Genomic DNA, 121,896 nt, shown 5'->3' with positions numbered 1-121,896 from the left:
CTATTTTTTAGGATGAAAGATTACACAAAAAATTTCACTTTTACTTTCATCACTATTTAGACGTACGTAGTATAATTTTTTTCTGAGGTCTAATTAGTAATGGGGGTTAGTAATGGGGGTATCTGATAGACACTTACTAACCACTGGGTTTGATGTCAGCTGACATTACATAGCTGACAGCAACCTCAAAACTATTTTCCCACCTGCCAACGTACCAAGACAAGTGGAAAGAGCCGAGGCTAATCTAATGGATGTGCTATTTCTGGGGAGGCTGAGTGCTGGTGCTTTTTAGTCCATGGACATTCCCAGCCTATTAATATCAGCCCGCAGCTGTCTGTTTAGCCTTTGCTTTTTATTAGATATAGGGAGAACACCATGTTATATTTTTGGGAGTCCCCACATTTTAATAACCAGTAAAAGCCACGCAGACAGCTGTGAGCTGATATTAATAGCCTGTGAACTATTCTGGATATTGGCCCCTTCCCAGAATACTAACACAAGCCACCAGCTGTCTGCTTTCCCTCAGCTGGTTAATATAGATAAGGGGGATCCCACATATTTTTTTCTTTTATTTATTTATTGGGCAAATACACATATACAGTAGTAAGCTACGCACGAGCTGCATTATCTCACTGCCACTGACATATTTCTTACTATGCACAGGCGCTGGCTGGTGAATACTGGCATCAGCGTACGCTTGCTCTCACTGCTATCAGTGAGACCAGGCGTATGCTGATGAGAGTAGTAGTCGTCATCTGATGCCTGACCGGTGGTAAACTTTTCACTGCCAGTCACAGCTGTTGGCTCACACACACTGTTATCTGTGTGGCAGCATGGGAACTGCAATAACTGTGACCAGCAGTAACGTCAGTAAGGTTACCGCCGATCAGAGCCAGTGTTTTGTGCTCTGTCATATTGAACGTGGGAACAGATGCATGTTCAGATCCCCAATTCATTTGAAAGAAGTCCAGATTCGGGATTGAGTTCAGGTACCGTTATGGTACCCAAACCGAAATTTTTTATAGAGTTCGGCCAAACCTGACAGACTCGAACATCCCTGGGTCCGACCATCCCTAGTACTTTGTTGTCATCAGGTCGCCTTGAGTGTTGGCTGCTCGGTAATTAATTTAGATAAAAGAAAAGGAATCAAGGAAATGAGTAACATTTGTGCTAGTCATGATAGTTCCTAGTAACACTTTGTGTTTATTCTGTGTTTTGTACTTGTGTTTTACCATTTAAGGCCGCCTTCACATGTCCTGGTGATTCATGTTCAGGAAAAACCAGTACTAGCGAAATCCATGGCCCGTCCCCATGTGCCATCCGTATGTGCGTATGTGACATCTGTGTGACATCCATTTGCTGTTTGTGTGTGTGTTTCACATCTGTGTGCAGTCCGTGTGTCCATGTGACACGTACCGAGGCCTGGGAATAGCGACAATGTTGAGAGCTGCCTTCAGCAGGCAACACCTGAAAACAGCGTGAACTGTACCATTTCTTCCCAGGCGCCTGTTTGTGTCACACTGATAACACACGGTCTCACTCATTGGCGTCAAACTCCTCAACACGTTGATATCTTTGGACCTGTCCTGCCTGCAACACTTCCTCTATCTTCTAGTTATGCAGTGTTCTGTTTGAGCAGTATTTTGCCGTCTCTAATCACAAATGGTGTACAACGCTGGGGAATCTCATCTTTCGTTGTACACTCTCTTACAACTACACATGGGGGCATGTCCAGCTTTCAACTGTATCTGTGTTCTCATTGCACAAAGAAAGGTGAATACAATGTTGGAGCAGAATCCTAGTGATGTGACCTGACTATAATAAATACCGTAGTTATGGCATATTTTGTGGACTTGCCTTATACTTTTACTCAAATATAAGCTGACCCGAGTATAAACCAAGGCCCCTAATTTTGCCACAAAAAAATGGGAAAACGTATTGACTTGAATATAAGCCTATGGTGGGAAATGCAGCAGCTCCTGGTAAAATTCAAAAGTAAAAATAGATACCAATAAAAGTAAAATTAATTGAGACATCAGTAGGTTAAATGTTTTTGAATATCCATATTGAATCAGGAGCCCCATATAATGCTCCATACAGTTCATGATGGCCCCATAAGATGCTCTATACAAAATACGCCCCATATAATGCTCCATAAAGTTCATGATGAGCCCCATAAGATGCTCCATACTAAAGCTACGCCCCATATAATGCCGCACAAAGGTTGTTAATAATCGCCCCACAAAATGCTCCATATTAAAATACGCCCCATATAATGCTGCATAAAGGTTAATGATGGCCCTATAAGATGCTTCATACAAAATACACCCCATATAATGCTGCACAAAGGTTAATGATGGCCCCATAAGATGTTCCATAGAATAATATGCCCCATATAATGCTGCTGCTGCAATTTAAAAAAAAAATGACATACTCACCTCTCGTCGCTGGGGGGCCAGGTGCCAGTGTCCTGAGCAGGCGGGGACACTGGCGTGCTATGGGGGCCAAGGTGCTGGAGTCGCCGCTGGCTCAGGCCCCCGACACTTGCAATATTCACCTGTCCCCGTTCCACTGCCACACGTCATTGAGTCTTCCGTCTCTCTGCAGTGACTGTTCAGGCAGAGGGTGCGCACTAACCACATCATCGCGCCCTCTGACTTGAACGTCACAGCCAGAGGACGTGGAAGACACAGTGCGGCGGTGGAACTGGTGAATATCGCATGGCTCATCCTCCCCTGTCATACTCACCCTCCTGGCGCGGTCTCTGCACTTCCCTGCTTCTCCGTTGTCCCAGGGCGGCAGCTCCTTCCAGTGCTGAGCGGTCACATAGTACCGCTCACTAAAGTAATAAATATGCGCTCCACGCCTATGAGAGTTGAGTCGCGTCCATATTCATGACTTTAATGAGCAGTACCACGTGACCGCTGAATACAGGAAGAGCTGCCAGTGCCGAAAACCATCTTAGAACCAGGGAGGTGCAGAGCCTGTCCCAGGAGGGAGTGAGTATGATGTGACAGCCGCTATCCCTTGCCGCTCCCATTCCCCCGCCAACACCCTGGGACAATGATTCAAGTATAAGCCAAGAGGGGCACTTTCAGCCTAAAAAAATGGGCTGAAAATCTCAGCTTATACTCTATTATATACGGTACAGTGTCTTGCGATAGAATTCACCCCCATTGGCATTTTTAGTAATTTGCTACCTTATAACCTGGAATTTCACTGTTTTTTTAGGGTTTGCTTCAGTTCATGTAAAAAGCATGCCTACATCTGTGAACATGTGGTTTTCTTTTTATTGTGAATCAAACAACAAAAAGGAAAAATAACTGAAAACTTCAGTGTGCATAATAATTCACTACCCTAAAGTCAGTAATTTGCAAAGCCTCCTTTTGCAGCTATTACAGCTGCAGATCAATATGAGCTTTCCACGTCTTGCCACTGGGATTTTTGCCCATTTCTTCAGGCAACACTGCTCCAGCACCTTCAAGTTTGATGGTTTCCTCTGGTGAACAGCAATCTTCAACTCTGCCACAGATTCTCAACTGGATTAAGGTCTGGGCTTTGACTAGGCCACTCCAAAACATTTAGACATTTCCCCTTAAACCACCCTAAAGTTGCTTTTGCAGTATGCTTTGGGTCATTGTCTTGTCTCAGACTTAAATTACTGACAGACTGAAACAGGTTTGCTCAAGAATATCCCTGTATTTTGCACCATCCATCTTCCCTTCAAGTTTCCCTTCACTGATTGAGGAAACTTCACACTAGACCTCAAGCAACTTGAATTGTGTGCCTCTCCACTCTTCCTCCATCTTTCATCTGGAAACAACACCTTGGACCACTGAGCAACAGTCCAGTTCTTTTCCCAATTGGCCCAAGTAAGACGCTTCTGGCATTGTCTATTGGTCAGGAGTGGCTCGACACAAGGAATGCGACACTTGTAGCCCATGTCCTGGATACGTCTGTGTGTGGTGGCTCTTGAAACAATGACTTCAGCAGCAGTCCTCTCCTTGTTAATCTCCCCAAAATTTTTGAATGGCCTTTTCTTAACAATCCTTTCAATGCTGCAGTTATCCCAGTTGCTTGTGCACCTTTTTCTACAACACTTTTCCCTTCCACTCAACTTTCCATTAATATGCTTGGATACAGCACTCTGTGAACAGCCAGCTTCTTTAACAATTACCTTTTGTGGCTTACCCTCTGTCACGCCGATTACGGCGATAAAGGGGCAGGACAGCGTACTGGAACCCGCACCTGTCCCTGCCACTATAAGGGGCCCTGGCTTTCCCTTATCTCAGGGGTACCTATGAAGTTTAGGAGGCCTGAGCCGAAAGCGTATCCCTGTCTCCTGTGCAGACCCTATCAGTGACCCCGTTTCCCCCCAAGAGAGGTGGACTGCACCAGTGTAAAAATATCACCATAACAGAGTATACAGACAAGGAAAAGGAAAACCACACTTAGCTTAATGCTGCAAGGCACAGCACAGCAGGAAGAAACACCAGATACAATGGACACAGCTGTAGAACAACAGTTCCCAGCTAGCTCCTACGACCCGATTCACCAGAGTTCACCTCCCCAGTCACCTGACCCTCAGGTTTACGGTGGACACAGAACGGTGGAGAAAACAACGTAGGCGGCACAAATCTCCAGAGCGCCGACCTGTGGAATGAGTTGTGTATGGGCATTACTGAGGGTAACTCCAACTGGTAAGTCTTCGGACTGACAATGGCTGACACCCGATATGGCCCGATTACCCTCGAATTCCAGATTCCAGTTCCACCCTTCCACCTGATATTTTTGGTGGACACCCATACGTAGTGATTCACACACAGGTCCGGACCTGAACGTTTATTTTCACGCATGCGTCTGCCACAAGATGGTGAACTCTTTACAGAACCGACAATAGAGGTGTCCCCCTGTGTCACCAAACTCACACCCCCACTATGCACCGAGGGAACCACCACCCTCCTCTGACCCCTTCTCCTTAGAGGTCTCTGACATACCGGGTTAGAATGTAGAGAGGGAACAGTCTTGCCCCTACTTCCTTTAAGCACCTCTACTGCCCCCACTGGAGAAGAAGGGGTAGGTTGTAGAAGGACGGCAGAGATCGTAGCTCCAGTGCAGCAGTCCTCACACAACTGACCCCAGCTGACTACTTCTCTGGACCGCCTGTCTATGACAGGGTTGTGTCTTTTCAACCAAGGGAGACCTAAGACAATGGGAGTTGGTATGCCCTCCAACACGTAACATGACAGGTACTCTTCATGACAAGCCCCTATATGCAGAAGTATATTGTCAATGACTTGGGTAATGGTCCCCTGGCTGAACAGTACAGAGTCAATGGCCTGGATGCTTAGGGGTCTAGCTAGCGACCTACTCATCAGGCCATGGGTCTGGACAAATTGAGCATTCACCAAATTGACTCCTGCTCCACTGTCCACCAGCACTGGAATATTCTCAGTTACCCCACCAACAACCACCTCAGCAGGTAAAGTACACTGAGACGAGAAAACGGAGGAAATATACACTCCCTGGTCGCTTCCTTCCACACAACCAATGGGACGCGGCTTTTTAGATGGAACAGGTATTTGGGTGCGAGCTGGGCAGACATTGATAAAATGACCAGTCTGCCCACAGTAGAAAAATGCCCCCACACCACGGCGAACCCCAGACAACCCCGTTTGGGAACCAACTCCTCCCAGCTGCATGGGTTCGTCAGCCTGCCCAGGTGTATCCTCCTCCCTAGCAAGGACTATAGGGGGCACATTTGGTGTGTGCCTCTCCCTCAAGCATCTATCCACCCGGATGGCAAGGGACATGGCGGCCTCCAACGATTTGGGGGCGGCGTACTGCACCAGAGTATCTTGTAACCTAGGGGACAGACCCTGCACAAAATGGCTCCTAAGGGCCGGGTCATTCCATTGTGTGTCAGTGGCCCACCTCCTGAACTCTGAACAGTAGTCCTCCGCCGTCCGGCCCCCCTGCTTGATCTTACGGAGTCGGGATTCCGCCAAGGAGACGCCGTCCGGGTCACCATATACCAGCGCCACAGCTGCAAAAAACTCGTCCACTGAGCATAGAGATGGAGAACCGGTCGGGAGGGAGAAGGCCCAGGATTGGGGATCACCTTTAAGAAGGGAAATGATGATTCCCACCCGTTGTTCCTCACTCCCTGATGAACGAGGGCGGAGCCTAAAGTATAACTTACAGGCCTCCTTAAAAACCAAAAATGTATCTCTCCCACCAGAGAACCTGTCAGGAAGAGATATCTTGGGCTCTGGTTGAGCATGTACCTGGGCCGAAGCCTAAAACCCCAACAACTGCTAGAGCTGCTGCACCACCTCACCACGCAGCACCTTAAACTCGTCGGTGAGGGTCTGAATCAGTTGGGCAAAGGCCTGCATCTGAGCCATGGCTCACCAGAAAAAATGTGAAGGTCTGTGTTAATGTCACGCCGATTACGGCGATAAAGGGGCAGGACAGCGTACTGGAACCAGCACCTGTCCCTGCCACTATAAGGGGCCCTGGCTTTCCCTTATCTCAGGGGTACCTATGAAGGTTAGGAGGCCTGAGCCGCCAGCGTATCCCTGTCTCCTGTGTAGGCCCTATCAGTGACCCCCTCTCCCCCCAAGAGAGGTGGACTGCACCAGTGTAAAAATATCACCATAACAGAGTATACAGACAAGGAAAAGGAAAACCACACTTAGCTTAATGCTGCAAGGCACAGCACAGCAGGAAGAAACACCAGATACAATAGACACAGCTGTAGAACAACAGTTCCCAGCTAGCTCCTACTCCCGGCTTGGTCGCTGAAGAATGAACTAACACCGACAGTCAGCTGATGAACCAGGTGACCTCTTAAAGGATAGAGGGAGTGGTCACCACAACCATCAGCTGACCCAGCAGCAATGCAATAACATCAGCGGCCACCGGGGGGAAAAAACTGCATTAAACCCCGATGACCAGAAAGGAAAAAAGGTCTTAAACTGAGGCAACCAGATCTGCCACAAATCCAAAATTGGATTGTGACACCCTCCTTGTGGAGTGTGTCAAGGATTGCCTTCTGGACAACTGTCAAGTCAGCAGTCTTCCTCGTGATTGTGGAGCCTACTGAAACAGATTAAGGGACCTTATTATGCACATAGTACATCACCCAACTTTCCACACAGACTTTCCTCTGCTCCTAGCATTCACATGGTATGTTCATGCACCCAGCTCTCCAGCCTGCTCTCCTGCCTTGTCTGTCTATGAGGTGCACATAGTACATCACCCAACTTTCCACACAGACTTTCCTCTGCTCCTAGCATTCACATGGTATGCCTTTCAGCTAACCCCAGCCTACTCCAGTGTTATTTATGACCTTGCTTACTCTGGCTTGATTGTATGCATCTGATCCACCCTTAATTCTCTGACCAAGATGAGCAGAGACCACTCATCTCTGCTTCACACCTGAATGCACTTAGTTGTACATATATTGCATAGTACAAGTCTGCAATGACTTTAGTCTGCTGTGTGATTCCTAGAAGTGTGTCCTAGAAGTGTGAAGATTAATTTAGAATTAAAACCAGAATTGGAACTGAAGGGAACTGAAGGTAACTGCCCAGTCACTGTAAACAATGTTTCTGTTTGTTTTCACTTTCACTCCTATAATCCTTCACTTTCTGCTAACTCCCTTAACCCTACATCTAGTAAGGAACTGTTCATCTCCTCTTCAATCCTCCTCATCCATTTCACGTCCTCCTCAGAACTGTTCCTCAACATACAATCTTCTGCCTCCAAGCACAGACAGCCACCTCATGCCCTCTCCTGCTTCCACCTGCTAACACTTTCTTTGCTCCTTCTTACTGCTGTTGATATCTCTCCAAATCCTGGTCCTCCTCACCACATCCCCACCCATATACACTCTATCACAAATTTCCTTAACCTCTCTAACCTTATACCCATTCGCCCAGCCCCCACTTCCCCAGTCCCACTAACAGGAGCTCTGTGGAACACTCGCTCTGTCTGCAACAAGCTTTCCTACATCCACGATCTTTTTGTTACTACCAAACTTTCCTTCCTCTCCATCACCAAAACCTGGCTCACCTCTTCTGACACAGCCTCTCATGCTGCACTTTCCTATGGTGGCTTCCACCTTTCTCACACACCCCGCCCCAGCAGCAAGCATGGCAGAGGAGTTGGTTTTCTCCTGTCAGATAACTGCTCCTTCACCCCAATCCCACTGCCACCCTCTGTTACCCTCCCTTCCTTTGAGGTGCACTCTGTGTGCATCTATGCCCCCACCAACCTCCAACTGGCTGTCATTTACCGCCCCCCAGGGCCAGCCACCACCTTCTTTGACCACTTCACCACCTGGCTACTACATTTCCTTTCTGCGGACATCCCCACTATCATCATGAGCGACTTCAACACCCCCATTGACACTTCCATCTCAGCTGCCACTAAACTTCTATCTCTCACTTCCTCCTTTGGCCTCACTCAATGGTCTTCTGCAGCCACTCACAAAGATGGTCACACATTGGACCTCATCTTCACCCGCCTCTGCTCCCTATCTCACCTCTCTAACTCACCTCTTCCTCTTTCTGACCACAATCTACTCACATTCTCTTCCCTCTCCACTCCTTGTCTACATTCCCCACCCCACAAACTTGCACACCCTCGCAGAAATCTTAAACACCATGATCTACATTCATTCTCTGAATCCCTCCTCCCTCTTACTGAAATAAGTTCCCTACACAATGCAGATGCCGCTGCCACTCTATATAACACCACAATAGCTGTAGCTTTGGAAAACTGTTGCCCCACACATACCAAAGCTCACAAAATCAACAGACAGCCCTGGCACACCAGCCTGACCAAAGAACCGAGCCGAGCTTCCAGGGCTGCAGAGCAGAGATGGAAAAGATCCCACTCCAATGAGCACTTTATTGCATTCAAACAGTCCCTCACTACTTTCAAGACCACACTCGCCACAGCTAAACAAACCTACTTCTCATCTCTCATATCCTCCCTGTCTCACAACCCTAAACAGTTCAATACATTCAACTCGCTCCTCCGTCCCCCAGCACCTCCTCCCTCCCCACTCATCTCAGCTGAAGATTTTGCCTCATTTTTCAAGCAGAAGATTGAGAACATCAGAGACAGTTTTAGTCGACAACCCCCAGAGCCCTTCCTCCCAACTACCCAGCCCTCCACCTCCAAAACCAACTTCTCCACTATTACAGAAGATCGACTCTCCACTCTACTCTCAAGATCGCATCTCATCACCTGTGCACTTGACCCGATCCCTTCCCACTTCATCCCAAACCTCGCCACAGTCTTCATCCCAACTATAACCCATCTCTTCAACCTATCACTAACAACTGGTGTTTTCCCCTCAAGCTTTAAACATGCCTCAATCACACCTATCCTCAAAAAGCCCTCTCTTGACCCATCCTCTGTATCTAACCATCGCCCTATATCATTTCTCCCCTATGCCTCAAAACTACTGGAACAACACGTCCATCTTGAACTGTCTTCCCATCTATCTTACTGCTCCCTTTTCGATTGCTTACAATCAGGCTTCCGGTCACACCACTCCACTGAAACTGCCCTAACTAAGGTCACCAATGACCTATTAACCGCTAAGAGCAAGCGACACTACTCTATCCTCCTCCTCCTGGACCTGTCCTCTGACTTTGACACAGTGGACCATTCCCTATTACTACAGACCCTCTCATCCCTTGGCATCACCGACTTGGCCCTATCCTGGATCTCATCATACCTAACTGACCAAACATTCAGTGTCTCCCATTCACACACCACCTCCTCACCTCGCCCCCTATCTGTTGGAGTCCCGCAAGGTTCAGTTCTAGGGCCCCTGCTCTTCTCCATTTACACTTTTGGCCTGGGACAGTTCATAGAATCTCACGGTTTTCAGTATCATCTCTATGCTGATGACACACAGATCTACATCTCTGGGCCAGATATCACCACCCTACTAACCAGAATCCCTCAATGTCTGTCCACTATTTCATCCATCTTCTCCGCTAGATTTCTGAAACTTAACATGGACAAAACAGAATTCATTGTCTTTGCCCCATCTCACGCGACTCCCCCAACGAACCTATCCATTACAGTAAATGGCTGCCTACTCTCCCCAGTCCCATAAGCTCGCTGTCTCGGGGTAATCCTTGACACTGATCTCTCCTTCAAACCGCAGATCCAAGCGCTTTCCACTTCCTGCCGCCTTCAACTCAAAAATATTTCACGGATCCATACATTGCTAAACCAAGAATCTGCAAAAACCCTAGTCCATGCCCTCATCATCTCCCGCCTCGACTACTGTAACCTCCTGCTCTGTGGCCTCCCCTCGAACACTCTCGCACCCCTCCAATCTATTCTAAACTCAGCTGCCCGACTAATCCACCTGTCCCCCCACTATTCCCTGGCCTCTTCCCTGTGTCAATCCCTTCACTGGCTCCCCATTACCCAGAAACTCCAGTACAAAAGCCTAACCATGACATACAAAGCCATCCACAACCTGTCTCCTCCATACATCTGTGACCTCGTCTGCCGGTACTTTCCTGCATGCAACCTCCGATCCTCACGAGATCTCCTTCTCTACTCCCCTCTTATATCCTCTTCCCACAATCGCATACAAGATTTCTCTCGCGCATCACCCCTACTCTGGATCTCTCTACCACAACACATCAGACTCTCACCTACCATCGAAACCTTCAAAAAGAACCTGAAGACCTACCTCTTCTGGCAAGCCAACAACCTGCAGTAATCACCGATCGACCAAACCACTGCACGACCAGCTCTATCCTCATCTACTGTATCCTCACCCATCCATTGTAGATTGTGAGCCCTCACGGGCAGGGTCCTCTCTCCTCCTGTACCAGTTGTTACTTGTATTGTTCAAGATTATTGTACCTGTTTTTATCATGTATACCCCTCCTCACATGTAAAGCACCATGGAATAAATGGCGCTATAATAATAAATAATAATGTAACAATAATTAAACGCTTAAGAAGCCTTTGCAGGTGTTTTTTGTTAATTATTCTAATTTATGGAGATAATAACTCTCGGATTCTTATTGGTTGCAAGCCATAAACATCAACATTTACAGAAATGATCACGTGAAATAGATCAGTCTGTTTGTAATGACTCTATATAATATGAGTTTCACTTTTTGTATTGAAGAACTGAAATAAAATAACTTTTTGATGATATTCTAATTTAATGAGAAGCACTTGTATTATGAATAGCTGAAGAGGTGGGCAAGACAGCTGGTCACAATATCTCCACACTAGGGAGGAGTCCAGGAGGTAAAAGTGAAGCTTTTGGACGTAAAGATTGTTCTGTGTACTCTGGAAGGGAGTTGACCTTAAGAGTTGGGCTCTTGGTAAAGAGAGCTGAATTCTGTACCCTGTGCGGAGAAACCCTGCAGTTATGAGGACTATAATGAGTGCTGTTTTATGTCAAGAAGACTGAATATGTTTTTTTTTTTTGTTTGGACTGGTATATGAAGACTGTATTCGTAAACCAGTTGAAAATTTAAACAAAAAGCATTCCTATGACTACCTTGTTAAGTAGCCAAGTGAGTCGATCCGTGTTACCTTTTTCTCAAAAAAATAAAAATTAAGTTTTAATTTCATTTTTCATTTGTTTATGATCAACCATGTTTACACACAGTTTAATAATGAAATAGGTATTCAAATAAAACACTTACAGTAGCTAAAAGCAACATTTTAATAGGTTGGGTCATATTGACTCGAAACAGTACAAGTGTATGGTGAATGCAGGGTTAAGAAAAAAAAGAAAATTTGAATCACCCCCTTTTAATAAAGCTTTAAGTAAACCAAGAAAATTTGGTCTATCAAGGTTTGCTCTGTCAAAATGGGGTAAAAAATACATTCTAGTATTGCCACTTATCAGATGCTGATCCTCCCTCTAAAATGCAATAAAGAGCGATTAAAACATTGTATGAACCTTAAAATAGGGTCAGTAAAATCTACACAAACTAAAAAGTTTTTTTTTAACACTGATCAGAATTTTGGTTTTCACTTCTGTAATAATGAAGGACTAAAGTAGATACGAAAAAAACATGATGAATGATCTTTACGAAGCATTGGTGAAACGCACTTCAGGTGTTTGGTGGGTGACCTGAACCTGTCCTTATTACCATGTGTACTATGTGCACTTTATGCTATTACATGGGACTGTAATATTGTTGGCACCTTAATTTATATTCCAATACCTCCTTTTACACTTGGAGCCTTTACATGGTTACATTTGATTGTTCCTTAACCCCTTTACCCCCAAGGGTGGTTTGCACGTTATGGACCGGGCCAATTTTTACAATTCTGACCACTGTCCCTTTATGAGGTTATAACTCTGGAACGCTTCAACGGATCCTGATGATTCTGACAATGTTTTCTCGTGACATATTGTACTTCATGATAGTGATAAAATATATTTGATATTACCTGCGTTTATTTGTGAAAAAAACGGAAACATGGCGAAAATTTTGAAAATTTCGCAATTTTCCAACTTTGAATTTTTATGCAATTAAATCACAGAGATATGTCACACAAAATACTTAATAAGTAACATTTCCCACATGTCTACTTTACATCAGCACAATTTTGGAACCAAAATTTTTTTTTGTTAGGGAGTTATAAGGGTTAAAAGTTGACCAGCAATTTCTCATTTTTACAACACCATTTTATTTTAGGGACCACATCTCATTTGAAGTCATTTTGAGGGGTCTATATGATAGAAAATACCCAAGTGTGACACCATTCTAAAAGCTGCACCCCTCAAGGTTCTCAAAATCACATTCAAGAAGTTTATTAACCATCCAGGTGTTTCACAGGAATTTTTGGAATGTTTAAATAAAAATGAACATTTAACTTTTTTTCACAAAAATTTACAGCTCCAATTTGTTTTATTTTGCCAAGAGTTACAGGAGAAAATGGACCCCAAACCTTGTTGTACAATTTGTCCTGAGTACGCCGATACCCCATAAGTGGAGGTAAACAACTGTTTGGGCGCATGACAGAGCTTGGAAGCGAAGGAGCGCCATTTGACTTTTTAATGCAAAATTGACTGGAATTGAGATGGGACGCAATGTTGCGTTTGGAGAGCCACTGATGTGCCTAAACATTGAAACCCCCCACAAGTGACACCATTTTGGAAAGTAGACCCCCTAAGGAACTTATCTAGAGGTGTGGTGAGCACTTTGACCCACCAAGTGCTTCACAGAAGTTTATAATGCAGAACCGTAAAAATAAAAAATAATTTTTGTGAAAAAAATTGATCTTTTCGCCCCCAATTTTTATTTTCCCAATAGTAAGAAAAGAAATTGGAACCAAAAAGTTGTTGTACAATTTGTCCTGAGTACGCTGATACCCCACATGTGGGGGTAAACCACTGTTGGGGCGCATGGGAGAGCTCGGAAGGGAAGGAGCGCCGTTTGACTTTTCAATGCAAAACTCACAGGAATTGAGATGAGACGCCATATTGCGTTTGGAGAGCCACTGATGTGCCTAAATATTGAAACCCCCCACAAGTGACACCATTTTGGAAAGTAGACCCCCTAAGGAACTTATCTAGATGTGTGGTGAGCACTTTGACCCACCAAGAGCTTCACAGAAGTTTATAATGCAGAGCCGTAAAAATAAAACAAAAATTTTTTCCCACAAATATTATTTTTTAGCCCCCAGTTTTGTATTTTCCCAAGGGTAACAGGAGAAATTGGACCCCAAAATTTGTTGTGCAATTTGTCCTGAGTGTGCTGATACCCCATATGTGGGGGGGAACCACCGTTTGGGCGCATGGGAAGGCTCGGAAGGGAAAGAGCGCCATTTGAAATACAGACTTAGATGGAATGGTCTGCAGGCGTCACATTGCATTTGCAGAGCCCCTAATGTACCTAAACAGTAGAAACCCCCCACAAGTGACCCCATATTGAAAACTAGACCTCCCAAAGGAACTTATCTAGATGTGTTGTGAGAACTTTGAGCCCCCTAGTGTTTCACTACAGTTTCTAATGCAGAGCCGTAAAAAAAAAAAAAAATTCCCCCCAAAATTATTTTTTAGCCCCCAGTTTTGTATTTTCTCGAGAGTAACAGGAGAAATTGGACCCCAAAATTTGTTGTCCAATTTGTCCTGAGTGCGCTGATGCCCCATATATGGGGAGGAACCACCGTTTGGGCGCATGGGAGGGCTCGGAAGGGAAGGAGCGCCATTTGGAATGCAGACTTAGATGGAATGGTCTGCAGGTGTCACATTGCGTTTGCAGAGCCCCTAATGTACCTAAACAGTAGAAACCCCCCACAAGTGACCCCATATTGGAAACTAGACCCCCAAAGGAACTTATCTAGATGTGTTGTGAGAACTTTGAGCCCCCAAGTGTTTCACTACAGTTTATAACGCAGAGCCGTGAAAATTAAAAAATCTTTTTCCCACAAAACTTATTTTTTAGCCCCCAGTTTTGTATTTTCCCAAGGGTAACAGGAGAAATTGGACCCCAAAAGTTGTTGTCCAATTTGTTCTGAGTACGCTGATACCCCATATGTTGGGGTAAACTCCTATTTGGGCACACGGCAGAGCTCGGAAGGGAAGGAGCACTGTTTTACTTTTTCGACGCAGAATTGGCTGGAATTGAGATCGGACGCCATGTCGCGTTTGGAGAGCCCCTGATGTGCCTAAACAGTGGAAACCCCCCAATTATAACTGAAACCCTAATCTAAACACACCCCTAACCCTAATTCCAACGGTAACCCTAACCACACCTCTAACCCAGACACACTCTGAGCAGGCACTTGGTAAGCCACCTCCCTCCCTGCAGGACCCGGATCCGCGGCCATCTTGGATCCGGGACTTGCTGCAGGGAGGAGGTAAGAGACCCCCAGAGCAACGCGATCACATCGCGTTGCTGCGGGGTCTCAGGGAAGCCCGCAGGGAGCCCCCTCCCTGCGCGATGCTTCCCTGCACCGCCGGCACATCGCGGTCATGTTTGATCGCGGTGTGCCGGGGGTTAAATCAAATGGCGGAATTGTGATTTTTTTTCTTTCTTACTACTTCATCGCACTTGGGATTTTTTTTCCCTTTACATTATATGATAAACCGAATAGTGTCAAATTTAACACTGCAAATCATCCCCATGCCAAAAACAAGCCCTCATGTGGTTACATTGATGGAAAAGTAAAGAAAAAATTATGGTTCTTGGAAGGAGGGGAGAAAAAAATGAAAAAAGAAAACGTCCTAATGAGTTAATAAAGATAAAATAAGGCAGACAGAAAAAAAATACACGTGCAACGTCAGGGGCCCAGGCTCGCGCACGTGTCGTACACATAGTGACCGGACGGTGGCGCTGTGGGTGAGTGACTTAGTTGGTGGTGAGCGGTCGCTCTCTCCCGGCTCCGCGCTCTCTGGTGAGGCAGAGTGTGCGCAGTGCAGTGTGCGCTCACACGGTGGGCGAGTGTCTGCTCTCCGCCGCCGCCGCCACCTGTCCTGTGTCATCCCTCCTCCCAGTGATAAGCCTCGGCGATGGCGGACAGCGCCAGTGAGAGTGACACTGACGGAGCGGGAAACAGTTCGGCCGCTATGCAGACGTCCTCCTCAGCCCCTTCCTCCGGGAAGTCGACCGGCATCGTCATCTCTCCATTTCGCCTTGAAGAGCTGACTAACCGCCTGGCCTCCCTGCAGCAGGAGAACAAAGTGCTGAAAATCGAGCTGGAGACCTACAAGCTCAAGTGCAAGGCCCTGCAGGAGGAGAACCGGGACCTGCGGAAAGCCAGCGTCACCATAGTGAGTAGCGGAGCCCAGGGCGGCACCTGCCCCCACTGCCAGCCGGGGAACTACACCTCCCAGCGTGCACACCCCTACCCCGCCAGCCGGGGAACTATACCTCCCAGCGTGCACACCCCTACCCCGCCAGCCGGGGAACTACACCTCCCAGCGTGCACACCCCTACCCCGCCAGCCGGGGAACTATACCTCCCAGCGTGCACACCCCTACCCCGCCAGCCGGGGAACTACACCTCCCAGCGTGCACACCCCTACCCCGCCAGCCGGGGAACTACACCTCCCAGCGTGCACACCCCTACCCCGCCAGCCGGGGAACTACACCTCCCAGCGTGCACACCCCTACCCCGCCAACCGGGGAACTACATCTCCCAGCGTGCACACCTCTACCCCCCCAGCCGGGAAACTACACCTCCCAGCGTGCACACCCTACCCCCCCAGCCGGGAAACTACACCTCCCAGCGTGCACACCCTACCCCCCCAGCCGGGAAACTACACCTCCAAGCGTGCACATCGCTACCCCCCCCAGCCGGTGAACTACGCCTCCCAGCGTGCACACCCCTACCCCCCCAGCCGGGGAACTACACCTCCAAGCGTGCACATCGCTACCCCCCCCAGCCGGTGAACTACACCTCCCAGCGTGCACACCCCTACCCCCCCAGCCGGGGAACTACACCTCCAAGCGTGCACATCGCTACCCCCCCCAGCCGGTGAACTACACCTCCCAGCGTGCACACCCCTCCCACCCAGCCGGGGAACTAACCTCTTAGCGTGCACACCCCTACCCCGCCAGCCGGTGAACTACACCTCCCAGCGTGCACACCCCCACCCCCCAAGCCGGTGAACTACACCTCCCAGCGTGCACCCCCCCAAGCCGGGGAACTACGCCTCCCAGCGTGCACACCCCTCCCACCCAGCCGGGGAACTACACCTCCCAGCGTGCACACCCCTCCCGCCCAGCCGGGGAGCTATACCTCCCAGTGTCACATGTGCACCCCACCATACTGGGAACTACACCTCCCAGTGTGCACACCCCTACCCCCCCAGCTGGGGAACTATACCTCCCAGTGTCACATGTGCACCCCCCCAGCCGGGGAACTACACCTCCAAGCGTGCACACCCCTCTCACCCAGCCGGGGAACTATACCTCCCAGTGTCACATGTGCACCCCCCCAGCCAGGGAACTACACCTCCCAGCGTGCACACCCCTACCCCCTAGCCGGGGAACTACACCTCCCAGCGTGCACACCCCTACCCCCTAGCCGGGGAACTACACCTCCCAGCGTGCACACCCTTACCCCCCAGCCGGGGAACTACACCTCCCAGCGTGCACACCCCTACCCCCCAGCCGGGAACTACACCTCCAAGCGTGCACACCCCTCCCACCCAGCCGGAGAACTACACCTCCAAGCGTGCACACCCCTACCCCCCCAGCTGGGGAACTATACCTCCCAGTGTCACATGTGCACCCCCCCAGCCGGGGAACTACACCTCCAAGCGTGCACACCCCTACCCCCCCAGCTGGGGAACTATACCTCCCAGTGTCACATGTGCACCCCCCCAGCCGGGGAACTACACCTCCCAGCGTGCACACCCCTACCCCCTAGCCGGGGAACTACACCTCCCAGCGTGCACACCCCTACCCCCTAGCCGGGGAACTACACCTCCCAGCGTGCACACCCTTACCCCCCAGCCGGGGAACTACACCTCCCAGCGTGCACACCCCTACCCCCCAGCCGGGAACTACACCTCCAAGCGTGCACACCCCTCCCACCCAGCCGGAGAACTACACCTCCAAGCGTGCACACCCCTACCCCCCAGCCGGGGAACTACACCTCCAAACGTGCACACCCCTACCCTCCCCAGCCGGGGAACACCTCCCAGCGTGAACACCCCTACCCCCCCAGCTGGGGAACTACACCTCCCAGTGTCCCATGTGCACCCCCCAGCTGGGGAACTACACCTCCCAGCGTGCACACCCCTACCCCTCAGCCGGGGAACTACACCTCCAAGCGTGCACACCCCTCCCACCCAGCCGGAGAACTACACCTCCAAGCGTGCACACTCCTACCCCCCCAGCCGGGGAACTACACCTCCCAGCGTGAACACCCCTCCCACCCAGCTGGGGAACTACACCTCCAAGCGTGCACACCCCTCCCACCCAGCTGGAGAACTACACCTCCCAGCGTGTACACCCCTCCCACCCAGCTGGGGAACTACACCTCCCAGCGTGCACCCCCCCCCCCCCTTAGCTGGGGAACTACACCTCCCAGTGTCGCAGCGTGCACCCCACCAGCTGGGGAATTACATGTACCGGCATGCACCTTCTCCCCTAGCTGGGGAATTACACCTCCCATCCGGGGAACTACACTTCCCAGCGTGCACTCCCCCTTAGCTGGAGAACTATACCTCCCAGGGTCCCACCGTGCACCGCACCAGCTGGAGAACTACTTCTACTGGCATGCACCATCTCCCCTATTCGGGGAACTACACCTCCCATCCGGGGAACTACACCTCCAAGCTTGCGCACCCCTTCCCCCTTAGCTGGGGAACTACACCTCCCCAGTGTCGCAGTGTGCACCCCACCAGCTTGGGAGCTACACCTACCGGCATGCACCTTCTCCCCTAGCTAGGGAATTACACCTCCCATCCGGGGAACTATACCTCCCAGCGTGCACACCACCAGCCGGGGAACTACACCTCCCAGCTGTGCAACCTCACCTCCAATTTCCCCCCATCCGGGAATTTGCCTCCAAGCCATGGAACCTCCCCTCCAGCCTTGGAAACTACACCTCACAGCTGTGCAACCTCCCCCCAAACCCCTCTCGACGAAGATGTATAGCACCAATTGGGCAATCTTGGGAACTATTACAGGAGGACATCACCATGGAAAATCAGGCTTTGACTACAATTTTTTTTTATAGCAGCATTAATTCCATGGCACTGTACATGTGATAAACTACAATTATTTAATTGTACATAATACATCTCACTGAACAGTGCCCCTGCTACTTCAGGTTTTTGGTGCTGAAATTGTTCCAGTTCTGGAAGAACGAATGTACATTTTGATAAAAATATTAGGAATCATTTCTGGTCTAAAATCTAATACAGCTCTTATAAGTCAGACGCAAGCTTTGCGCCAGGTCTGTACTCTTACATATACTATAGATCGTGCACAAGCTTTGCGCCAGGTCTGTACTCTTACATATACTATAGATCGGGCACAAGCTTTGCGCCAGGTCTGTACTCTTGCATGCAATATACTATAGATCGGGCACAAGCTTTGCGTCAGGTCTGTACTCTTACATATACTATAGATCGGGCACAAGCTTTGCGCCAGGTCTGTACTCTTGCATGCAATATACTAAAGATTAGGCACGAGCTTTGCGTCAGGTCTGTACTCTTGCATGCAATATACTATAGATCGGGCACAAGCTTTGCGCCAGGTCTGTACTCTTACATATACTATAGATCGGGCACAAGCTTTGCGCCAGGTCTGTACTCTTGCATGCAATATACTAAAGATTAGGCACGAGCTTTGCGTCAGGTCTGTACTCTTGCATGCAATATACTAAAGATTAGGCACGAGCTTTGCGTCAGGTCTGTACTCTTACATATACTATAGATCGGGCACGAGCTTTGCGCCAGGTCTGTACTCTTACATATACTATAGATCGTGCACAAGCTTTGCGCCAGGTCTGTACTCTTACATATACTATAGATCGGGCACAAGCTTTGCGCCAGGTCTGTACTCTTACATATACTATAGATCGTGCACAAGCTTTGCGCCAGGTCTGTACTCTTACATATACTATAGATCGTGCACAAGCTTTGCGCCAGGTCTGTACTCTTACATATACTATAGATCGTGCACAAGCTTTGCGCCAGGTCTGTACTCTTACATATACTATAGATCGGGCACAAGCTTTGCGCCACGTCTGTACTCTTACATATACTATAGATCGGGCACAAGCTTTGCGCCACGTCTGTACTCTTACATATACTATAGATCGTGCACAAGCTTTGCGCCAGGTCTGTACTCTTACATATACTATAGATCGGGCACAAGCTTTGCGCCACGTCTGTAATCTTACATATACTATAGATCGGGCACAAGCTTTGCGCCAGGTCTGTACTCTTGCATGCAATATACTAAAGATTAGGCACGAGCTTTGCGTCAGGTCTGTACTCTTGCATGCAATATACTATAGATCGGGCACAAGCTTTGCGCCAGGTCTGTACTCTTACATATACTATAGATCGGGCACAAGCTTTGCGCCAGGTCTGTACTCTTACATATACTATAGATCGGGCACAAGCTTTGCGCCACGTCTGTACTCTTACATATACTATAGATCGGGCACAAGCTTTGCGCCAGGTCTGTACTCTTGCATGCAATATACTAAAGATTAGGCACAAGCTTTGCGTCAGGTCTGTACTCTTGCATGCAATATACTAAAGATTAGGCACAAGCTTTGCGTCAGGTCTGTACTCTTGCATGCAATATACTATAGATCGGGCACAAGCTTTGCGCCAGGTCTGTACTCTTACATATACTATAGATCGGGCACAAGCTTTGCGTCAGGTCTGTACTCTTACATATACTATAGATCGGGCACAAGCTTTGCGCCAGGTCTGTACTCTTGCATGCAATATACTAAAGATTAGGCACGAGCTTTGCGTCAGGTCTGTACTCTTACATATACTATAGATCGGGCACAAGCTTTGCGCCAGGTCTGTACTCTTACATATACTATAGATCGGGCACAAGCTTTGCGCCAGGTCTGTACTCTTACATATACTATAGATCGGGCACAAGCTTTGCGCCAGGTCTGTACTCTTACATATACTATAGATCGGGCACAAGCTTTGCGCCACGTCTGTACTCTTACATATACTATAGATCGGGCACAAGCTTTGCGCCAGGTCTGTACTCTTGCATGCAGTATACTATAGATCGGGCACAAGCTTTGCGCCAGGTCTGTACTCTTGCATGCAATATACTATAGATCGGGCACAAGCTTTGCGCCATGTCTGTACCTTTGCACCAGGTCTGTACATGTGCTTATATTATAGTTGGTATAGATTGGGCACAAGTGTGCTGCACTTTTTTTTTATCTGCACCAGATGGACTCTATCATACTTAATATTGTCTTTCTGGTGCTGTTTACATTCATTATGTAACGGTCCTGTTCTCCATCGGTAATTCTAGAGCAGAGAATAGTTATTACTCAGATCAGGTGTGAGCACAGCTTGCTCATGTTTAGTTATGCCATGATCTATGTTGTGTGCCCACTATTGAACATGACAGATTTTCTGCATTGCAATCTGGAAAAATTGGGAAGAACCGTTGTTGGTGCTGTAGTGACCCTATTGGCCTTCAGCCACCCTTTCCCAAATGACCGTAGCTAACACAGGCCATACATACTGGCTGCTCATCCTGAACTGCATAATATGGGTAAGTGGTTTATTTAGGGAAGAGTGCTGTTCCCACTTCTGATGAGTGTATAACGTTCATTTTCTTTATATTCTGAGTGGGATTGTTAGTCTAGAAAACCTCTTTTAATCTTCTGATTGGAGGGGTCTTGTGTGATGGGGAGTGTGGTATGGCTGTAAATATTTAATCCACACTTTGTATAAGTGACATGTCTTCTGTGTCCCATCCTATAGCATTATTCCTATCCTGTGCATACGTCTTCATTACGCTAAGTGGTTTATTACATGGGCCGTTCAGCAGCCAGCGGGGCTCTGCATTATTGAGAACTGCATTTAATTCATGAATCATTCCTACAGATCTACTTTTAGGGGAAGGACTAGTATGGCTAAACCATGCAGTGACTATGGCTGTCACTTTCTCCTTTCTTATAGACTGCCTTCACCTAAAAGGAGTGCTTACATGACAACTGGAATATGATACTGTGAGGAGTGTATATGAGACAGCTGCCTTGTCTTCAGCAACTTAACTAATGTTCTTCCTAAATGTCCTACACAAGTTTTACAAAGCGAGTCCTCATTGGAGTAAGTCCATGTAAAGGTGCACTGCAGCAGACATTTCAGGAGAACGTTATATTTTACTCAGGCAAAAATAACTTCCATAGATGTTGGCAGAAAAATGTTAGGCTGATAGGCTATTGGTATCTGAGATTTCTCATTCCCCAATACTTTAGTTCTTTTTTGCATGCCAAACATGGACTGGGTTCCTGGAGGTAAGTGGTTACCTAATGTCTATGCCTCTGTTCCCCCCACTATTGTTCTTAGGTCTCTGTCAAGGTCCACAAGCTTTCAAGGGGAGTTGGTAAAGTTGGCCATAATGTCTGTATTGAAACCACTTCTTGTAGCATTTCTTCTTTGCTTGAGTTGGATGGGTTGAGTTCTAAGCGCTGTCACTTATGGATACAATATTCAGGTTATTTATTTATTATACTTTGCTTATATAGCGCTATCTTATTCTGCAGCGCTTTACAGACATTATCATCACTGTCCCCATTGGGGCTCACAATCTACATTCCCTCTCAGGATGTCTTTGGAGTGTGCGAGGAACCCGGAGGAAACCCACACAAACATAGGGAGAACATACCAACTCCTTGCAGATGTTGTCCTTGGTGGGATTTAAACCTAGCTGTAGTGCTAACCACTGAGCCACCGTGCTGCCCAGGTTACCGCTTTCTTGGCATTATGATGTTTATTTAGCCATTCTAGCTCTTAAGGTACCGTCACACTAGACGATATCGCTAGCGATCCGTGACGTTGCAGCGTCCTCGCTAGCGATATCGTCCAGTGTGACAGGCAGCAGCGATCAGGCCCCTGCTGTGCTGTCGCTGGTCGGGGAAGAAAGTCCAGAACTTTATTTGGTCGCTGGACTCCCCGCAGACATCGCTGGATCGGCGTGTGTGACACCGATTCAGCGATGTCTTCACTGGTAGCCAGGGTAAACATCGGGTAACTAAGCGCACTCTCCAGTGACCAAACAGCGACGCTGCAGCGATCCAGATCGTTGTCGGTATCGCTGCAGCGTCGCTAAGTGTGACGGTACCTTTAAACATTGCAAACTTAGAGCTCCCTTAGACCGACTGAGGAAAGAGTGTTCTTGGGGTGCAGTCAGTATTAATCTGCCCGAGATCAGAAGACAGTGTGCGGACTGACCGACTGCTCTCCTGACCCGAGTGACAGCTGCATAGAAATATATCAAGCTGCCATGCTTGTGTCATTGGAGCCACCAGCCAGTCCATGCATTGCGTTCTGGTCAGTGCCAAACCTCTGACTCCGACTCCCCAGCACTGGTCACTACTAAGCAAGTACATAAAGTGCAGCACAGGTTCATCTCCAGTAAGTGTCGGTATCCTTAGATCAGGAACAGACATGTATAGGACATTTCATAACTTTCCCAAATTCTTATGAGAACATTTACAGCACATCCTGCACTGTATCATGAACACAGTTTATTATATATTTTAGTAGTCAGTCCATTTTATTCCGACTCTATCAAAATGGACACCGACACCACTACTCCAACTCCATAGCCTTGGTTCTGATCTCTGGTCGATTTATACGGCCATCTGACTACACCCTTATGAACACTAGCAAACGTAAAACTTATCGTTCTCAGCAGTATATCGATCTGTTCACTATGCACACAGTGATCATATGGGCCTTAGACTAGCCAGTCTTAACATACACCATATTTACCATAATGAATCATGCTGGTGTATTGTAAGTCTAAGTTTACACCACATTTTAGTTGTCTTTGTGCCAGAATGTGCGCCATAATTCTGGTGCATTTTTGGCGCACTGTGTTGCTGAGTAGACCATGCTTTTTCCTGATGAGCCACAACTCTTTACTGTGAGGCCCAGAAGTCAGGCAGGTCATTATCCCTGGAGATTTCCTGTTGGCCCCTACATTTTGGGGTAAGCTTGATAACTGTTCCATTGCTGAGCTCCGAGTACAGTCACCTTCTTGACTGCTTGAGTTTCCGTGACATTTAAGCACCAAAATACTTTGTCGAATGGTTTGGGCTGGTGAAAACCAGTTCCTTCTCGTGGATCTTAATGTAATGGATGTTTTATATCCACACACCCCTTTTTCTGGATTTGGCTGTACATTTCCTGCGCATTGGACGCTGCAAGGAAAATGTATTTTAAAGGGATTGTCCAGGAATGGTATGGTGATTTACTTTTTACAGCTCTATCCACAGCCAAGTTTAGAGTCAGAAAAGCAATGTGTGCCGTACACTGAAATGTTCTGTTGCTGCAGTTTCCATAGAAGTGAATGGGAACGGTCCATTTATCTTACATGGGTTTGGAATATTCGCCATCCTTATAGTGCATGAATGGGGCATTCTGGCTCCATCACATACAGCTAATATAATAGATGGATAAGTGTTGTCTTTCAGCTATGTTTCTGATGTTTTTATATCAGACATTTTCATAGGTTTATTCTTACACATATTTCTCCCTGCCTTCCTGCTTGCCATGAACATGTGATCCTGATTGACAGTTCGGACCAGCGGCGAGGCTCCACTAATGACCTAAACTGGGCTCTCTGATACTGCAGGTAGCACGGGGACTGAAGCTGGGGTGATCCAGCAATGCAGACTGCTTCTAAGAGTAACGAAGAGCCTAGAAATGGAGCGCGCCTTCCCTACGAGACCGGCTACTGCTGATACGCTGCCAAGGTGGACAGTAACCTAGGCCAAGTGCAGTAAACTTAAGAAATAAAAATCCCTCTGGTCTTAAGAACTGAGAGGATTTTTTGCTAACAGGCAAGTGGCGAGGCTTCTTGTTTTTTTTTTTTTGTTTTGTTTTTTTTTTTTACAAGCACTGCAATTTTAACCATGTAAACCAATACGATAACCCCTTTCTTAGTTTCTTGGCAGTGACTCCAAGAGCTGAGAAATTATCATCCAGTAGTGGACTCTCTCCCTGGGTTGTGTAATGTTAATTGCCTCGCCGCAGACAAGTCCTTCATCATTGCAGGGTGGACTTTAATCTGATTTCCTTGCGTCTTCCATGTCGGCAGGCTGATGTAATTAATGGTTAATCGGGTGCCATAACAATAAGTAGTATTTTTACTGGTCTCTCTGCAGAGAGCTGCTCACAGTCATGTACCCTGCACATGGAGCTCTCCTAGTTGGCACAGGTTACCTTTTGCGCAAGTTCTTATTTAAGCTGCCAGATGCTCCAGGGAAAGGCAGGACCTGTATGTCCTCCTTTTTTTATTTTTTTTGCATCCTTCTACTTTTCTTTATAACAAGCAGATATTGCCAGCCAATATAGATAGTCGAGGTAAGGTGGGAGGTGGGTAACATTTTACTGCTGTTCTGTAATGTGACTAAAGGGCGTTTCTGAAGAAGCAGTGACAAATATAAGTAGAGGAACGCACAAGTTCCAGTCTACATGAAAGATAGTGAGTAATCCAGAAGGCCAGCGTGAAGGCCGACGCTTGTCTCTCCTGACTTAAAATAATAGATGGCTTTTTTTTAATAATCCACAAGAATACTTTTCTCTATAACTCCTCCATAGACCGGACCGCACAGCTCAGCTATACATTCTTGTATTCTCTGAGAGTGCCGCAGCCAGACTCCTATGGCAGAGGCGTATCTCTCCATAGAGAACGAACAGATCGACTACTGACATTCAACAGGCCAGATCCTTCTCTCCAGCGACATCATCTGTTGGGGTTAGAACCAGAAGGCCACCATACACATCAGATTAGCGGATGATCCTGCCGACATGGCCAGGTTTGGACGACTGTAATGTATATGTATGGAGCAGTTAGTGTCGCACAGTACGGCCTAGGAAATGAATAGAAGAGGTCTGAAAGTTAAGAATAGAAGATCTGGATGTTTATTTTTATTCTATTGGACCCAAATTTCCGGAGTACTTTAACAAGGATCTGTCATCAGATTTCACAATACAGGCTGCACACATTGGATATCTCCTGGACCTGATGAGTGTGTTTACTTTGAACTTTCATAATACAGCCTTTCTGACAGATTTTCACCTATTTTAGGCACTCCTAGACTAACAGCTTCCTCCCCTACTGCTCAGTACAAGCTGCATTTGTCAGTCTGGCTGGCTGGGTGGGTGGAGATGGAATACACTTGGAATCAGCGCTTACACTTTATATAGCTGGACTCAGGATTATACAGCCATTTTAACGTTAGTTTTCAAAGTGCGCCAGTCTAATCAGGTCTAATATATATTTAATATCGTCTACAGTTTGTATTGTAAAATTTGGGAACAGATCCGCTTTAATTCAGACTGCATCATAACATTACATGATTGTCGGCATCATCTGGCTGCTCATCTTGTGACCCAAATTCGATAGTTTCATAGGCTAATATGTGCAATGTCTCCCGACTCAGGGTGGTCATGTTCCGCTCCTGCCTGCAAATCTCCAGCTTCCTGTGACATCACGTCGGCGGAGCAGTTCCTTCTCTTCTGAATTGTGGTCTACATGACTAAACAGAAAATGAGAATCACCAGCAGGGGCGGTCTGTTATGTTAGTTGGCAACTACCTGCCCCATAAGTAAAATAAAAAGTCCCGAATAAGTCCTTTAACTATTGTCAATAATTTTGTAGGAAAACACACGCGACCTGCAATGTTGTCAAAGTGCGTAAACTGATTGTTTGATACTTTGTTTCAAGTTGAATTTGGCAAGAAAATCTGATATTTCTTGATGGCTGAAGACTGACCTTAGACATCCAGCTCTGAGACTTCTGACTCGTAAACCAAAGTGATAGTTGCAGGTTTTATTACAATTTTATTTTCTTGGAGGTTCCTAAATGGAGTTTCTATCTATGATTACCTTGTAATCAGAAACGTTTGCTCCTTCCGTGCAGTCGTGGAACAAGCCGCCTAGAGTAGTTGTACTGCTCACAATGCCCCCTACACAGTGTAATCTGCAGACGCCTCTTCCCACGCCTTGGGGAGCAGTAATGAAACCGTGCAGAAAGTTGCAGCTCCAGCATTTGTGTCAGCATCTGGATAAGTAGTTGTTTCATTGTTTGCAAAGCTCTGTAGTTGCATTTTCCATTGCCGTAGTATATCAACCCCAAATGTGCAGGAGATTTCTGGGATTAGAAATTACAATTACTTTCAATTTCCACCTCTTATATTTTAGATATGCAATAAGAAATAACACTTTAGTCGAAATTTTAAAGAGAACCTGCTGGTACATTTTTACATATGTACTGTAAGTAGTCTTATGTCTGTGTAGGTGCCAGTAAAAATGTTTTTTTTTTTTGTTTGTTTGTTTTTTTTTGTAGAGTGCCAGTCATGAAAAATCTAGCATAAAATCAATATGCAAAGCAGGCTGGAAGTGCACTGGGGGTGTGTCAATGCCCTTGGAAGAAGCAAAGTACTTAGACACTCCCCCCGTGCACTTCTACAAACATGGTATCATTTTCGTTGGACATAAGCACCTCGTCAGCTGTAAACTATGTTGGTATTGCATTGCCAGGACCTTGGGACGGCTGTTTTAGGGATGAGAATCCTGTTGATATAACACACATCCATACGGGATACTTTTTAGACAAGCTATGTGGGATGTATTGGGAATAAATAATCTTTCATTGCAGTGAGTATAGCACGTGTTACCTTTTTGTTTGCTTACCTGCATTAATATTGTGTATAAAGTGCACTTTTATATTCTCCCCTTCCCAAAGGTTAAACTGACAGCTGGAGATGTTGCAGGGCAGTCTGGAAGTAAGTAGAGCGTTCTGGTCTAAGCTCTGTGGGGTCTTCCATAACATCTCCCAGGCTGACAGCAGTAGTCTGTAGAGATAGGTATGGTCATACTAACTAGTTATGGATTCTCTGACCTGAAAGTGAAATCTGCATGCAAAATCGGTAAACTTGGACTGAGAATCTGCACTAGAAGTCAGTTTGCGCTGCAGGTGGTTACAGTGTGTACATTAGATTTTTTTTAAAATTTTTTTATTTTTTTTTAAGTCTGACTAGTATTTACCTTGTGGGAACATGCCCTTGAAGAGGACCTGGTGTGTGTGTACACAATATATATATAATATATATATATATATATATATATATATATATATATATATATATATATATATATATATATATATATATATATATATATATATATATATATATATATATATATATATCTCTGTATTGTTGTTCCTTTATTAAGATGGGGGTATCTGGGGTATCCACACCCGGTTCAGGACCCTTCAACCCCTGCCTTTGGTAAGCATTTTTCCTCCCTTGGGCCGTATTCTGACAGTCACTTGATATTTACCGCACGGTGAATGGGCTTGCCATTTAAATGTGATATACTACTGCATTTGCACTTTATACAATGTAAATTATTTGCAGAAATTGGGCAGGTGCAATTGTTTGGTTCCTGATTTTTGTGTCTCCTTCCTGCATACGTTTTTCTTATATACTTAATGGTGTTACGTATGATGTACCTTTTGCTTATTTTGAATTACTAATAAATGACTTTTAACTTATCATTCCTGATTGCTCCTATTTCTCCTTTTGATACATCCTTTATTAAGATGTATCCACAATGATCACGACTCAAGGATTGAGTTGACTTCTGGCCGTTATATCTCATAGTCTTGATAGTATCCAGTCAGTACAGGACTGTGGGGGCGCGGGTCTTTGCCAGACAAAGCTGTACTTCCCATTTGACAGTAAGTATTTAGGAGGAATAACACAGGCACACCACAACAGAGTTATAGGAGAGGATGTTCTGCAATTTTTTTTTTTTCATGGGAGTAGATCTACGCTGCTTGATCCTTAGTCAGTATGAGTGTTATACTCCAATATTGCAGCAGCGTATATTTTACTCTGAAACCCTGCAGCATTTCAGGGAAAGCATACTTTGAAAAGTTGTTTGGCGTCCCTAGCTGCTCTTTTTTTTTTTTTCTCCTTATATACAAATCTTGATGTGTATGTGCACAGTGAGAGACCTGTCAGCCATGAGGAGTGGGGCAGGGTCAAGTCGCTGGGTTACTTACCTCGCACTAATCCTACCAGAAGACTAGTCCTCTGCCGGCTAATCAAAGTATGTTTTCTCTGAAAAGCTGCAGTGTTTCAGGGTAAGGCTATGATCGTATCAGGTTTGATCCCCACATCAGTGGCTTCTTCAGGTTTGTGTCCTGGAAAACTGGATTGTGATGTGTGCGTTGAAAAGCCCATTGACTGTAGTGATGCAGACGAAGTCACTGTTTGCTCTGTTGGTCAAGCTTTTCGTTCCCTTCTTCATATTTGAGGCGGGCACCAAAATGCAGTTGATGACTTCTTGGTGTCCACTTCAGATACGGCAATAAATGAGGTCCGAGAGAGCACAGTGACTTCATCTGCATCATCAGGTCCCGTAAGCACATGTGCCCAAATCCAGTTTCCCAGGACTTCAAATGTAAGACCCGACAAAGCCACTGGCGTGGGACTCCTACATGATATGAACATAGGCTAGGACCACATGGTGACGTGTCTGGCAACAGCAATTCTCACCGGTTGCAGTGAGACATCGGACCTCATTAGATGCAATCTCAAATCGGTGTCCCATGGAACATGTAGCCTATACAACACATGGCTGGAATAAGCGGCCAATGTCTGATTCCTGCTGCCCATAGTTTGCCATCTGTCATGTCCTGTATCGATACTGCCAGCACTGCCTCTAGAACTCCAGTGTTTCCAGCTTAGAATATCACATGTTGGACTTTTCTTAGACATCTCTTCCATATGTCAGACTTTGCCTTGTGTCTTTTATGAGGAAATACAAATCTGTACCTGATGTATTCAGATAATTTCATAATCACAAAGCTCTAAAGTAAACACTGTCTTGAGCTGTGGAGCGGATGTCACCGCTCTTCCAGTTGGGCCACGTCCTCCTTCGGCACTACGCCGTGCCCTATAAAGCTTTACAGCAGCGTGGTGCCAGGACAGGGAGCGAGCTGTTAATCATTGAACCGTTTAATAGGTAAAGACTGTTTGGATTCCTGTGTCCAAGAAACCTGAGGATAGGGACGCTTTCAATTGCACCTGCCCCGAGGCAAGGAGATGTATTGTGGAAAGTAGACTGGTTCATCCACTGTGCTAAGGCGGCCACAGTAAAGATTTATTGGAGTGCTCACAAACGCCGGTGCAAACATAAAATAGTCTGAGAAATAAGGTGCAACCAGCATAAAGTGCACTTCTGGCAATGTGCCAATGACCGTTGTTCATCCTTCACCTACATGGTAAAAGCAGCTTGCCCCATTGCAGTACACCGATCACAGGCTGGGCCCTTTGAAATCAGCACATGATCGGATCGCAAAGGTTCTTTACTGTGATCTGTGAACGCACCACTCAGGGTGAGCTGCCAACATAGATATAAGGGTATGTGCAAACTACATCTTTTATCAAGCAGATTTCGTCTCAAACCCACTTGCAAAAGTGCCACAAAAAATGAACAATAATGCACAGCAATGTAAAAATGACATTTCTGGGCATGTTCAGTATTTTCTAACATTCTTGGGGGCAGCTTCGCTTGGAAGCCGCCTTTTCTTTTTAGTTGGAAGCACAGGAAAAAAGACTGCGACGGATCTGTTGCAGAAAATGACAGCAGAACCGCTAGCGAGGCCACTTCAGGAATAAGACCAAGGGCTTTTTTCTGAAGTCTTCTAGGAAAACCTTTTTGTGGCCACAAGCCTTAATGAAAGGAAAATGTGATAATATGCAGAATAGTGAGGGGCCAAGAGAACAATTCAGAACCTTGTCCAAGTATTTGGACCCCTTTACATTTTTCACTCTTTTGTTGCAGCCATTTGGTAAATTCAAAAAAGGTTTTTTTGCTCATTAATGTACACTCTGCATCACATCTTGAGTGAACCCCCCCTTCCCCAGACGTGTAGAAATGTTAGCTAATTTATTAAAAAAAGAAAACATGAAATATCAATGACTACTGCCATGGTCATGCAGCATGGCCCCATTCATCTTCCGTACAGATCAGTGAGTCTGTCCATGCGCTGCTGTGTGCAGGGTAGTGCGCTTGGTGGGTTCATGGCAGAGGTGGGATAATCGGCAGCGGTCATATGCCAGACACAAGCTGAGGCTATGGCACGGCTGAGTTATGTTACTTCTGTACCTCCAGGATTAAATTATCCTGCTGCTACTGAGATATGGCCTTTAGTACTAAAGGTACCTTCACACTCAGCAACTTTACAACGAGAACGACAACGATCCGTGACGTTGCAGCGCCCTGGATAGCGATCTCGTTGTGTTTGACACGCAGCAGCGATCTGGATCCCGCTGTGACATCGCTGGTCGGAGCTAGAAGTCCGGAACTTTATTTGGTCGTCAGGTCGGCGTGTATCGTCCTGTTTGACAGCAAAAGCAACGATGCCAGCAATGTTTTTCCATGGAGCGAACAACCAGCGAGAACGATAAGTGAGTCGCCGTTACGTCACTGGATCGCTCCTGCATCATTCAGCTGTTAGTGTTTGAAGTCTCCTAGCGACCTAAACAGCGACGCTGCAGCGATCGGCCCGTTGTCTATATCGCTGCAGCATCGCTTAGGCTACGTTCACATTTGCGTTGTGCGGTGCTGCGTCGGCGACGCAACGCAAACCAAAACGCATGCAAAACGCATTGTTTTGTGATGCATGCATCCTTTTTTGGCATTATTTTGGACGCAAAAAAAATGCAACTTGCTGCGTCCTCTGCGCCCTGATGCGTGCGCCAAAAAAGACGCATGCGTCACAAAACGCAATGCAACGCATGTCCATGCGCCCCCATGTTAAATATAGGGGCGCATGACGCATGCGTCGCCGCGGCTGCGCCCTACGCAGCCCGGCAGAACGCAAATGTGAACGTAGCCTAATGTGACGGTACCTTTAGGTAGGTCACCAGGATGTTTGGTAACAGTTGCACATCGACAAATAAACCATATCCCCGTATTTATTGATGACTGCTATCCACAACTAATAGTGTCTTGATAAACTACGGCACTGGTTCATTAATAGATACATGCTATTGTCTTAAATAAGTGGTGTTTTTAAGATAATGCTCCCCTCCCTAGATATGGGGACACTAGAAGGTTATATTGCTTTTTTTTCTTGTTTGTTTTTTTTTCTTCTTCGTTTTGCGTTTTATGTTTTATGTATCATTATATTGTTGTTCGTGTGCCATTTATCTCCCAAAACATTTAGTGTTTTCTGCTGAAGGCTTTTGAGGCTTCAGGTGTCAGCTCGATCCTGTATAATTACAAAGGATTATAATGAGGAGACGTTATTCCAGTGATAATTGGATAAACGCAGGTGTAGTCTAGAGATCTGGGTAATAAGACAGTATCCGTGTATACAGGTGACTGATTTAGTACAAGACTGCTGGGGCTTAAATGGGTGTTGGGCTGCTTATGTTGGCGTCAGTCTGCAAATTGATCTGCCCAGCTGTATCTGAAACATGTACCTTCCCTGTAGCCCCCGGTGCTGTGAGACGAGACAATAGAAGACCACTAGAGATGAGGGGAAGGAGCATTCAATGCTGAGTCCTGAGCGCGGAGAGTAAAGGGGCTGCCTCCTACACTAATTCTTCCAATCTATGAGGAAATAGGGGGGGATGCAAGCTCAATCGTTCTTGTATTGTATAGGGGCATTCATATAACGCTGCATGAACCGGTCACCATAGGGCATCCATATGAGCAAGGTCTGAGACAGGAGTGGGTGATTGGGATTATAAAGGTTAGTCTGTAGTGGAGCGGAGAGCACGGTCAGGGTGGTGGACGGAGAAAAAGGAAGAGATGTACAGCGGTGCCAAACTGGGAAGGGATTTGTGGACGAGAGTGATAACTTTATATTGAACAAGAAAAAAAGGGAAATCTCCAGCATTGACTATATAGGTTGAATCTTCACAAAAATACCCAAAGGGCTGACTGATGCACTTCGACTAGACAGTCTTAATGATGGTCTGCTTTGTGGGATTTCTAGCGATAGTTTTATACCTTCCCCTCCAAAACACCCGGGTGTCCGTTAATTGATTAGTGCTTGTAAGTACAATTCACCCTGTTATACGGTTGGGAAAAGGCATACAAATTTAAATGTAAAAACTATGGTATTTAGGGAAAATAAAATACGGTATATTGCAGTATTAGCTTCTGTCTTTGTTCATGCCCTGTGGGGCTCTTCTATGTAACTTGAAAGTCTAGTATGATGCTCTGTTGAGAATTGTTCTCCTTAAGCCATCCCTTCGTTAAATGGTTTGAAAAATTCTCAGAGAATCGTTCCGGACTTCCAAGTTACATACAAGAGTATTATACATCCACTCAAAATAGTGTGTGCATTTATATATACATCCCATCTTCTCGTGTATTTGAGTTTTCTCCTGAGCTTGGGATCTTAATCCATTTTTAGTGGTGGATGCACATAGAAAGCAGCTTCCTTGCTCTGACCTGAGATTAATGGAGGGATAGTTGACTAATGATGGGACATTGACCATTAGTGGGATCACTGAGGCTGTGTGATCTGGGGAAGAAGGCAGGAGATGAGGAGTTGGTAAAATGGAATGCCTCCCTGAGAGATTCTGCTTCTTCTGATTCACCTTGGACCGTCTATCCACAGTCCACACAAAGAGAAAAGACCACAACTGTAGAAGAATGAGTAAAGGGGCCAATCGGGGTCACAATTGCACTGGAGAGTGGCATTTTTGCATTGATTTGGTTGTGGGCAAATTTAATGGAATTTTTTTTTATATATTTGCCATCTTTCATAGTATACTGATTAAATATTACTCAGTGAGATCTGTGACCTTACAGGTAAGTTCACACTGGGCGTCTTTGCAGCAAAACCTGATCCCTTGGCAAGAAAGCTGCAGGAAAAACATGTTTTTCGTGGTGGTTTTGGCATTCTAGATTTGTCTTTTGTGCATGCTGATAAAGTTTAGTGTTGGAAAAAAAAAAAAAGGTCCTATTCAACCGAATCGGGTTTTGGCACAAAAAGCGCAGTAAAACATAATACCACTGAAAGAAGTGACATGCTCGAAGTCCGAAAAACCACGCAAAGCAAAAATTCTATTGACAAAAAAGCCAAGCTGTGTGCATGTGATTTCTGAAGTCTCATAGGTTTTGCTGGTGCTGAAAAAAAACTAAAAAATTAGCATTAAAAACAGCAAAAACGCCCAGTGTGAACTTAACCTCAAAGTGTAGTCTGAAGAAACTATGCAGATCACAATCCAGCCCAACTTTATTGAACGCCTGGATTTTCACTGCATGAAATTTGCTATGAAAGGATTCCTTATTATGTTTGCTACAATTCTACATAAAGTCTCCATTACCTGAACTCCAAGATGTTGACGTATATGTTGGATGATTTCGCCAGCAGACGCTATATAAATTAGAAAGGTAGATGGCTGAGGACCAGACGAGCTTTGGCTCCCTTCTCTCAAACATGAATGATTTCTCCTGGCAGAGGACGATGTTAGACGCGTCCATTAGTGCTACTCATCAGATTATACTGGAATAGATGAAGAGCAGGCCTCCATCCGGGCATAAAATGTGCTGTTAATTGAAGAATATCATCTCCTCAAGGTACCAGAGCCACCGCATCCAATGTAGCCAAAACTCTGCACGTTAAAGGGGAACCTGACCGATGATTAATGCTGCAGACCCAGGGTTAACATTAAGGCTATGTGCACACGTTCAGGAATTCATGCAGAAAATTCCTGAGAATTCCGGACATTTTCTGCATGAAATCCGCAAGAAAACCGCATGCATTTTTGCCGTGTTTTTGACGCGGTTTTGATGCGTTTTTGCCGCGGTTTTTTCCGGACACTTCCCAATGCATTTTGGAGTGGGAAATCCGCAAAAAAACCGCAAAAAGATAGAGCATGTCCGGATTTTGTGCGGTATGCGTTTTTTTTGCGGAAAAAAACACATCATGTGCACAAAACATGCGGAATTCATTCTAAATGATGGGATGCTTATTGTATGCAGTTTTTTTTGCGGTTTTATAGCGTTTTTATCGGGAAAAACCGCGAAAAAAAGCAACGTGTGAACACAGCCTAAAAGGGTTGTCCTGGTTTGGCACGAAAGTCTAGTTACTCTGTGATTGCAGTCCTGTGAATCCTCACAGTGCGCCAGGTCCGATTCTCTGGTGCTGGTGGCAATACTGGTCGGTTATGTGACCACAAGTAAGCGATGTGCATACTGCCGACTATGTGCCCGCTCACGCTAAATTCACTTGTGGTTAGCAGGGCCATACTTGTCTAGACGGAATGTGGCTGAAAGTTTACATATTGCATTCTTGTGGTCATATGATCGCTTGGCACCAGAGAATCCTGACCACAGCAAAATGTGAGGATTCACAACTCTGCTGTGGCATAGTGACAACTTGTGTCAAACCTGGACATTCCTTTTAACCCCTCACGAGTCTTCACTGTATGTTTTAGGCTTTGTGCACACAATGCGGATTAGGCTTAGAAATTTCTGGTGCGGATTCTGCCTCTCCTGGCAGAAAACGCACCTGCCTCTCCTGGCAGAAAACGCACCTGCGGATTTGTTGCGTTTTTTTGTGCGTTTTTGCTGCGGTTTTCTTGCGGATTTGTTGCGTTTTTTTACCCCTGCGGTTTTCTATAATGGAATGGGTACAAAAACGCTGCAGATTCACAAAAAAGTGACATGCTACTTCTTTTAATCTGCAGCGTTTCCGCAGCAGATTTTCTGCAAAGTGTGCACAGCATTTTTTTTTCTCATTGATTTACATTGTACTGTAAATCAATTGCGGATCTGCAGCGTTTCTGCACTGCAAAAAACGCTGCAGATCCGCAGAGAATCCGCAACGTGTGCACATACCTTTACTTTGACCTGAAAACTGGCTAGAGACTACAGTCATGACTAGTCCAAGAGGCAGGTCCCTGGCAGCTTCTTCCTAACCCGCTCCGTTGAATGCACAGATCTCTACTTTATGGGAGTGTGTGTATAGGGAGAGACCTGCCAGACCAGGGCAGCCAGCAGAGACGTTGCAGGGGACCTGCCTTCTAATCATCTGATACATGGTCCCCCGGCCACCTCTTCCATCTATATTTACTGTCAGTCTTATTCAGGTGGACTTTAACTTTGATTAGTGTTCAGGCAGCATTAATCGCCTGTCAGGGTTCTTCTAAAAGTGCCGACCTGGTTCAGGGACTTAATGACTTAATATGTGATTAAATTGGAGGAATAATACCTGGTGCCGCTGATCTGCCAGTTTAGGGTCCTCTCTGCTTTACTCTAGATGGCCCGATTCTAACGCATGGGGTATTCTAGAATATGCATGTCCACGTAGTATATTGCCCAGTCACGTAGTATGCGGCACAGAGCCACGTAGTATGCGGCACAGAGCCGCGTAGTATGCGGCACAGAGCCGCGTAGTATGCGGCACAGAGCCGCGTAGTATGCGGCACAGAGCCGCGTAGTATGCGGCACAGAGCCGCGTAGTATGCGGCACAGAGCCGCGTAGTATGCGGCACAGAGCCGCGTAGTATGCGGCACAGAGCCGCGTAGTATGCGGCACAGAGCCGCGTAGTATGCGGCACAGAGCCGCGTAGTATGCGGCACAGAGCCGCGTAGTATGCGGCACAGAGCCGCGTAGTATGCGGCACAGAGCCGCGTAGTATGCGGCACAGAGCCGCGTAGTATGCGGCACAGAGCCGCGTAGTATGCGGCACAGAGCCGCGTAGTATGCGGCACAGAGCCGCGTAGTATGCGGCACAGAGCCGCGTAGTATGCGGCACAGAGCCGCGTAGTATGCGGCACAGAGCCGCGTAGTATGCGGCACAGAGCCGCGTAGTATGCGGCACAGAGCCGCGTAGTATGCGGCACAGAGCCGCGTAGTATGCGGCACAGAGCCGCGTAGTATGCGGCACAGAGCCGCGTAGTATACAGACTTAAAATAAAAAATAAACATATACTCGCCCTCCGAAAGCCCGTTGAAGTCCTGGCCCTGTGTGCGGTGCACGCGACAGCTTCCGGTCCCAGGGTTGGTATGGGCACAGGACCTGTGATGACATCGCAGTCACATGACCGTGACGTAAAGGCAGATCCTTCTCGCACACCATGCTTGCCACCGGTACCTGCTGCTTGCATGGAGCGGTCACCGGAGCGTCGTGAGAAGCGGGAAAGGTGGCGGAAGGTGAGTATATAATGATTTTTATTTTTTTTAATTATTTTCAACATTAGATCTTTTTACTATTGAGGCTGCATAGACAGCATCAATAGTAAAAATTTGGTCACACAGGGTTAATAGCAGCGTTAATGGAGTGTGTTACACCGCGGCATAACACGGTTCGTAAAGCACTGACATTAACCCTGTGTGAGCGCTGACTGCAAGTTGGATTTCCGTGGCAGACAGAGGCCGCGACCAATGAATATCCGGGACAGACAGCAGTACCCCTTAGACAATTATATAGTATATAGTTTTTCATTAATGTGATTCATTGTGATCAGTGATAATTTCAATAAAGTTAGAGGAAACAATGTGGTCATGTATCCTCACTATGCTAGGGCTGCACAGGCTGGTCTAGTCTCCATCCATTCCTGTTGATTCCTAGCTGAGCTCCTCTGGAGAGACTCTGCCCCCGGAGACTAGTTACCGTGTTTACACCTTGGTTTTGCACAATAACCTGTTCCAGATAATTAATCAGGTTACATGCATTTATTTGTTTCAGGTGAACAAAACTGTTTTGGTAATCAAAGTGTGTGAGTTTGGGCACTGGACGCCATCACTGAATTGTAGATTTATTGCGTAGATTCACCTCTCTTGGCACATTCTCTTGTGTTCACAGAATCAAAACTTCTGTATCTGCAAAGCAATGTTACCAGTGAAGGGGGCTGGCTAGCTAAGTCAGCACACTTTTTCATCACATCTCATTCAGAGATATAGCTGTTACACTTATGCAGAAAAGCAGTCCTGGTCATACGTATCATTGGTCAGGTGCTGAAGCTGGGAGGAAGTTCTCTCCTTTACCTGAGCCGAAGTGGATGGCTATTGCTTGTGGTCTGATGGATACGTCCCTTGTGCTTTCATATATTCTGTTCAGTCAATTCCTGTTACAAACAAACCACTTTTTGTATATCTGCACAACCCTTTTAATTTCCTACAAGCATAATTTTTCATTGTATGTGTGATGTCAGAGCAGCTTTATACCTTGTTGTTGTAGCTTGTTCTTTACGGCTTTCCATAAATATGTGGTGAGCTCATGAATTGGCTATGGCAGACGCTCCACACCTTTCTGCTGTACAAGGCTTGTGTTGGATGTGTTTCCTTGAAACTCTCGTGGTCCTGTGCGGGAAGATTGGATAGGTGCAGTGGTCAGCGCTATGTATGGGACACTTACTGGGGGGCTGGGCGTCCGTAATAAGCTGCAAACCCAGCACCCCCACCAACTTTCCATACAGTTTGAATAGTTCATCTCCACAACAATGTTTGGGCCACAGTATGTTCAGTAGTCCGAAAGGGTCGGGAAAGATGTTGATCCCGGATGTCCCATCAATCAGCGCTTATTTTGTGGCTAGACGGCGATGCGTGGCGCTCAGCAGCAATTCTCAAGACACTGTTTGACCGGCGATGGAAAATGAAACGCATATGGAAGCATTTGGCACCTTGTCGCAGGAAGTCAGAAGTCAAAATACAACATTAAAGGAAATGATAAAATGCGATGTCACTCAGGTCTGTGGAGTCGGTGTCATGGAAATGGAGAAGTCTGAGTCGAAGGTTTGGCTTACCGACTCCACAGCCCTGCTCTCACTGCAACTATGCAATCTCAATGTTGCACAAATCATTTTGTGATTTTTGCCTTTGGCCTTATACAAACTTTTATCGCATAACCTTTTAGTAAAATTTCAGTTTGTGGCTCACTTATGTAGGGTCATGTGCAGAGAGACGTCCAGACCATAAGGACGCAATTGGCAATGGTGAATATTTTAATAGGTTTATATGGTGGTGGTAATACATGTAGTCTTCAAGGTTCTTCTAGTGTTTGTGTCCTTTGCATAGTTTTAATTGAAATCACTCTGATCAGCAGTTAAAGTGAACATGTCAGCACTTTTGGCTGATGTAAGATGCGGCCATCACCTTTCAGGGCTGATATGTAGCATTCTGTAATGTGATATATCTGCCCCCAACCCGACCTGGAAGAACTGAAAAATAACTTTTCTTATACTCGCGGGGTGGTCCGGTGTATGAGGTGTTGCCTTTCTTGATCCGGCACCTCCCATCTTATGATCGCTGCCCTTCTGCTTGCTTCTTGTGGATGACCCTGCATCATCCTCACAGGCTCCCCGGCATCACACTCCTGTGCAGGCGCACTTCTCTGCCCTGGTGAGGCCAGAGCAAAGTACTGCAGTGTGCAGGTTTCGGGGCTCTTTGACCTTTCCCAGCACCTGCGCACTGCAGTACTTTGCTCTGCTCTCATCAGGACAGAGAAGTGCGCCGGCGCAGGAGTGCAATACCGAGGGCTGTGTGTGTGTGTGTGTAATGCAGCGACACGTCAGCCACACAAAGCAAGCAGCAGGGCGGCGATCCTAACAAAAGGGAGGCGCTGGACTAAGACCAGCGACACCGCTCGGACCGGACTGCCCCGCAGGTGGAGTATAATAACGTATTTTTTAGTTCTTCCAGGTCGGGTTGGGAGGTTTATATACAGGATTATAGAATGCTGTGTCCAGCGCTGGACCATAGCCCTGCAAACCTCCTCCTACCTGCTTGTCACCACAAATTCCCTTTTGATTAGTAGGTGCAACGTCTTGCGTGCGTCACACCGTAACAATGACATTACGCTGAGACACTTGTGACTGCTGGAGCAGGGACTTGTGAATCGATTCATCTCTAGCAATACCTATACGAACTCTCGGGTCTTATTTTTGGGTCTTTCACTGTCTTGGAGAATGATGGCCCCACCACAGCTCCAGTCACTTGTATGGAAGTGAATGGAGCAGTGTTCAAATGGACATAGTACCCCTGCATCCACACCAGGGCTGTGGAGTTGGTAAGCCAAACCTCCGACTCCTCAATTTCCCAGACTCAAACTCCACAGCACTGGTCACTACTGAGCATGTACATAAAGTGCAGCACAGATTCATCTCAACTAACAGCCGAGATCCTTAGATCAGGAGCAGAACAGACATTTCATGACTTTCCCAAATTCTAATGAAAACTTTTACAGCACATCCTGCACTGTACTACTGTACCAAATGTATTATATTTTTAGAAGTAGGTCCTTTTTATACTGACTCTATCAAAATAGACTCCACAGCCCTGATCCGGTTCCCTGAAAAATGCCCACGTGGAAAATTGCCCACCCGGAAAATTGCCCACATGGAAAATTGCCAATTGCAGCATCACAAAGTTTCAGATCTATGATATTTGAAGTAAAAGGTGAGGATGTTCACATGATGTGTGATCAACTTGTGATTTACAGCTGACCTAGTGCAAAACTGCAAACATGCTGAAGATCTGTGGTTTGTAGCAGTCTGTCATTATCAGCAATAGATAGATTGTCTGCTCTCATCTCTCACTGATTCTGCCTCACTCCTCCCACCAGCCCAGAACAGCAGCACATGCAGAAACAGCAGCAGTATGATCCAGAGGAGCCATCACTGCTATCAGTACCCACAAAAGAATCACTGTATATCTGTGGAGTTACATGGGACTGCAGGTCAGATCTAATACATTATCATCCCAGTGGGTGCCCCCCAAAAGCAGGGTGCTGCTGGCAGAGATAGATGGTCCTGGAAGCCCAGAAGGCACCGCAGAAAGGTGAGATTCTGTCAGAATCTGTCAGAGGAGCAGAAGTGCCATAGCAGCTCCGCTCTCCCATTGACTTCATTGGCAGTGAATCTGGGGCCTGCACTTCCTTCACTGTCCACTTATGGCTACCAAGAGTAAGAGTGAACATATCCCACCTAGTTATGTATCATATACATATACTGCAGGTGCAGGCAGGCATAGGATGGAAGGAAATGCAGAGTGGATTTGAATAAGGGTCTCTAGGCCCAGACACACCACAATGAGAGTGGAATAAGGGTCTCTAGGCCCAGACACACCACAATGAGTGGAATAAGGGTCTCTAGGCCCAGACACACCACAATGAGTGGAATAAGGGTCTCTAGGCCCAGACACACCACAATGAGTGGAATAAGGGTCTCTAGGCCCAGACACACCACAATGAGAGTGGAATAAGGGTCTCTAGGCCCAGACACCACAATGAGTGGAATAAGGGTCTCTAGGCCCAGACACACCACAATGAGTGGAATAAGGGTCTCTAGGCCCAGACACACCACAATGAGTGGAATAAGGGTCTCTAGGCCCAGACACACCACAATGAGTGGAATAAGGGTCTCTAGGCCCAGACACACCACAATGAGTGGAATAAGGGTCTCTAGGCCCAGACACACCACAACGAGAGTAGAATTATTGTTAGCACAGTGGAATGACAAGTCCTAAGAACAGAATCCGTACTCTGGGACTGGGGATGAGTGAACCAAACCTGGAGAAGTAAACTGGGCCCAGAGACCTTTGCTGAAATCCATTCTGCATTTTCTTTGCTGCCTGTGTTGTGCTGTATTGTATTTCAATGGAGCCCATGGTAGTCGAGGACAATCTCCCGGCAGCTAATTATTTGCAGGTGTGCAATGATTATTTAATAAACTTAAGTTATTGTTATTAGAACTCCTTAATAAACTGTTCTTAATAAACTTGTTGGTAGTTTTTTGTGGGCAATTTTCGCAGACATTCTTCTGTGCTGCAGAGCATCTCACCTATAATTCTATACTATTCTCTGTTCTGCAGAGCATCTCGCGTATACCTGCATACTATCCCCCTGTCCTGCAGAGCATTTAACCTATATCTCTTTGCTATTCTCTGTCCTGCAGAGCACCTCCCCTATAATTCTATATTATTCTTCTGCTTTGCAGAGCATCTCACCTATAATTCTAAATTATTCTTCTGCCCTGCAGAGAATCTCACGTATACATGCATATACTATCCCCCTGTCCTACAGAGCATATAACCTATAATTCAGCCTGTGGGCAATTTTCTGTGGGCATTCTTCACCTTGCACCTCAAACATCATGGATCTGAAACTTTGTGATGCTGCAATTGGCAATTTTCCGTGTGGGCAATTTTCCATGTGGGCAAATTTCCCTGTGGGCATTTTTCCTGTGGGCATTTTTCTGGTCACCCCTTGATCCACACTGGGCATTTTGGGACCCCCATTCTTTGTATTAGTTTGCATCTGAGAGGTCGGACCCCCAGCAATCATTCATTTGTATGGATAGGTGATAAATGCATTTAGTGGTACAACCCCATTAAAGAGTAAAGGTTGTGCACATTGTTGTAAGTGGCCTGGACTCCTGGGGGTCTGAGGGACTGCTCCATTACTTGCTTTCACAGTGACACACATGTAATTATGTATGCGGGGACATGGATCTCTTGGGTATTTTGCATCCACACAACATCTGTAACGTCAATAAGTAGTAGTTTTTCATCTTCCCGGAGCTTTGTACGTTTTCTCCTGGCAGGTCTCTCCTAAGAACATGCGCCTGTCTCGATAGCTGTAATTGGAGTATATCTCTGGTAACATTGCTGTTTATAAATTTAACACTTCGCTTTTTCACATCAGAACTTTCCTGGAATCCATATTTAGTAGGTTTAGCGATGAAAGAACGTGCGAGGTACAATTCCGTGAATGTATATTGCAGTAAGCTGTTATGTGCTATTGGCGCTCCCTCATTTCTCATGTCTCTTCTTCACAGCAAGCGAGGGCTGAGCAAGAAGAAGAATTCATCAGCAACACATTGTTTAAGAAGATCCAAGCCTTGCAGAAGGAGAAGGAAACGCTCGCAGTGAACTACGAGAAAGAAGAGGAGTTTCTCACTAATGAACTGTCACGGAAGCTCATGCAGGTGATTAGATCCTCGTACATGGCGGCAGCGTTCCCAGAATCAGGTGTCCGATGGCAGACGGTATTACATTTACAAAGCCCAATGGCTCCAGATGTTCAGCTAATGGAATAATTGCTCATACAGATGCACATGCATGCCACACATTGTGATTCTGATCCAAGTAACCCTAAGGGGTTTATCTGGCGCTTCAGTTCTGCGGTGAGAGGTGCTGCTTAGGATGCGTCCACGGTCCCATGCCCAAGTGTAGACGGGTCTCATACATGACCAGTAGGTATTGTACACCTGACAATTAAAATATGACCATGACTGGCATGTGACTGTCAATACTTATGACATATATCTGCACAATGGAAACTTACTGGAACATTTCAGTATAGTTTAATTTTTATTTTTTTTGTGAATTTCACAGATCTTATTAGTAGGACTTGTATTATCTACAGTGCATAAGGATAGTGTATCCCAGCTGGTCAAAGATTGACGTGGCTGGCCCATTGATTTCATTGGCTGGTGTCGAATGCTTCTTTATGGGAATACTATTCTGGTGGCTTTCTTTCTGCCCCCATTTATGCTGATTGCTCCCAGCAGCAGAATTCCCTCCGATCAGCTCATCGTTGTGAGACATTTTTCACTAAGGGGTTTGTCTGATTCGCAGGACCCCTGTAAGCATCCATCCGAAATCTGAGGTGTTAATTACATGTAAGCCTCGCAGAGCGGAGCCTGGAAATGCAGAATGATTTCCTCCCTAGTTATGCTAATTGTATAATTGCTTCCAAACAGAATAATTAACCCCTTATCAGTTCCATCATCTTTCCTCGAACTCCGCTTTTTGCTGCAATCACGATACACCTGATCCCTCTTCCTTCTGTATATTTAGGCTGTGTGTGTTCCATTTTTCTTTTTTACCTCTGTACAATGATAATCAAGTTGATGACAGGACTGTAGAGGATTGATTCTGTAGACTGAATATTTCATGTGGTGGTAATCTGTGCCTATGGCCTCGTAGGCCCTATAAATGTCCGAGGCTCTAGACCCGACCTGTGCTGTATTGTATCGTGGGCCATTTCACTAGTTTGGCATATAATGATGGACTGTCCATAAATCTACTCCTCTTCTGTCCATTTAACACTTTCCCTTCTTTGCCTTTATGTTTAGTTACAGCACGAGAAGGCAGAGCTTGAACAACACCTGGAACAAGAACAAGAGTTTCAAGTTAACAAATTAATGAAAAAAATAAAGAAGCTGGAAAATGACACCATCTCCAAACAGCTAACACTAGAACAGGTAATACTCTGTACTGGCAGGGTAGAGCGACGCTGCAATACCGCACACATCCCATACAGCAGAGTGGCGCTGCACTTGGCGGAGAGACAGCCACTACAGTTGCAGTCAGTTATTCAGCCCCACTATAAAGTCAGTTTCTTACAGCCAAAATGTACAAATGTTCTCGTTTACAAGGAACCAATAACAATGTAAATGGCGCAAAACAACTAATATACCAGTGGTTTCTCCAAATTCAACACAAAAGGTTACTTTTACTGCGCACTGCAGCTTCAGAATTATTCAACCTCTTCAGGACAACCATTTTTAGTGCTTCGTAGAGCCCCTCTGGCTGGTATAACCTGCTGCAAATGTGATGCATAACCAGACAGCACCTTCTGGCAGCGTGCCTGACAAATCTACTCATTTTCCATGGGCAATGGCCTCCCAGATCACTAATTTTCTAGGTTTGGGTGCAGTAATGGCCTTCTACAAATCCTATCAAGAATTTTATGTGGGGTCCAAGTAAGTAATTGTCATGGTCGCTCAAAATTCTTCTGGGGCTACTTCTAAAACAACACTTTGGTGGATTAAGAATTATGCTTTGGATTATTTTCTCGTTGAAGGGTCCAATGATTTTTCAGCTTCATTGTCATTTTCTCTTAGGATTTCCTGATACTTGACTGACTCCATCTTGCCCTCCACACGTTTCAAGTTTACAGTTGCTGAAGAAACAAGGCAGCACTAGCTTATCACAAAGCCTCCTCCATGTCATGCTTCACTGTAGGCAGGGTGTTTTTTTTTCGACATGTGCATCATTCTTATTCCTCTAGACATAATTGAGAAGAATGAAAAGTTAGCTTGGTATCTTTGCTTCACAGAACAGAATCCCAAAACTTCTGTGGCTTGCATACCGTATATACTCGAGTATAAGCTCACCCGAGTATAAGCTGAGACCCCTAATTTTACCACAAAAAAACTGGGAAAAAATTACTCGGGTGGGAAATCAGCAGCTACTGGTAAATTTCATAAATAAAAAGATACCAATAAAAGTAAAATTATTTGAGACATCAGTAGGTTAAGTGTTTTTGAATATCCATATTGGATCAGGAGCCCCATATAATGCCCCATAAAGTTCATGATGGGCCCCATAAGATGCTCCATACAAAATATGCTCCATAAAGTTCATGATCTGCCCATATAATGCTGCATAAAGGTTTATTATGGCCCCATAAGATGCTCCATAGAAAATTTGCCCCATATAATGCTGCATAAAAGTTGATTATGGCCCCATAAGATGCAGTTTATGCTGATATGACTAACCGTACTGTATATCTGCTGCTGCAATAAAAAAAAAATGACATACCTCTCGTCGCTGCCCCCTTCTCCTCAGCATCCCGTCTCTCCGCAGTGACTGTTGCGGCAGAGGGCGCACACTAACACGTCATCGCGCCCTCTGACCTGAATGGCACAGCCAGAGGACACGGAAGATGGAGCGACACACTGCGGTGGAACGGGGACAGGTGAATATCCGAATGCTCACCCTCCCCTGTTATACTCACCTGCACCCAGCGCGGTCCCTGCTTCTTACTCACAGATGGTCTCCGGGCGCCGGCAGCTTGTTCCTGTGTTCATTGGTCACATGGTACCGCTCATTAAAGTAATGAATATGCGCTCCACCCCTATGAGAGTAAAGTCGCGTACATATTCATTACTTTAATGAGCAGTACCACGTGACCGCTCATCACTGGAAGAAGCTGCCGGAGACCATCTGTCAGTGAGAAGTTTGGACCGCGCCGGGAGCAGGTGAGTGTGATGTGACAGCTGCTGCTCCCCCTCCCCTGCCGACCCCCTGGGACAATGACTCGAGTATAAGCCAAGAGGGGGACTTTCAGCCTAAAAAAATGGTCTGAAAATCTCGTCTTATACTCGAGTATATACGGTATGTGGTTTTGAGCATATTGGAGCTGACTCTTGTACTTTTGGGTCAGTAAGGGTATGCCTCTTAGAGAGGTGCAGCTCTTCAGCATTTAGTCATGTTCCTTACTGTGCATACTGAATCCTCAGTGCCTGCTGCCACCAATCTTGCTGCAGGGCTTTTGCAGTCACTCGAGTGATTTTTGACCTGCCGTCTCTGGAATCTGATGGCAGTCGGTGACGGCTTCCTCTTCCTGCAACATCCAGGTAGTGTAGCCAGTGGTCTTTTAACTTCCAACTTGCGAAGTCTGCTTCCAGCTGTATCTTTAGGCACATTCAATGTAGTTTCTTTTTGCATCTTTTTTTCCTTGTTTGATCAAGGGCACGATCAGTTTTCCTAACTTTTTGGACCCCTTTCTTGAAAATCAGTGAATATACACTGAATCCATTGCCCAGTAAGGATGGACCAGGATTGCTCAGGAACGCTGGCAGTCGCTGCTGTCTGGGTATGCCTTACTTTTGCATCTGTTAAGTACTAAAGCCGCTTGTCATGAAGGGGTTGAATAATTGAGTGCCATTTTTGCTTCGTTTGGAGAAACCACTTTTTAGTCGCGTTGAGCTATTTGAATCGTTCTAGTTTGGTTTATTGTAAACTGCAGGAAGTCTGTAGAGTTTTACTAATAAGCCTAATTTGTAATGATGGATAAATAACGTGTATGATTTGTATCTGTACGTTTGCCGGTCTTGTGCAGTGTATTTATTTCCATTTCAACCAGCCCCTGTAATTGTAGCAGTCGGACATGGAGTTCATTTCTTCTTCTCTCCCATTTGGGAATTAAGATGCAGTGTCTCGGGGAAGGGGTGTTGTAGTGTTTGTGTGCGAAGACCATTGAAGGCAGGTTTTGGTCATATAACTTTTGAGTTAAAAAAAAAAAAATGAGCGCACAATTTGATGTTTTGAAGTTCTTAATCATTTAACTCCATTTTGCTGATTTCTCAGATTTTATCTACAGCTTGATTGCTGCAGCAATTCCTGTTTGTGACTTGCATGGATGACTTGAGTCACCGCAGGCTACACAGTCTTTTCTGTACCTTTTTAATTGGTCACACTTGCATGCAAGGATTGTTTTAGGATATGCCTGAATTGCTGGTGTATCAGCTTAAATAACACTCTGTAGGCCTTGTTAAAGGGACAGAAAAAAGGTTGAAGGATGACAGACGATACCTGTGAGAATGGGGATTAGCAGTCGGCAGATTTTATCTTCGGCTATGGGATGCCGAGGTGAGAGCGAAGGCTGTAAATGCCCGGTAAAGAGACTGTAACGAGACTGGAAGTGGCCATATCATTTTGAGGGAGCCCATTCCCATTCATAATGCTACTAATCTTTTTATTTATTTATTTAAATGGGTTTAGACTTCATCAACTCTATGGTGACATTTTTGGCTGTAATACTTGTAATTGAGTAGCATTGGCTGTATAGGATTTGATTTGGCTAATACAATAAAGATATACAGTACAGACCAAAAGTTTGGACACACCTTCTCATTTAACCCCTTTCTGACATCGGACGTACTATCCCGTCCATGTGGGGTGGGCCCCTATGACCATGGACGGGATAGTACGTCCAGCGCGATCGGCAGCGCTCACGGGGGGAGCGCCGCCGATCGCGGCCGGGTGTCAGCTGCCTATCGCAGCTGACATCCGGCACTATGTGCCAGGAGCGGTCACGGACCGCCCCCGGCACATTAACCCCTGGCACACCGCGATCAAGCCCTGCGGGCTTCCTTGAGCCCCCCACAGCAACGCGATGTGATCGCGTTGCTGCGAGGGTCTCACCTCCCTCCCTGCTCCCTCCAGCCCCGGATCCAAGATGGCTGCGGATCCGGGTCCTGCAGGGAGGGAGGTGGCTTCACAGAGCCTGCTCAGAGCAGGCACTGTGAAGGCTGCAGAGCTGCATGTCAGATCAGTGATCTGACAGAGTGCTGTGCAAACTGTCAGATCACTGATCTGTGATGTCCCCCCCTGGGACAAAGTAAAAAAGTAAAAAAAAAATTTTCAAATGTGTAAAAAAAAAAAAAAAAAAAAAAAAAAAAAAAAAAAAAAAAAAAAAAAAAAAAAATTATTCCCATAAATACATTTCTTTATCTAAATAAAAAAAACAAAACAATAAAAGTACACATATTTAGTATCGCCGCGTCCGTAACGGCCCGACCTATAAAACTGGCCCACTAGTTAACCCCTTCAGTAAACACCGTAAGAAAAAAAAAAAAAGAGGCAAAAAACAACGCTTTATTATCATACCGCCGAACAAAAAGTGGAATAACACGCGATCAAAAAGACAGATATAAATAACCATGGTACCGCTGAAAACGTCATCTTGTCCCGCAAAAAACGAGCCGCCATACAGCATCATCAGCAAAAAAATAAAAAAGTTATAGTCCTGAGAATAAAGCGATACCAAAATAATTATTTTTTCTATAAAATAGTTTTTATCGTATAAAAGCGCCAAAACATAAAAAAATGATATAAATGAGGTGTCGCTGTAATCGTACTGACCCGAAGAATAAAACTACTTTATCAATTTTACCAAACGCGGAACGGTATAAACGCCTCCCCCAAAAGAAATTCATGAATAGCTGGTTTTTGGTCATTCTGCCTCATAAAAATCGGAATAAAAAGCGATCAAAAAATGTCACGTGCCCGAAAATGTTACCAATAAAAACGTCAACTCGTCCCGCAAAAAACAAGACCTCACATGACTCTGTGGACCAAAATATAGAAAAATTATAGCTCTCAAAATGTGGTAACGCAAAAAATATTTTTTGCAATAAAAAGCGTCTTTCAGTGTGTGACGGCTGCCAATCATAAAAATCCGCTAAAAAACCCGCTATAAAAGTAAATCAAACCCCCTTCATCACCCCCTTAGTTAGGGAAAAATTAAAAAAATGTATTTATTTCCATTTTCCCATTAGGGTTAGGGTTAGGGCTAGGGCTAGGGTTAGGGCTAGGGTTAGGATTAGGGTTAGGGCTAGGGCTACAGTTTGGGTTGGGGCTAAAGTTACAGTTAGGGTTTAGATTACATTTACGGTTGGGAATAGGGTTGGGATTAGGGTTTGGGGTGTGTCTGGGTTAGAGGTGTGGTTAGGGTTACTGTTGGGATTAGGGTTTCAGTTATAATTGTGCCTAAACAGTGGAAACCTCACATCAGGGGCTCTCCAAACACGACATGGCGTCCGATCTCAATTCCAGCCAATTCTGCGTTGAAAAAGTAAAACAGTGCTTCTTCCCTTCCGAGCTCTCCCGTGTGCCCAAACAGAGGTTTACCCCAACATATGGGGTATCGGCGTACTCAGGACAAATAGGACAGCAACTTTTGGGGTCCAATTTCTCCTGTTACCCTTGGAAAATACAAAACTCGGGGCTAAAACATATTTTTTGTGGGAAAAAAAAAGATTTTTTATTTTCACGGCTCTGCGTTACAAACTGTAGTGAAACACTTGGGGGTTCAAAGCTATCACAACACATCTAGATGAGTTCCTTAGGGGGTCTAGTTTCCAAAATGGTGTCACTTGTGGGAGGTTTCTACTGTTTAGGTACATTAGGGGCTCTGCAAACGCAATGTGACACCTGCAGACCATTCCATCTAAGTCTGCATTCAAATGGCACTCCTTCCCTTCTGAGCCCTCCCATGTGCCCAAACAGTGGTTCCCCCCACATATGGTGTATCATCGCACTCAGGACAAATTGGGCAACAAATTTTGGGGTCCAATTTCTCCTGTTACCCTCAGGAAAATACAAAACTGGGGGCTAAAAAAATAATTTTTGTGGGAAAAAAATTTTGTTTTATTTTTACGGCTCTGCATTATAAACTTCTGTGAAGCACTTGGTGGGTCAAAGTGCTCACCACACCTCTAGATAAGTTCCTTAGGGGGTCTACTTTCCAAAATGGTGTCACTTGTGGGGGGTTTCAATGTTTAGCCACATCAGGGGCTCTCCAAACGAAACATGGCGTCCCATCTCAATTCCAGTCAATTTTGCATTGAAATGTCAAATGGCACTCCTTCGCTTCCGAGCTCTGCCATGCGCCCAAACAGTGGTTTACCCCCACATGTGGGGTATTGGCATACTCAGGACAAATTGTACAACAATGTTTGGGGTCCATTTTCTCCTGTTACCCTTGGTAAAATAAAACAAATTGGAGCTGAATTAAATTTTTTGTGAAAAAAAGTTAAATGTTCATTTTTATTTAAACATTCAAAAAATTCCTGTGAAGCACCAGAAGGGTTAATAAACTTCTTGAATATGGTTTTGAGCACCTTGAGGGGTGCAGTTTTTAGAATGGTGTCACACTTGGGTATTTTCTATCATATAGACCCCTCAAAATGACTTCAAATGAGATGTGGTCCCTAAAATAAAATGGTGTTGTAGAAATGAGAAATTGCTGGTCAACTTTTAACCCTTATAACTCCCTAACAAAAAAAAATTTTGGTTCCAAAATTGTGCTGATGTAAAGTAGACATGTGGGAAATGTTACTTATTAAGTATTTTGTGTGACATATCTCTGTGATTTAATTGCATAAAAATTAAGTTGGAAAATTGCGAAATTTTCATAATTTTCGCCAAATTTCCGTTTTTTTCACAAATAAACGCAGGTACTATCAAAGAATTTTTACCATTGTCATGAAGTACAATATGTCACGAGAAAACAATGTCAGAATCACCAGGATCCATTGAAGCGTTCCAGAGTTATAACCTCATAAAGGGACAGTGGTCAAAATTGTAAAAATTGGCCCGGTCCATAACGTGCAAACCACCCTTGGGGGTAAAGGGGTTAAAGATTTTTCTGTATTTTCATGACTATGAAAATTGTACATTCACACTGAAGGCATCAAAATTGTGAATTAGCACATGTGGAATTATGTACTTAACCCCTTCATGACCTTGGGATTTTCCGTTTTTCCATGTTCGTTTTTTGCTTCCCTTCTTCCCAGAGCCATAACTTTTTTATTTTTCCGTCAATATGGCCATGTGAGGGCTTATTTTTTGCGAAACAAGTTGTACTTTTGAACGAGATCATTGGTTTTAGCATGTCGTGTACTAGAAAACGGGAAAAAAATTCCAAGTGCGGTGAAATGGCAAAAAAAAGTGCAATCCCAAACTTGTTTTTTTGATTGGCTTTTTAGGTTCACTAAAACTGACCTGACATTATTCTCCAGGTCATTACAAGTTCATAGACACCAAACATGTCTAGGTTCTCTTTTATCTAAGTGGTGAAAAAAAAATCCAAACTTTGCTAAAAAAAAAAAAAAAAAATTGTGCCATTTTCCGATACACCTAAAGTCTCCATTTTTCATGATCTGGGGTCGGGTGAGGGATTATTTTTTGCGTGCTGAGCTGGCATTTTTAATGATAGCATTTTGGTGCAGATACGTTCTTTTGATCGCCCGTTATTGAATTTTAATGCAATGTCACGGCGACAAAAAAACGTAATTCTGGCGTTTTGAGTTTTTTTTTCTCGCTGCGCCGTTTAGCGATACATCGGGTGATTCTGTATGCGACGATACCAAATATGTGTAGGTTTTATTTATTTCTTTTATTGATTTATTTTGAATGGGGTGATTTAAACTTTTTTTTATTCTATTTTTTTTTTCACTTTTTTTTTTTTTTTTTTTTTAACTTTTGCCATGCTTCAATAGCCTCCATAGGAGGCTTGAAGCTGGCACAACTCGATCGGCTCAGCTACATAGCAGCGATCATCAGATCGCTGCTATGCAGCAGAAATGCAGGTGTGCTATGAGCACCGACCACAGGGTGGCGCTCACAGCACGCCGGCATCAGTAACCATAGAGATCTCAAGGACCTCTATGGTTACTATGCAGAAGCATCACTGACCCCCGATCATGTGACGGGGTCAGCGATGCGCTCATTTCCGCCCGCCCGGCTGGAAGCGCCGGTTAAATGCCGCTGTCAGCATTTGACAGCGACATTTAACTAGTTAATAGCAGCGGGTGAATCGCGATTTTACCCGCCGCTATTGCGGGCACATGTCAGCTGTTCAAAACAGCTGACATGTCCCGGCTTTGATGCGGGCTCACCGCCGGAGCCCTGCATCAAAGGTCTGTATCTAACCTCGGACGTACTATCCCGTCCAAAGTCATAAAGAGGTTAACAAAAGTGTGAAACTGAAATTCTTATATTCTAGGTTCTTCAAAGTAGCCACCTTTTGCATTGATGACTGCTTTGCACACTCTTGATATTCTCTTGATGAGCTTCAAGAGCTAGTCACCAGGAATGGTTTCCACTTCACAGGTGTGCTCTGTCAGGTTTAATAAGTGGGATTTCTTATCTTATAAATGGGGTTGGGACCATCAGTTGTGTTGTGCAGAAGTCTGGTGGATACACAGCTGATAGTCCTACTGAATAGACTGTTAGAATTTGTATTATGGCAAGAAAAAAGCAGCTAAGTAAAGAAAAACGAGTGGCCATCATTACTTTAAGAAATTAAGGTCCGTCAGTCTGAAAAATTGGGAAAACTTTGAAAGTGTCCGCAAGTGCTACAAAGAAACTGGCTCACATGAGGACCGCCCCAGGAAAGGAAGACCAAGAGTCACCTCTGCTTCTGAGGATACGTTTATCCGAGTCACCAGCCTCAGAAATCGCAGGTTAACAGCAGATCAGATTAGAGACCAGGTCAATGCCACACAGAGTTCTAGCACCAGACACATCTCTACAACAACTGTTAAGAGGAGACTTTGTGCAGCAGGCCTTCATGGTAAAATAGGTGCTAGGAAACCACTGCTAAGGACGGCAACCAGCAGAAGAGACATGTTTGGGCTAAAGAACACAAGGAATGGACATTAGACCAGTGGAAATCTGTGCTTTGGTCTGATGACTCCAAATTTGAGATCTTTGGTTCCAACCTCCGTGTCTGTGTGACGCAGAAAAGGTGAACGGATGGACTCTACATGCCTGGTTCCCACCGTGGAACATGGAGGTGTGATGGTGTGGGGGTTCTTTGCTGGTGACACTGTTGGGGATTTATTCAAAATTGAAGGCATACTGAACCAGTATGGCTACCACACCATCTTGCAGCGACATGCTATTCCATCCGGTTTGCGCTTAGTTGACCACTATGTCATCTGGGTAATTTCGCAATGCATCGCTGAGAATGGAAGCTGGCGGCCGCATTGTGCTCATAGGGACAGCTTCGCTGGACGCCGGAGGGTGAGTATATAACTATTTTTTTCATTTTTTTTTTTTTCACAGGGATATGGTGCCCACAGTGCTATATAGTATGTGGGCAGTTTTAGATACTACGTGGGCTGTGTTATATACTACGTGGGCTGTGTTATATACTACGTGGGCTGTGTTATATACTACGTGGGCTGTGTTATATACTACGTGGGCTGTGTTATATACTACGTGGGCTGTGTTATATACTACGTGGGCTGTGTTATATACTACGTGGGCTGTGTTATATACTACGTGGGCTGTGTTATATACTACGTGGGCTGTGTTATATACTACGTGGGCTGTGTTATATACTACGTGGGCTGTGTTATATACTACGTGGGCTGTGTTATATACTACGTGGGCTGTGTTATATACTACGTGGGCTGTGTTATATACTACGTGGGCTGTGTTATATACTACGTGGGCTGTGTTATATACTACGTGGGCTGTGTTATATACTACGTGGGCTGTGTTATATACTACGTGGGCTGTGTTATATACTACGTGGGCTGTGTTATATACTACGTGGGCTGTGTTATATACTACGTGGGCTGTGTTATATATTACGTGGGCTGTGTTATATATTACGTGGGCTGTGTTATATATTACGTGGGCTGTGTTATATATTACGTGGGCTGTGTTATATATTACGTGGGCTGTGTTATATATTACGTGGGCTGTGTTATATATTACGTGGGCTGTGTTATATATTACGTGGGCTGTGTTATATATTACGTGGGCTGTGTTATATACTACGTGGGCTGTGTTATATACTACGTGGGCTGTGTTATATACTACGTGGGCTGTGTTATATACTACGTGGGCTGTGTTATATACTACGTGGGCTGTGTTACATACTACGTGGGCTGTGTTATATACTACGTGGGCTGTGTTATATATTACGTGGGCTGTGTTATATATTACGTGGGCTGTGTTATATACTACGTGGGCTGTTATATACTACGTGGGCTGTTATATACTACGTGGGCTGTGTTATATACTACGTGGCTGTCTGTGTTACGTGTGGCCTCTGCTATATGCTATATGACTATATATAAAAAATATATATAATATATCTTTATTGTATTAGCTAAATCAAATCTTATACAGCCAATGCTACTCAATTACAGGTATTACAGCCAAAAATATATATAATCTCACACACACACGGTTTTGCTGACTGATCTGACCCCTCAGCCATTTAGACTGAGTTGCACTTTATCAGAACATATTGCATGTATGGTTTTTGTGGTGCAGATATATTTATGCCCTTTTCCTACATTGAGCATAAGACATTTTTTATTTTATTTTTCTTGTCCCTCCTCTCTTGTCTAATGAATTTTCAGCTGTGTCCACTAGATGGCACTAGACTGTAGAATTTCTGCAAGTTGTGCTTGGTTGTCAGCAAGGATCCAGCTAGATGCAGGTCACAGGCCCCTCGAGCTGCGCGGGTGGAATCGGGGAGAGATTTAATGAGTATACTATTAAATTCTAGTTGTCACTTTTCTATTTCATGTGCTTATTGAAGCCTGGGGGTATTTATGGAGCTTGGGGTGTAGAGTTGTAGGCCAAATTGTTTGCAGCTTAAAGCAAGGCCTTCACTTATTAAAGTTTATAATGAAATGGCTCTTTTTTTTAATTTTTTTTATTGGTTGTCTTAGATAAAGGATCCCTTTTCCTATGTCCCAGTCGCAACCGTTCTGCATCTGCTCATTTTCTAACAGAATTATTTTTATGCACTCAGCTAAGACGTGAAAAGATTGACCTCGAAAACACCCTGGAACAAGAGCAAGAAGCATTAGTTAATCGTCTCTGGAAGAGGATGGACAAACTTGAAGCTGAAAAAAGGTTGGTTTTTCATTCAGAGGTTTTATGGGTAGCTACTAAATAATGGCTGCATTTGAGAGATGTTTTTTTAAGATGACCGATGAGGGTGACCGTACGAGACCCGTAGGCAATGAACAACACGGAAATTGAACAAGTGCCCCTCTGCTCCATTTGCTGTGGGGTTGCAGAGTGCATACTCAATATCACTTTGTGGTCTCCGCAGTCAAATCTTCAGTAAAATGGCGACACAATCCATTTTATATTTTTACAAATTTCTGAATTTTTTTTTGCTACTTAAATAGCAAACATGTTCAGTTTAGTAGTTTTTTAATCTGTGAACTTGTACTGACCTGGGGAATCCTATTGCCAGGTCAGTTTTACCGTATTGTGAAGATGGTAAATAACACAGTTGTGGAGATGAAGGAGAACAAGCGGGTGGCAAGGTGGATTTAAATGATTGGCTAACATGTATGCAGACATTGAATATATGACAGTAGAACTTCATTACTGCTACATTGAATATACTTTCTAAAAATGAAGGTACTTGGCCCATAAGGCCTCTTTCACACTTCAGTTATTTGGCGTCAGTCTAAAACCGCCATTTTCCTCAAATAACGGATCCGTCAATTTTTTTTGACGGATCCGTTATTTTCCCATAGACTTGCATTAGTGACGGATTGTGACGGATGGTCGTCCGTTCCATGCGACGGATCCGTCGAAATTTGGCGGACGTTTTCTGAAAATAGACGGACATTGAAACGTTTTTTGTCAACGCCGAAATGGCGGATCGCGACGGATCCGTCGCGTCCGCCGTTCCATAGAATGGGCGCCTACGGGTGACGGATCCGCCGCAACCGTTTTTTCAATTGCGCATGCTCCAAAAAGAAGATACTTTTCCCAGACAACCCCCAAGTAACGGATCCGTCAAAAAAACGGATCCGTTAGAACCGTTTTTACAACAATTGTGACGGATCCGTCAATCCGTCACTATGTCGGTAGTGACTGACGCCAAATAACTGAAGTGTGAAAGAGGCCTAAATTGGCCGGTTGATGAGAGCCCATCAACCACATCAAGATGACGTTTCTTTGATAACCTAATATTTATCAAATATGCCTCTCCCAGGTTAAAAGGTTACAAGTGCTTTCATACAGTAAATATTACTGAATCATGGTAGCTGTGCTTTTAATTAATGTCACTGTGATGTGCACAGTGTAAGTGTTACCTCACCTGTCAGCCAAAAACTAATGTGCTAAGCCTTATAGCTATATGTCGTCTCTAGGATTTTGCAGGAAAAATTAGACCAACCAGTGTCTGCTCCACCTTCACCTCGTGACATATCGATGGAGATCGACTCACCGGAAAACATGATGAGACACATACGTTTCCTTAAGAATGAAGTAGAAAGGCTGAAGAAGCAGCTGAGAGCCGCTCAGCTACAGCGTAAGTACACCCGCTCTGTGTGTCTTGTGGTTGTCATGAGGGTCCACATGGGTAAGATATGCAAATATAAAATCCGCTCTATAATCCAATATCTCTGTGGATGCAATTTTACTAAATCTCACACACGCTGGTGCAGTGTAGATTGAACGGCCGGCCCTGCACATTTGAGCCTGTCGGGATTTTTTTTTGCAATTCTAGGCTGAAATCTGCATTCATGAATCCTCAGCATTTCTGCAGCAACATTCTTATTTGGTGCGACTTGGCTGCTGCGGTAATATAGTGCATGGACATAACCTAGTGTTAAATTAGTTATTGTAAATCCTGTATCGATCGGCATTAATTAACAAGCAAAAATGTGTCCGGTAATTTTCCTCTCTGAATAGAGTTTATAAGACGAACATTTGTATTGAGCTTTTCTCCCAATAGACTGAAAGCTCAGAATCTTCATAAAGTGTAACTTTATACATGTACTGACCCTGAATTACAGAATTCATACTTCTGCGGCGATCGTTCCGGATTTAGTATGGTTTCTCTAGTGATTTCTGCCTGTTATCGAGCAGCTTGTCCGCTGTTTATAATGACTGGATTGGCCAACGCTGCAAATCAGTGTAGGATAAGTAACGCAAATTATATAGAAAACGAAAGCTCCATTCGCTGTGACTTATGGTACTTGTATTTAAATGGTTAGTCCAAAACACAAAGTCAATTTCTATTAATAAATCTTTAAAAACGAATATTTTTTTCTAATTTAAGTACCGTATTTCCCGGCGTATAAGACGATTTTTGACCCCTAAAAATTGTCCCAAAAGTCGGGGGTCGTCTTATACGCCGGGTACGGCGTGTGCAGAGAGCGATCCTGCATTTCGGCGTGTGGTTCCCAGGATCTGGAGGAGAGGAGACTCTCCTTCAGGCCCTGGGATCCATATTCATGTTAAAAATAAAGAATAAAAATAAAAAACATGGATACACACTCACCCTCGGACGGGCCCTGGCTCTCAGCGCTGCTAGCGTCTCCCTCTGTTCCTTAGAATGCGGTGAGTGAAGGACCTTCAGTGATGTCGCGGTCAGTTGACCGGTCACCTGACCGCTCATGTGACCGCGACGTCATCGAAGGTCCTTCACTCACCGCATTCTAAGGAACAGAGGGAGACGCTAGCAGCGCTGAGAGCCAGGGCCCGTCCGAGGGTGAGTGTGTATCCATGTTTTTTATTTTTATTCTTTATTTTTAACATGAATATGGATCCCAGGGCCTGAAGGAGAGTCTCCTCTCCTCCAGACCCTGGGAGCCACACGCCGTATAAGATGACCCCCTGTCTTATATGGCAGGTATATCCCAAATTCCATATTTTATATGGATAAGTTGGGGGTCGTCTTATACGCCAGAAAATACGGTAATGGTAAAATTGCTCACCATTCACTCTGTACTGCAACTTTATGGTTCTGTTTATATTACCCGCCTCCTTTAATGATTCCTTTGAGTATCCCATCATGTACTGTGGATTCTCAAACGAATAGTCATCTGCTGGCTGAAACCGCAGTCACTATCCTCTCCATCCTGAAACTAAGCGTCAGTGGGGGGGAACTGGGACATCCGAAGCATCCGGGTGCGGTGACCCATGAATCGAGGCGTCCGTTTTATATGCTGGGCTGTGCATGCGTCTGCTGTAAAGTCCGTATGCTCGGCACGCGCTTCCTTCATCGCTGACATTCCGTGCACGCGCCTTTACTGCAGGTCCCAGCCCATGAAGCGAGGCGTCACCAATGACCTCCATTTCGTTAGCTGGGCAGTGCACATTCTCCCACCCCCGTCACCCCCTGCATTCCCTCCTTTCCGTGCTCCTGCCACTGATAGGTTTATGGATTCCTTTGCATACACTCCCATTTTTGTCCTTGAAATGTCTTTATCAGAGTCCCCGATTGTTTATCTTTACTGGGCTCGGGGTCATGTAATTTTCCGACATTTGTGGTTCTAACCTTTAGCTGCTTGTATCCGGGTGTAACTCCAGGTCCACCCAAGGCTCCACTGAACCAAATGTAACTGTGGGAATTGGGCCGTTACACCCAGAGTACAGCATTCCAGTTGGAATGAAGGTTTTGACAATTCACCCTTTATGCCACAGACAGGTTTTTATTCTGCCTTTCACACTTTTGATGTTTTTTTCGGTCCTTGACGTCTTGTTCACAAACTCCTAAAGGGCTCGTAAAAAAAAAAAAATCCATGGCCACCAGAAAATGCAGAATAAGCTAAAGAAGGCATTAATGCTGCAAGTCTGATGATAAATGAAGCTGCTGATCTTTTGCTCTTGGTTTTGCCCTTGAACACTTTGTTTTCTCTGTATTTTCAGGCGATACTTTTAGTGCTTATCAGATTGTTGAATCCTTTTATCTGATGTCATGTTTCATAAAGCGGTGGAAGGGAGTCAGCCGGTTTATAGATGGCCGACCTCTAGATCAAGTAGTTTTACTCTTGGAAGTTTAAGGGTAGATAAACTATGGGGGATGGTGTGATCTGGATAACGCCCAACATGTCTGCCTCAATGGGTAACCTCTTTCCACACCATGACTATACATTCCTGCATTTCCATGAACATTGTGGCTGTCAACTACACATGCATTTTTTAAAAAATCAACGTTCCAGAGTTGCTTTTTTTTGGGTTGCCACAACATTGCAATAATGTGATCAAAAGATCTTATCTACCCCAAAATGGTATTGATAAAAACATCAGCTTGGCACGCAAAAAATTAAGCCCTAACCAAGCCCCAGATCCTGAATAATAGACGCTGCGGGTCTTAAAAAAAAAATAAAAAAAAGAACCTAGACATGTTTGGTATCTGGAGAATCATAATAGCCATCAGTTCTAGCATTTGGTGAACATGGTAATAAAACAATTGTGGAATTACACTTTATTTTGCAACTCCACCGTGCTTTTTTCCGTTTTTTCCCGTACATTATATGGTAAAATTAATGTGGTCTTTCAAAAGTACAACTCATCCTGCTAAAAACACAAACCCTCACATGGCCATGTTGACGAAAAAATTAAAAAGTTATGGCTCTGGGAAGAAAGTTAAGAGAAACGTAAAAAAAGGAAAAATGGAATATGGTCCGGGGGTTTTAGGGGTAGGGGAGCTAGAAGTGCTTTGCCTAGAACATTATGCAGACATGGTCCTGTCTTTTCCTTTGGTGTCTGATAGAGTTCAGTGTTAGTATGGCAGTCTCTATGGCAGCCACTACATAGATAGAAGGGGCCTGGCCCATGTATATTAATGAGCAATAAGCCAGCCACCTTAAAAATATTGGAGGTCTTCATTCAGTCATCGACCTAGATGTGCTGCCGGACTATTAATCTTCTTGCCAAAGTAATGTCATCACGTTTTAAGGAAGATAAATGTCCAGCTCCATCGAATCCATGACGATAAAATTTCTTTACTCACAAACTTGTAACAGAGGGTACAAACTTCAGCACAAGCCATGTGGGTATGAATCTCAACGCGTTTCTGGAGACTAAGCTCCCTTCATGACCTCCTCTCATTATCATGATTAAGGGAGCTTAGTCTCCAGAAACGCGTTGAGATTCATACCCACATGGCTTGTGCTGAAGTTTGTACCCTCTGTTACAAGTTTGTGAGTAAAGAAATTTTATCTTCACGGATTCGGTGGAGCTGGACATTTTTCTTCTTTTGGACTTTACATGTTTGGACACAACGGGTCCGTGCTCCCGAAGCTCAACTAATGCATCACGGGTGAGCTGGTTTATTTTTCTGTCCTCACGTTTTACAATAAAATTCTAACAACTTTTATCTGATACAGACACCGAGAAAATGGCCCAATACCTGGAGGAGGAGCGCCACATGAGGGAAGAAAACTTAAGACTTCAGAGAAAACTGCAGAGGGAAATGGAGAGACGGGAGGCCCTGTGCAGGCAGTTGTCGGAGAGCGAATCCAGCTTGGAAATGGATGACGAGAGGTTACATTTCTTAGTCTATCATGACAATATATAGCAGTATTAAGCCATCATTACATTCATACCTTTCATCACAATCATTACCTACTTGTCAGGCATTGAAAAACACAAGACAGTATTCTGAGAAGTTTCATTTTTAAGCAGCTTTAGGGAATTATAGGATTAGAGTTGGATCCACCAGGTTTTTGTTGCCTTTTCAAGGAAAACCAAAGTATTGGAAACATATATATTTTTTTTAATAAAAATTTGGATGAAAATCCTCTTATTAAACGCAAGGGGTGCATACATAGATATCTCCATCTTAATTTTCAGAAAGTGTGACCTATTCTTCGGTGTTTTTTTTTGCTGGTCCTACACATAAGATTACTAGGAAAGAGTGCTCATTTGATCAATAGCTGTATCCCCCCAATTCCTCGTGGACCCACATTCATGGATCCGCCCGGCAGATATCTTCATCTCTGTAGGGTGAGAAGGATACGTTCCCGCACATGTCTGCCAGTATGTAGTGCCCAGGGAATAAAGGAGAGGCTTGCTGAAATCCGCTTTGGTTCATATTGCCCCCCGTAAAGTAATTGCGCCATTTACCACCAGTAACACGGATACGTTTTATGCACTGGTAGTAAGTATGGTGGGTGCAGATTTAAACTTATGACCTGTTGTAGTATCATAGCTCTAAGCAATTTTAAGATGCTTAGTAAAAATCATTAGATCGTTGATGGTTATGTCCATGGCCACCCTCACTGCACAGTTCATTAAATCTTCCCAGTATTGGAAGTTTCCATACAGGTTTCCCGCCTGCGTAGCTGTTACATCAGCGTTTCTCAACTCCCGTCCTCAAGACCCCACAACAGGTCATGTTTTCAGGATTTCCTTAGTATTGCACAGGTGATAATTTCAACACCTGCTCAAGCATTAATTCCATCGCCTATGCAATACTAAGGAAATCCTGAAAACATGACCTGTTGTGGGGTCCTGAGGACTGGAGTTGAGAAAGACTATCTTACATCTTCATATATTATGCAGCATGACAGTCAATATCCAACTTCCTTTCTCTCTTTAGGTATTTTAATGAAATGTCTGCCCAAGGATTAAGGCCACGAACTGTGTCCAGCCCCATACCTTACACACCATCTCCAAGTTCCAGCAGACCCATTTCTCCTGGTGAGTTGTTATATAACTGTGTAGCTGTGACTGAGCGCCGCACTGATGGGATTTATTGCTGGCCTCTGCACATGTCTAGAGCTACAAATAGTTTGATAGGATGAAATTAAAAACAAAAAAATATGTAATCAGGTTCTTGGTAGCGGGCGTCATCGGAACAGTTTGTCCACCCAATGCTGGAAAGTTATTAGAAATGTGATAGAGACAACGAATTCTGTAATTTTTAAAGTGGCCACCAAAATACAGAAACAGTATGGCCTCATCAGATGGTGTAGCATAATTTTGTGTTTCCCGAAAATAAGCCCCACCATGACTTTACAGAGTTTTTGGAGTCTGCTTAAAATATAAGCCGTACTCCAATAAGTCTTAGTTAAAGTCCGGACCTTTATATAGAAGTATAAAGAAACTGAAGGAGTCAGGCTGGTATGTGCCACATGTGCAGTGTGTGTATATACATGTGTATGTATATATACAGTTAGGGCCAGAAATATTTGGACAGTGACACAAGTTTTGTTATTTTAGCTGTTTACAAAAACATGTTCAGAAATAAAATTATATATGTAATATGGGCTGAAAGTGCACACTCCCAGCTGCAATATGATAGTTTCCACATCCAAATCGGAGAAAGGGTTTAGGAATCATAGCTCTGTAATGCATAGCGTCCTCTTTTTGAAGGGACCAAAAGTAATTGGACAATGGACTCTAAGGGCTGCAATTAACTCTGAAAGCGTCTCCCTCGTTAACCTGTAATCAATGAAGTAGTTAAAAGGTCAGGGGTGGATTCCAGGTGTGTGGTTTTGCATTTGGAAGCTGTTGCTGTGAGCAGACAACATGCGGTCAAAGGAACTCTCAATTGAGGTGAAGCAGAACATCCTGAGGCTGAAAAAATAGAAAAAATCCATCAGAGAGATAGCAGACATGCTTGGAGTAGCAAAATCAACAGTTGGGTACATTCTGAGAAAAAAGGAATTGACTGGTGAGCTTGGGAACTCAAAAAGGCCTGGGCGTCCACGGATGACAACAGTGGTGGATGATCGCCGCATACTTAATTTGGTGAAGAAGAACCCGTTCACAACATCAACTGAAGTCCAGAACACTCTCAGTGAAGTAGGTGTATCTGTCTCTAAGTCAACAGTAAAGAGAAGACTCCATGACAGTAAATACAAAGGGTTCACATCTAGATGCAAACCATTCATCAATACCAAAAATAGACAGGCCAGAGTTAAATTTGCAGAAAAACACCTCAAGAAGCCAGCTCAGTTCTGGAAAAGTATTCTATGGACAGATGAGACAAAGATCAACCTGTACCAGAATGATGGGAAGAAAAAAGTTTGGAGAAGAAAGGGAACGGCACATGATCCAAGGCACACCACATCCTCTGTAAAACATGGTGGAGGCAACGTGATGGCATGGGCATGCATGGCTTTCAATGGCACTGGGTCACTTGTGTTTATTGATGACATAAGAGCAGACAAGAGTAGCCGGATGAATTCTGAAGTGTATCGGGATATACTTTCAGCCCAGATTCAGCCAAATGCTGCAAAGTTGATTGGACGGCGCTTCATAGTACAGATGGACAATGACCCCAAGCATACAGCCAAAGCTACCCAGGAGTTCATGAGTGCCAAAAAGTGGCACATTCTGCAATGGCCAAGTCAATCTCCAGATCTAAACCCAATTGAGCATGCATTTCACTTGCTCAAATCCAGACTTTAGACGGAAAGACCCACAAACAAGCAAGACCTGAAGGCTGCGGCTGTAAAGGCCTGGCAAAGCATTAAGAAGGAGGAAACCCAGCGTTTGGTGATGTCCATGGGTTCCAGACTTAAGGCAGTGATTGCCTCCAAAGGATTTGCAACAAAATATTGAAAATAAAAATATTTTGTTTGGGTTATGTTTATTTGTCCAATTACTTTTGACCTCCTAAAATGTGGAGTGTTTGTAAAGAAATGTGTACAATTCCTACATTTTCTATCAGATATTTTTGTTCAACCCTTCAAATGAAACGTTACAATCTGCACTTGAATTCTGTTGTAGAGGTTTCATTTCAAATCCAATGTGGTGGCATGCAGAGCCCAACTCGCGAAAATTGTGTCACTGTCCAAATATTTCTGGCCCTAACTGTATGTGTGTGTGTGATGACATGATTATATTTGAATAAATGTTGATTTTTTTTTTTTTGTTTTTTTTTTTGTTAAAGAATAACTGAGTTGTAGTTCATGGGGAAACGACTTCCCCTGAATATAAGAATTAACCTATCTTTCAGAGCAAAAAATATTCTATGACCCTGTCTTATTTTCTGGGAAACACGGTAGAAACATTGTGCTAAGTGTCTTAACGGTATTCCCAGGATTGCATGTTATCCCAAAATCATGGGTTAAGGGATAACTGATAGTCTAACTGTGGTGACCCCCAATGATCCGGAGAAGGGGCATCTGGATCCACAAGAACAAAGTTTTGCAGAATTTCTTCTTGAATCGAGCAGAGTTGTGCATGCAAACTTTTATTTTGTATGGATGATGGGGAAAATCTAGTAACATGTAAAACCAGCCATTTTTCTAAGATGCTGTAGATCAGGGGACCCCCAAAACCAGTTCTCAAGAGCCCCCAACAGATCATGGTTTCAGGTAGTGTTTCTTTGGTAATGTACAGGTGATGGAATTATCACGTTTACTTCTAAGGAAATCCTGACCACATGATCTGTCGGTGGCTTTTGAGGACTGGAGTTGCTGTATATGAACTCACTAATATCTCCACAAACGTGCATTTTGTTGGCCAAGTATGGAAGTCTGTGTTTTGAGTGAAGGCAAACCGTTATCAGGAGAGTATACCCACACATGATGAATTTGCTGTGAAAATGCCCCAGCAAGTCCGCAGTAACAATATGCATCCTTTTTGCAGGTAGTGTTGTGCTTCATTGTCTGCGAAGGGTGAAATATCCACAACATAATTTGACGCTTCTAGTCCATTTACGTTGCAGGTTTTTCCTCCATTTTTAGGGATGAGGTTTCATGAAGTCTCATCCACAACGCTTGTAGCATGATAGGCAGCAGATTTTTAAACGGCAAAGCCACAGTCTGTGTGGACGTACTGTAAAAGCCATATGGAACTAAACCAGGTAAAATCTCACATGCACGGGACTAGTTCTTGCCGTCATTTCCAGTGAGTGGACAGTAGAAAAGATCCCATTCACATTAGATTAATGTTGGGGTATCCCAGACAATCTGTGAAGGGGCAGCCTTACTTTGAATACATGTAATAAGTTCTAGTGAATGTTTGTCCTGTACAACCTTGTGCTGTGTGTGACATTTATGTTCTGTGTTTTAGGCTTGTCCTATGCCAGTCACAATGTTGGCTTCACACCTCCAACCTCCCTCACTAGAGCTGGAATGTCTTATTTCAATTCTCCAGGTTTACACGTGCAGCACATGGGTTCATCCCATGGTATTACAGTAAGTAACGAGTGAAGGGGGTATACAGCTTTTAAAATGCTAATTTCAAAAAGGAACAAAACGTGTAACTTGTGGACTTTTTCTTTAAATATTCCTTTTATACATTAATTCTCCCATGAAAAAATGTTCCACCCTAAAAAAAAAAAATAGGGCTAGACCTGTTCCTACACCATAAGGACATCAGCAAACCTTCCTGGGTTTAATACGCACCCAACATCCTCAGGTTTGGTTTTGGGGAGAACTTTGATCTGGCCATTTAACCTCGTAGATACTGTAGTCAATAGAGATTACAGCATCCAGTAAAGGGCACTTCAAAGTGTTGAAAGTAGCCAAGACTAATGTATTTTTGGATGTACCCCAGAATGTTTCAAAATATTACCGTATCTTTTGCTTTGTAAGACGCTCCGGATTATAAGACGCACCCCAAATTTTGAGGAGAAAAATGGGAAAAAACTTTTTTTTAATAAATTGGTGGGGCGTCTTATAATCCATGCGTCTTATTACTTACCAGGGGTTGTGGCTGCGGTGGATCAGGGTCCCAGGGTTGTTGCTGGAGGCAGAAGTGGAGCATTGCTGCAGGCTGGGATGAGGGGGACTGCAGGGGGCTCCTGTGCTGCAGGGGGGCTCCTGTGTTGCATGCTGGGATGAGGGGTCTGCAGGGGGGCTCCTGTGCTGCAAGCTGGGATGAGGGGTCTGCAGGGCTGCGGGGGGCTCTGGCGACATTTTGTGAAAGGCCAGAGCATCCCCGCCAGTTCGTCCATGCGTTCCTGTATGACTGTCTCCGGGAAAATGGCCGCCGGAATCTCGAGAGATGAGATCTCAGTGCTGAAATCTCATCTCCCGAGATTCCGGCGGCCATTTTCCCGGAGTCAGTCATACTGGAACTAACTCTGGGAAAATGGCCGCCGGAATCTCAAGAGATGAGATCTCGGCGCTGAAATCCCATCTCCCGAGATTCCGGCGGCCATTTTCCCGGAATTAGTCACTCTGGAACGCAAGGACGAACTGCCGGGGGGCTATGGTCTTTCACAAAATGTCGCCAGAGCCCCCCGCAGCACCGGAGCCTCCAGCATCACCCGGGGCAGCAGCGGACAACCCCGGCAGTGGCGGCGGACACCCCCGTCATCCCAGCCTGTAATGGTAAGCGGTATATCCGCTTTGTTAGACGCACCCACATTTCCCCCCCAAATTTGGGGGAAATAAAGTGCGTCTTACAAAGCGGAAAATACGGTACTTGTTTTTAAAAATAAATAAAAATTGTATGGTTAAATATAAAAACAAGTGACGACTCTTGGAATGTGAGGCCAGAATGTGTTAATATTGCACAAAATGCTAAAAACTTCCATAATGCTACCAACCCATCCTTACAGCGTAAATTAATCCTTTCATGACATGCACCGTACTAGTAATGCAAAAGTAATGATTCAATTGGCTATATTTTTTTTTTCTTTAATTGTCTTAAAAAAAATACTCCTGCTGCAAAGAAATAATCCTTTGTAGAGCTTTTGACAAAAAAGGTTAACACTCCAAATGTGGCAATATAAGCAACACGAAATTCCTGTGTGTCCTGGACAAAATAAATTAGGCTTTGTCGTTAAGACGGGTAAAGCGTATCCATATGCACTGTTACATTATACACTGCTCAAAAAAAATAAAGGGAACACTAAAATCCCACATCCTAGATATCACTGAATGAAATATTTCAGTTGCAAATCTTTATTCATTACATAGTAGAATGTGTTGAGAACAATAAAACACAAAAATGATCAGTGTAAATCAAAATGAATATCCCACGGAGGGTCTGGATTTGGAATGATACTCAAAATCAAAGTGGAAAATCAAATTACAGGCTGATCCAACTTCAGTGGAAATGCCTCAAAACAAGGAAATGATGCTCAGTAGTGAGTGTCCTCCACGTGCCTGTATGCTCTCCCTACAACGCCTGGGCATGCTCCTGATGAGGCGGCGGATGGTCTCCTGAGGGATCTCCTCCCAGACCTGGACTAAAGCATCCGCCAACTCCTGGACAGTCTGTGGTGCAACATGACATTGGTGGATGGTGCGAGACATGATGTCCCAGATGTGTTCAATCGGATTCAGGTCTGGGGAACGGGCGGGCCAGCCCATAGCTTCATTGCCTTCATCTTGCAGGAACTGCTGACACTACAGCCACATGAGGTCTGGCATTGTCCTGCATTAGGAGGAACCCAGGGCCAACCGCACCAGCATATGGTCTCACAATGGGTCTGAAGATCTCATCTCTGTACCTAATGGCAGTCAGACTACCTCTGCCAAGCACATGGAGGGTTGTGCAGCCCTCCAAAGAAATGACACTCCACACCATTACTGTCCCACTGCCAAACCGGTCATCCTGAAGGATGTTGCAGGCAGCAGATTGCGCTCCACGGCGTCTCCAGACGCTGTCACGTCTGTCACATGTGCTCAGTGTGAACCTGCTTTCATCTGTGAAGAGCACAGGGCGCCAATGGCGAATTTGCCAATCCTGGTGTTCTGTGGCAAATGCCAAGCGTCCTGCACAGTGTTGGGCTGTGAGCACAACCCCCATCTGTGGACGTCGGGCACTCAGACCATCCTCATGGAGTCGGTTTCTAACAGTTTGTGCAGACACATGCACATTTGTGGCCTGCTGGAGGTCATTTTGTAGGGCTCTGGCAGTACTCCTCCTGTTCCTTCTTGCACAAAGGCTGAGGTAGCGGTCCTGCTGCTGGGTTGTTTCCCTCCTACTGCCCCCTCCACGTCTCCTGGTGTACTGGCCTGTCTCCTGGTAGCGCCTCCAGCCTCTGGACACTATGCTGACAGACACAGCAAACCACCTTGCCACAGCTGGCATTGATGTGCCATCCTGGATGAGCTGCAATTCCTGAGCCACTTGTGTGGGTTGTAGAGTCCATTTCATGCTATCACGAGTGTGAAAGCACAACCAACATTCAAAAATGACCAAAACATCAGCCAGAAAGCATTGGTACAGAGATGTGGTCTGTGGTCCCCACCTGCAGAACCACTCCTTCATTGAGTGTTTTGATGATTGCCAATAATTTCTATCTGTTGTCTATTCCATTTGCAGAACAGCATGTGGAATTGATTGTCAAATAGTGTTGCTTCCTAAGTGGACAGTTTGATTTCACAGAAGTTTGATTTACTTGGAGTTATATTCTGTTGTTTGTGTTCCCTTTATTTTTTTTAGCAGTGTATATAGATCATATAGGGGGGACCTGACCAATACAAGAGTACAAAGGTTCAGGTCAAGTTTAATTCCTGTGTTCCCACCAGTAGATGCTTCTGCAGCCCCTAAACACATTAGACCACAACTCTTTTTACTCGTTTCTCGTTTTTGGACAACAGTTTAGCAGTTATCAGAGATGTGAATGCCTGTAAGATTATGTGCAGACGGTGGTGGGGTCATTGTCATAGCCTTACTAAGGAGTCTCCATTTTTAGGGTTAGAGGTTTTTGGTGTGTAGAGATTCCAACAGTTGAGGGCCAAAACCAGTTCAACTGCAAAATAAATGGGCCTTGGCACTCACATGAAATAATTAGTGTTTGTCTACGTAATACTCAACATAATTATGTGCGAGGGTCAGGTTCTACTTTTTGTCTGATAAAATATGCTCATATTTAACTTTTGGTTTTTTTTTGTTTGTTTTTCCCCACCAGAGACCCTCCCCTCGAAGGAGCAACAGCCCTGACAAGTTTAAGCGTCCCACTCCACCTCCATCTCCAAACACTCAGACTCCGGTGCAGCCTCCACCCCCGCCACCTCCTCCGGCACAACCCGCTGCCCCGTCAGCTGCATCTCAGTCCGCCACTTCCCACAACTCAGCGCATCCTCCCTCTCAGCCCTAGTGCATGTCCTCCGCAGTCTCTGCATCTTGAGTCGGACTCATAACATGGAACAGTTTACTCAGAGCCAAAGGCTTACTTGTCATATTCGGATTTGACTTTATTTGCACTGAGGTTACATAGGCTTCACTGTCTAATTGTGTTGTAAGTGTCCGTCCCAGACATCAGCCAGTGTTGTGGGTCTGACGGCGTTAACCTTCCCACACTGTTCCCGTTCCATGTACGTTAATATCCTGGCTGGGGACGCTGCTCCTCTAGTGAGCAGGGCAACCTTACTCAATGTTATATCATGCTGCTCAAATGCTTTTTCTTTAAGGCTTTTAGGTTTATATAATAAAAGGGATACCTTTATTTTTTTATTTTTTTTTTCTCATGGATTTTGCATAAACGCTCTAAAGCATGATGGTTTGATTATTTTTTTTTTTCTTCTTGCTTTTGGAGAGTAGGGGTTTGATTTTTAGAAAGTATCCCGTATATGATAAATCACTACATGCAAGTAGTCTTAGGCTGCAGCTGCTGAGAGATGCACATCTTCTGCCCGCACACAGTGGAAACTAGTAACGCCAAGCCTGTTTTGCTGTCTGAGAGCAGAGCAGTGATCTGATATAACAGCATGTCTCCTATGTTGCAAAAAAGTAAAATTATAAAGGCCTATAAAAGCACAGTGTTAAATGTACAAATCATGTGCTAGTAAGAATGTGTTTATGGCTTTACGGAGGTAGGTTCAAGTTATCCAGTGCCTGTAACTCACATACATCTACTAGCTAGCTATACATAAACCAGACACGGCGGCGTCCATCGCGCACAAACCATGACTGATGCAACAATCACCAAACCAAATCCTCATCTATTAATGACATGGTAGTAAAATGTGGGAATCCTTGTTTAACTATGTGGAATGTATTGTTAATGGATCTTAAGATTTAATTGTATCAGTTTTAGGTGACTCTTATCCTGTAAGCTGTCCGCAAATCCATTTCTATCACTCACAGTATTTAGCGTTTTTTTTGTTCCATTTTTTTTTTAATTATGTATACACTTGGCTGTACAAGCTATAAAAAAAAAAAAAAATTATATCTTGGCAGTTTTTTTGTTCCTTAATTGCGCAAAGTATTTTTAATGATTCACGTAAAAATCAACCTTGAAAATACCCTTGAGATTGAAATTTTAGCAATGTACTTGGCAGCACATGAATTCATTTTGTATTGCTTAATAGAAGCAGGACAGGTTAACTATGGAAGTAGCACAGCTTGGCACTAATGAATGCTTATTCAGCAGAATACTGTTAGCCGGTACAATGTATAAAGAATTATTTTGAGTACAATTTTTTTTTTTTTCATTTAGCACAAATAAATTGTTTGGGTTTCACTTTGCAGTGGATCACTGTGTCTTTATTATTGTCTCCCTTTAATTGGACATGAGCTGATGTAAACTCCATTTTAGGTTTAATGGGGTATTTCAATCTCTTAAGATGCTATTTCAATATGTAGTAGGTGTAATAATAGCAAATCCCTCCAGTTAGAAATGTGGTGTAGTTCTTCTGATTCACTGTTGCTTACTTTATGTGCAGGCATTGCAGTAACTTGGGTATCCATGGTTACGACCGCTCTTACGACCACTACGCTCGCTCATTACTAGCAAGTCCTAATATACTTACTGATTGCCATCTTATCCAGTTTCCAGTCCTGTTCTGGCCCACATGACCGGCCAGCAGATTAGCTGGATTATAAAGGGGTTTATGCTGGAGCTGAAGTCGCTTTCTAAGGCTACGTTCACATTTGCGTTGTTGGGCGTTGCGTCGGCGACGCAACGCACAACACATGCAAAAACGTGTTGTTTTGTGACACATGCGTCCATTTTTGGCTTGATTTTGGACGCCAAAAAAATGCAACTTGCTGCGTCCTGACGCTTGCGCCAAAAATGACGCATGCGTCACAAAACGCAAGACAACGCATGTCCATGCGCCCCCATGTTAAATATAGGGGCACATGACCTATGCGTCGCCGAACCTGCGCCCGACACAACGCAAATGTGAACGTAGCCTTAGTGTAAGGCCGGGTTCTCGTAAGCGAATGTAGAGTCTTTTGTTCTATGTGCAGGAAAACGATTTTCATCCGTATGCCATTACTGTCCATTTTTTTTTATGGCTGTGTGCCACCATGCAAGTCAACGTCGACCCAGCATATCTCGATAAATTCACCATTTGGCTAATATGAGCGTGTATGTATGTATGTATATAATAAATATATATATATGTATGTATATAATAAATATATATATATATAGTGCAGTGACCAATGTTACAGCCAGGGGGCGCTGCGTGTGCACTTCAAGATGCACTTGGAGGCATAGTTGTGATGAGACAAAGTCCGGCAGAATTGTAGATGGCCGGTATGTGTGTCGCAGAGGAGGTCACTCTTCGCTGTCAGTCTAAAGTTATGTTATGGTCTGGGACCTGTAGTCCCACATGTAAATGTGTAAGTTCTAATGGGAGATTGGCAGGGCTAGTCATGAGAGATGGGAGGGTCAGACTAGCCACACACACCCACACTCCCACCCAGGGGAGTGGTTACAGGTATGTAATGTGACCAGGGTGTGGGTCACATGGTTCCTGTGTTTGGATCTGAATGGTGCAAGTGCAAGGCCCTGGAAGCCTGTGTTGGATAATCCTGGGATTTCCTGAATAGCACATGGTGGGACTTTGCTACTGGTGGCCTGGGCATTGAACGGTCCCAGCTGGGGATGGACGTCCTGAATAGTACCCGGACTGGCCACCTGTGTGATCCTGTGTAACCTGGGTGTTGGGAGGTCCTGGGAGTAGGACCGGATCCCTGAATAGCACGAGGTGAGGACCGGGATCTGCAGAGCCAGTGACAGCTACTGTGTGGGGAAGCTACAGTCCTTCGGTGGGTCTGGACTGACTGTGTGCCAACCAGGCAAGTTGGTGATCCATGTGAGGCAGCTTACCCGGAGGAGTGGACTGACAAGCTTAATCAGTTTTGTAAATTAATGAAAACATGTTTGGAAGCAAATTATCCAGGATTGTGGCTCTATGTTCGTTTTTTTTTTAAGGGAAAGTTGTTACGGTATTATTGGTGGTGAGCGATTGTGGACCTACTGGTCTCGGTAGGACTAATAAAATACACTGACACGGGAACTGTCCTTGTGCAATGTGCACAGGGCAGTAGTCATGGGCGAGGGGCTGCTGTGGTCCCATACCCTGGCACCCTACAAATAAACAGTGTCCTGATTCCCATTCGCTGTGTGGGTGCTGTAGTACATTCATGGTTCTGCCAAAGGCCTCCACTGTCTCCTTGCTTCCGGATCCAGGAACATCCGCACATAAACCAGACAACACCAGATTCTGCTTAACCGGTTCAACTTTACTTAACAGTCTCCACTCAGTAGATGGCATCATGCAGCATTGGGCATAACTTTCATTTACATTACTAGGGTTCTTGGCTCAGTACATGTTCACATTATCCATGTTTTTAGGCTGTTCTATCCCTTCTCTTATTAGATCCTTCATCCCCATGGATTTTCTGATGGGCTCCGCAGTATTCACAGAATCCGCAATGTCCCTCTTACGTGTTTCCCTGTCCATCTTCCACATTATAGAAGTAATGTCAGCGTTCTCCATAGCCACCGACTCAAGCCTGAGGCTCCAGATATTTTAGGAATGTCTGCAGGGACTTTCACAGAATCCCATGCCTCCTGAACAATTGGTATTTCACGTGCCTCCAGCCCACTTCCCTTGAACTTTGCTTTTCTTCTTACACTGAACTTTCACACTATCTAATCTAATCTCTAAAGGTACCTTCACACATAACGATATCGTTAACGATATCGTTGCTTTTTGTGACGTAGCAACGATATCGTTAAGGAAATCGTTATGTGTGACAGCGACCAACGATCAGGCCCCTGCTGGGGGATCGTTGGTCGCTGAACAAAGGCCAGAACTTTATTTCGTCGCTGGATCTCCCGTGGACATCGCTGGATCGGCGTGTGTGACACCGATCCAGCGATGTCTTCACTGGTAACCAGGGTAAACATCGGGTAACTAAGCGCAGGGCCGCGCTTAGTAACCCGATGTTTACCCTGGTTACTAGCGTAAAAGTAAAATAAAACAAACAGTACATACTTACCTACCGCTATCTGTCCCCGGCACTCTGCTCTGCACTCCTCCTGTACTGGCTGTGAGCGTCGGTCAGCCGGAAAGCAGAGCGATGACGTCACCGCTCTGCTTTCCGGCCGCTGTGCTCACAGCCAGACCAGAGAAGCAGAGCGCCGAGGACAGACAGCGGTAGGTAAGTATGTACTGTTAGTTTTTTTTTTTTACTTTTACGCTGGTAACCAGGGTAAACATTGGGTTACTAAGCGCGGCCCTGCGCTTAGTTACCCGATGTTTACCCTGGTTACCCGGGGACTTCGGGATCGTTGGTCGCTGGAGAGCTGTCTGTGTGACAGCTCTCCAGCGACCAAACAGCGACGCTGCAGCGATCGACATCGTTGTCGGTATCGCTGCAGCGTCGCTTAATGTGAAGGGGCCTTAAGGCTAGGTTCAGATTGCGTTAATGGGACCGCGCTAACGAACAGCATTGCACGGCGAAATTAACGCCGTGCAACGCGTCCGTTAGCACGACCATTGGCATTGGCCATTTTCGGCACTCGCTAGCGATGTGCCGGTGTTTTGTGACGTGCCTCGGAGATCCGTTCCCCGCTCTCGCAGATCGGGGATCTGCGAGAGTGGGGACGTTAAACGCGACCCCGAAAAAGACATTGCGTTAGCGCAATCCGGATTGCCCTAATGCAATATGAACCTAGCCTTACTCTCATCTGTCTGACTAAAACCAAGAAGTGCTCCCCTTATTATCTGACTTTGTCCCCTCCCAAACTGTGCTGGCCCCAAACGCTAGTCTCCATAACAGAAATTTCCACAATAGAATGTATTGGATGCAGTAAGTCTGCATTGTTCAGTGAACACATGCGGATTTAGCTGCGTGATCAGAACGCAGCGTTCTGGAAGCAGTGAAAATGCGATGCATCCAAAGTGCTGCTACGTCCTGATCGTGGGCATGCTCCCTAAGAGGATGACCAGGACGGTCATGTCCTCCCTTGATTAGAAAAACGGTTATAACCTGTGCTTTATATTGCATAGGACCTAATAGTCACCAAGGTGCATGGTTAATGTATTGCTATAATATGTGGATGACTCCATGTGTTCTGATAAATGTATTAGACATAGGGAAAGGATAAGATTAGGACATCGGTTAAGATTTAGCTATAAGATAGGATTGGGTGTAGTACAGTGGTGGGCACAATAAGTTCTGGAAGTAGGCAGGTTTAGGATAGAAGCAGTTAATATGTTCAGGAACACCTCAACACCACCGATGCAACATCATGTATTATCACAACGTAACTATGATGTCGCACCAGGCCTACTAATTAGACAAGGCCATGGGCATTCCAACATTTAGAGAGCAGTTTACAGGGCTCCCCTTCAGCGGCCATGGACTACTAACATGTCTGCTAAACCTAGGTCCAATGAGTTTAGTCGCTCATCTTTAAATGGAACCTGCCATGTCCCCAGACAGTTCATCTGCAGGTTAATCACATCCCAAACTGTGTGGCCTTTGCACTGAAAGACAGGCTACGGGGAAGAAATGGACTTTATTCCTCCCAGCAGCCTCCAGCTTTCAGTCATAGAGGTGCGGCTTATTCTATTCAGTTCTCCGCTCAATGCATAGTGAGCAGCGGCTATAGCCACACCTGGCACTGACAGTCGACTGTACTGATACATTCTGCAGAGTTGGCTGTCAGTCAGTGCTGGGATGTGGTTACAACCCCTGCTCACTCTGTACTGAGCAGTGACTAAGGCCGCGCCTCTATGACTGAAAGCCAGAGACCATTGGAAGGAATAAAGTTTATTTTCTCTCAGTAGCCAGACTTCCAGTGTGGCGTCCACACGACTTTAGAAATTAACCTGCAGATTAAAACTATATCTTCAGGCATAATAGCGTTTTTTTGACAAGACAGGTAAAGTCTTTCCTTAATCATGGTTGCCACATAATTTAAGATTGATGTAAAGGGAATAGAAAAAGTTTGTTTTTTCTTCTGCCAACTGGAACTGAAAACAATGTCTAAATATACAATATATAACTGCAGATCGTCCCAACTAGAGTGGATTGCCCACCACTAGATGTGACAAGGGTATGTTATCGCTTAGTGCTGTGGGCGTCTGGTCATCTTCTGACATTAGTTATGTGATGCAGCTGCTCCAGTTATTTTCTCGACAAGAGCGCTCCCATCCAGCTTGGGCAGAAAATGAAAGCCCCCATCTATTCTTTTCCCTTAGCGCTTTGAACCGAATAAGTTAATTGCACATACCCACGGTTGTAATGAGCAGGTAGAGAACTACGACACAGACAATTACTACTTTAAAGGGAACCTGTCACCTGAATTTAGCGGGACCGGTTTTTGGTCATATGGGCGGAGTTTTTGGGTGTTTGATTCACCCTTTCCTTACCCGCAATCTTGCCTTGCGCAGGCGTGTACTATGGAGGACAGAGAATGAACTTCAATCCAATATTGCAGCCAGCGGGTAAGGAAAGGGTGAATCAAACACCTGAAAACTCCGCCCATATGACCGAAAACGGTCCTGCCAAATTCAGGTGACAGGTTCCCTTTAAGTGAAATCTAAAGTCCAGGCTCTAGTGCATACACGTAATTTGGCATAAAGAGACCTCTGGAAATTATGCTAATTACTGCGGTATTATAAATTGAACTTTTGACATCCTAAAGGTTGACTTATATTGCGGCAATCTGTTAAATGACAGCTTTTATGTTGTTTTCATGAAACTTTAACTTGCATAGGTTGTGGTCATTACTGAGCAAATCATTTTTTTTTTGGTATTAAAAGGAACCTGCTAGCATAACAACTGTATTTACCTGCAGCCATTGTGGGAATCTGCAAGTAAATAATGGGTAAAATGTGCTGGTGTTTAATTGAAAATGCGGCTGCAGGAAGAAAATGAATTTGTATTCTCCCTGCAGCTGCTCACTTCCATTAATTGAGGCAGACCCATCGCAGAGAATAATCAGCGCTCAGGACACAGCGAGTGCGTTGTAATCACAGCCGCTGCACTTTAGGGTTCACTCACATCTGCGTATTAAAAATTGCTCTGATGTTCATCCTGAAAAGTTGGACAAATGCCATGTGTATGTCATTCCATATGTCATGTAAATGCTATACGAGTGTGGTGTTTTTTTTGTTGCGCAGCATCCGTATGACATCTATTTTTAACATCATCTTTTACATACTTTAATAGTCCATGTTTAAAGCTATATTACAACACCTATAAAGCAATCTTATATAAAGACTGCCGGGAGGCGGGAGTGGCTGCTGCTAAAAGCCTATGGAGCCTCAGAACGAGTCTCCATAAGCTTTTAACAATGGAATGAGGGATAGTGTCTTGTTTCTATTTCTCTCTTTTTATGTTATTCAGGTTTCTATTTGTGGACTACGTCGGATTCCCTGGACTATGTTGGACCTGCATATGTTTTGTTAATAAATCGGTTAACCAGGGAAAGTGTTGGGGATTGTTTATTCAAATAAAGTATTTTTTTTATATATTTTTTTTTACTACTGTGTCAGTAATGGGGGTGTCTCATAGACACCTCTCCATTACTAAAACCAGGGATTGATGCCAGCTGTGACTTTTGACAAGTCATAGCTGACATCAACCCCAAGCTCATTACCCCGATTGTCACCGCCCCAAGTTAATTGGGAAGAGCGAAGACAAAGTGCCAGAATTGGCGGCCACTTCTGGAGTTGCTAATGGCTGGTGTTTTTAGGCTGAAAAGGGACCAATAACCATTTACCTCGCCAGCCTGATAATATCAGCTCACAGCTGTCTGCTTTACCTTTGCTGGTTTCATAAAATGGGGAGCCCACATCATTTTTTTCATTCATTGATTTATTTATTAAGTTAAACAAACCTAAAAATCTCAACAACAAAAAACTCCACAAACAAGGCACTAAAGGATGCAAATTTATAATATGCAGGGGTGTTATAACTGCAGGATATCTATGTATTCTATCTAGCTATTTATCTAAAATGAAAAAAATAAGAACAGCACAGATAAGAGCTATTTTGGTGCAGGGTCCCCCAGGTATTTACGGTACCTAACCTTCAATATAAGTTCAGAGCTTGGAGGCAGCGCGCACATTCAAGTGAAAAAACCTTATTTAATGGCCCGTTAAGTAAGAAGCTTTTTTCACTTGAATGGCGTGCTGCCTCCAATCTCTGGACTTATCTATCTCTCGATCTACAGTGGTGAAAATAAGTATTTGATACACTGCCAATTTTGCAAGTGTTCCCACATACAAATTACAGTCCTCCATTCTTTGTATTATAGGTACACTTCATCTGTGAGAGACAGAATCTAAAAATGAAAAATAGAAAATCACATTGTGTGATTTTTGAACAACTACATTGGATTTTATTGCATGAAATAAGTATTTGATCACCTGCCAACCAGCAAGAGCTGCCTAAGGACACCAGGGGCAAAATTGTAGACCTGCACAAGGCTGGGATGGGCTACAGGACAATAGGCAAGCAACTTGGTGAAAAGGCAACAACTGTTGGGACAATCATGAGAAAATCGAAGCAACACAAGATGACTGTCAAGCTTCTTCAGTCTGAAGCTCTATGCAAGATACTGCCTCGAGGGGTAAGTATGACTCTGAGAAAGGTCAGGAATCAGCCCAGAACTATACAGGAGGATCTGGTCAATGACCTGAAGAGAGCTGGGACCACGGTCTAAAGCATTACAGTTAGTAACATACTACGCCGTCATGGATTAAAATCTTGCAGGGCAAGAAAGGTCCAGGCCCATTTGAAGTTCACCAGTGACCTTCTGAGAAGGTCATGTGATCAGATGAGACCAAAATAGAACTGTATGGTATCAACTGCATTCGCCGTGTTTAGAGGAAGAAGAAGGAGGAGTACAACTCCAAGAACACCATCCCAACCATGAAGCATGGTGGTGGAAACATTCTTTGGTGGTGCTTTTCTGCAAAGGGGACAGTTGAGGTGTATCTTATGATAAGTTACACACCTTTCTATTCTTTCTAGGTGGCAAAACTTGCAAAATCGGCAGTGTATCAAATACTTATTTTCCCCGCTGTATGTATTCTCAGTGTTCTGGCTGTGATCTTCCTGTGCTTGACTGGCGCAACGTCTTGGTTCCTTTGAGATGTATGCATAAAATTCGAATTGCAAACGCATGAATCGTGTGCCACCTGTTTTTTTTTCTCACACCCATTGACTTACATTGGCAAGTATTGACTGATATACGTGGCCACTCGCAGCATGCTGCGTTTTTTTTTCCTCAGCCCAATTCCAACTGAGGATAAACTTGCAGATCAGCCCTCACGGGTCATGAGTCAGACACAAGTCAAAACGCGTAGCTCCGGCCATTAGTATTTGAGTTGCACAATGCCAACATATTTGGAGCTTCTTTCAATGGCTTACTAAATGCTATGTTTTACATCTGAGACTGAAAGCCTTTAGATCGCTGGATCACACTCCTCCTTAATTGTTGCTGCTGCTGTGGCTTGATCCGTGCCGGTCTCTGGAATCTCTCAATTCCTCATGACCAGGAAGGAGAGCGGACTATATTTGTTTTTGTATATTGCAGTAACATACTACACATTCGGTCAGCAGGTGGCGATGCTCCTTTAACCTTCACCAACTGCTCTGCATACTTGCTCAGTATTCCTGCTCTAGTCACTACTACAGCAACTCCTTAATCGTTGACTTCTAATAATTTTAAAGGGGTTATCCACTTCATGGACAGCCCCATTCTCAATTAGGTAAACAGTAAAAAAAAAATTAAACGCCATTTTTACATTTTTCCTAGCAAAATGCAATGTAAAGTAATTTATGCGTCTTTTGGACCCCAAAATATGGTATGAATGAAAACATCAGCTCATCACGAAAAAAAGCAACAAAACTTAATTGATGGAAAAATAAAAATGTTACAGGTCTCCAAAAATCAAGATACAAAACAATTTTTTTTATTTTACAAACTCCAGAATTTTTTTCAACACATAAGTACAAAAAAATGTAAGTTTGGTATCACTTCACTATACTTCGAGTATCAGGTAACAGTTCCAGGTAATTTTTACCATACATTTTATCATTCGTTACCATACGATGAATGCCGTAAAACAAAACCACACTATAGAGGATTTGCATATTTTTCACCATTTTCCCTTATTGTGTATTTTTTTTCCCAATGTTCAATGCGTTAGATGATAAAATTAATAATGTCATTTAAAACTACATCTCGTTCCACAAAAAACAAACCATCATACCGCTTGGCCCTGCTACATCACCCCAAGCGTGCCCCCTGACATACCCAAGATCCTGCTACATTGCTAGCTGTGGATCTACTGTCACCCCCAGATCTGCTGTGCATCTGGGCTCTACTACTGTCCTCAACTCTGCGAGCGTCTCTGCTCCAATGATGAAACTATTCTGCCGCGATGTTGTTTTAACCCTACTTCATTGGTCTCCCTGTCGTCAACCTACAGCCGCCATCCAGCCTATTTAGTCTCCTTCCCTAAAAGATCACATGGTCTAGCCTAGCCAATCAGGGGGTGCTGTTATAGCCAGTATAAAACATAGGGTCTGGCAAAGGAATGACATTATATTAGTGATGGGCAGTTCGTCTCTTTTTGGTGATCCGACTCTCATGGCTCCGGCTCTTTTTAGATCCTAAATGGATCCCTATCAGATATGTGTTCGCAATATGTGAACACATATTTATGCTGACGTAATGCATCCAAAACCCCGCCAACCTATGGCAGAAACTCCGCCCCCTTGCTAGTAACCAAGTTCAAAATCTGAGTTCAAAGCTTGTGCGTCACTGAAAGTGGGATTCCTGCATTTTGAGATGTGCAAGCCATTGTTTTATTTATTTTTAAAGAGAAATCTCCATAATCCTGAAATGTAAACATGTGTTTACCCATAAAACTGTGTACATTGGTAAAAATAATTTTGTGAGCCCTCTTCATTGCTCAAATAGTCTAATATTAGAAGTGTACACACGCCACCAGAATACAGCGGTCAGTTCCAGTTGCTTGCTTTTGGGACAGGATTTTCTGGTTCCATCTTGTTTTGTAAAGGCACACGGCCATGTTTTTTTTTTCATCTTTGATATAAAAGATCTTTGTTTCATTGCATTCCTGTTTTAGATAGTGTACACCACACAGCCATACTGCCCGCTGAGGCTGCATCTTTGTTTCTGGTGTAGCAACTTCAGAACCTAGCATTTTTTGTTTCCTTAAATTACTTTTCAGTTTTTTTGAAAGGAGGGGGGAATCCGGGTACTCCGGTTTCCTCCCACATTCTAAAGACATACTGATAGGGAATTTAGAGGGTTTCCTCTGGGTACTCCGGTTTCCTCCCACATTCTAAAGACATACTGATAGGGAATTTAGATTGTGAGCCCCATCAGGGACAGCGATGATAATGTGTGCAAACTGTAAAGCGCTGCGGAATATGTTAGCGCTATATAAAAATAAAGATTATTAATCCTCATTATTTAAGAAAAAAAATGAAGAAAACAATACAAAAAAAACAATGAAAGGTTAAGGCAACTGTTAGTCTCATTTAGCAATTGTGGGCGCCATAAAAACAAGTCTGGCTGTTGGACCATTTTTACAATATATTTAGCTTACAAAGTCTGATACCACAGAGTGTTGTTAAATACGCTGTTAGTTACCTCTGGTTACCATCCGTTTTTCCATAAGTTAAAGTCACTTGGAAATCAAAAGGGTTTTTTATTTATATTACAGATCTCAAAGAGTTCAAGTATATCGGTATGTAGATATCACTGATGAGCAACAGAACTGAGTTAGGTAATCAGGAAGCGCTGTTATTACAGGGCTGGATGTGCGGATACACTTGAGAACAGCAAATCTGAGCAGACATTCAGGCAGGGCCGGCTCCAGATTTTCATGGGCCCCGGGCGAAAGTCTCAGTGGGCCCCTTTTAACACATGCCATGATTCATGATGCACAGATACAGCAGAGAAATATAGGCGTAGTACAATGTCAAAGATTTCACTTCTTACATTACATGAGTGATATCTATTGTAAATTCTACAATCGCTCAGAAACCGGACAGTATAGGCCTCCATACAGCATTATGGGCATCACATAATGCTCCATACAGAATAATAATCCCCATTTATTGCTCCATACAGAATGAGCCCCATATACTGCTCCATACAGTATTTTATAGGCCCCATATATTGCTCCAAATAGTATAATGAGCCCCATATAATGCTCCAAACAGTATAATGAGCCCATATAATGCCCCATACATAATGTTCCATACAGTATATGATGGGCCCCATATATTGCTCCATATATAATGGGCCCCATATGAAGCTCCATGTATAATGAGCCTCATATATCATGCTCCAGTGTGTGATGGGCCCCATATATTGCACCAAACATAAAAAAATGAAATACCTCTCCTCACCGGCTGCTGCTCTGCTCTGGCTCCTCAGTGTCGCCGTCTTCGGGCTGTCTGCACTGTGACTGTTCAGGCAGAGGATGCACAGACGTGATGTCATCACGCCGTCTGACCTGACCTGAATGTCACAGGAGATACGAAAGAAGCCTCTACGGTGGAGTAGGTAGAAGTAGGTATCACAAGTGCTGGGGCACTGAACAAGCTGGGGCGCCCACTCGCGGGCGCACAGCAAGTGGCCCACCGTCTACTCGGTCCCAGCACTTGCTAGGGCGCACTGGGTGCTGACGCCGGCCCTGCATTCAGGCATCTTGCTTAGTAGAGCTGGATATGGGGACAGCACTCAGGAATAGCAAAGCTGAGTAAATAACCAAGCAACTTGTAGCAGAGCTGTGAGTGCAGAAAGTTTACTCTAACACTTGAGCTACGTAGACAGGAACCTTGTACTGGCACGGATGGATGTGTAAATAGCACTCAGGAAAGGTAGCACTTAATAGGCAACCAGGCACCTTTTAGTAGCAGACCTGGGATTGTGGATAACACTCAGGATCAGCAGAGCTGGATAGACAGTCAGGTACCTTTCAGTAGAAAAGTTGGATGTATAGCACTCAGGACCTACTAAGTAGAAGTATGGCTAAACTCCTGGAAAGCATGAGCTAGCAACATGAACTTTCTCTGTCAATACTGCATCCACGTGAGCTCCCCTTAAAAGACTTTGGATTACATTAGAGACACACATTGGATTATAATGATAACCTGAGAAGCACAAGCATAGAGTGAGTCGGCAGTGATGCCAAAACAGATATCATTTCTGCCGTTTAAAGGTTTCTGTTATGTAATCTGAGGACAGCATGAGGTACAAGCTAAAACACAAATTCAATAATGTCTCGCATATCAAGCTGTGTGCTGTTGTTTACTTACAGTGAAGGTTTTATCACTAGGACATTATCTTTGTTGTGACTAGCGGGCGCGTGACTGCTAGTTCAACTCCGCCCCTTCCTGTGATAAGCAGTTCACTGTCAATAGACAATGTCAATATATTTGCTGTGGGCGGAGGAAACTCTCAGCTCTGATGGATTGCTACATCTAAAAACTTTGTGATACAATTGGAGCATTAATGTTCTGTTTACAAACATATTTCTTTTAGGACTGTATCCATTAGAGTCTATCAAGTAGAAAAGATTCCTTCATTCTGTGTCTGGATCAGTAGAGGAAGCAGGAGCTGACTTGATCGTAGAGTAGAATTTATTGAGAGCCAGAGGATGGAATAAGAAGATTAGAAAAGCATTCGCAGTCTTCAATTAGCGGCCATTCTCAAACTGGAAGTGAGTAGACTGACTTATCTGGAATGCACCAATAAACCTAGGAGAAAGCTTTTGAAGTGAGTCCTTAAAGGGAATCTGTCAGCTGACTGATACATTCTGCACAAATCGTGGGCATCTGCTCCTTTAACGCTGGTAGAAGAGGATGGGGAGAATTCCGAGCAGTTGGAATGTGGCTCCGAGGACACTTATTGACATAAGTACAGTTTCAAATGTCCCCCTCAAGGATTTTAGTGCAAACATTGCTCAAGAGATTTTCATCCCAAGAGATCGACAGTTAATAACATCCACTGACATGTCACTGTGACCCGTCAGATGATTCTATACAAGATTTGCCTTAAAACCAAATCACTTCTTGGATTTTTTTTATTTTTTTTTTTTATAAATGTTGAATATCCAGTTTGCACTTCTGCAAATATGTTTCACAATGATACTCAGCAAAACAAGTTGTTTCAAAGGAGCTCTTTCTTTTTTTTAACATTTCTCTTGTTTTGAACTTTTGTCACACTTTAGCTAAGGCTAGTTTTAGTTTTACCATTTGACGTTGTGCACTAGTTTACTATTACGTATGAAACAAGAGAAAGTTCATCCAGCAAAAACTGTAACATTCAAGTAAAGTTTTCCATTTGCTGTATTGTACTGAAGAGGAACTAATCCCAGAGAATAAGTTCACTTACATTACACCACCCTGTAACAGACATACCTTAACATTTCAGGAAATAAATGGGTTTATTTTTTCTTCAGAATCAATGTTAATGCTTTCCGTCAGCCAAGAGAGGAAATTATATTGGCTGTAGTAGTCAAGCACTGTAATGATATAGTACTTTAAGGCAACTTCATCTCATTTGTTATCTAAATAGACTATTTGTTAAAGGGAAATTGACAGGGGCCACATTCTGGCCAATAATAAGAAAGGAGGGACCCCTGCTGCTTCACCCCACTCGTTCCCTGAATGACAGGTCTTTCCCTGCCTGCATGTATAGGGAGAGACCTGTCAGTCATTGGCAGTGGGCGGGAAAAAGCTACCATTCCGACTAGTCTCCTATGCTGCTCGGTCCAGGCAGTTTTTACAGTATGTTTTTCTCTGCAATGCTGCGGCGTTTCAGAGTCAAAACGTACATGGTTAAAATAATACAGCCAATACCGGACACATGAGGCAACAAGTATCGGCTGTAAGGTTCCCTGTAAACACTTTCTTCACAGATTATGCGGTTTTACCTCCAAAGTGCCGATCACAAGGTGTTTTCGTTTTCTCTAACGAGCTGTCTCTTGCCTGTTGTCAAGTGAAATCCACCACGAGCACCAAATATGCTAAGAAGGTTTTCAGGAAGTATCTGTGGGTCAGTGTCTCTTGACTCCTGCTACCGACGTTATAGGCATAGCAGAGAGAAAGGCGTTCAGTTCCGGTTAGGCAAGTCATTGGACAATGGCATCTGCAATGCATGCTGGAAAGAGAAAAAAAAGTTCCAGCACCTACAATGGTGGCAGAATGCTGATGAAGAAGAACCACACGCTCAAAAGTTAAAGGGGTTGAAAATTGGGACATATTAGACTGGCATGCGGAGCAACATACATAATTATTATTTACAGGTCCTTCTCAAAAAATAAGCATATAGTGTTAAATTTCATTATTTACCATAATGTAATGATTACAATTAAACTTTCATATATTATAGATTAATTATCCACCAACTGAAATTTGTCAGGTCTTTTATTGTTTTAATACTGATGATTTTGGCATACAACTCCTGATAACCCAAAAAACCTGTCTCAATAAATTAGCATATCAAGAAAAGGTTCTCTAAACGACCTATTACCCTAATCTTCTGAATCAACTAATTAACTCTAAACACATGCAAAAGATACCTGAGGCTTTTATAAACTCCCTGCCTGGTTCATTACTGAAAACCCCCATCATGCGTAAGACTAGCGACCTGACAGATGTCAAGAAGGCCATCATTGACACCCTCAAGCAAGAGGGTAAGACCCAGAAAGAAATTTCTCAACAAATAGGCTGTTCCCAGAGTGCTGTATCAAGGCACCTCAATGGTAAGTCTGTTGGAAGGATACAATGTGGCAGAAAACGCTGTACAACGAGAAGAGGAGACCGGACCCTGAGGAAGATTGTGAAGAAGGACCGATTCCAGACCTTGGGGAACCTGAGAAAGCAGTGGACTGAGTCTGGTGTGGAAACATCCAGAGCCACCGTGCACAGGCGTGTGCAGTAAATGGGCTACAGGTGCCGCATTCCCCAGGTAAAGCCACTTTTGAACCATAAACAGCGGCAGAGGCGCCTGACCTGGGCTACAGAGAAGCAGCACTGGACTGTTGCTAAGTGGTCCCAAGTACTTTTTTCTGATGAAAGCAAATTTTGCATGTCATTCGGAAATCAAGGTGCCAGAGTCTGGAGGAAGACTGGGGAGAAGGAAATGCCAAAATGCCTGAAGTCCAGTGTCAAGTACCCACAGTCAGTGATGGTGTGGGGTGCCATGTCAGCTGCTGGTGTTGGTCCACTGTGTTTCATCAAGGGCAGGGTCAATGCAGCTAGCTATCAGGAGATTTTGGAGCACTTCATGCTTCCATCGGCTGAAATGCTTTATGGAGATGAAGATTTCATTTTTCAGCACGACCTGGCACCTGCTCACAGTGCCAAAACCACTGGTAAATGGTTTACTGACCATGGTATTACTGTGCTCAATTGGCCTGCCAACTCTCCTGACCTGAACCCCATAGAGAATCTGTGGGATATTGTGAAGAGAAAGTTGAGAGACGCAAGACCCAACACTCTGGATGAGCTTAAGGCCGCTATTGAAGCATCCTGGGCCTCCATAACATCTCAGCAGTGTCACAGGCTGATTGCCTCCATGCCACGCCGCATTGAAGCAGTCATTTCTGCCAAAGGATTCCCGACCAAGTATTGAGTGCATAACTGAACATTATTATTTGTTGGTTTTTTTGTTTGTTATTAAAAAACACTTTTATTTGATTGGATGGGTGAAATATGCTAATTTATTGAGACAGGTTTTTTGGGTTATCAGGAGTTGTATGCCAAAATCATCAGTATTAAAACAATAAAAGACCTGACAAATTTCAGTTGGTGGATAATGAATCTATAATATATGAAAGTTTAATTGTAATCATTACATTATGGTAAATAATGAAATTTAACACTATATGCTAATTTTTTGAGAAGGACCTGTATTTATATAGCACCATTAATTCCATGGTGCTGTACATGAGAAGGGGTTACACCAAAATACAAATATCACTTACAGTAAACAAAACTAACAATAACAGACTGATACAGGGGAAAGAGGACCCTGCCCTTGCGGGCTTACATTCTATAGGATTATGGGGAAGGAGACAGTAGGTTGAGGGTTGCAGTAGCTCCGCTGGTGTTGAGGTGGCCGTGTGGTCATTACAGGTTGTAAGCATCCTTGAAGAGGTGGGTTTTCAGGTTTCTTTTGAAGGATCCAAATGTGGTGGATAACCGGACGTGTTGGGGCTCAGAATTCCAGAGGATGGGTGATATTCGGGAGAAGTCTTGGATGCGATTGGGTGAGGAGCGAATAAGCGTGGAGGAGAGAAGGAGGTTTTGGGAGGACCGGAGATTACGTGAGGGAAGTTATTGAGAGATTAGTTTGGAAATATACGGAGGAGAAAGGTTATGGATGGCTTTGTAGGTCAGTGTTAGTAGTTTAAACTGGATACGCTGGGAAATTGGAAACCAGTGAAGGGATTTGCAAAGAGGGGAAGCAGGAGTGTAGCGGGGAAAGAGATTAATTAGTCGGGCAGCATAGTTAAGGATGGACTGGAGGGGTGCAAAAGTGTTAGAAGGTAGGCCACAGAGGAGGATATTGCAGTAGTCGAGTCGGGAGATGATTAGGGCATGCACAAGCATTTTGGTAGAGTGAGGGTTGAGGAAAGGACGGATTCTGGAAATATTTTTGAGCTGGAGGTGACAGGAGGTGCAAGAGCTTGGATGTTTGAAGGACAGGGCAGAATCCAGGGTTACTCCGAGGCAGCGGAGGACAGGGGAAAGTGTGATTTCATTTATTTTGATAGATAGATCAGGTAGGGAAGATATGCAAGATGGAGGAAAGATAATTTGTTCAGATTTGTTTACATTGAGCTTGAGGAAGCGAGAGGAGAAGGCTGATAGACACTCTGGGATTCTGGAGAGCAGAGAGGTGACATCTGGGCCAGAGAGGTAGATCTGAGTGTCATCAGCATATAGATGGTACTGGAAGCCATAGGACCTTATGAGTTGTCCCAGGCCAAGTGTATAGATTGAGAAGAGTAAGGGCTGAAGGACAGAGCCTTGAGGGACACCAACAGAGAGGGGACGAGATGAAGCGGTAGTATGGGAGTGGGAAACGCTAAATGTGCGGTTGGTAAGGTATGAGGAGATCCAAGATAGGGCGAGGTCTTTGACCCCAAAGGAAGAGAGGATCTGTAGTAGGAGGCAGTGGTCAACTGTGTCGAAGGCAGAGGACAGGTCTAGAAGGAGGAGTATACAGAATTGTCTGTTAGCTTTGGCTGTAAGTAAGTCGTTAGTAATTTGGGTCAGGGCAGTCTCAGTGGAATGGTGGGGATGGAAGCCAGATTGTAGGCTGTCGAAGAGTTAGTTAGATGCAAAGTGAGAGGAAAGTTCAGCATGGAAGTGCTGCTCAAGGAGTTTGGATGCAAATGGGAGCAAAGATATGGGGCGATAGCTGGACATAGCGCTTGGGTCAAGTGATTGCTTTTTGAGGATAGGTGTGATTGTGGCATGTTTGAAAGCAGTGGGGAAGGTACCAGAAGTTAGTGAAAGGTTGAAGAGATGGGTTAGGGATGGGATTAGTGTGGTGCTGAGGTTGGGGAGGAGGTTGATGGGATGGGGTAAAGTGCACAAGTGGTGAGGTGTTATTTGGAGAGAAGATGAGGAAGCTCCCCTTCAGTGATTTTGGAGAGGGAAGTTATGGGGTTTGGGCATTGGTGTGGTATACAAAGGGGTTGTGGTGGTTTGACAACAAAGATTTGCCTTGTTTGGTCAATCTTATTTTTAAAGTGCGTGGCAAAGTCCTCGGCAACGATTAGGGAACTCGGAGGGAGGGGGCTGTGGTGGGCGGAGGAGGGAGTTAAAAGTGTTGAACAACTGTTTGTAGTTGTGGGATAAGGAAGATACGAGGGTTGTGAAGTAGGCCTGTTTAGCCTGATTTGAATGTGAGTGTTGCTTGTTTGAGTGCAGTGAAATCATCTTGCGAATGTGTTTTCTTCCAACGCCGTTCTTCAATTCTGGATACTTGCCGAAGCTTTTTAGTGATGTTATTGTGCCAGGGTTGTCTATTGGTTTGTCGCACTCTGCTATGCATGACAGGGGCGACCATGTCAATAGCTGATACAAGAGTGGCATTGTAGAAAGCAGTGGCAGTGTCTGTGTCATGGAGTGAGGATATGTATGCTAGTGGTAGGATAGAGTCAGAGAGTGTGAGGGTGTCTAGGTGTGCGAGGTTCCTGCTTGGGTGCGCATGTTGCTGGACATGGGTGACAGGTGAGGAGGACAGGGATGAGAAAGTGAGTAGATGGTGGTCAGATAGAGGGAGAGGGGAAGTTGTCATGTTAGATAGGGAGCAGTAACGGGTGAAGACAAAGTCTAATGTGTGTACGTCTGTGTGGGTGGCTGGCTGAGGAGGACCACTGAGTAAGTCCAAAGGATGACGTAACGGGCAGGAGTTTGGAGGCTGCTGACTGGTGGGTGTCAATGGGGATGTTGAAATCACTCATGATGATGGTGGGAATGTCAGCAGGGAGAAAGTGAAGGAGCCAGGTGGAGAATTGGTAAATAAAGGCAGTGGGTTTGGCCCAGAGGTTGGTATATGATGTCCATTTGGAGGTTGTAGGGGGAGTAGATGTGGACAGTGTGGACTTCAAAAGAAGGGAGGGTAGAGGTGGGATTGGGTTAAAGCTACAGTTGGAAAAAAGGAGAAGGCCCACTCCTCCACCATGTTTATTGCCAGGGCGAGGAGTGTGGGTGAAGTGGAGGCCACAATCACATAGTGCAGCGGGGAGGCTGTGTCAGAGGATGTCAACAATGTTTCAGTGATGCCCAGAAAGAAAAGACTACGAGAGGTAAAGAGGTCGTGAATCACATGGAGTTTAATGTAGATGGAGCGGGCATTCCATAGTGATCCAGAGAGAGGGTGCAAGGGGGTGGGCGTCATGGGCACGGGTTTGAGGTGGGCAAGATTTCGGGTGTTTATATTGGGTTGGGAGTGGTAGGAGGGGGTAGTAATGGGAGGTATGAGCTGTGGGGGTCCAGGATTGGGAGATATGTCTCCAGCAGTGAGGAGAAGCAGAGAGAGACAGAGCAGGTGGGAGGAGAGTGGGCGGCTTGTTTTGTGTAGTATTTGGGACCATGTAGATTTATGGATTACAGGAATTTGTTTATTAATTTTTACAATAGTTTATTAAATTTTGGACATGTACATTTGTAATGAGTGGCTATTTCCACCGATACATGTGAGGCACATCTGCATGCACCAGAGGGTGGGGGTGAAACACTGGGTGGCTACAGTCATACTGGGAGTCGCCAATGCACAATTATGATTAGTCTACACTGTGCGCACAATTATTGGGTAAGTGAGTATTTTCACCATATCATTTTTATGCAGATTTTCCAAAACCAAGCTGTATAAACTTGAATGCTTTGTGGATAAAACAGATCAAATGATATGTATTTGTGTAATGAGGGGGTGTAGGCTAAGGAAACCATGCCCTTTATCAAGGTGTGCAGAATTATTAGGCAACTTGTTTTCCTCAGGCAAAATGGGCCAATAAAGAAATTTAACTGACTGAGAAGTCAAAAATTGCTAAAAGCAATACGGAGGAGCTGAAAAAAATAATGGCACAATATTGTCTTATCCGAGTGATAAGGATGCTAGGGTACAGGGAATTGCTCACCTGTCTTGTGGTTTGTCATGACGATACAGGAGTCCTTTATCCTGGTTCTTGTCTTTCTCCGGATTTCCCATTGCTATTCTTGGCAGCACAAAAAAAATAAAAATTTCTTGCTATTGCATTGTGAAAATTTTCTAAAAGTCTTATTGAGGGAAGCAGCACTCTTGAAATTGCTAAGATATTAGGGTGTGATCAAGGAACCATCAAACGTTTTGTTGCAAATAGTCAACAGGGTCACAAATAACGTGTTGAGAAAAAAAGACACACAAAAAGTGCCAAAGATTTGAGAAGAATCAAATGTGAAGAGACCAGGAACCTCTTATCCCTAGTGCTGTCATATTCCAGAATTGCAACCTCCCTGGAGGGGCCCAGAAGTACAAGATGTTGCCAGTTCAGTAGTCAGAGACATGACTGAGGTAAGAAAGGCTGAAACATGACCACCACTGAAGAAGACACAGAAGTTGAAATGTCAAGACTGGACCAAGAAATATCTGAAGACAGATTTTTCAAAGGTTTTATGGACTGATAAGATTAGAGCGACTCTTGAAGGACCGGATGGATGGGACTGTAGATCAGTAAAGAGGACAGACCCCCACTTCCGCTCAGAGTCCAGCATGATGAAGGCGAGGCACTGGTATTGACTGGTATTATTAAAGATGAGCTAGTTGGACCTTTTCAGGTGGAACATTGACTCAAAATAAATTTCCAAACCTACTGAAAGTTTTTATAAGTAGTGATAGAGGACAAGTCTGAAATTTTCAAGAAAACCATGATTTTTATGCAGGACAATGCTCCATCGCATGCATTGATGTACTCAACTTCTTGGCTGCCAGTAAAAGTTTAATGATATGCACCCTTCTTCACTACCTGATCTGAGAACTTATGGGCCCTTCTTAAACTGAAAATTTGTGATCAAGGAAAAAGGTCACATATCTGAAACAAAATAAACAGACCAGACCAGTGGCCAGTGTGAACATGCACCTACACGTTGCATGAATTATATTTCTGTTCATCTCTTTAGGTTTTAGTTTCAGGTTTTTCCAATTAAGGGTGTGGTCTTTATTTTCTTTGAGCTGGACATTATGTTTATATTGCTCTCCATGGCTAGGTGTCCATTAGTCGAGATCTCGGTCCTGCTCAGTCATTATTCACATTTATGTGATGTGACATATGGTAAGATTTTAATATCAGAGGTTAAGACCATCCCGAATGGGGTCAACTTGACACGGTGGCATGATTTTTAGTTTTTGTTTTAATCAAAATTATGTTAACTAAGTACCCTATGTTATTTCCATGCGCAAAACAGCCACGACCAATCAGCGACGGGCACAGTCCGGCGGAAAAATGACCACTCCTTCCTCCCCGCAGTCAGTGCCCACTCCGTACTCCCCTCCAGTCAGCGCTCACACAGGGATAATGGCAGCGTTGACCGCGGTGTAACGCACTCGGTTAACGCTGCTATTAACCCCGTGTGACCAACTTTTTACTATTCATGCTGCCTATGCCGCATCAATAGTAAAAAGATCTAATGGTAAAAATAATTAAAAAAATAAAAAATAGTTATATACTCACCGTCCGTCGGATCAGGAACAGGCCTTTCCCGTTCCTCGCGACGCCCCCGTGACCGCTCCATGCATTGCGGTCTCGCGAGATGATGACGTGTGGTCTCGCGAGACCGCTACGTCATCATCTCGCGAGACCGAAATGCACTCTTCAGACCGGAGCGGGCGAGGAGCGTCGGTAACCGCTTCGATCCGGGGGCCAACGGAGGGTGAATATATAACTATTTTTTATTTTAATTCTTTTTTTTTAACAGGGATATGGTGCCCACATTGCTATATACTGCGTGGGCTGTGCAATATATTACGTGGGCTTTATTATATACCACTACGTGGTTGGGCAATATACTATGTGACTGGGCAATATACTACGTGACTGGGCAATATACTACGTGGCTGGGCAATATACTACGTGACTGGGCAATATACTACGTGACTGGGCAATATACTACGTGACTGTGCAATGTACTGCACGCGCTGTGCAATGTACTGCGCGGGCTGTGCAATGTACTACGCGGGCTGTGCAATATACTGCGTGGGCTGTGCTATACACTATGTGGCCTGTGTTATACACTATGGCCTGTGTTATACACTACGTGGCCTGTGTTATATACTGCGTGCGTGGTACTGCGCGGGCTGTGCAATATACTACGTGGCTGGGCAATATACTACGTGTCTGTGCTGTATACTACGTGGCTCTGTGCTGTATACTACGTGGCTGGGCAATATACTACGTGGCTGGGCAATATACTACGTGGCTGGGCAATATACTACGTGACTGGGCAGTATACTACGTGTCTGTGCTGTATACTACGTGGCTCTGTGCTGTATACTACGTGACTGGGCAATATACCACGTGACTGGCCAATATACTACGTGACTGGCCAATATACTACGTGACTGGGCAGTATACTACATGGCTCTGTGCTGTATACTACGTGACTGGGCAATATACTACGCAGCTGGGTGATATACTACGTGGCTGGGCAATATACTATGTGGCTGGGCAATATACTACGTGGCTGGGCAATATACTACGTGGTTGGGCAATATACTATGTGGCTGGGCAATATACTACGTGGTTGAGCAATATACTACGTGGCTGGGCAATATACTACGTGGGCTGTGCAATATACTTCGTGGACATGCATATTCTAGAATACCCAATGCGTTAGAATCGGGCCACCATCTAGTAAATAATAAGAGGATAAAAACATTGATTGGAGTGCTTCTTTAAATATTCAGGTTTCAGGCTTATAAACCCTTTTGACTGATTAACAGCATTATAGTTGGTCAATAATACAATTAATCAAAAATATAAATTGCATATATAGTTATTCTCTCTGTCTCCATGTCTTGTCTTGTCTCCCTCTCCTTGATCCTCACTTTGGTATGGCCAGGCTGTCTCTATTGTTTTGGGTGGTTCTGTTACAGGTGTTGCTTCTTGCCAACATTTCTGTGAATGTTTTGAGCCTTTCCTGATTGTCAGAGGAAGATAGTTTACATTTGTCATTTGTCAGTTTTGCATTGCTCTGAGGTCCTCAGTGTTTTAATCCTGCCCGAGCCTGTCTTGAACCACTTGAGTCATGTTGTTGTTTTTCGTTATTCCCTTCGACCTTTACTTGTGTCCTCCGATTGCTCTTGTCTTGTTTCTCCATTAGAAACCTACTTTTGTGACCCTGACTACGGCCCAACCACACACTATGTACATGTGTCTACGACTGTGATCTTGGCTTCTATTTGTTTCTAAAGTCTCAGGTTCCACTTTCCGGTTTAGTTTCTGGTCTTACTGCCATTATTGGTGCTAAACAGTGTGTTGCAACCTGCAGAAAAGCTCAATCATTTTTTTTAAATGAAATGCAAACATTACATAACATACATATAAAGAGAAGATTCATGCTAAATGCTGAGTTCTACAGATTTCTACCATAATAAAAAAAAACTTTTATGTTGATCTTAGAATAACTTCTCTAGTGAAGAATTAAAAGGCGCAAACAACACATTTTCTACTAACTATAAGTAACTTATAAAATACCTTTTGTGCAAGTGATTTTTCTCCCAGTTAAGTGAGGCAATCACTTACCAGCTAGTATTTATATGTCATCCATAAGTTGCTAGATTCACATATTTTAGTAACACTCTTTAAACTATTTCGAATAGGCAAATACCAATTATAATATGATCCAAAGGGGTTTTCCATAAACAAACACTTACATACATTGTAATTTAACTTTTCAATGTTTTTACTGTCGCCAACCATCCTCCCCCAGATCAGGGGAGTAGCACTGTCATGTGTTTTCTGCTCAACGATGACATCCTTGTATACCTATCACATGGTCCAATTTCTGATTAACACTTCTAAGTAAATGGCATAATGGAAAAAGCTTATTACATGAAGCTGAAACTCCAGACGTAGCTCCTTAAAGCTTCCACTATTTTTTTTTTTAATTATTAAAAATGATATTTTATTTTATTACCAAGGGAAATATAAAACATCGTTAAAAGCATGCAAAATGTTGTGTAAACACGCTTCATGCCATTACCTGTTGCATTAACTAATTATAAGCATTTTATGTTCCCCTTTTTACAATTTTATTTTCTTTTGGAATGCTTTCTTCTATTGTATAAATAAATGACTGCGACTATCCCTCAGAATATACTCCATATATTTACCATAGGCCGGGGTCACACTTGCATGTGCAATGCGAGAAACTTGAGCGAGTCTCTCGCAAGAATACCCGGCACTGCCGCCGGCACTGCCGCCGGCACTTGGGACCAGAGTGTGCGGCTGCATGTATTTCTATGCAGCTGAACGCTCTGGTCCGAACCGCCGGCGGCAGTGCCAGGAATTGATACGACAGACTCACGCAAGTTTCTCGCATTGCACATGCAAGTGTGACACCGGCCATATTCTAGTGCTAGTTGTCATTTACAAACAAGCCGAGTGGCAGGATAGTCAAACGTTCTGGGGTCAGATACCAAGAGAGCACGTCATTAACAAAAGGGCAAAGAAAAAGGCAAGGTCAGGTCATGGTCCAAAGTCAGAATACCAGGAGAAAAGCGGATCAGAGCAGAGGGATTGAGTAAGCAGATAGAACCAAGTCCAAAGTCAGGCAGCAATAAATCAATGTCCAGAGATTAAGGGGTGCTCACCGCTAACAAGAGATGTTGGTGCTCTGAAGAAACTGAACTAGAAAAATAACCAAAAACTTCAGCACTCAAACTATAAGTTTATTGTCATGTACAGACTTTGAGGCAAAAAAAAAAACAATTAGAAAAAAAGAAAGACACAACCCTTGTGGATACAAATGCTGCATAAAAAAAACAAGAAAATATAAAGGAAAATACGACCCTTTTGGATACAGATTATTTCAGCATGATGTTTCGGCATGATTAGGCCTTTTTCAAGCATAAATCTGAGGGATGAAGGGTCAATGCATGGTTGTGTCCACTAGCATCTGTACCAAGATTTAAGCGGTTGCTTGTGTACCCCACAGGGGAAATGTCTAAAAGTGTACAGCCTTTAAGGATGACCACATGTTGTTGCCCGCTAGCCTGAAAAATATTTCCCGATTACATGTAGGGTATTGGCACACTCGGTAAAAAATGAACCTCAGTTTCTTGTAAAAAAAAATCTCCTATTAGCCCTTAGAAAAATTAAAAACTTGGGGCTAAAACAACATTTTAGTGATAAAAATGTCATTTATTCTTTATTCACTGCTCAGTGGTATAAAACTCTGTGAGGCACATGTGGTGTCAATATGACCATCGCACCACTAGATGAATTCATTGGGGAGTGTAGTTTGTAAAATGAGTTCACATATAGGGGGATTCTGTTGTCCTGGCACCTCAGGGGCTCTGCCAATGTGACATGGCACACTCAAACCATTCCAGCAAAATCTGAACTCCAATATGGCGCCTCTTCCCTTCTGAGCTTTGCACTGTGCTTCAAAAGTAGTATTCCCCCACATAGAGAGTATCGGCGTACTCAGGAGATATTGCACAACAAATTGTATGGTTCAATTTCTCCTGTTACCCTTACGAAAATGCTATATTTTGTGCTAAAAACATCTGTGGGGAAAATTCGATTTTTTTCATTTGTACGGCTCAGCGTTGTAAACTTCTGTGAAGCACATGAGGGTTCAATATGCTCACCACACATCTAGATCAGTTCCCTGAGGGGTCTAGTCTCCAAAATAGTGTCACTTATGGGGGATTTTCACTGTTTAGGCACATCATAGTCTCTCCAAACGCGACATGGCGTCCGCCAATCGTTCCAGCAAATTTTGCATTCAAAAAGTCAAGTGGCGGTCCTTCCGTTCCGAGCTCTGCCGTGCATCCGGTGGTTTTCTCCCTCATATGGGGTATTGGCATGTTCAGGAGACATGACACAACAAATTTTGGGGTCCATTTTTTCCTGTCACCCTTGTAAAAATAAAAAAATTGGATCTGAAGTAAATTTTTTGTGAAAAAAGTTAAATGTTAATTGGTTTTTTTTTTATTCCTGCGAAGCACCTAAAAGGGTTAATAAACTTCTTGAATGTGGTTTTCAGCACCGTCAACGATGCAGCTTTTAGAATGGTGTCAACTTTTGGGTATATTCTTTCATATAAATCTCTGTGATTTAGGGCATAAAAATTAAAAGCTTGAAAATTTTACAAATTTTCACCAAATTTCCTTTTTTTGCACAAGTAAACGCAAGTTATATTGAAGAAATTTTACCACTAACATGAAATACAATATGTCACGGAAAAACTCCTCAGGGGTAAAGACTTAAAACTGACCTGGTAATATGATTCTCCAGCTCGGTGTAATTTCACAGATACCAAACATGCATGTTACTTGTTTCACTTGTGTTGCCATTTTCTGAGACTCATAACTTTGCTTTTTGGTCAATGGGGCTGTATAAGGGCTCATTTTTTTGCTCCGTGAGCTGACATTTTGATATGATTTTGAGGTAGATAAGATGCTTTGATTGCTTCTTATTGCATTTTATTTAGGTGCTGCTGCATCTAAAAAAACATAACTCTGGCCTTTTGATTTTATTCTGGCCATTTACCGAGTAGGTTAATATATTTTATATTTTGATAGATCTTACTTTTACAAACGCAGCGATACCAAATACGTGTATTTTGATTTTTTTTATTTTCTTTATTTTTAATGGGGAAATAGGGGGTGATATGAACTTTTATATTTTTATTTTTTTCCATATCTTTAAAAACTTTTTTTTTCTCTTTCCACTGCATTTATTAGTCCCCTTAAGGGACTTTAACTTTTGATCATCTGATTGCTTTTAGTATACACAGCAGTTGCTATGTATAGTAAAATTCACAGTCTCTTATGAATGCCAGCTATAGGCTGGCTTTCACAGGAGTACTGTCACAATAGGCATGGGGTTCTTCAGAAGACCCCCGGCTGTCATGAAAACCCATCAACCCCTTGCGATTGCATCTTGAGCGCATTGATGGGCGCATATAAGAACACCACCCTTCATAGTGTGAAATAAAATAAAGGCATATAGTTGCTAACAGAGGCAGCTACCTGCGTTTTGCACCCAGCCTGATCATTGATCACTCCTGCCAGAGATTCAGCTACCCCGTCATCAGAGCAGCAGTTTCTCTTCCTGTTGACAAGGTGGGACTACTGTTTTCATGCTGATTGACAACTGTCTCCTGCTGCCTTATTGGAGGAAGCTAGCTGTCAATCAGCATGACACCAGTAGTCCAACCCTGTCAGCAGGAAGAGAAACTGCTGCTCTGTTGACAGTGAGCAGCTGAATCTCTGGCAGGAGATGACCGGCGCTCAGTACAACAGGCAGGTAGATGCCTCTGTTAGCAACTACGTGCCTTTTTTTCTAAAGTTCTGCAGATCTCTTTTAACAGGTTCACAGCCGTGGGCTCTGCTCTGCTCCACCTGTGGCTGTTAGAGGCAGATGATGGCTGAATAACATTGTCACCATTTGTTGGGAAAGATGCGAGCTTGTTTTGTTAACCTGTATAAAAATCAGGCAGCTGGCATACGGCGTACCAGTGCATCATATATCGCTAAGGAAGTCCGAACCTATGCTCATTGCTTATACATCCATTTTCCAATTCTCAAAAAATTGAAATTGTTGTAAGCAACTTTTCTGTATGTTCTTCACCTAATACTCATCTATGGCAGCCTATGGACTGAATGTGATTATTTTTTGTGATAATTGTTAAACTTTAAGTTTACATTATTTGTAGCCATTAAGAAAAACCACAAACATCACAAAACCTAATTAGCACATGACCAAATTTGGGACATCTAAGGATGCAATGCTGCGATGTTCATGCAGACATATCCTACTGTAGGTTCCCAAATGGCTTTAACAAATTTACACATTTTAAAATCGCAAATCAGTAAGTTGATCTTATTTGTAAGGTGCTGAATTGAATAGCAATTCATTATCTTGCATTATACTTACATTTTTTATAAAGAGACAGTGTCCTCCACCCAGGTACGGACTGGGGATGAAATTCAGCCCTGGCATTTGAAATCACACAGGCCCATGTTGTCTCGGTCCCCAAGTAAAAGATGGGGATATATTACTACTATTACCCTGGATGGAGGAAAGGAAGATTTACTACAACACCAATATTGCTAATTATACCCATGGCCTGCTGGGGTAAGTGATGGAGTGACTGGCTTTGTGCTCCTTCACAACTGTTAACAGTATTGGTGTCTTGAGAACATTGATTCTGTTAATAACGTAGCACACAAGGCAGCCCACAACCAGACCGGCCCTTCTGGCATTTGCCAGAATTGCCAAATGGCCAGTCCGTGTTGTGAATTCCGTTCTTGGGCTCCCTCCGGTGGTTGTAAATGGCACTTTTGTGAATTCTACCCTTGGGCTCCCTCTGGTGGTTTTGAGTGGAACTGCTGCTCCTTGGGTTTAGCTTTAGCAGCTGCTTTCACTAATCGTCTCTCCTGGCTCTGCTATTTAACCTGGCTCTAGTCTTCAGCCTATGCAACTTGTCAATGTTTTCTGGCTGGATTCACATCTCTGCTTGGATTCTCCTGGTTTCCTGACCAGTTCTGCTAAGATAAGTTCTGGCTTTGCTCATTTCAGTCCACATGTTGTGGACTTATTGTGCTGTGCATTCTATTTTTGTCCAGCTTGTCATTATGGATTTTTTCTGTTAGCTGGAAGCTCTGGGAAGCAGATTTACCCTCCACACCTTTAGTCAGGTGTGGAGATTTTGTAAACTCTGTGTGGATTGTTTTGTAGTTTTTATACTGACCGCACAGTATCCTTTCCTGTCCTATCTATCAAGCTAGACTGGCCTCCTATGCTAAAATCTGATTTCATTTCTGCGTATGTTATTTTCCCCTCCTCTCACCATCAATATTTGTGGGGGGCTATCTTTCCTTTGGGGATTTTCCCTGAGGCAAGATAGGTTTCCTGTTTCCATCTTTAGGGGAAGTTAGATCTTAGGCTGTGCTGAGGGGTCTAGGGAGCGTCAGGTACCCCCCATGGCTATTTTTAGTTGCGCTGCTAGGTTCAGGGTTTGCGGTCAGAACAGATACCACCTCCTTCTGAGCTTGTCTCATGTTGTTCCTAAACCACCAGATCATAACAAGTCCGGCCCTGCCTCCACCCCATTATAGAGAGACTTTGTTCACTCATACCTTTCAGACTGTATAATGAGGCCCATGATTTGTAATGGTAAAGGTGGAACTAAGGAGGCAGCTTCAGATATAATGCTGTTTTGCTTACTTTGTTTTCCAGGGATCATTGCCCTAAAGACTCCTTATATTTTCACAACCCTAATCAGTATCCCCTGAGTGGTATCATATATGACGATTCTTATTAGTACTTTTTGTAAATGGCTTCCATGTCCTTAAAATATAAAAACATATGAATAATTATCACATGCACAAGAATAATAAACTTAAACAACATTAATGTGGAGAGTCGGAGTCAGGTTCGGACTCGGGTGTCTGGGGCCCACAGGAGGAATTGACTCTAGAGGCCCACCCTAGAGCTACATGCAAATACCTGTAATCCATTATCCCTGTTAGGCCGGCGTCACACACAGCGTAAAACAATACGGTCCGTATATTACGGCCGTAATACACTGAAAAGTCCCGAAAAAAGTGGTCCGTAGCTCCTCCGTAGGCAGGGTGTGTCAGCGTTTTTTGCGCATGGCATCCTCCGTATGTAATCCGTATGGCATCCGTACTGCGTGGTTTTCTCGCAGGCTAGCAAAACCAACATACCGCTATAGAAGTGATCCATGTGTCCCAAAAAGAAAAGAAAATATATATATACTGTCTATATATATATATATATATATATATATATACATATATATATATATATATATATATATATATGTCAGTAGACACATATGTTAGAGAGAAAAGCCGGTAATTCAGTGCGGTGTACAGTAAAATCACACTGACAGCTTACAGTAGAATAGGTAGAATAAATGTGTACACATAGAATAGGTATATATATATATATATGTCAGTGAGACACATATATGTATATATATTAATATTTATTCCAGCGCTAGACAGCTTGAAAGCCGGTAATTCAATTACCGGCTTTTTCCTTCTCCTTCCTAAAACCCGACATGATTTGAGACATGGTTTACATACAGTAAACCATGTATTCTCTCCATTTTTTTTGCAGATTCCACACTACTAATGTCAGTAGTGTGTATCTGCAAAATTTGGCCGTTCTAGCTCTTAAAATAAAGGGTTAAATGGCGGAAAAAATTGGCGTGGGCTCCCGCGCAATTTTCTCCGCCAGAGTAGTAAAGCCAGTGACTGAGGGCAGATATTAATAGCCTGGAGAGGGTCCACGGTTATTGGCCCCCCCCTGGCTAAAAATATCTGCCCCCAGCCACCCCAGAAAAGGCACATCTGGAAGATGCGCCTATTCTGGCACTTGGCCACTCTCTTCCCATTCCCGTGTAGCGGTGGGATATGGGGTAATGAAGGGTTAATGCCACCTTGCTATTGTAAGGTGACATTAAGCCTAATTAATAATGGAGAGGCGTCAATTATGACACCTATCCATTATTAATCCAATTGTAGTAAAGGGTTAAATAAAACACAAACACATTATTTAAAATTATTTTAATGAAATAAAAACAATGGTTGTTGGAGTATTTTATTCTACGCCCAATCCAGTCACTGAAGACCCTCGTTCTGTGAAAGAAAAAACATAATAAACCAACAATATACTTACCCTCCGCAGATCTGTAACGTCCAACGATGTAAATCCTTCTGAAGGGGTTAAAACATTTTGCAGCAAGGAGCTGTGCTAATGCAGGCTGCTCCTCGCTGCAAAACCCCAGGGAATAAGGCTAAAAATAGATCAATGATCTATATTTAGCTTTATTTGCGGTGAGGCGCCCTCTGCTGGCTGTTCATAGATCGTGGGAAATTACCTAGAAAGCTCCCTGGCTTTCTAGGTAATTTCCCACGATCTATGAACAGCCAGCAGAGGGCGCCTCACCGCAAATAAAGCTAAATATAGATCATTGATCTATTTTTAGCCTTATTCCCTGGGGTTTTGCAGCGAGGAGCAGCCTGCATTAGCACAGCTCCTTGCTGCAAAATGTTTTAACCCCTTCAGAAGGATTTACATCGTTGGACGTTACAGATCTGCGGAGGGTAAGTATATTGTTGGTTTATTATGTTTTTTTACTCACAGAACGAGGGTCTTCAGTGACTGGATTGGGCGTTGAATAAAATACTGCAACACCCATTGTTTTTATTTCATTAAAATAATTTTAAATAATGTGTTTGTGTTTTATTTAACCCTTCACTACAATTGGATTAATAATGGATAGGTGTCATAATTGACGCCTCTCCATTATTAATTAGGCTTAATGTCCCCTTACAATAGCAAGGTGGCATTAACCCTTCATTACCCCATATCCCACCGCTACACGGGAATGGGAAGAGAGTGGCCAAGTGCCAGAATAGGCGCATCTTCCAGATGTGCCTTTTCTGGGGTGGCTGGGGGCAGATATTTTTAGCCAGGGGGGGGCCAATAACCATGGACCCTCTCCAGGCTATTAATATCTGCCCTCAATCACTGGCTTTACTACTCTGGCGGAGAAAATTGCGCGGGAGCCCACGCCAATTTTTTCCGCCATTTAACCCTTTATTTTAAGAGCTAGAACGGCCAAATTTTGCAGATACACACTACTGACATTAGTAGTGTGGAATCTGCAAAAAAAATGGAGAGAAGACATGGTTTACTGTATGTAAACCATGTCTCAAATCATGTCGGGTTTTAGGAAGGAGAAGGAAAAAGCCGGTAATTGAATTACCGGCTTTCAAGCTGTCTAGCGCTGGAATAAATATTAATATATATACATATATGTGTCTCACTGACATATATATATATATATACCTATTCTATGTGTACACATTTATTCTACCTATTCTACTGTAAGCTGTCAGTGTGATTTTACTGTACACCGCACTGAATTACCGGCTTTTCTCTCTAACAGCGCTGCGTATTTCTCGCAAGTCACACTGCTTGTCCGTGTGTAATCCGTATTTTTCACGCTTCCATAGACTTTCATTGGCGTATTTCTTGCGCAGTACGGTGACAAACGCAGCATGCTGCGATTTTGTACGGCCGTAGAAAGCCGTATAATACTGATCAGTAAAATACGGCAGATAGGAGCAGGGGCATAGAGAATAATTGTGCCGTATTTTTTGCGAGTTTTACGGACGTAGATTCTGCGCTCTTACGTCCGTAAAACTCGCATGTGTGACGCCGGCCTTATACTGGACAATCACAGTAAAACTCATAACAAGTAATACAGGGATCACTGGTGACATTTTACACAGGAGCTCTGTATATAGTGTCATTGTACAGATAATACAGAGATCACCAGTGACATTACACACAGGTGCTCTGTACAAAGTATACAGTGTACAGGTAACACAGTGATCTGTGGTGATATTATACATAGGAGCTCTGTATATAGTATCAGATTACAGGTAATATACAGCAATCACCAGTGACATTATACACATGAGCTCTGTATATAGTATCAGATTGCAGGTAATATACAGTAATCACCAGTGACATTATACACAGAAGCTCTGTATATAGTGCCAGTGTACAGATAATACAGGGATCACCAGTGACATTATACACAGGTGCTCTGTACAAAGTATACAGTGTACAGGTAACACAGTGATTGGTGGTGATATTATACACAGGAGCTCTGTATATAGTGTCAGATTACAGGTAATATACAGTAATCACCAGTGACATTATACACATGAGCTCTGTATATAGTGTAGAGGTAATACAGTGAGTGATCACCAGTGACATTATACACAGGAGTTCTGTATATAGTGTATAATTTACATGTAATATAGTGATCACCATTGACATTATACACAGGAGCACTGTATATAGTGTTGGTGTATAAGTAATATACAGTGATCATCAGTGACCTTATACACAGGAGCTCTGTGTACAGTGTCAGTGTACAGGTTATACATTGATCACAAGTGACATTATACACAGGAGCTCTGTATATACTGTATAGTGTAAGTGTACAGTTAATATAGTGATTTACCAGTGACATCTATAGTTAAAGTCATTCATCTTTGCTTTTCTTCTTCTCCAGAAGCAGACAGTTATCTCTTCTTCTAGCCAGGACCCATCTCTGCAGAAAGTAACCCACAGACATCTATAGTTGATCTCTTATTGAGCACATTCCCCAATTTTTCGCTGACTTCTATTCTATATAAGATGAAAAAAAGTGACATAGTGCTGCCCTGCACAGTACAGGACCTCCATTTTGTTCCCCTCAATGGAAGAAATTATCTTCAAAAGTAAATTATATTACAGCAGTAATAATGTCCCCTACAGTAATTATGTCCCCCCACTTGCCACCATAAAGCAATAATCTATGTTCCTCATTCTAGCACCTATACAGTAATTATGTCACCCATCCTGGCACCCCTTTACTTAATAATGTCTCCCATTCTGCCCCCTTTATTTAACAATGTTCCGATCCTGGGCCCCTTTATTTAATAATTTCCCCCATCCTAGGCCCTTCTGTTCCCCCCACCCTGGGCCCCTATGTTCCCCCATCCTGGAAACCTATGTTCCGCTATGTTTGTCCATCCCAGGCCCCTATATTCCCACCATCCTGGGCCCCATGTCACTTTTCATTGACCCCTATGCTTCCCCATCCTGAGCCCCTATGTCCACTACCCTGCCCATTCCCAGAGGGGAAAAAAAATATTATTCTCACCTTCCTGCGCTCCCACGGCCTCCTCTTGCCGTTTCATATCCTACGCAGTTGTTAAAATGGCTGCCAACCCATCAGAGGCTGCTCGCTGACGTCAGCACCTAGCGCATAGCAGTGACGGTCAATAGCCGCCGGCCTATCAGAGGCAGCACACTGACACTTCTAACAACAACTGTTACCTGTGAGCCCTCTCTTTATTTAACATAGGGGCCCACTGACTTCTCAGGGCCCACCGGAGGATCGTCTGGTGTTCCACCGGGCCAGTCTGATACTGGTCAGAGTGACACCTTGTAATTTGGCCAGCTTGCAGTTTTCTTATCTGTGCTTTCTTCTTAGATAAAAAACTGATTGCAGTATATTTTATTATGGTGATAGATAAGAAACTCAAAGGTTCGGTTTTTATATTATAAACATCATTGTAGTTTTCCTTTTGGTTTCTACCATGCTAGATTGTACCCTGGGAGCAAGGCCCTCACTCCTCCTGATTTGTGTTGAATTATGTGTTAGTCTGTAATGTCTGTCTGATATTGTCTGTACAAGTCTCCTCTGGATTGTAAAGTGCAATGGAATATGTGATATGCAAATTGCCTCTTCAGAGAAAAAAAAGACTTGAACTCTATAGCGCCATCGGTTGGAAATAGCGATAATACAAGTCACAATCAACCCTTTAACGAGTCTTGCCATATGACTAAGGGTACCGTCTCACAGTGGCACTTTGGTCGCTATGACGGCACGATCCGTGACGCTCCAGCGTCGCTCCATTATCGCTCCAGCGTCGTAGACTGCGGTCAAACTTCGCAATGCACGGCGCTGGAGCGATAATTTCATGACGTATTTGCGATGTAGAATCAGCAGAGGAGGTGGAGAATATCGTACACACCTTTGTTACACGATGCGATCATGCCGCCACAGCGGGACACTTGACGACGAAAGAAAGTTTCAAACGATCTGCTACGACGTACGATTCTCAGCGGGGTCCCTGATCGCAGTAGCGTGTCAGACACAGCGAGATCGTAAGTATATCGCTGGAACATCACGGATCGTGCCGTCGTAGCGACCAAAGTGCCACTGTGAGACGGTACCTTTAGGACAAAAGCAAAATCAGTATTTCAATTTGCACACACAGTGTTTCGGTTTATTGGTCCTTGTCAGTGCAAATTAAGAGAACTGATTTGGCTAGGTGAGAGGTTCTGGACTGAGGTCTAAGGGGTAAGGTTTCTCTTTATGGAGAGTGACATACCAGCTCTGGCTTGTCAAGGTAAGGAGGCTTATTCGCCGTGCAATGCTCCTCTGGGAAATTTAATATGCAAACTGCCTCTTCATAGAAAAAGAGGACTTGAACTCTATAGCGCCACTTGTTGGAAGTAGCGATCCTACAAGTCACAATCAACCCTTATATGAGTCTTGCAATATGACTTAGGATAAAAGCATCTCATTTTGCAATGTGGAATATGTTGCGCTATAGAAATATACATTTTCTTATTAGTACGCTGAAAAGCACCTTCTGACTTGGATTACAAACATTTACAGAATTATACAGTAACGTCTCATCCCCATGATTAGGGCAGAGGCCTGAATCTGAGCCTGGCTGTTCACTCTCCTGGGGGGCCCACATATTAGAGGTTACCCTTTGACACGCTATTACAAAACATTGCTTAAATAAAAAGTCAATCTTATTCTAACTTGGGTTAAAGCTGCTGCCTTCTTTGAGTGCACAGACTCCAAGAGCTGTGATGGATTTCTATTTATTTTACCAATATAGCACAATTCCCCAGCGCTTTACAGACATCATTATCACTGTCCCCATTGTGGCTCACAATCTAAATTCCCAATCAGTATGTCTTTGTAGAGTGGAAGAATCTCAAAACCCTAGCGCTTCAAATGCCAACCAACGAGCCAACGTGGATTTTAACATCAGAAGTAGCCTCTCATAGTACAATAGTCCGGGATAGATAGGTATAGATTGTTTTTCGATGACTACATCAGCTATAAAGGATGTAAATCTATAACATAACGGTAGGAACGTCACTCTGTCCGAAGCCTTTATAAACTGCGCAAGCACGACGTGCCTGCACAGTCTGGACCCCACAGAGTTACGCAGCCCAGAAGATCGTGGTATGCCTACCCAGCAGCCCAGGAGATAGCGGTATGCCGACCCGGGAGAGGGAGAGAGAGGGATTACGGGGAGCAGCACATGACAGAATGGGGGCGCAGGATAGGAGCAGCACACGACAGGATGGGAGCAGCACATGAGAGGATGGGGGAGCAGGATGGGAGCAGCACATGACAGGATGGGGCACAGGATGGGAGCAGCACATGACAGGATGGGAGCAGCACAAGACAGGATGGTGGAGCAGGATGGGAGCAGCACATGACAGGATGGGGCGCAGGATGGGAGCACCACATGACAGAATGGGAGCAGCACATGACAGGATGGGGTGCAGGATGGGAGCACCACATGACAGAATGGGAGCAGCACATGACAGGATGGGGTGCAGGATGGGAGCACCACATGACAGGATGGGAACAGCACATGACAGGATGGGAGCAGCACATGACAGGATGTGGGCGCAGGATGGGAGCAGCACATGACAGGATGGGGGCACAGGATGGAAGCAGCACATGACAGGATGGGGGCGCAGGATGGGAGCACCACATGACAAGATGGGGCGCAGGATGAGAGCAGCACATGACATGATGGGGACACAGGATGGGAGCAGTACATGACAGAATGGGGGCGCAGGATAAGAGCAGCACATGACAGAATGGGGGCGCAGGATGAGAGCAGCACATGACAGGATGGGGGCGCAGGATGAGAGCGGCACATGACGAGATGGGGACACAGGATGAGAGCAGCACATGACAGGATGGGGCTCAGGATGGGAGCAGCACATGACAGAAAGGGGGTGCAGGATGGGAGCAGCGCATGACAGGATGGGGGCGCAGGATGCGAGCAGCACATGACAGAATAGGGGTGCAGGATAAGAGCAGCACATGACAGGATGTGAGCACCACATGACAGGATGGGGCTCAGGATGGGAGCAGCACATGACAGAATGGGGTGCAGGATAAGAGCAGCACATGACAGGATGTGAGCACCACATGACAGGATGGGGACGCAGGATGGGAGCAGCACATGACAGAATGGGCGCAGGATGGGAGCAGCATATGACAGCATGGGGGCGCAGGATGGGAGCAGCATATGACAGCATGGGGGCACAGGATGGGAGCACTACATGACAGGATGAGGGCACATGAAGAGAGTAGACTATGACAAGATGGAGGGGCACAAAACAGGATGAGGGCACAGGATTGGGGCTGCTCATGACAGGAAGTGGGCGCAGGATGGGAGCAGCATGTGACAGGAAGGGGGCGCAAGATGGTAGCAGCACATGACAAGATTAGGGAGCAGGATGGAAGCAGCACATACCAGGATGGAGACCATTTACCAATATAAATGCTCGCCACCCGGGCGTAGAACAGGTTCAATAGCTAGTGTAAAATATAACAGTAAATATCACCAAATTTAGAATTATTACATTACAATGAGTCGCCTCGAGCCTCAGATAAGTCAGCACTTTTAGGCCATATTCCGATATTGTGCAATCTTGAATCTGGGCCTTAATCTAAGCACAATATGAAGGCATTAACTAATAGGGTGTTTTAGTATATTCATTATTAATGCTGATTCATTACTCTTTTTTTTCTCTACTGCCTCATTATTTTCTTTTATTCAAAACCTTCACTATGTTTAACATTTTGTTGTTTACAGTAGTGTTGACTACATTGATCAAGTTGGTTGAGTATCGATCCTATGGAGAGTTGATAACGTGCATTTATGAAACAAGCCCTTATACACAAGACTATAATTTCTTTCAAACTTTATTCTCTCACCTAAAAACTTCTATATCCGCAATATGCCACTTTAGAATATCTTGTTTAGGATTTCTAAGAAACGCACGGTAACATCTTTTATCTTGAAGCGGCTTTTTTATGCAATAAGACTCTTTTATCGTCAGTTATCTTATCTTACTACTTGGCAAGACTTTATTACTTCTTATGATGCTCTTTTTTACAATGCTGGGCTGGTCTCACACAGGTTTCTTCTAAGTATCAGATGACTTTGGAATCTCAATCTCTCACTTTTGTTTCTGTACTTTTTTATTTTGGTAAAAACTGTTACATTTTCCAGGGCAAACTTAATCCACAGTTGCAGCTTGCTGAATACTAACATTGTGTACTGTGCACACTGTTTGGATTTCACTGTGCGAGTAGTTGTCACGTAACCGCAAATATGTGATCTGCGCAGTTGCAGTCATGTGCCAACTAGCTTCTCATTAGCCCCTTTCAAGAAGTTTGAAATTAATATCAACTGACAGGAAACCAATTCATTATAGTCACATACCCCCAAATCATCATAGTTACTTACATACCCCCATTTCATTATAGTCACATACCCCCAATTCATTATAGTTACATACCCCCAATTCATTATAGTTACAATCCCCCAATTCATTATAGTTACATATTCCCAATTCATTATAGTCACACCCCCAATTCATTATAGTTACATACCCCCAATTCATTATAATTAGTTACATAGCCTCAATTCAGTATGCAATGTCCAATGTTTAACCACCCAACCCCAATTCATTATAATGTAATATCTTCTCACCCATCCTCAACCTCAATTCATAACATTCTGTGCTCTCACCCAACCCCCATCCTATTCGGTATAACATACTGTGCTCTTACACATCCCCATCCCAATTAATTAACTTTAAAGGAAAAAAAGAATAACTCACCTCCCTGGTGATCCCCCGCTGCTCTGTCTCTCTATTGCCAGCAGCAGAGCAATAGGAGCGCTCCCTGTTGACGATAAGAGTCGCCCGGATGGTGGTGCACAAAATATTATAATAAGATCAATCTGGCCATGGGCCCCATCGGTAGCCAAGATTGCCCTCATGATAATCCACCTATGCACACTATGCATCAGCACACTGTGATTATAATATTGGCCACATAGCGTGTTTGTGCACCTGTACATTAATTTAGTGCTAGAGGTGTGTGGGCTCTATTTTTCTTTTTACGTATCGGCACGTATCTAAGTACGTATCGGGGTGTGGTCCCCTTCAGGGCTCAGCATCCTTACCCACCCATCTTTCCCAAGCAAGATATTAATTGCGAGCTACGCCTGGTTTCCTTTTCATTCCCCATTCAGATGAGACTGATTTGGCACATTGTGAGTTAGTACATTAGCGAAAGGGACCATCTATAGTTAGAAACACCTTGACGTGGTTGGATGGCTTTAGTGCTCTTTTATCAAAAATCTAAATACCGGTACATTACGTTTTAACATTTTTATCAGTATTCGAGTTCATTAATCACAGTGCACTGACGCATCATGTATGTATATTGGCCACATACATGTTTGTCCACCTGTACATCAATTTAGCGCTAAAGGAGTGTGGGCACTATTTTTTTTATTTCTCTTTCTTTTTCCTTTTTTCATTTTTTGTACTGTAGCAGAATTTATAATTTCTATATAATATATTATGCTATATGTGATAATAATAATGATAATCATACAGTATAAAATAAATATTATAATATTAATATAAGGTTAACAAATTAATTAAAAAAATTACAAATGCATTCAAGAATAATTAAATATACTTGCCATTATTTCTTCCCAATCCCAAACCTTCACTTACCACCCTATGCAGCTCAAATAAATGGACTTACATTACCAGCAGATTCTGTAGTGACTAAAAATGATTTTCCGTCCATCAATATACATTACTTATCCAGATGATATAATTGTCTACTATATAATTGTCTAAGGGTCACTTCCGTCTTTCTGTCTGTCTGTCTGTCTGTAACGGAAATCCCAAGTCGCTGATTGGTCGTGGCAAAACAGCCACGACCAATCAGCGGCGGGCACAGTCAGGCGGCAAAATGGCCGCTCCATACTCCCCGCAGTCAGTGCCCGATCCATACTCCCCTCCAGTCAGCACTCACACAGGGTTAATGGCAGCGTTAACGGACCGTGTTATGCCACGGTGTAATGCACTCCATTAACGCTGCTATTAACCCTGTGTGACAAACTTTTTACTATTGATGCTGCCTATGCAGCATCAATAGTAAAAAGATCTAATGTTAAAAATAATTAAAAAATAAAAAATCATGATATACTCACCCTCCATCGGCCCCCCAGATCCAGCCCAGGCCTTTCCCGCTCCTCGTGACGCTCGGGTCCATGCATTGCGGTCTCGCGAGACCACAATGCACTCTTGGGAGCGACGGGCACAGTCCGGCCGCTCCCTACTCCCCTGCACTCAGTGCCCCCTCTATACTCCCACCCCAGTCAGCGCCCGCCGCCCACATAGCGTTGTAGCAGTCCGTTAAACCGACTTCGTTACACCGCGGCATAACGCGGTGTAACGCAGTCTGTTAACGCTGCTATTAACCCTTTGTGGTGAACTTTTTACTATTGATGCTGCCTATGCAGCATCAATAGTAAAAATATATAATGTTAAAAATAATAATAAAAAAAAAATCATTATATACTCACCTTCCGTAGCCTCCGCAGCAGCTTTTCCTGCAGCTCGCGATGCTCCGGTCCCACTGCTATGCTGATTGGTTGCGACCAGCCGGCGCGACCAATCAGCGACATTGCCACGTGATTTAAATCCCGCTTCGCTGATTAGTCGCGCCCAGCCCACGCGACCAATCAGCGCCATTGGTGTAGGATTTAAATCCCGCTTCGCTGATTGCTCACGCCCAGCCGGTGCGACCAATCAGCGACATTTGACAGAAAAAATACTGGCACATCCAAACTAGTGTGAATAGGTGCATACCAGGAGCAGCTACCTCCATATATAATATACAAAAAAAGGTCAAATATGAAATACATGAAATTTGAATAGCAAAATTGCTTTTTGAACATTAGGAAAAAAATTTTTTGAGACGCTTAGCACAGAATTTGGCCAAATAGTGTGAGCCCATCAACCATCGTCAAGGTGGTCTCATTAAAAAACTGATGGCCTACCTATCCAAATGTGAACACTTACCGAAGGCTAATGTCTGCATGCTTGGGTGAATATGGACACCTCTCTCTGCAAATCCTACATATGGGTTGGCCGGAACCAAGTGTGAATAGATGTAATAAAAAATCAGCGACATTGGCATGGGATGTAATCTCAAAAATAATAAAAAAAAAAAAAATCATTATATACTCACCTTCCGGATCCAGCCCAGGCCTTTCCCGCTTCTCGCGACGCTCCGGTGACTGGTCCATGCATTGCGATCTCGCGAGATGATGACGTGCGGTCTCGCGAGACCGCTACGTCATCATCTCGCAAGACCGCAATGCACTCTTGGGACCGGAGTGTCACGAGGAGCATCGGTAAACACCTGGGCTGGATCCGGGGGCCAACGGAGGGAGAGTATATAACTATTTTTTATTTTAATTCTTTTTTTAACAGGGATATGGTGCCCACATTGCTATATACTATGTGGGCTGTGTTAGATACTGCGTGGGCTGTGTTATATACTACATCTCTGTGCTATATACTATGTGGGCTGGGCAATATACTACATTGATGTGCTCTATACTACGTGGCCTGGGTTATATACTGCATGGGCAGTGTTATATACTACGTCTCTGTGCTATATACTACGTGGCTGTGCAATATATTACGTGGCTGTGCAATATACTATGTGGCTGTGCAATATATTACGTGCCTATGCAATATACTACATCACTGTGCTTTATACTACGTGGCCTGTGTTATATACTGCATGGGCAGTGTTATATACTACGTCTCTGTGCTATATACTACGTGGCTGTGCAATATATTATATGGCTGTGCTATATACTACGTGACTGTGCAATATATGACGAGGCTGGGCAATATACTACGTGTCTGTGCTATATACTATGTGTTGGGCAATATACTACGTGGCTGGGCAATATACTAAGTGTCTGTGCTATTTACTATGTGTCTGTGCTATTTACTACGTGGGTTGTGCTATATACTATGTGGCTGTGTTATATACTACGTGGCTGTGCTATATACTACATGGGCTGTGTTATACGCTACTTGGCTGTGCTATATTTCTCTGCTGTATCTGTGCATCATGAATCATGGTATGTGTTAAAGAGGGAACCCACTGAGACTCTTTCGCTCGGGGCCCTCAAAATCCTGGGCTGTGCTATATACTACGTGGCTGGGCAATATATTATGTGTCTGTGCTATATACTACGTGTCTGTGCTATATACTATGTGTTTGTGCTATATACTACGTGGTTGGGCAATATACTACGTGGCTGGGCAATATACTACATGTCTGTGCTATTTACTATGTGTCTGTGCTATTTACTACGTGGGCTGTGCTATATACTATGTGGCTGTGTTATATACTACGTGGCTGTGCTATATACTACATGGGCTGTGTTATACGCTACTTGGCTGTGCTATATTTCTCTGTTGTATCTGTGCATTATGAATCGTGGTATGTGTTAAAGAGGGGACCCACTGAGAATCTTTCGCTCGGGGCCCTCAAAAACATGGGCTGTGCTATATACTACGTGGCTGGGCAATATACTACATGGCTGTGTTATATACTACGTGGCTCTGCTATATACTACGTGGCTGTGTTATATACTAAGTAGCTGCTATTTACTACATGGGCTGTGTTATATACTACGTGGGCTGTGTTATACGCTACTTGGCTGTGCTATATTTCTCTGCTGTAACTGTGCATCATGAATCATGGTATGTGTTAAAGAGGGGGCCCACTGAGACTCTTTCGCTCGGGGCCCTCAAAAACCTGGAGCCGGCCCTGGCTTCACTGATTGGTCACTCCCCACCAGCCGCAAACAATCAGCAACAGGTGCAGTCCGCCCGCGAATTGGCGCAGAATTTGAACCACGCTTCGCTAATTGGTCACGGCCGTCCGAATCCTGTGTATAAATTGCATTATTCTGAAATCTTCATAAACTACATACATATTCTAGAATACCCGATGCGTTAGAATCGGGCCACCATCTAGTCCAGATGATAAATGTTGGATTAATAGGGGTCCAACCAATGAGACTTTTCCTGGTCTGTAGAACCAACAGAAATCCATACAACCATGTGGGGCACATGGATAGAAATGACTAAGCACTTCTAGAGATCATTGGAGGTCTTCGCTGCCGCCAATCTTGTGGATAGGTGATAAATACTGATGGCTTGAATATCTCTTTGGGTACGTGCAGACGATCGGGAAATGGCAGCACTTTGGACGCAATAGTCATGGCATGCATCCATGCATTGGAAATTGTCAAGATAAATCACCATAAAATCTGGGTTAACATCTGAGCCCTGCAGGTACAACACCTATAAAACTATATTTGTATTAATTATCTGTCAGCTTTATCTTTCTATTTAGCAGATTGTTACTCTAATAAAGTTGACCTAGATAAATAATGAGATACAAATCCATTCATGCACCCGATCTGACATGAATATCCATTCATCATCATGTTTTGTATCTTCCATTATATTATGTAATTTACTATAAATTATAATTGAAATGATTGAAGTGGAACTGTAGTAAGATTGGTGAAAATAATTTTATGGTAGGGAATAGGTATAATGCCATTATTGTAAGATATAAGGCAATGCATTTGCACCCATTAAGGCCTCCCCACAATGTAGTACTGAAACAGCAGTGGAAAAATAATGCTGTATCCGATTCCATAGTCTTCTATAAGATCGTTCCAGGCATTAAGCACATCAATTGCATTTTTTTGTTGGATTTGTCCTATAGTTAGATAAAAAAATATTGCTTTCAAAATTTTTGGACCTGGATAAGTAAAAAAGTTAGAAAAGCTAAGAAGAATTGTAAAAATATTTTTTAAAATAATCACAAAATACATTTAAAAAATCTAATAATATTAGATTTTAGATAATGCTGTATCCGATTCCATAGTCTTCTATAAGATCGTTCCAGGCATTAAGCACATCAATTGCATTTTTTTGTTGGATTTGTCCTACAGTTAGATAAAAAAATATTGCTTTCAAAATTTTTGGACCTGGATAAGTGAAAAAGTTAGAAAAGCTAAGAAGAATTGTAAAAATATTTTTTTAAATAATCACAAAATACATTTAAAAAATCTAATAATATTATACCAATAAATATCTACAGTAGGTACTGAAAAAAAACTAGAAATGTAAAAAATTTTGCAAATTAATTAACCCCTTCATGACCCAGCCTATTTTGACCTTAAAGACCTTGCCGTTTTTTGCAATTCTGACCAGTGTCCCTTTATGAGGTAATAACTCAGGAACGCTTCAATGGATCCTAGCGGTTCTGAGATTGTTTTTTTCGTGACATATTGGGCTTCATGTTAGTGGTAAATTTAGGTCAATAAATTCTGTGTTTATTTGTGATAAAAACGGAAATTTGGCGAAAAATTTGAAAATTTCGCAATTTTCACATTTTGAATTTTTATTCTGTTAAACCAGAGAGGTATGTGACACAAAATAGTTAATAACTAACATTTCCCACACGTCTACTTTACATCAGCACAATTTTGGAAACAAAATTTTTTTTTGCTAGGAAGTTATAAGGGTTAAAATTTGACCAGCGATTTCTCATTTTTACAACGAAATTTACAAAACCATTTTTTTTAGGGACCACCTCACATTTGAAGTCAGTTTGAGGGGTCTATATGGCTGAAAATACCCAAAAGTGACACCATTCTAAAAACTGCACTCCTCAAGGTGCACAAAACCACATTCCAGAAGTTTATTAACCCTTCAGGTGCTTCACAGCAGCAGAAGCAACATGGAAGGAAAAAATGAACATTTAACTTTTCAGTCACAAAAATGATTTTTCAGCAACAATTTTTGTATTTTCCCAACGGTAAAAGGAGAAACTGAACCACGAAAGTTGTTGTCCAATTTGTCCTGAGTACGCTGATACCTCATATGTGGGGGTAAACCACTGTTTGGGCGCACGGCAAGGCTTGGAAGGGAAGGAGCGCCATTTGACTTTTTGAATGAAAAATTGGCTGCACTCTTTAGCGGACACCATGTCAAGTTTGGAGAGCCCCCGTGTGCCTAAAAATTGGAGCTCCCCCACAAGTGACCCCATTTTGGAAACTAGATGCCCCAAGGAACTTATCTAGATGCATAGTGAGCCCTTTAAACCCCCAGCTGCTTCACAAATTGATCCGTAAAAATGAAAAAGTACTATTTTTTCACAAAAAAAATTCTTTTAGCCTCAATTTTTTCATTTTCACATGGACAACAGGATAAAATGGATCCTAAAATTTATTTGGCAATTTCTCCTGAGCACACCGATACCTCACATGTGGGGGTAAACCACTGTTTGGGCACATGGTAAGGCTCGGAAGGGAAGGAGCGCCATTTGACTTTTTGAATGAAAAATTATCTCCATCGTTAGTGGACACCATGTCGCGTTTGGAGAGACCCTGTGTGCTTAAACATTGGAGCTCCCCCACAAGTAACCCCATTTTGTAAACTGGACCCCCCAAGGAACTTATCTAGATGCCTAGTGAGCACTTTAAACCCTCAGGTGCTTCACAAATTGATCCGTAAAAATGAAAAAGTACTTTTTTTCACAAAAAAATTCTTTTCGCCTCAATTTTTTCATTTTCACATGGGCAATAGGATAAAATGGATCCTAAAATTTGTTGAGCAATTTCTCCCGAGTACGCCGATACCTCATATGTGGGGGTAAACCACTGTTTGGGCACACGGCAGGGCTCGGAAGGGAAGGCGCGCCTTTTGACTTTTTGAATGGAAAATTAGCTCCAATTGTTAGCGGACACCATGTCGCGTTTGGAGAGCCTCTGTGTGCCTATGCAATGGAGCTCCCCCACAAGTGACCCCATTTTGGAAACTAGACCCCCCAAGGAACTTATCTAGATGCATACTGAGCACTTTAAACCCCCAGGTGCTTCACAGAAGTTTATAATGCAGGGCCATGAAAATAAAAAATAATTTTTCTTTTCTCAAAAATGATTTTTTAGCCTGGAATTTCCTATTTTGCCAATGGTAATAGGAGAAATTGGACCACAAATGTTGTTGTCCAGTTTGTCCTGAGTACGCAGATACCCTATATGTGGGGGTAAACCACTGTTTGGGCGCACGGCAGGGCTCAGAAGGGAAGGCACGCCATTTGGCTTTTTAAATGGAAAATTAGCTCCAATCATTAGCGGACACCATGTCGCGTTTGGAGAGCCCCTGTGTGCCTAAACATTGGAGATCCCCCACAAATGACCCCATTTTGGAAACTAGACCCCCAAAGGAACTAATCTAGATGTGTGGTGAGCACTTTGAACCCTCAAGTGCTTCACAGAAGTTTATAACGCAGAGCCATGAAAATAAAAAATAAAAATTCTTTTCTCAAAAATGATTTTTTAGCCCGCAATTTTTTATTTTCCCAAGGGTAACAGGAGAAATTTGACCCCAAAAGTTGTTTTCCAGTTTCTCCTGAGTACGCTGATACCCAATATGTGGGGGTAAACCACTGTTTAGGCACATGCTGGTGCTCGGAAGTGAAGTAGTGACGTTTTGAAATGCAGACTTTGATGGAATGCTCTGCGGGCGTCACGTTGCGTTTGCAGAGCCCCTGATGTGGCTAAACAGTAGAAACCCCCCACAAGTGACCCCATTTTGGAAACTAGACCCCGAAAGGAACTTATCTAGATGTGAGGTGAGCACTTTGAACCCCCAAGTGCTTCACAGAAGTTCATAACACAGAGCCGTGAAAATAATAAATACGTTTTCTTTCCTCAAAAATAATTTTTTAGCCCAGAATTTTTTATTTTCCCAAGGGTTACAGGAGAAATTGGACCCCAAAAGTTGTTGTCCAGTTTCTCCTGAGTACGCTGATACCCCATGTGTGGGGGTAAACCACTGTTTGGGCACACGTCGGGGCTCAGAAGGGAAGTAGTGACTTTTGAAATGCAGACTTTGATGGAATGGTCTGCGGACGTCATGTTGCGTTTGCAGAGCCCCTGGTGTGCCTAAACAGTAGAAACCCCCCACAAGTGACCCCATTTTGGAAACTAGACCCCCCAAGGAACTTATCTAGATATGTGGTGAGCACTTTGAACCCCCAAGTGCTTCACAGACGTTTACAACGCAGAGCCGTGAAAATAAAAAATCATTTTTCTTTCCTCAAAAATGATGTTTTAGCAAGCAATTTTTTATTTTCTCAAGGGTAACAGGAGAAATTGGACCCCAGTAATTGTTGCGCAGTTTGTCCTGAGTATGCTGGTATCCCATATGTGGGGGTAAACCACTGTTTGGGCACACGTCGGGGCTCGGAAGTGAGGGAGTACCATTTGACTTTTTGAATGCAAGATTGGCTGGAATCAATGGTGGCGCCATGTTGCGTTTGGAGACCCCCTGATGTGCCTAAACAGTGGAAACCCCTCAATTCTAACTCCAACACACCCCTAAACCTTATCCCAACTGTAGCCGTAACCCTAATCACAACCCTAACCCCAACACACCCGTAACCCCAACACACCCTTAACCCCAACACACCCCTAACCCCAACACACCCCTAACCCTAACCACAACCCTAATTCCAACCCTAACCCTAAGGCTATGTGCCTACGTTGCGGATTTGTATGAGATTTTTCAGCACCATTTTTGAAAAATCCGCGGGTAAAAGGCACTGCGTTTTACCTGCGGATTTACCGCGGATTTCCAGTGTTTTTTGTGCGGATTTCACCTGCGGATTCCTATTGAGGAACAGGTGTAAAACGCTGCGAAATCCGCACAAAGAATTGACATGCTGCGGAAAATACAACGCAGCATTTCCGCGTGGTATTTTCCGCACCATGGGCACAGCGGATTTGGTTTTCCATAGGTTTACATGGTACTGTAAACCTGATGGAACACTGCTGCGAATCCGCAGCTGCCAATCCGCACCGTGTGCACATAGCCTAATTCTAAAGGTATGTGCACACGCTGCGGAAAACGCTGCGGATCCGCAGCAGTTTCCCATGAGTTTACAGTTCAATGCAAACCTATGGGAAACAAAAATCGCTGTACACATGCTGCAGAAAAACTGCACGGAAACGCAGCGGTTTACATTCCGCAGCATGTCACTTCTTTCTGCGGATTCCGCAGCGGTTTTACAACTGCTCAAATAGAAAATCGCAGTTGTAAAACCGCATTGAAATGCGCAGAAAAAACATGGTAAATCCGCAGCGGTTTAGCACTGCGGATTTATCAAATCCTCTGCGGAAAAATCCGCATAGGACCAGAATACATGTGCACATCCCGAACCCTAACCGTAACCCTACCCCTACCCCTAACCCTACCCCTAACCCTAACCCTACCCCTAACCCTACCCCTAACCCTAGTTCTTACCCCAACCTTAGTGGAAAAAAAAAAAATTTATTTTTTTTATTGTCCCTACCTATGGGGGTGACAAAGGGGGGGGGGGTCATTTACTTTTTTTTTTATTTTGATCACTGAGATAGGTCATATCTCAGTGATCAAAATTCATTCTGGAACGAATCTGCCGGCCGGCAGATTCGGCGGGCGCACTGCACATGCACCCGCCATTTTGGAAGATGGCGGCGCCCAGGAAAGAAGACGGACGGTCCCCGGGAGGCCAGGTAAGTATAAGGGGGGGGGAAGATCAGGGCACGGATGGGCGTCGGAGCACGGGGGGTGGATCGGAACACGGGGGGGTGGATTGGAGCACGGAGTCAGGGATCGCTGTGCGGGCGGGTGGATCGGAGCACGGGGGGGATCGCTGTGCGGGGGGGGAATCGCTGTGCGGGGCGGATCGGAGTGCGGGGGGGTTTGATTGGAGCACGGGGGGTGTGATTGGAGCACGGGGGGAGCGGGCAGGAGGACGGGGGAGCGGAGCTCAGGACCGAGGGGAGCGGACCACAGATCGGGGGGCTGGGGGGGCGATCAGAGGGGTGGGGTGGGGGCACATTAGTGTTTCCAGCCATGGCCGATGATATTGCAGCATCGGCCATGGCTGGATTGTAATATTTCACCATTTTTTTAGGTGAAATATTACAAATCGCTCTGATTGGCAGTTTCACTCTCAACAGCCAATCAGACCGATCGTAGCCACGGGGGGGTGAAGCCACCCCCCCTGGGCTAAACTACCACTCCCCCTGTCCCTGCAGATCGGGTGAAATGGGAGTTAACCCTTTCACCCGATCTGCAGGGACGCGATCTTTCCATGACGCATATACTGCGTCATGGGTCGGAATGGCACCGACTTTTATGACGCAGCGTATGCGTCAAAGGTCGGGAAGGGGTTAAAAAAGAAAAACTGAAATATCACATGGTCATAAGTATTCAGACCCTTTGCTCAGTATTGAGTAGAAGCACCTTTTGAGCTAGTACAGCCATGAGTCTTCTTGGGAATGAAGCAACAAGTTTTTCACACCTGGATTTGGGGATCCTCTGCCATTCTTCCTTGCAGATCTTCTCCAGTTCCATCAGGTTGGATGATGAACATTGATGGACAGCCATTTTCAGGTCTCTCCAGAGATGCTCAATTGGGGTTTAGGTCAGGTTTCTGGCTGGGCCAGACAAGAATGGTCACAGAGTTGTTCTGAAGCCACTCCTTTGTTATTTTATCTGTGAACTTAGGGTCATTGTCTTGTTGGAAGGTGAACCAAGTCTGAGGTCCAGAGCACTTTGGAAGAGGTTTTCATTAAGGATATCTCTGTACTTGGCCGCATTCATATTTCCTTCAATGGCAACCAGTCATCCTGTCCCTGCAGCTGAAAAACACCCCATAGCATGATGCTGCCACCACCATGTTTCACTGTTGGGATTGTATTGGGCAGGTGATGAGCAGTGCCTGGTTTTCTCCACACATACTGCTGAGAATTATCACCAAAATGGTCTACCTTCATGTCATCAGACCAGAGAATCTTATTTCTCTTAGTCTGGGAGTCCTTCATGTGTTTTGTTTTTTTTTAGCAAACTCTATGCGGGCTTTCATATGGCTTGCACTCAGGAGAGAGGCTTCCGTCAGGCCACTCTGCCATAAAGGACTGACTGTGGAGGGCTGCAGTGATAGTTGACTTTGTGAAACTTTCTCCCTTCTCCCTACTGCACCTCTGGAGCTCAGCCACAGTGATCTTGGGGTTCTTCTTTACTTCTCTCAGTAGAAGGTTTAAGTAGGTTGCAGACCTAGGGGCCATGGCACCCTCGTAATCACATTACAAGGAGGCCAATGAGCTTACATCCCCATCTTCAATGGTCAATATCAACCATAGCATTACAGATGTTAAACAGTTGAGATCTGTAATAACTCTGATCGTCGCTGTTGCAGCTGGGTATCATTTACAGGTTACAATTGCTTGCTGCTTTGCATGGTACAGGCACAACTCCTGTTACCATACTATCCCTATGATGTAATAGCACAGAGTGGTTTGGGAACTACCCACTCTACACATCGTACTATGTACTATAAGCCAACGAGGCTAGAAGAAACCAACCTGCCAGTTATATCTCTATGTCCAGATATCCTTTAACATAATTTTGATTTTCTCATCAGCATATACAGTATCTCTTCCACTGATCTTTTAACCTATTATTATGTCATCCCATTCTTTGGTTCCTGCCAAATTGGATATTACGGAATGTTCTGCAGCTTAGATATCTATAATCAGAGTTAAACTATAACCTAGTAGAGAAGTAATAAATGAGATGGGACTTTGTCTTGTCTTACCATGTTCAAACATGATTTTGATTCTGAGAATATAGCACTTTCTTAATTACCATTAACTTCAACGAGTATCTCTAAATATTGCCACATTGCTTCAATACTTGGTTTGATTACAAATTGCAAAGGGTTACAAATCGGAATCTAGTTGTTCAACCTTTTAGCATTTTTCCTCTTAAGAGCAGTATTATGCATGTGAAAAACATACTATATAAGACATTCTGAGTTTCAGGGATCTGTGCGTAGTACAACAGACAACATTTTCAGAATCCAGCTCTCCTGGTCAAGCTCTTTCTTATTTTTTTATTTATTTTTTTTTTTAACGGTACCGTCTCACAGTGGCACTTTGTTGGCTACGACGGCACGATCCGCGACGTTCCAGCGATATACTTACGATCTCGCTGTGTCTGACACGCTACTGCGATCAGGGACCCAGCTGAGAATCGTACGTCGTAGCAGATTGTTTGAAACTTTCTTTCGTCGTCTAGTGTCCCGCTGTGGCGGCATGATCGCATTGTGTAACAAAGGTGTGCACGATATTGTATACGATATGCGCATAGTAACCAACAGCTTCTACATCGCAAACACGTCACGGATCGTGCCGTCGTAGCGACCAAAGTGCCACTGTGAGACAGTACCTTAAGAGTCACATGTTGATATTTTGGTCACAGGTTGTCCCCACTGTTTGACTCCAGCATTCATCTGGAGGAGGAAGCCTGGCAACAAATATTCAATTCCCAAGCAGTGCCCCCACAGTGGATACAGAGCAGTACAGTGTGGCCCCGAGGGGGCAATGTGGAGTGCGAATTGCATACATCTTAATGAATTGGGTGAGGCATGTAGGGGCGTGCACCTCGCCACATTCTTACCGCAGTTGGGGACTGGAGTAGGATTTGTAGTCTAACGAACACGAGCTCTTGTCATGAGTTTGATGAGTGGGGGTTGCTACGCCCTGCCGTGCACAATTTCAACTCTTGCTCTGCACATTTCAGCAGAGGTGGACAAAACTGGGGTGAAACACTAAATATTGTAAAATTTGTGTCTATAAAAATCAATGGGTCAATAATTTAATTCAAACTTGTCAGGTCCTTCAGAGAAAAAGACTCGGATTAAGGCCGAAGTCACACGAGCATATAAATCGAATGAGTGCTACTCGATATTATTCAATGGGGCAGATGACGGATTTTTTTCACTTTCCGAATTCACCTATTCAAGTCTATGGGTGCGTGGAAAACATCGGACTTCACTTAGATATCATCTGAGTACAGTCCAGTTCACATAATGGAGAATATGGAAAAATCTGCTCCCATCCAAGAAAGTCCGATCACACTAAGCTGACACTTGCACAGTGTCAGAGTTTGATCAGAGTGTCATTAGCATAATCAGTCCAATTTGCTTGGATGAAAAAAATCTATGGTAGTGTGACCCTGGCCTATGGTTTAGTTTAGATATTTGTATTTTAGGGCCATGTGCAGTCCTCCTGCATCTGCATGAAGAACAGCACACAGACAGCACTTGGATTGATTTAAGTTTATAACACAATTCGAAGCAGTGTTTTCCTTTTGAGCACATGATCTATGTGAAAAATGCATGAAACTGGATGAAACTAGCTCATTTTACTAAATGGGTGAACAAAAAGCATGGAAGGCCAGAGGAGTAACATCTGTATGACATCCATTTTTCATGAATTTATTGCAAAAGTGACACAGGAAACAAGGTCT

The 121,896-nt window shown here is 44.1% G+C and overlaps 1 protein-coding gene across 1 annotated transcript; it reads left to right on the top strand.

Annotated features, from left to right (window-relative positions):
• Positions 1-15,412: 15,412 nt before the first annotated feature.
• On the top strand, positions 15,413-70,170 carry CCDC6 (coiled-coil domain containing 6). The gene is made up of 9 exons (XM_069753570.1): positions 15,413-15,796; positions 42,535-42,684; positions 43,837-43,965; positions 54,837-54,940; positions 56,200-56,360; positions 60,169-60,325; positions 61,383-61,483; positions 64,811-64,935; positions 68,610-70,170. The coding sequence occupies exons 1-9, from the start codon at positions 15,536-15,538 to the stop codon at positions 68,796-68,798; spliced, it is 1,377 nt and encodes a 458-aa protein (XP_069609671.1). The 5' UTR covers positions 15,413-15,535; the 3' UTR covers positions 68,799-70,170.
• The last annotated feature ends 51,726 nt before the right edge of the window (positions 70,171-121,896 follow it).

This window comes from Ranitomeya imitator, chromosome 2 (assembly GCF_032444005.1).
Source record: "Ranitomeya imitator isolate aRanImi1 chromosome 2, aRanImi1.pri, whole genome shotgun sequence".
Classification (NCBI taxonomy): domain Eukaryota; kingdom Metazoa; phylum Chordata; class Amphibia; order Anura; family Dendrobatidae; genus Ranitomeya; species Ranitomeya imitator.
Note: the sequence above shows the minus strand (reverse complement) of the source record. Positions and strands in the feature narration are given on the sequence as shown.

Bases quoted from the DNA above. Each gene is read 5' to 3' on its own strand.
- CCDC6 (XM_069753570.1), top strand. From the start codon at position 15,536: ATGGCGGACAGCGCCAGTGAGAGTGACACTGACGGAGCGGGAAACAGT. The intron at 43,966-54,836 runs GTAATACTCTGT...TTATGCACTCAG, and splicing joins AACAGCTAACACTAGAACAG to CTAAGACGTGAAAAGATTGA. The intron at 64,936-68,609 runs GTAAGTAACGAG...TTTCCCCACCAG, and splicing joins GTTCATCCCATGGTATTACA to AGACCCTCCCCTCGAAGGAG.